This window comes from Clinocottus analis, unplaced genomic scaffold (assembly GCF_023055335.1).
Source record: "Clinocottus analis isolate CAN_PGR_092001 unplaced genomic scaffold, fCliAna1.0.p SCAF_1, whole genome shotgun sequence".
NCBI lineage: Eukaryota > Metazoa > Chordata > Actinopteri > Perciformes > Cottidae > Clinocottus > Clinocottus analis.
This window is the reverse complement of record NW_027175820.1, coordinates 15,136,646-15,279,563: the sequence shown is the minus strand read 5'-3', so window position 1 is coordinate 15,279,563 and position 142,918 is coordinate 15,136,646. Positions and strand designations below refer to the sequence as shown.

General features: G+C 38.7%; 11 protein-coding genes across 13 annotated transcripts in view; 2 read left to right on the top strand and 9 right to left on the bottom strand.

The window, feature by feature from the left end:
• tspan15 (tetraspanin 15) overlaps window positions 1-14,074 on the bottom strand; it is a 21,603-nt gene extending 7,529 nt beyond the window's left edge. The window contains exons 1-4 of one of the 2 annotated variants that reach the window (XM_068574560.1): window positions 13,899-14,074; window positions 7,217-7,402; window positions 4,284-4,358; window positions 1,928-2,023 (exon numbers count right to left, since the gene is read on the bottom strand). In XM_068574560.1, the coding sequence (XP_068430661.1) occupies window positions 1,928-2,023; window positions 4,284-4,358; window positions 7,217-7,402; window positions 13,899-13,949 (408 nt within the window). In that variant the 5' untranslated portion in view covers window positions 13,950-14,074. Of the gene's footprint in view, window positions 1-1,927; window positions 2,024-4,283; window positions 4,359-7,216; window positions 7,403-13,894 lie in introns of both variants that reach the window. The other variant, XM_068574552.1, reaches the window with a different exon arrangement.
• A 2,214-nt stretch (window positions 14,075-16,288) lies between these two features.
• On the top strand, window positions 16,289-22,613 carry tacr2 (tachykinin receptor 2). Its single transcript, XM_068572782.1, has 9 exons — window positions 16,289-16,519; window positions 16,979-17,069; window positions 17,155-17,302; window positions 17,697-17,992; window positions 19,839-20,033; window positions 20,283-20,433; window positions 20,582-20,701; window positions 20,786-20,862; window positions 20,952-22,613. Exons 3-9 carry the CDS (start codon window positions 17,168-17,170, stop codon window positions 21,286-21,288), a joined length of 1,311 nt encoding a protein of 436 aa, XP_068428883.1. The 5' UTR covers window positions 16,289-16,519; window positions 16,979-17,069; window positions 17,155-17,167; the 3' UTR covers window positions 21,289-22,613.
• A 1,794-nt stretch (window positions 22,614-24,407) lies between these two features.
• On the bottom strand, window positions 24,408-41,081 carry LOC137791883 (hexokinase-1-like). The gene is made up of 21 exons (XM_068587132.1): window positions 40,731-41,081; window positions 35,102-35,264; window positions 32,448-32,596; window positions 32,203-32,322; window positions 31,881-31,976; window positions 31,669-31,768; window positions 31,344-31,527; window positions 30,250-30,405; window positions 30,044-30,131; window positions 29,603-29,748; window positions 29,261-29,453; window positions 29,043-29,154; window positions 28,589-28,737; window positions 27,440-27,559; window positions 27,031-27,126; window positions 26,851-26,950; window positions 26,590-26,773; window positions 26,301-26,456; window positions 25,985-26,072; window positions 25,246-25,391; window positions 24,408-24,576 (listed from the first exon to the last, which is right to left on the bottom strand). Exons 1-21 carry the CDS (start codon window positions 40,791-40,793, stop codon window positions 24,429-24,431), a joined length of 2,757 nt encoding a protein of 918 aa, XP_068443233.1. The 5' UTR covers window positions 40,794-41,081; the 3' UTR covers window positions 24,408-24,428.
• Window positions 41,082-44,694: 3,613 nt separating this feature from the next.
• LOC137791969 (hexokinase HKDC1-like) lies at window positions 44,695-54,597 on the bottom strand. Its single transcript, XM_068587247.1, has 21 exons — window positions 54,535-54,597; window positions 53,005-53,167; window positions 52,710-52,867; window positions 52,387-52,509; window positions 52,202-52,297; window positions 51,899-51,998; window positions 50,999-51,182; window positions 50,740-50,895; window positions 50,426-50,659; window positions 49,553-49,694; window positions 49,275-49,431; window positions 48,993-49,141; window positions 48,654-48,773; window positions 48,456-48,551; window positions 47,584-47,683; window positions 47,247-47,313; window positions 46,930-47,046; window positions 45,869-46,024; window positions 45,661-45,748; window positions 44,981-45,126; window positions 44,695-44,830 (listed from the first exon to the last, which is right to left on the bottom strand). Exons 1-21 carry the CDS (start codon window positions 54,595-54,597, stop codon window positions 44,695-44,697), a joined length of 2,751 nt encoding a protein of 916 aa, XP_068443348.1.
• Window positions 54,598-55,132: 535 nt separating this feature from the next.
• Window positions 55,133-62,360, bottom strand: supv3l1 (SUV3-like helicase). The gene is made up of 16 exons (XM_068587009.1): window positions 61,959-62,360; window positions 61,715-61,792; window positions 60,925-61,032; window positions 60,710-60,824; window positions 60,423-60,591; window positions 60,221-60,332; window positions 59,657-59,734; window positions 59,308-59,399; window positions 58,992-59,172; window positions 58,530-58,623; window positions 58,096-58,215; window positions 57,713-57,812; window positions 57,526-57,606; window positions 56,873-57,049; window positions 56,541-56,689; window positions 55,133-56,278 (listed from the first exon to the last, which is right to left on the bottom strand). The coding sequence occupies exons 1-16, from the start codon at window positions 62,236-62,238 to the stop codon at window positions 55,909-55,911; spliced, it is 2,304 nt and encodes a 767-aa protein (XP_068443110.1). The 5' UTR covers window positions 62,239-62,360; the 3' UTR covers window positions 55,133-55,908.
• A 2,190-nt stretch (window positions 62,361-64,550) lies between these two features.
• vps26a (VPS26, retromer complex component A) lies at window positions 64,551-72,234 on the bottom strand. The gene is made up of 9 exons (XM_068586889.1): window positions 72,156-72,234; window positions 70,616-70,765; window positions 70,106-70,181; window positions 69,550-69,706; window positions 68,929-69,093; window positions 68,704-68,810; window positions 68,372-68,473; window positions 68,017-68,126; window positions 64,551-67,445 (listed from the first exon to the last, which is right to left on the bottom strand). Exons 1-9 carry the CDS (start codon window positions 72,156-72,158, stop codon window positions 67,329-67,331), a joined length of 987 nt encoding a protein of 328 aa, XP_068442990.1. The 5' UTR covers window positions 72,159-72,234; the 3' UTR covers window positions 64,551-67,328.
• Window positions 72,235-72,771: 537 nt separating this feature from the next.
• srgn (serglycin) lies at window positions 72,772-78,867 on the bottom strand. The gene is made up of 4 exons (XM_068574327.1): window positions 78,664-78,867; window positions 76,904-77,045; window positions 73,765-73,991; window positions 72,772-73,675 (listed from the first exon to the last, which is right to left on the bottom strand). Exons 1-4 carry the CDS (start codon window positions 78,716-78,718, stop codon window positions 73,584-73,586), a joined length of 516 nt encoding a protein of 171 aa, XP_068430428.1. The 5' UTR covers window positions 78,719-78,867; the 3' UTR covers window positions 72,772-73,583.
• Window positions 78,868-82,995: 4,128 nt separating this feature from the next.
• kifbp (kinesin family binding protein) lies at window positions 82,996-90,278 on the bottom strand. Its single transcript, XM_068586768.1, has 13 exons — window positions 89,754-90,278; window positions 89,323-89,421; window positions 88,661-88,740; window positions 88,390-88,448; window positions 87,939-88,063; window positions 87,595-87,688; window positions 87,209-87,321; window positions 86,763-86,912; window positions 86,411-86,485; window positions 86,015-86,177; window positions 85,667-85,841; window positions 85,397-85,582; window positions 82,996-84,380 (listed from the first exon to the last, which is right to left on the bottom strand). Exons 1-13 carry the CDS (start codon window positions 90,276-90,278, stop codon window positions 84,242-84,244), a joined length of 1,983 nt encoding a protein of 660 aa, XP_068442869.1. The 3' UTR covers window positions 82,996-84,241.
• A 697-nt stretch (window positions 90,279-90,975) lies between these two features.
• On the bottom strand, window positions 90,976-94,584 carry mpc1 (mitochondrial pyruvate carrier 1). Of its 2 annotated transcripts, none has more exons than XM_068586642.1 (4): window positions 94,390-94,584; window positions 92,555-92,651; window positions 92,208-92,340; window positions 90,976-91,735 (listed from the first exon to the last, which is right to left on the bottom strand). In XM_068586642.1, the coding sequence occupies exons 1-4, from the start codon at window positions 94,462-94,464 to the stop codon at window positions 91,708-91,710; spliced, it is 333 nt and encodes a 110-aa protein (XP_068442743.1). In that variant the 5' UTR covers window positions 94,465-94,584; the 3' UTR covers window positions 90,976-91,707. The 2 variants fall into 2 exon arrangements, with proteins under 2 accessions (XP_068442743.1, XP_068442659.1); XM_068586558.1 differs by having other exon boundaries at window positions 94,394-94,573.
• A 3,965-nt stretch (window positions 94,585-98,549) lies between these two features.
• On the top strand, window positions 98,550-107,327 carry ddx21 (DEAD (Asp-Glu-Ala-Asp) box helicase 21). Its single transcript, XM_068586431.1, has 16 exons — window positions 98,550-98,684; window positions 100,262-100,453; window positions 100,677-100,748; window positions 101,122-101,194; window positions 101,476-101,654; window positions 101,768-101,885; window positions 102,026-102,211; window positions 102,626-102,771; window positions 103,070-103,219; window positions 103,370-103,531; window positions 103,880-103,999; window positions 104,393-104,466; window positions 104,678-104,837; window positions 105,221-105,355; window positions 106,080-106,124; window positions 106,257-107,327. The coding sequence occupies exons 1-16, from the start codon at window positions 98,601-98,603 to the stop codon at window positions 106,521-106,523; spliced, it is 2,163 nt and encodes a 720-aa protein (XP_068442532.1). The 5' UTR covers window positions 98,550-98,600; the 3' UTR covers window positions 106,524-107,327.
• A 949-nt stretch (window positions 107,328-108,276) lies between these two features.
• chs1 (chitin synthase 1) lies at window positions 108,277-129,243 on the bottom strand. Its single transcript, XM_068574822.1, has 34 exons — window positions 129,197-129,243; window positions 125,493-125,628; window positions 124,135-124,320; window positions 123,488-123,689; window positions 122,338-122,498; window positions 121,844-121,919; window positions 121,191-121,309; window positions 120,461-120,638; window positions 120,085-120,181; window positions 119,850-119,946; window positions 119,452-119,573; window positions 118,856-118,951; window positions 118,232-118,396; window positions 117,978-118,125; window positions 117,407-117,472; window positions 117,130-117,305; window positions 116,991-117,049; window positions 116,201-116,401; window positions 115,913-116,081; window positions 115,553-115,668; window positions 114,905-115,084; window positions 114,686-114,790; window positions 114,466-114,583; window positions 113,642-113,723; window positions 113,321-113,556; window positions 113,021-113,130; window positions 112,808-112,889; window positions 112,020-112,173; window positions 111,728-111,832; window positions 111,287-111,397; window positions 109,904-110,041; window positions 109,713-109,792; window positions 109,329-109,395; window positions 108,277-108,780 (listed from the first exon to the last, which is right to left on the bottom strand). Exons 1-34 carry the CDS (start codon window positions 129,241-129,243, stop codon window positions 108,697-108,699), a joined length of 4,269 nt encoding a protein of 1,422 aa, XP_068430923.1. The 3' UTR covers window positions 108,277-108,696.
• Window positions 129,244-142,918: the final 13,675 nt, after the last annotated feature.

Sequence of the window (142,918 nt, the reverse complement as noted above, 5' to 3'; positions counted from 1 at the left end):
GAGACAAGAGATGGAGAGACACATTGAATAAATGAATACATATGAAGCTGTTCTTTGCTAGGCCGTGTGATCAGTATGCCGACACTATGCCAGGAAGCACCAGGTCAGGACTCGAACAAGGGTCACATGAAGGCAAAGCAATTGTGATGTGATTAATGTCTGCAAGTGTCAGTCCAAAAACATTAGCCAACCAGTTCACACTGAGTAATGAGTTTAGTAAATGCCACTGTACTATAAATACAATCCAACGGTTCTGCAGGTAATCTTTGAGAAAATTGTTTAGGAGGTTTTGTATCTTTAGGAGACAAACCAAAGAAAGGAAGCGACAATAGAGACTCTCCACATTACTTGTAGATTCATGACTGGAACACACACCAATTTGTCCACTGCAGATATAGTAAAAATACAACAAATCAGGGTATATGCTTTGTACTTATCTCTTTCTCAATCAAATATTCTCTCTGTTCAATCCCAATCTGGTGTCACGGATGAACCTCTACCATTTTATCTTTTTTTATTTTTCTTTCTTCATGTTCCTGTAGTTTACTTTTTCTATTAGTCTTTTTCGCCGTTGAATGGCAACAATTCTGCAGAGGTCAATTACTTGGAGACAGTCATGAGAGTCAGTTGTGTCTGAAAGAGTGACTGATTTTATAGCCAGCTGCCTACCTGACTGATGAAGGCTGTTCACTGGCTGACTGAGCGACTAACTGGGTCACTAATAGAATAGCGGGCTGCTCAAAGTGTGTGCTCCATGCATTTAATGATGACTTGCAACTGCTTTTGAGTTTACAAAAGACTTGACTGAATGCCATGCCAAAATAAATATTGTAAAGTATTTTTTTGACTTGAATTTTGAACTGCATGTGCATATTTGTTTTAATTGCTCCAGCAATAACAACTGTTCTTGGCAGCACTGAAACAATTGACACAGATGGCAGAAACTCTTGATTAATTAAGGCTGCTTTTGGTTAAAACAAACACAGGTCCTTCTGAACAGTTAGTACGGTCCATTGGGCTGGAACCAAAGCTGTCAATTGAACCTTAGTGCAGACCAAACAACTGAAGCCAGAAGCCTCTATTATGTCTCAAAAAGACATACATGATATAATCTGTAGACAAGATGTTGGTATTGCAAGTGTTCTGGATTACATTTGTAGTCCTCGTAGTATTGAGAGCAAAGAGTCAAAGTATTCTTTTTTTTTTTAACATGTTGTCCACAATATTGACACATCATCACCTTTTTAGCCGATAAGGTGGACCTGTAAGCAAACAGTTCCATATTTACAGATCCAACTCCTGCAGAGCAACATCTTGCATTCTGCTCGTCGATACATGCTTGGAAGCTTAGACTTTAGATTGAAATCAATCATTTAAAAGCTGAACTGTTCCATTGTGAATGGATTTAAACTGAGGCAGGTGCTTGCTAAACCACCAAATAACCTTCCATTAAGCAGCCAAAATATCATTCAATCAAGACAATCCTGCTCCAATGGTACTGGTCCTGGTCCCTCTGCACATTACTTAACCGCATGTAGCCTGCAGCCTGCAGACTGACGGATCATTTGTCTTTTTCTCTTCTGTTAATCAGTGGAGTTAGCCGCAGGCTGCTTCTTCATTTCTATGTGTGATTGAAATCACACATAGAAATAAAATCTGCTGCCCCCTTACTGTGCATCCCCTTACGCTTCATAAAATGTTGGGAGCGTGATGTACTCTGGGGGCAGCTGCAGAGTAATGGCTGTCTGACTATTCTGTAAACAATTTGCTGTGATTATCTAAGATCACTTCAAATCCTGACTCGAGCCCTGCAGTGCTAAACAGGTGTTTTGTGTGCACTGCATTGCATTATGACATTTAAAAAAAAGCTCAGATTGATCTTTTAATCCTGTCACATGACCGAAAACATTCAGTGACATAAGCTTACCTTCTTCTGGACAAAGTCCATGATGTTTTTGAAGTCCAGGTCATCATAGTAGTTCACTATGCCTTTTCGGATGTTCTTGTTTAGCAAACCCAAAGTCTGTAAGAGGGAGAATAAAACACACAAAAGAGAAACAGTTTGTGTGTGTTAATGAGATAAAGGATGTCACGCTACCACGTTTGTTTTGTTTCCACAACACAGCTGATCTACAATCAATGTATCAGACAGGCAGCTCTGCAGAGGAAATGCTCTCATTAGTCAAGGTGACTGATCCACTGAGCTGGAATATTAAAATATGACCATTTAACAGGTCACATCTGTCGGTCACAATCTGGTGCAGCAGAGTGACGTCAGGTTAATGCATTAGTCTTTTTGGACACTACAATACATATTTGAAACTCCACTAAGTATATTCATGCAGAGCCTTTCTTTTAGGGAATTAATAACTTATTCCACTAATTCTCCTTAACTTTTCTGCTTGGGATACATTAGACTTATGTATACATCATAAGAGGGGTTGGGCTATTTACTGTCAATGCTCCGTCATTTCTCTCTTTTAACAACCAATCATAAAAACTTGAGACTTCTCCTGAAAATATCAGGTTTCGTATAGGGCCAAGACCACCATATTTAAATCACATTGCAATAAGAACATGTATAAACTTGAAATTAAATATCCCTTTGAGGCAGAACAAATTGGATCATTACTAAATAACGCTGTATGAGCTCATATGTCATTATCATGAAAGTGTAGCATGAAATTTAGATGTCGGAGACAAAAAGGCATCTTTCATAAAATCTACTTCAAGGGAAAATTAACTGAAATCGTATTGAAATGCACCGCCTTAACTTTTTAATCTCAATGTAAATGAGACAAAAGTTGAAAAAAAGAGACATAATAGAAGTTTAGTTTGTATTATATTTGAAAAAAACTGCCATTAACACACTGAAATGTACAACCATTATGCAGATAAGTTAGATTTTCTTTTGACAAACTGGCATGAACATTAAAATGCACCACACAATATTATTTAAAAATATTATCTGTTGACAGGCCATTATTATGTTTAGTGTCAAGTCATGTAAATGAGACAATTGAGAGCATTAAAAAGAGGAAAAAAGACTCAAACTTTTCCCCACTGAGTCACATTAAGATATTCATCATTGGCAAGAAGACTGATAATAAATGTAATGAACATCTCAGTGGTGAACTGTCATAATTATACCCATTTGGCTCTATAATCATGGTTTATAGTCACAAGATCACATTAGCACTTCCTCACCTCTCAAGAGGTTTTTTTTTCTGCATGGACAGTTAACTTGATCTACATGTAAATGAGATGAAATGTATCTCTAGTTTCTTTTATGTTCACTACTTCTTCATATTATTTTCACAAAATCTGAATTATAACAAGAAACAATTACTTGATTTCACTCCTATAAATAATCTAGTAAAGTAGGTCAGCATATTGTAGGCACAGCAAGTATTTATTATGTGTTGGAAGAAAAACTTATTTACGCTTAATCAGTCACTGTTCACTGTTATATTCAGACTTCTCATTTTACTGTCTCTGTTTAATCTTACTCACAACCTGCCATGTCTCCTGATAGCCATGAGACTGGGGAATCTGTATGTCTCTGTCTGAAAGAACGTACAATTCCATCGTTATCATACCATGCCGAGGCCAATCTAAAGACGTAATGGTGGGATGAAACCATGAAGAAGTCATGGTGGCCTTGGTGTATTGATAACCATAAGTTAGTTAAGAAGGTAGTGCTTCGCTCATTCAGCGAGCAGACTTCTTGGATATGCATTGAGTAAAGCAGCACGTTGTGTCTCTGTCTCTGCTCCTTCTTCGAAGAATAAATGTTCCTGTTTCAATGATTTTACTCCAAAGTGTCGAGTGAATTTTTCTAACTGCTTGATAATGTTTATGGCAGCTGATGATAAACACATAATGCTGTAATCATGATTTTTAAAATGTTGGTCACAAACTTTGAAGGAAATGACCATAAGTTAGTCTATAGAACTGCCGTTTGTTGTTTTTTGCTTTGCAATAAAAGGGAAATTCTAATAATGAGATAGTTTTTCGCTAACAGGTAGGACAGACTTGTGGATCTGTAATCACACTCTATGTGTCATTTTAAAATGTTGAATGAATTGATGATGCCGGTCTTTACATGTCACACATATTTAAGGTCTCCAAGTCACGTTGAAGTCTATCCTTCATGGCTATTTTTCCACGAGGCATGATCGCAACCAGAGGAAGCTGCTTGCTTCAATTACAGTTTATAAACCAGTTTGTAAACCATGTGTTTCTAAATGTTAGGTTATTGATCAACACCGTGGACGGCTCACCTGATGGCGGAACCCCAGCGCCAATATTCCTCCAAGCAGCTCCAGGATCAGACATACAGCCAGGGTGTACATGAACTGTCACCAAATGGACAATAGAAAGAAACGGTCATTATACACTTACACACTTAATATTGCATTTAGTTTTTGATCAGTTATTAAAGTTATTAACAAATGAAATCAAGCTTTTCACTCCTGCCACAAACTGTATTTGTTTAGTCCTGTGTTAGAAACACTGCATCTACATTCCTTTGCACCCAAACATCTATTTCACATCTATGTTATGTGTGCACTTTATCTTATAAGACATTTGTGTGAAGTTGTCAAAATTAGCGTGTGAAATATAGAGTTATTAACGTGACCTTTTGACTACCAAATTCCAATCAGATCGACCTTGAGTGCAAGTGAAAATTTAAAGAAATTCAGTCAAGACGTTTTTGAGATAGCACGATCACTAGAGTGGACCGGACGGACAACATGAAAAAATAATGTCTTCAGCCACAGCTGTTGTGGGTGTGGAGGCATAAAGAAAAGAAGAAAAAAGGCGAGGAGACAGATTGCCTCTCCTCATAGAGCCACATTAAGACATTAATGACAGCTGATAGTACATGGTAATCAACATCTCAGTAGAGGACAGTCATAATCATACCCGTTTGGCTTCATAATCATGGTCACATGATCACATCAGTGCTTCCTCATTTGTTTTCACTTCCTTTTTTCCTTATGTAATGACCCGACGAATTCATGCTGCGACTTTAATAATAAATGATTGGGAACACTATATACATATTGAAGTTTTCATCTGATTAAAATGATATGAGGCACTTTAACGCCTCAATCAGTTGTAACATGATCTCCATGTAAATGAGATCAAGATGAAAAATATAGACAAATTGCCAAATTTCGCTCTATTTTTTTTTTTTTTTTTTAATGTTCACTAACTCTACAAATGAATCTCACAAAGTTTCTGTTGATCTACTTCAGTAGATTATTTTCAGGCGAGAAACCAGGTCATTCCTCTAACACACATAACTGCATGACATTGCTTAATATTTGCATGTAAACGAGTGGAAGAGCCTCTGCATCCTTCATCATCGTCGCTGCTACATCTTCTGTGTCTGTTGTGGCTTGCATTAGTATCGCTAGTAGATCAATCATGCTTTATTAACACCAACAGCAGGCACTGATTATCATTTTACATTCAAACTTGGAGGAATGCCATTTATAGTGCACCTGACTCCTCTTATGGTCCAACACATCTGCTAGTAATACATTCATGTCTGGCTATCCAGGAACAGAGCAGAACTCACTGTCAAACCCAGTTACACACAACTTCACTGACATTTCAGGAAAATGCATCAACTTGAGACTTGGGTCCATGAGCACATCACCCTGTTTACCAGTTGGCTGCACCTACATGCTCACACCTGTTACCTGAAAACATATTAAAACGCAATAAAAAAAAGGGACATATTAACTGCTTTTAGCCCGGCTCACGCTGTATACTCGGAAATTGTTGCTAAAGAGGTAAAGATTGAACACATTTCAATGAATGATGAATAAAGTGTATATCTATCGCTCATGTCCAAATATCCCACCTATTATAGTGTGAACACGGTTTCATACTTAGTATAAATAGTTTGTGAATGGATTAAGGTGACAGGCGGCAATCATGTACCAAACTGTTGCCTAGCAACACAATTCCATTGAAAAGATCTACAGGAATCTTTTCCTCCCATTATTTGCCTTTTCACATCCAACCACACTTACACACCTTCCTTCATCGTAACGCAACATCTGAAGAACTGGCCATTAGCGACACACTAGACACACTAGACCAGCACTGTGTTGTACTGTAGCTCTACGTTTCTGATACGGGGGAGACTTTGGGTTAATTAAATTAAATTTAATTAAACATCCTAGTGAATATTAAATTCAGCTTATAAAGTCACACTTGTATTTGATTGAAAATGTATTAAATAAATGTTTTTAAAGGATTTTTTATCGATGCCAATTTTAATGTAATGTTTTTTATATTTTTACATACATATTTTTACAATTCCGTGCCATTCCGTGCCATTTTACAGCACGGAATTAGTTTTCTAATCAAACATGACGAAACGTCAGCACGACTCCCTTCAGCACTACCTACCTCTGTGAGAATGGCTTCTCAGCTCTGGTTCAGCTGAAGACAAAGCACAGAAATAGACTGGACATTGAGCATGACCTCCGACTGGCCTCGTCAACTATAACTCCAGACTTTAAGACTCTTACCAAGCGCAAAAAACATGCCCAGTTCTCCCATTAGAAATTCCTCCAGATTCAAGTCTGTCATTGTTACACCTCAGGTTGAATGTGTTTGTCATAGATCTCAGTTAAAGTTAGGTCGTTTGAGTCTTTTTTTCCCGACTTTTTTGTTTGTGCATGAAAGCTGTTGAGTTTGTTGAAAATTCGCTGAAGATTATTAATTGTTATGTAATTTGTAATACCTTGTGTGGTTAAGATGTACTTTGGATTTTTAGCAAATTGAGTTTGGAAGGGAATAGTTCCCTTTCTAGCGTCACCACCAGCTGGCCGTTATGTTTTTTTCATTAAACTTGTTTTTGTGTTGCAATTCTGTCTCCATACTATCTCAGGTTCAAACTGCACCATCTTTTTATTAAATACATTTGAGAAGTGGAGAATGTTCCTCGATTTGGGTTGCGGCTTGTCATTAAGGGTGATGGTGGGTCCTGGAGCCAGACCAGTTGAGAACCACAGGGAGTAAAGGATTTACTGTTACAAATAGAGGTAAAACTGTCGTTTACAACTATCGTCATGCTGCTTGGTAAATAAGAAATAAACACAATCAAAGCATGAAAAAGTTATATAAATACAAATGACAAAAGCTTTCAGGCAGCAACTTTACTTAAAAAGAGATGAAATACTTTGCTCACCACTTTCAGGAGGGTTAGATTATCCCTCAGTGAACCCAAGACTCCAATGAGTGAAACAATAAACATGATGATTCCCAGGAGGATCAGGATTATAGCGGGGGCCAAAAACACTCCCTCCAACGTCTTGTAGCGTTGTCTCTCCACCTCAGCATAGATGCCAACGCCCAGGATGAAGCCACCTATCAACTGGAAGTAAAACAAAAATCAGTAAGAAGGGGTTAGTCATCAGCCTGAACAAGCAGTTGTCTGATTCCTATGATTTCAGCAAGTTTATATATGACTAAAGAAAGAAAACACAATGATTTATGATTTCTTTGATTAGATGCTTTAAGTCTCAGGCATTACTCAGCGAGGAAATGACTACTGTAAAAAGAACTCATCTCATGGCAGTTTCTTAAAATAGACACAAAATGCAATTTATTGGTTTTGTGTCCACATTAACTGTTGTTCTGCAAAACGTACAATGACTTAGAATAACTAAGAAAGCCTCTGGCAAAAAAGCATTTAGTTAGATTGCGGAAAACCATCATAAATGTTAGGTTTGGGCAACACACAACACATTTGGACACGCGTTCTTAACAGGTCTCATAGGTTTTTGGGCCCTCCTCCCACCAACCATTAGTAGTCTTCATTGCTATTTATGTTTCCAATCAAACATAAATGAGAATGCATTTTAGTTCTGTGATTTTCAGGAGCCAGTATATGTGTACATGTATGTGTAAATTACCATATAGAAATAGGAGTTTGAATACAAGTGTGCAAATCTGTGTATGGGTGGATCAATATGTATGTATTATTCATAATCATAAATGCAATCAACTGCAGCATTGAAAATAAATTGTGTGTGAGTTTCAATATTCTTATGAGTCAACCTTAATCATTTTCTCCAATAATGATATGTATAGTGTACTAATAACAGTCATATAATTATGAGCGCTTTCAACCCCCATGGAGTTTCAACCAGCCACCAAGAGGACATGGGGGCAGTAAAAACTAAGCACAAAAACATTATTCAGAACGGTAATCAATACAATATGTGCCATGGTGATGTGCCTTCATATTTTAGCAAACATAAAGACCATAAAAATATGGTCAAGACGGGGGGGAAGACCGAAGACTCCAGATTTGACCCCTGCTGAGGAGCTGGCACTCCAGCACAATAGACACATGTACAAAAGATTCTTAAGTGCCAAATAAACTTCATGAACAGCACAGCATGCAGCGGCTTTCCTGATGTTCTCCGCATCGCCGACACTGTACAAACAAACTGTGAGACAGTCAATGCTCGGCTGTGGCATGTGGTGTTCGCAATGTACGGCTCGATAAGGTCTCGTAGAAAAATTATTCCTTGTCTGCATCCAAAGTGCTCGTATGCGAAGTCATCGTGACGTGATAACGGATCTTGGCGATCTCGAAGAACTCTTAGCCTGCGCTGTAGCAGGTTCAAGTTTATGAATGGGTTGCTATAGTGATTTTGCCAAACTAGTGTAATCTTTATCCTGAAAATTATCCGGCTAACTTAATTAGCCAGGTACGAGGAACGGAGCGCTGGTCTCGACTGTCACACACATGCAAACAGCTCTCAAAACACTGTATGCAAGTCTTTCTCTTACAATAGTTTAATTTTAGGCTTTCACTCTATTTTTAAAACAGAATTATCTTGTTTAGCGTTTCAGCAGGATGAGTTTCCCCCCCAGCATCTAGAGCCCAGAACCTGAACAGCAAGACATCCCAACATGTCATGGCTGTCATCAACAACATCAGGCTCTCTTTATATCACAAAACTGTATTACTGTTAAAATGACCAAAAACCGCTTCAATATTTTTCCCATAAAAGGGGTCTCTCCATCATCAAAGAGCCGAGCTGCATTTTAGTCCCAGCACGAGCCTGTTTATCACCATCATCCAAACACCATGTTAGGCGTCAATAATCACTTCAGCAACATCACAACAGGAACAGGAAGGTATTTTCTTTTGTGCTCAAATGGCAGCACAATTATTTTCCAACAAAAAAACAAAGAACTTAGAGGTTCTGAGACAAGGTCAACACGCAAAGATAATTATAAGATAGTTTGGTTGAATGTTTTGCAAACTGAAATCTTTCACCATTAAAGTTGACAGTAAAACCATCTATAACGATGGGGGCATGGCTTTTATGGTTTCAAATGTCATGGTAGCCTAATTGGATTTTGTGTTGCATAAATAAAAGCAATCTCAACTAGTACTGTACAGCTGCTAATGGTTGCAAATTGAAAGCTGGATTCTCAAACATGTGTAAACAGGTCAATAACATGAAGGTCCCCATTTGATAATAATTAATTAACTTGGGCTATATGGTAAGTTTTCAGTTTGAGCATGCAAATAAAATCATCTAAAACCTCTTGAGCACAACCAAGGAGCTATATACGGTACTTCTTTAACTAACTGAAGAATATATCACAGCAACCATGATTTACATAGCAGTTAAAATAGTTGATTTGATCCTTACTTAAAAGGTCAGTTTAATTGGATTAGAATAAACCCCTTAATTTCAGGACCACCATCGGCAAATGTAATAATTGTGTCACATTGACCTTCTTAACACTAACAAGGCAGACTGAGACAGAAAAAAATTGCAAACTATCCAGTCCTGTGTTTTGTGCCATCCTTGCCCCATCTTCAGTGTGAATTTTGTGCTGCTCATAGCATTGCGAACAATTTGCAGGTTACTCAGGAAAAAACAAGCACCTCACTGTGAACAGAATTGCTTTTTACAAAAGGCAATAGATTGGATAATAATTGGATCCTTGACAAAACATAAATCCACAGTCCAGCAGTTAACAGTAACATGCTGTCTGCTAAAATGCAAGCGTAAACTGGAAAATTGCTGTTAAGTACAATGCGAAGCCCTTTATCAACAGACCTTGCACTCATACACTCAAGGTTCATAATAGCTTGTTTCATTGTGTTTCGTTGATGATGACTGTGTTACTATTCTTAATCTGAACAGAGTCATGAGAGCTGAAATGTTAACTGTCAAAAAGAAAGATTCTGGAGGAGGATGTTTGTAAAAGCTCTATCAATATATACTATACATGTATATATAAACTGAATACATAACAACAAAGTAAAATGACTAAGTGTTTTCCTACAATGAGCTCCAGGCAAATCTAAAATTAAAAAGGCCAATTACATTACACAGATTCAATTACAGCCAATTGGCACGTGAGCAAATGTAATGTGATCAGACAGCCGAAGGAACTGGCCAAACACCAATGGCCCATTTATAGCACTGTAACTTAAATTATCCTTGTAATGTTGATGCATTCAGAGTCACATTTTTACACAAGAATAACCATTTAAGCTAAACGTTAACATAAAAAAACAAGGCTGATATATTGATGTTGAGCAGTTAATGCTAACAGTTGCTAATTAGCAGAACAAAAAGGATTTATACAGTAAAAACACTAGTCGGCTTTACACTTGTAGCAATAAATATTATCTTTCCAATCTACAGCAGCAGTCATCCAAAGCAATTGAAAAGATGTAGACGACCTTTTTGAATCAGTCTCCATTCTTCCCTGATGCGAAGATCACACGCACGCACACGCACACGCACAGACACACACCCCCCTCTAATTGCTGTCTGCCTCCCCTCGATTTATTTTCAGCCTTTTCAAATGCAAACCTGTTGGTGAAGATGAGGAGAGGAGGAGTGTTTTTACGTTTGTAGTCTTCTGGGAGTTCTGAAGGTCCAAGCTCTGTTTATAATCCACCATAATGTCTTTTCCTTACATGTCCCTGCTTGCTGTCTGTTATGAAATCTCACTGCTGGCTCACTTCAATTCAGCCAAGAGCAGAGGGGCACTTTGAGTCATAAACAAAGCAACTCAAAATTTCTGCAGATGACTTCGCAACGATATCAGGGCATCAGGCCAAGGTTAAGTTGTATTATATAACTGACTACACTCTCCTACAACAATACCACAGTGCTAATCCTGAGCTTGACCAACTGCTTTGTGGCATACAGTCGGTGCTGCTGATGCTCAGATGAAGCTCTGAAAGCAACCAGGCTAAAAGCTGCAGACATTGGACAAACATCAGGACACATAATACCCTGTGTGTTTAGACAGAAAATAATAAAGAAGGTTGTCTCGATACATGTTGTGGGACAACAATGTGTCTAACGTTTCTGAAGACAAACACACACCAACTGTTGTTTTTCACTCATTAAGGAACAAAGTTATCCTAAATTACAGTGCATATACAATTGTTGATTGGTAAAAAGTCTGACTTCACAACATGATCTTTGAAATATACATTTTACTATTTCATACTTTGGTTTAGTTTTGGTTTTGGTTTTAGTCTGTGTCAGCTGCACCACCTTTGATCACACAGTATAAGGCTGGATTGTCATTGCTCTTTTACAACTTAGATTTCACACAGTCACAAAAACGTGTATGGGCAACACAAACTTCCTAATATATCACTACCACAAAAGTGGGAACAACATGCAGTAAATTAAAAATACATTTCAATTACTATCAACACCTGTTTAATCAAACATCATGGCACAAAGCTTTTGGTTTTAATAAAACAGCGCCAGCTTTTAATGCAGAGTGTGTACATTTGGTACTGTGACCATTTCCTGGAGGATATGACCGAGAATGCTCTTTATTCTTGACTGTATCACGCTAAGATAAGCCACATTCCTCAAAGACGGCGGCGAGAATGTCTCTTTAAAATCATGACTGAATCAACAAGCTGTGTGAGCAAAGTAAATATAACTTGTTAATCTGATTCACCTTTCCTATCAAGGTGGCATTCATTCTCCATAATAAACCCATTACTGACTCCATCTGCCTCTCCATTTCATTTTTTACCGGCCTTCATCTCTCCAAGAATAAACGTTTTGTAAATATGCCACGGAGGACAGGAAAAACTGATTTTCTTTCTCTGGTAAGTGTTGTGTCACTCAGCCATCTGTCTGCACAAATGTACAATCTTTTAGGTTTTGTATGACAGGGAACAGCTGCAGGGTTTGGCTATGTCGCACAGAAATCTTTATTCGTTGAAAAAGAAAATTAATTCAGTTAGATCAAAGTTGTTTCAAGATATTTGTTGAAAGGCATCATCATAAGAAGGCTGCCACCCTGATGAAAACATCCACAGCTGATTTGAAAACATTAACCCTATAACTTTCATCTGAAAGAAATTCTGGGAACAAGGAATGAATACTAGCCAATCAAAGGCAGAGTAGCGCTGGCCCACGCAGTTATGGGAAATAAAATAAATCAAACTACAGTAAACAACAGGCCACGTCACGACTAATGGCTGTGAAAGAGTTCATACAGATGAGAGGGCACTTCAACTTTTTCAATAGTGAGTGGACATATTATAGGGCACTCCTGCCACGGTTGAAATTATAGTGCAGTACTATAAAATTAGTTAGTAGTAAATGGACAGGAGCCATTTTACTTCTTACACTTTGTAAGATATTTTGTTCTCCCCTTTTCCCATTAAACTGCCATCTGACAGATTAAAACACACAAACACCTAATCTGTATCTTAATTCATACAAACCTTTTATGCGAGTGCCACTGTACTTGATTTAAAGGATCAGTGTCAAGTATTAAGGGGGATTTATAGGCAGAAATTAAGTAAAATATCAATAGGTACTTTTTCTTCAGTGAATAAGCACATCAGAGTAAGAACAGTGTTTTTGTTGCCTTAGATTGACCTTATTATAGATAAGGAGTGAGACCTCTTCACTGAGTCCGCCATGTTTGTACAGAAACCCATATCAGATAAACACAACACCGGCTCTAGCGGAAGAAGTGCAGCGTTAGGTCACCAAATCCTTTACAATGCACCTTTGATCATAGTTATGTTAATGTGTTACATTGGTATTTCTTGCTGTTTTTGTGTTGTTTTACTAGCTTTGAATGTAAACCACACACTATTCAAGTCTGATGTGTTGATGTTTTGTATTTAAAAAAAAGAGGAAGCAGATGAAATATTTCAAAATGTATGTGAATATGCTGAATAGCCTCAATTTGATACCAACAAGCGGATTGTGTAACCCGGTAAACTGAACAATAGACCTACAAGTCCTACCACTTCTGTCATTTAGAGCAATGTAATGCTTTTATGCCACTTTCCTACATTTCCTGAACACGTGTCTGTCGTTTGGTGGCTCTAACGTGACTCATGTCTGACCACAGCAGGACAGACGTGTGCACAAGCAGCTCCCAGAAGAAGAAACTAAAACCTGCATATAGGCCACTGCTCCTCTTTATCGGCTCCCTCGTTGTGTTTACCATGTGCGGATCAGGCAGGTAAGAAGGTAAAGGTGCACAGGAGGGAGTGGCCACATTGTGGCAGACAGACGCTATCACACTCAAAGCCTGTGGAATAACTCCACAGGAATAACTCCACAGGCTCAACACCTGTCGCTGTAAAACTGTTGCTCACAACTGAACGCTGCGATTTGAAAAGGGGATATGTCAGGACATGGTGAACACAGATCATTTTCTAGCAATAACACCATTTATTAGTATTCCTTTCCATGGAGGTTGAACCGGGCTCCAGTCGAAACAACCCCCAACACACACACACACACACACCGTCAAACCGGGATATTTGTGCAAACACAGCGCGCGCTCCTCTTTAGCAAATGATTACAATGACGTTACTCACCCACCAGATGATGGAATAAGCGAACAGGATCAATTTGAGGAGAATGTATGAGCATCGATGACAGTAGCGGACATCGTCGTTGTCGGACATCGTGTTTGTCTGAGGACAGTTGACGCCCGTGATGTTGACAACTCACTTCCGCCTTCTCATCGTCACCACACCTGGGAGCGCACGAGCGATAGCTAGATGGATAGGAGGTTTATGGGTTAAGTAACTGAACATTATATCTAGGGGGAGTGTTTAAACATGTATTTGTTCACTGAGATTGTGTGAATGATCGATGCGTTTGATAAAATACAATTGTTTTTTTTGACCGCCGAACCTTGATCTGGGTGCTTCAGGGGCGTATCCAAGAAGTATGGGTTTATTGCACTTCCTCCTCTTTTCAGAGGAAAATCAAAAGAAAATTCTCACAAGTCTGAATTTAGGTTATAACCCTGCTTTTGAAAGGGGGTTGGTAAGGAAGATATAGTAAAACAGTGGTGTAACACTGACCCCCCACCCAGCATGAATTACCTACCCTGTATTGATCTGTCAATTCAGGAATTTGTCAAAACAATTTTAAATAATGAGCACAAAGAGCCTGCCCTTTAACTTGCACATAGATACACAGTTGCTAAGTTGTGTTTATTTGCATATGTATACAAATACCAACTGACTTGCATTGTCAATTCATCTATTTTCGACAATGATCAATTTAAAGCTGGCTGCACACAGATAGGTTGTCTGTGGCTGACCATCGCTCATAGTGTTTAAAGTGCTTCAGGCACAATTGGCTTTGGCCGCCCCTTATCAACAGCCTTTCAGCCAATAAAGTGTGTTGAGTCGATAAAAGGGAGCTGCCTGAGTGGCTGTTCAGTCAAGCAAATCATTATTTTCACCCTGTAAGTTTGGGCTATTATTTATCTTATGTTATTTAATGCCTCCATCCTTCTTTCCATTCGTCCTTCCCCAAAACGACCTTTGGCTGACAATGTAAAGCAAACTTAAGCATTTTTAGAGATGTCCTCTTCAAAATGTACTCAGGTGCATTAAACTGAAGATGAGAGGAAGTGTCTTTGTTCGATCTATCAGGGTATGTGTTTAATCCCTTCCTCATTAGTGTTTCAGTCACCACTGTTATTGATTCCTCTAGGTACCTCAGGCTTAGATTTACTCAGGAGTATATGTACACTTACGCTCAGTAAAAACTTTTCATTCCCCTGCATGTGCCCTTCAACATGCCCTTCACCAGGCCCTGCTGACCAAGACAGATTTTTGAGCATTTGAAAGTACACACATGCAGTGCATACTGTACACACACAACAGAGAAAAGAACTGAGTGAGTTCAGCTGAAGTCAGCAGGCTTTACCTCTATCTGTTCTTTTCCGTGCAAACACTTGCAAACACATATATTTCCCCTGAGAGGGAGGAAGAGTCACAGAAGGCAGGAGCGTGGAGAGACACAAAAAGAAGAGGAATATCTCACCAGAAAACAAGACATAGAGGAGGATAAGCCATGCCACATCCAAAGCATGAACATCTGCTTAACACAGAATACCTGCTGTAGAGAAACACAAATAAGGGTTACTGCCACACACCACTGTTATAGGTATGTTATAGATATGTAAACATTGTCAAGTACAGCAAGTGTACATGTAAGTGCACTGAGTGGGACGTAATGATGATAGTGGCTGAGTTAAAAAGTACATATTTATACTGTATATTTCTTTTTAAATAAACACACATGCATTGATACAAAGCATGAGTTTCAAGAAATACCAGGACAATGCAGTAGTCCTCATATGCCCTTTTACATGCACTCAAATGTTGATACTTATATTTATGTTCACACTTCAAACCAGCAGCAACTTTAATCACTAGAGAGACACTTAAGTGTTTTGTCATGTTTCAGATGCCACAGCTCTAACAAGAAGTAGAAAGCAGCATTTGGGTGCAAATGTGTGATTGTCAATAACTGCGAACACAGAGCTGTACTTTACAAGTACTTTAGAATTATCACCTTTTCCACTCTGTACCCCCTCATTTCCTCTCTGATATTCTCAATTTGAGAGGAGCACTTGAGGTATCCAGATATCAACAAGATCCCTTAATGGAGCACCTCCCTGCTCCATGTGTTGACCATCCAGAGCCAACACATGCCTTGAATTTATGGCACTCTTTGTCTTTCTGTTTCAATATCTCAAATTTTAAAAGACAATATATTTCGAAAATCGGAGTGCGGATGGGAGCAGTGGATTTTTTCTGCTTTTCAATCAATCGTTCTCTCTGTCTCTGTCTCTCTGTCTCTCTCTCTCTCTCTCTCTCTCTCTCTCTCTCTCTCGTGGCTGCTCAACATGTGCCTGCCTTTCAATGCGTCTCTTAGTCACTCTCAGCAGCTTGTAGCATAATCAGCTACACATTCCAGGAGAGAGGGAAAGAGTGTGTGCATGTGTGTGTGTGTATGTGTGTGTGTGTGTGTGGTGTGTGTGCGTGTCAGTGTGAGAGAGAGTTGAGACGTCTTGATGGATTATTGGATGTACCTGGTTGTCCATTACGCACGCGGAGTCTAATTTACGGACATGATTTACTATGGATTGGAGAAACTGATGTTAAAACTGACAACTCAACCGCGTAATCAGAGAGGTAAGCCAGATAGAAGAAATATATTGTTTTATAATTGTGCAGAACTTATTTCAAGCCCTGCAGCCAAATAAAAGGTCTGTGAGCCAAAAGCTCATGATGCACGTTGGCTGATGAATATTTGTAATTATATAGTAACAGTTGAACATATTAAAACATAATGTAAAGCAAAAAGACTGAAACAAAGTTCAGTTTTATTTAATGCAGAAGGGAATGGTTAAATAAAGTTAACATGTGGTACTTTAAGATTAGGCTATCAGTAGATGTGGAACTTGCCATATAAGTGATATGATGTATGATTATTAACGAACTGGACTGCTGATGTTCAGCAAGCCAAATGTTAGTTTTACACTTGATGTGATGTCATTGTATGCCTAAAACTCTGAAAAGCATCGATGTTTTAGGGTTAAACTACTTGAATTGAATATGATTAAATTCATAGTATTGCATATCTCATTACAGCTTAAAATCCAGAAGAAAATACATCTAGAATTGTACAGCAGCAAGCTGAGGTGACTGCACGAGAGGAACCTGAGACGGTGGAATATCACAGGTGAAATGACCTCCTGTAAATCTCTTGTTTTGCCCCATTACGCACGACCGCACCTTCCAGTTTAACATAACGTTTCTGTCACCAGGAGAGGGAGAATAATGGACGCTGCGGATCTGATTCAACATATTGAACGTGAAATGGAGGCCACTTCATTGTCGTCTTCTTTGACCACAGAATGGCTTGAGGACGGGAATGAGACGATTGTTAATCAGTTTCAGCAGCCGGATTGGCAGGTTGGAGAATACAGACCAGAGATGAAACCTGCAGGCATTTCAGCAATAATTGAGTATCCGAAATGTTTGTTGAAATCCACAAATTAAGTATCTGAAGGCAGAATATTAGGCTATCTTTATATTTTTTAATTGATATATCTTTTTTAAATTTGTGTGCTTTATTATTTGTATTGTTCTGCCGCCCTTTGAATTGCTCACTGAACATACACTATGCATTTTTTTGTCTGTATTTCTTACAATCCTCTCTTCTTCCTTTTCTTATCTCTCCCCTCTCCTCATCTCCTCCTCTGTCATCTCATTATATCTCCTCTTATCTCCTTCTATATCCTCTCCTCTCTCCTTTTCTCTCCTCTCCTCTCCTGTCCTCTCCTCTCCATCTCCTCTGCTCTGTCAGGTGGCTCTGTGGGCTATAGCATACTCCCTTATCATCCTGGTGTCCATCACTGGCAATGTAACAGTGATCTGGATTATTCTCGCTCACAGACGCATGAGGACCGTTACCAACTACTTCATCGTAAACCTTGCCTTCTCTGATGTTTCTATGGCAACTTTCAACACTCTGTTTAATTTTGTCTATGCGCTTCACAATGACTGGTACTTTGGCCTGGGCTACTGCCGATTTCAAAACTTCTTCCCCATCACGGCCATGTTTTCATCAATATACTCGATGGCTGCTATCGCAGTGGACAGGTAAGAAAGCGCTGTTACAAAATGTGTTAAGACCAAGTCAAGTTTATTCTACAACGATTGAATGTTTCTCAAAGTTGAATCACAGTTAAGCAGACGCTCTCATCCAAACTGAGCACCTCAGAAACTGAATCCGTCAACTTAGCAGCATGGAAACCAAGTTGCATTTGAAAATAACCCACTTAACTTAGCTAATTACTACTCTATCTGTGACACATTGATGTGTTTTTCCTTTATGGATTTGAATTATGGGCTTAATTTAAATACCCTGAAAATATACAACCATATTTTGGTCTTTTGATGGCAGATACAGGATAGCCTAATACAATATCTTTCATCAGATAATAATTAACTGCAGTTTTCCATGGCCTCCTGTTCAGTCAGGGGGTTTGTCATTTGAGGTACTAATATCACTTGATATCAGCTGCAGCAGAAACTGTTCATCCAGTTCAAAGGAAAAATCTGCATGAAGGAGATATGGGTCAACAAGCAGCAGAGATACAGATGTCATTAATGCGTACTGGAGCATGAATGGTCAGTCTGTTAAGTCTTTAGTCGTACATACATAACATATGCCATACGCTAGGATCGGATCAGTTATTACATCTACTTATATATCAATAATTCCTCCTTGGTATTTTCCAATTTGTAAAAATGTAAGTTTTTGTGGTTATCTTCAGGCATATACTTTACTGTCTACAGCAAGCAGAAAATATTTAATTATGTGTTAAACATATAAACTGTGGAACATAATCTGCACCAACAATCCTAACATTTGTACCTGTACAGGTGGGTTTGATGTGACGAGCCAACCAAAACAGTTTAACACATTATAATATTTTAAAAAAAATGTAATTGTATCTTTTAATGCAAATAATTGTATCTAAGAACACACAGTTTAAAAAAAATAATCTTTAAAGCAAAAATTCTCTCTCTCTCTCTCTCTCTCTCTCTCTCTCTCTCTCTCTCTCTCTCTCTCTCTCTCTCTCTCTCTCTCTCTCTCTCTCTCTATATATATATATATATATATATACAAAAATAAAAGTTAAAAGACAGTTTGCAGAATCAAACCATTAAATTATATATATATATATATATATATATATATATATATATATATATATATATATATATATATATATATAGAGAGAGAGAGAGAGAGAGAGAGAGAGAGAGAGAGAGAGAGAGAGAGAGAGAGAGAGGGAGGGAGATAAGGTATATTTTTAGCTTTATGATAAATGGCAATTATCATACTCTTTGTCTGTATATTCCATATAGTTTTCATGCAGGGAGTTATGACATTTTGTGATTTCAGTACATTTGCAGAAGACTAGTAAAGAACCAGACCACTCTTTCATTAAGCAGACTGCCTTTGCTAAAGCACATATCAATTTGACAGAATCAGTGTAGTCATTTTATTCACATTTAACTCAGAGACAGAGCTTCAACTTTTAAGTAAAAGCACTAATTGATTTAAAGTTGATGGAACCTTCATTCATCATAATTCATTTTAAAATACAGGATATTTAGATCATGAAGCTGTTTAGGTTAAGAATAACATGTTGTCAGGATGATGGATGAGAAGGAAAGGCAACACACTGAAGAACACATTTTCTCCTTCAAACTATTATTTAATATAAATGCTGTGTATTGATAAATCCTTTTGTGAGATAACTTAATAACTTATCATTATCAATTGATGGATGGGGGGATTTTGTAATAAAAATAAAGCTTTGCTTTGAACAATCTGTGGCACATGCCCAAACTCACTCTGGTTCCTGTGAGTTAAACATCAGATTTGTGTGTAAAAGATTGATATGAATGAATAAACCGTTTTATATTCTTCCAGGTACATGGCTATCATCCACCCTCTAAAGCCTCGCCTTTCCTCCACCTCTACAAAGGTTGTGATTGCCCTGATTTGGATCATAGCAATATTACTGGCTTTCCCTCAGTGCTACTACAGCGTGACAATATTTTACTACCCCAGAACCGTGTGCATGGTCGACTGGCCTGACGACTACGGAGGAACACATCAACTTAGGTAAAAGAACAACATCGATGATCAAAACACAGAAATTGACATTTACAAGGAATGAGATCTGTCATAAAAAACAACAAAGTTTTTATAATGAACATTTATGAAAATATTGGACTGTGAGCATGATGTGCATGGTGCAGACAGATGTTTTTCCTAACCCTATGTTGACAGAGGATACAGAAAAACCTGAGGAACATAACTTCACCTGATACCATTAGACAATCAGCTCTCTCTCTTTCTCTCCCTCTGCAGTTACCAGTTTGCAGTGATATTGCTGATCTACCTGCTCCCTCTGCTGGTGATGCTGGGGACCTACAGTGTTGTTGGCCGATCGCTGTGGGGTGGGCACATTCCTGGAGAGGCCACAGACCATTACCACACCCAGATAACAGCCAAGAGAAAGGTCCCACCCTTTTAATCTTCTGTACTAAACTATAAGTCTGGGCTTTTGACTCGTCACCTCGCTATTAGATCACCTGGCTAAGTTTGTCATTGCTAATCTAAACTAGGAATTTAACATTTTGACTTAGTTTCTTCTCGCTTTCTCATAGGTGGTGAAGATGATGGTTGTCGTTGTGGTTACCTTTGCCCTTTGTTGGTTGCCCTACCACATTTACTTCATATTGGGGTCATTTAACAGAGACATTTATAAACAACAATACATCCAACAGGTGAGCATCTGCTCTTCTGTCTGTCAGTTAATTACAGTCTGACATATTTATTTACTGGGGCATCTTGTTTACTTTCTTTTTCAGGTGTATCTGACCATATTCTGGTTGGCAATGAGTTCAACTATGTACAATCCTATCATCTATTGCTGTCTAAACCAAAGGTAAAAGTTGTATTCACACACAGAAACTCCTCAGGTTGTAGTATCCTAAAACTAAAGGCAGAAAGTCAAATTCTCCTCCTTTTCTGAAGGTTTCGTGCTGGTTTCCGTCACGCGTTTGTGTGGTGTCCCTTCGTCAAAGTGTCGGAGGAGGACAGGATGGAGCTGCAGCACACCCACACCTTCAGAGTCACCATGACACGCAGCCACCGCAAAGACAGTACATACACACACACCTCCATCAAAATAAACAACACCTTCGATGCAAACGTGGCTGTCAACACTGAGCTAAACACAGAGAGCGATGCTTGTATGGAGCTACAAAAACAGACACCAACAAAGACATACAGCGTACACAACACACGTGCAGAGAAGAGGCTGAACAACACAAAATCCCCAGCGGCCAAACTTGTGCAACACACACATTGACTACTGAGGACATTCATTACACCTGACTTGAGGCCAATATGTTTTTTGTTAAAGCGAAATATAAATGATCAAGCTGATGGTCAGATACGCATGTGAATTCATAGGTATACTTTATACAAAGTTGTTAACAACTTCGGCTTATTGTTGCATTAATAGGATAACTCCCTCCATCATTCATTACTTTTACTGAAGCTCATTCTCTTTCCTTCTCCCTTTATCATCGACACTATTTCTTCTATCACTGACTTTTTACTGACTTTTTCTCTACTTTTGAGAAAAACATACTGGTTTTCAACAGCATGGAATGGATAAACAATCCACCGGCATCAGCACCAAGCCTTAATAATGTTGTTTGTGTGTGTTTTTATCTTTGTATTGCCACAGAAGGGACCTTCTTTTTTTATCATAGACTTATAATTTGTTCATAATCATATAATATACCTATGTGTATTCAGCATTCAAAACTAATAAGCAATGAGATTAATCTGATGACCTAACAATCAGTTAACTTAAAAATGCTCCTAAAAGAATTTTTGATAATATTAATGTTTTAGACCAGAAATGAAGTCAACTTACAGTCGAAGTCCATCCTCACCTATTAGCCACAGAATTAGCTATTCATACTTTAACACAAGACATAATATGAAGCAAATCGTTATGAAATTACTGGAGTAAAGATTTACTCAACATTTAAACTTAACACAAGATAGAACTTCCTGTGTCAAAGTTTAATCAAAATAAAATGCACCTTTATTGTCACACGGCACAAAGTAAAATAAAGCCACTGCATTTAACTCCTCCTGGTATTAGGAGTGAGCTGCTACTATACAGCAGACTGAATAAACAAAGACGTCTGTGTCTAACATCAATAAACTTTCAACATTGACCAGCTAACTATTATTCATTTTAGAAGGAAAATTACCTTATTTCATAGACTTTGCTAAATCTCCCTCATTATTAGTTATATGAGCATGTACCTGTTTCTGTGCAGTACTGGTATCCGTCACATGGTGTGCATTCATTTAGCATGTTGCTCATACATTGTGACTTCATTGGTTTAACTGTATTTATTGTGGTCAGTGCACAGTAGAGCGCAGATTAAAAAATCAAAGTGCAGCCACTTAGAAGGATGTGATGTAAAATGTATTCTTGGGTAAAATATGGGACTTATCCAGTTGAATTATAAATACTGTACCTTGTTAGCTGTGACATTTGCGAATGTAGAAAAAAACTTTTGATTCCTTGTAACAACTTTTGACTTTAAACACAGTGACAAAGTGAAACATCGGTATTGGTAGTTTACACAAAAATGCTGGGTAGTCGTTTGTGGCTTCAATAAACGTTAACAATATGTTTAATAAATGTGACAGTATAAGTATGTGTTGTCAGTTGTCTTCTACACATTGCAATACTTTTTTATAGAGGGGAGGTTCAGTGCTGCAGTACCACCATTTATCAGAAACTGCAAAGAAATACAACTCTGGATTGACACAGGTTTGTCTTTATTTAGTGACTGATTGATTGACAGTGTTGGACAGATACAGTCTGGGTTTTGTGAACACAAGCAGAGTTTAAAGTGTCTGTGTGATGTGGAGCTGGCTTTCAGACATTCATACTTTGGGGAATATCTGAAGACAGAGTAGTCCACGACCTAAAACTTTACTGGAGCAGTTTTGGACTGGTGTTAATATGTCAAAAGCCATATTTTGAACTGGAGTTAACAAAATATAGCTGTAAAATGTACAATTTCACATCACATTTTAAAAGGTTAACCACTATCATGAAAAAGTGTTTATGAGTGAAAGTATACATTCACCAGTTGTTTCAGTATCATTAACAGCAATAATAAGTTAGATTTTATTGCAGAGAAAAATAAATATTTGCTTTTGCATGAAATGTGCTACTTGGATGAGATTTACAGTAATTAACATAAACAACCTCCTGAGTTTACAGGAGGGCATATGGGGCACAATGAATGAGTACAAGGAGAAGCTTTATTTCCCCAAAATGTTTAAATTCCCCTTTAAGTTTCAGCTACAGTAATATTATTCTTATCCCAAGTTTGGCCATTGTTGTTCCAACGACATCTATGTTAGCACCGTATTCCTGTATCGTGGCTGTTGCTAAATAACTTAGCTTATCGTGATGATGAGGGTAGCCAGAACGTTTTAAGACAACAACAACAACAAATCAATAGTTGTGATAAAACCAAAAACAGGATTTATATTTAGTATACAAGTGCACATCAAGAGTAGAATAGGATTGTCGTCATACATTTCTTCAAAATCTGCACATTCAGCAAGCATGTGACGGCCCTCTTTGGTCCCTGTTCTGCCCCGATGTGTTTTAATATATCCTTAACTACAGGACAGGTGTGGGGTCTTTGAGGTGGTTTCCACTGTGAGCTTTATCATTGCAACAGCAATATTTTTCAACATCGCCCAATACAAAAATAAAATAAATAGCAATAATGTATTTATAACATATTGTATAATATCTGGGTAAGATATTACACATTTTAAAGCAAAAATATTTCTTTTCACTTCATTACACATTAATATTTAACCGCATATTCCTTTAACATATTGATGTAGAGACAGTCAGTATCCTGCAGCAGACAGCAGACGCACTTTGGAAACTTTGGTCTTAAGCTGTGTGTTTATGTCCCTGCATCTACCGAAACATGTTGCCAGGATTAACGTTTCTCTGCAATGCTTTTGGAAATTGTCCTTCTACGATTGTACTTGGTTCATTTTAACAGACTGCAATTATCAAAGGATTCCTCCATATGGCGATGATAAACAGCTCATGTGTGGACTCTTTTTATTATCTGTCCTGTACAAGAGTTAAATGAGTGTGTCTTATCTATAGAGATAAGTTTAAGCTACGAACAATCTTAAGAGTCTGGGTATTGTTACATGGGTTATTATAAGATAATATAACTACAACATAGTGCCTGACTCTCTGCTACCTAACAGCAGAGAAAGCTATCTCCTCTCTGGATCATGTAGACGCCAAAAGCAGCTACAGGAGCGTGATACTTTACTGGACTGGTTGGCTTTAGGAGGACAGGAGACAAGGGGGGGAGAGGGTTAACTCATAAAAATGGAACGATAACATCAAGACAAAAGAGATATTTTCTATTTGTTGTTCAGCTCTTGTCTTAGGCGGCAGCCCACTGCCGTGATGAGGGCAGCTCCTTTCCCACTGCCGTCCTCTGACAGCAGGAAGTTGACGTCACACTGAGGAGCCAGTTCCTTTACTGTCTGGTGCATGAACTTGGAGAAACTAGACAGAGACAACAGATTTGACAACATGTTAAACAGTGAAGTGATGAAGATTGTACCAAATAGGAAAAAAATTCAGTGAATGAGAGCAGCATGTTACATGTTTGACAAGTTAAACAAAACTTGCAGGTTCCAGAAAGCCAGTAAGACCTGTCTGAGCAAAGGGACGGACTTTTCTGGTTGTTAGCCTCGCATGAATGACATTTCCAGTGATGTTGGAATGATAGGATTAGACAATTTGTGAATGTCATGTAATAAAACTAACATGGCTTAAAAGACAGGAGGTGAAGTAATAGATTTAATTTAACCTCAGGTATCTCTCTCGTGTTGAGGAAACATCAACACATCCCATACATGGTTAGTTCATTAGTAAAGCGTCACTCAACAGGGACACTTATTTGTTGAGCTAAAATGACCTGCTGCTCATCACTGTTGTCCATAACTGGTTGAGCCTGCCTGTGTCTGTATTTACTCGTCGACTGCCGAGCAATTTCCACACCCAGGGATGAAAAATACAGTTGTCATGTAAATAAGGTAAACAAGTGTCTAAACAAGTCCTTCTGACAAGTCAAAGTACCACATAACAGAATGGCCTGGTCTCCTATCTCAGTTTCTGAGACTCTTAAGGGGACAGAGAATAGTTTTCTCTGCTTCTGATGAAATAACTCACTGTGGATGTAGTTTGTAGAGGGTCCCGTCCACCCCTACGGTGATGTTCAGATGCTCCAGTCCCCGGTTCTCTCTGATCTTATCGACCACAGCCGCCATTCCTGCCCCACACAGCTGAGCTGCACGACGTGACACTGCCCCACATACCTGTATAACAATGAAATTATCGTGACTGCAACACTTACCTGACTGTTGGTGTACGCAGTTTGCGAAGACAGAAAATATCATATCTCTTCACAAACATTGGAAATTAATCTTAACATGTCAGTTTCTGCTGACACTTGTATGGTCACATGTGTCTGCCTTTTTCACAAGACAAGCGTGATAACAATGTATTGTGAGGCTTGGATCCCTTCACAATGTTCACTGTCCACTATCTACACTCAGTTTACAGTTTATAAAGTACACCTAGCGAAAATATAATCAGTCTAATAAAACATGAATGCGATAAATCATACCTTCATAAATGATGTATTGTTCTTTTGTATTGAAACTATATTAGAAAGGTGTTGATTTAACTGTATATGGGCAGTTTATGGATAAGTATGTTACCAATAAACTGTCAAATGGGTGTTTATTCGCTTCATAATCCATTTAGGATGCAATACAGGTCATGTGTTTGTGATGATAACTTCAGACTGGATTAGATACTGCTTGAGTGCTATGTTTTAAAATTCTGAAAACATATTATAATATAGTTATGATTGATGTGCACGCATATGTATCTCACTGTACCTTACCTCTTTGACTATGATACTGTCTTCACAGGTGCTGTCAAGCCCTAAGTGTTGCAGGATGGACCTCACTTGCAGCAAAGCCAATCTGTCACTAGAGAAAGACAAAGATATAAAGACTGAGCCAACAGCAAAAGAGAAGTTTAACTTAATTCAAGGACAACTTTAAAAGGAACAGTGAATTAAGAAAAGATAATTAGTTGCAAATGCTGTTCTACAGAATGAGCTGTAATCTACTGGGACTTCTACAGCTTGGAGACAAAAGTCCAGATTACTTTTTGCCTTCTGGAGTAATCACAAACAAAGTGCTCAAAATTCTTACCTCTCTATCTGTGAGAGGTACTTTGTCTCAAAGATGCCTCTGGTCTTCAGTGTTTCAGAAATCTGTCCTCTGAACAGGAATCCTCTTTTGGTCATGTCTATTAGGATGTTTCGCACAATTTCGCCAAGATACATGCCGCTGCACATTTTCTCATATCTGTTAAAACAAGCGAGCACAAAACATGCACATGAATCCACAGATATTAGAAAGTGATTTATGAGTCAAGGATACAAAGGATTTCTGTCTTAATAACCATGGACGTGTGGGTGTGTATGTGTGTGTTTTGAACCTTTGTTTTCCAGGATTGAGGGAGAAGTCATCCACAGCGCGATCAAACTCTGTCCTAATATTGTCAAGACATCCATTGTCTCCGAAAGCGCCCCACTCCATGTTGACACACATCTGGCCCTCATCTCCGTCTATCATCTCAATGTTCCTCATCTCCTCCATGTAACATGCATTGCTGCCAGTGCCTATAATCAGACAGAAACCTTAGATGCACAGCAAGCTAAATATTTATAAAAAAAAATTGAATATAAGGGAAACTAACCAGCAATGAGTCCAATCTCACAGGTGGGTTCTTCGTAGGCACAGGTCATCATGGTTCCCACTGTGTCGTTCACTACGGCCACAACATCCAGTTCAAATTCCTAAAGAAGTAACACATAATATGACGCAATTCCACAGTCCACACATGTTTAACTGAATGATGCGGCTGCTCGTAGCATACCTCTCTCCTCTTAATGGCATCCCTCAACAGACCCACCACGTCTTCTCCTTCACAGTCTGTCGCCTTGAAGCCCTTGGTCCAGGTCACCAGGATGCCCTACACACACACACACACGCACACGCACACACACACACGTTTAAATTCAATTTTAAATTAAAGATGAACATTTTTGCATAGGGTACAAGGATGTCGTGGTCTGCTCAGGGCTCATAAAACTCTACATTTGGGCTCACTCATGAAACACAGTGTTGCTAAAAAACTTGAACACAAAACAGTGTTTTGGATTTTCCTCTTGGCAATATGAGTGTTTATCAGTGGACCCATTTTGCAGATGCAGCTAATTTAAGATTCCCAGGGAAGAAAGAGGCAGTTCAGCGTCTCAGAGAGGAAAGAAGAGCTGTACACTCACAGCATCCAGGCTGGTCTGTCGGCAGGGGAACGAGAAGGTGAAGCCCAGAGGAAGACGAGTGTTCTTCATCCCCATGTAGTCCAGGAAGTCACTGATACACTGCACAATGTGATCAAACAACTGGAAGAAGAAAGATATGACAATATATGAAACCACAGTATTCATTTATTTTAAATATTTCTGCTCCATTTTGAGTTTCCAGCAATTATTATTTTACTGATAAACTCTAATACTGATTACTTGCCAGATTAATCAGATCAGAGCTCTCTTTCAAAGGTTTCAATCAATTCAAGTCCCTTATTGAATCAATTAAAGTTAACACTATTCATTCCAGGCAAGAAGACACTTTATAATAACCCAAATTGATTTGCAACAACCTCTAACAAAGATGCAGGAGAGAACCATGAACAAGAACATTACCCGACTAAGCTGCAGTTGATTTTGTAGCGTGATCAAGGTTTAGGACTTTGGACTTAAATATGATAATTTATCATATTCTAATGGCATCATATTGCGATGAAATCATATATCGATATATATTCTAATACAATTAAAAAATGATTAAAACAAGCAAACAAACACTTACTCAAATGTATTAATAAAATATTAATACAAGGGGAAATACTGACTACTTTTCAAGTATTAATTCACACAATGTAAAGAAATAAATAAAATACAGATTACCATGAGGTTATTTTATACAGACTATTCATTTATCTAAGGCATTACCAGAACACATGCTATATTTTGAGATATTGTTATGGATATTTTGGCCATATAAGCCAGCCCTCAGGTTGGGCTACCTTAAGAGAAACACATGCAGGAGTGAGATGAGGATGAAAAGGCCAAAGGTGACAGACAGGATTAGACTCAGATGGTGAACAAGTTCAAATCTAAGTTTCGACTCAGTGCTAATCTCGAAAAAGTCTTCCTCTAACGTATCGACCTTCTTCTTTGCGTCTATCTTATCCACTTACCACTAAGCGTCACAACCCTGAACTACGCTGATCTTTACAGGACCGACAAGCTAACAGGAGGTTAAGTTCAAAGTTTCTTACCCACCCCTCTGACGTTTGCCACAAAACATGGTCTGCGTTACTACTGTCCATTTAACACAGATTAACGGATGAAATGACTGACGGAGCTCACCTCCTCTCCTGTGCCCTGCATCACTTCGAGAGGAATGGAGTAGATCTTGTTGTGCATCTCCACTGTTCTCCTCTTGCCAGAGCGAATCTTGACCAGAAGAACTCTGAAGTTGGTTCCTCCCAAATCCAAAGCCAGGAAATCGCCATGTTCTAAAAAACGAAGCAGGCAGACAAATGGATAAATAAATTAAACAGAAACCAGAGATATGTCTCAGGATGTCAATTTAAAAATCTAAATTCTTGTCTGCATTTTGGAGAAGAATTTTTTTAATAACTTTCAATGGCATTCCTTGCTTAGTTTGTTTGTTCACTCACTCGGATGTTACTATTGTTGGCCATGTTTGTATTCTAATAAAAACTAAATAGAAAGCTCAGGTTTTGAATTGGGCCAATAGTTTGTATGTATGAATGAATGTATGTATGTATATGTATCTGGATGTGTGTGCGTGTGTCACCTGAGCCATCAGGAGTGCTGTTTACAAAAGTTGGCAGCATTTTGACAGTAGCTGCTTCCTGAGTGCTCTTTGAAAGGCCATTTTGGATCTCTATCCTCATTCTCTTCTTTACCTGGAGGAATTTAGGAATATCTTCAATAGTAATGCAACACACAGTGAATGGTGCCCACAAACAAACACATACAAATACAAACACTACTTAATCTCCCTGTCCTCACCTCCAGCAGTTGTTCTGTCGTCAGGCGGAATTCAGACAACGTTTGTGTAATTTCTCGTGAGTGTTCAGCGAGTCGGTAGGCCACGGCTGTCACCATCGCTGCTCCTTTTCCACTGCCGCTCTCTGACAGGAGGAATCGAATATCAGCATCTGGGACTAAACGACGGACTGTCTTATGAAGACGCCGTGCATATCTGAAATACATTAAAGAGAGTTAAATCAGGAGAGAACATTTGATCAGAAATGGTGAAAATATTTCCAAACACAAACGCAAATAACAAGTCAAACATCAAAATAGCAGTACATCATAAATGTAAATATCTTTATTCTTAATTTTACTTACTGTGGGTGCATCTTGTATAGTGAGCCATCGATCCCTACAGTGGTTCGGAGACGCGCCACGTTTTTGTTCTCCTTTAGCCTCAGCAGGATGCCTGCCAGCGCGGCAGCTATCAGGTTGGCAGAGCGGAAAGACACAATGGCACAAACCTGAGGGAGAGAAACCCATCAAGCAGCACATCCAAACTTAATAATCTGCAGGATAAGATAAACTAGCTTATTTTATTCAACCCCTTTTCAGATATTACAACATATATCTCCTATGTTGACAAAATATATGGCAGAATAAATTTACATTGTCATGGTTGCGATTAGAGGAATCTCAATTTAAAAAATGCAGAAATACACAAATACTGTTAAAAATGAATTTAATTCGGTCTTAAATGGGCATCTCTGGAAAGAGGGATTCACAAGATTCAAATGCTATTCCAGCAACAATACACACATGCTGCACAGCGATGCAGTCGTCATTTGAGGGATCCAATCCAAGTCGGATTAAAGTCTCTCTGGCCCTGCTCAACCCCTCCTTACTCCTAAACAAGAAAGAAAAAGAAGCAATGATGGGCTGGTACATAACGTTTTGTCATGTAGTTTTATCTAATCTGCTCAGTTGAGAAGATGCATGTTATTTATGCCTGGAGTGGGACTCACTTCTCTATGGCTGAGATGTGTTTGGTCTCCAACTTCCCCTTAGTGAGAAGCTCGGGGGTGATCTTTCCCTCGAACAGCATGCCTTCTCTGGCCATCTTCACCAGGATGAGACGAACCAGCTCCCCCATGTACATACCACTGACCATCTTTTCAAATCTACATCGTGAAAGATAAAATGAGAGGTGGGTGAAACAAACTCCAAAAAAACGTCTTGTTAAATATTCAGAGTTTTGAATTATTGTCACTTTAATCTTATTACCAAATAATTACTGTTCTCTAATAATTAAAGATGCCACCAGATGAGTTTTTAGCAACTGAACCTTTTCTGCCTATCGCCATTTCTGAAAAATAATTGAATATGCTTATTTTAAGATGCTGCAACTCTCATGGTGAAACTGAACAGACTTTGGCTCCAAAGGGGGAAAAGAGGAGAGCAGAGAGCCAACAAAGGTCACCGCTTTTAACTCGGCTAGTCGTATCAAGAAAGTGCAGGACTTCTGTGATGGGGTCGTTCTACTTACTGAGGATAATGATTTGATACATTTTACAGCCCATATTTAAAGGAGAAATTGTATAGTTATCCGTAGCAGTGATCAAATGTACGTTAGCACTGAATGAGTATTATTGTGTTTATGTTTACATGTGTATCTTTAGTCTCTTGGAGAACAAAACACTGATGGAAAATGGTACATGGATGGCATTAATATAGCGCTCAACACAGGCCAGTCTTTACCCATTCACACACACATTCATAGACTGGTGGCTGCCATACAGACACGCTCATCCGGAGCAATACATATGTACATGCAGGAATATGGGGTTCAGTATCGTGCTGAGGGATATTTTGACATCTCAACCTGCAGGGACCACGGATCAAAACCCCCGACCTTCCTCGTGGACAACCGCTCTACCTCCTTGGGCATGTCCTGTTTTTGGTAACCCTTAAAATCCCATGTGGCCCCAGCAGTGGAAACAGCTGATTGAGTTACTGACAGCTAATCCTCTGCCGGTTCTGTGGTTCCGCGGCTTAAAAAGATGAACATGAACAAAACGGGATTAAAAACTGTCAACGCAATAGTTTTGGTTTGACATACAGCTGTTGGCCGGGGTTGAGAGAGCCTCGGTCTATCTCTCTGTCAAACTCTGTCCTGATGTCCTCCAGCCTGCCGTCGTCTCCGAAGGCTCCCCACTCAGTGTTCACACACATCCTGCCCTCGTCTCCCTCCACCAGGTCGATGTGACGCAGCTCCTCCATGTAGCACGCATTGGTGCCCGTACCTAATCAAAGAGAAATACAAACATCGCGACAGTTTAATCTCATTTATATTCTTCTTCTCAGATTGGAATATTGAAGTCCATTTTACTTGAACAATGCCAAATATACTCTTGTCTATTGGACATTGCACGTTGTTGTAGTACCGATGATAATGCCAATTTCACAGCGTTGGTCATCGAAACCACAGGTCATCATCGTTCCCACAGTGTCGTTCACTACTGCCATGATGTCAGCCTCATAGTCCTGAAACAAATTAAAGCAGACACACGTTTGCTGTCGTCTGAGCCTTTCTGCATCCCAGTTTGAAGCAAACTAAATGTTGAAGTTGATAACTTCGTCAACTGAGACAACTCACTCCTCGCTTCTTAATAGCTTTGTTGAGCAGTTTGACAACATCCATTCCCTCCACTCCCCCGGCCTTAAAACGCTTTGTCCAGGTGATCAGAAAGCCCTGAAAACCACAGAGAGAAAGAGAGAGAAGTGAGAAAAGGGAAAGAGACAGATATGAAACTTAACAGAAACTTGATTTTGTTGGTCAGAGCCTAGAACACACACTATAGTGGATCAGGTCTCCAATACAACTGGTAATCGTCACATATATAACTAAAAGATACAAAATGATAATAATACATGGAAAGTGTCGTGCGTCACTACATTTTTACTATTATTTGTTTCACCTCATCTAGTTTAGTCTGCTGGCAGGGGAAGGAGAAGGTAAACCCGACCGGGAGCTTCTTGTCTTTGATGCTGTGTTTTTCCATGAAGTCCCCGAGACACTCTGCGACATGGTCGAACAGCTGGAACACGGGTGGAGAGCGGAGAGATTATCTCAGGTTGAGCTGAAGTGTGTGTGTGTGTGTGTGTGTGTGTGTGTGTGTGTGTATGTGTTTGTGAGTGAGTGAGTGAGTCAGTATGAACCTACTCTTGTTCCGCTGCCGTGAATGATGTCTTCTGGTGTGTCATAGATCTGACTCTCCATCTGAACGGTTTGTTTCTTCTCATGGCTCACTCGGACTCTGAGGATCCTGAAGTTGCTGCCGCCCAAATCCAACGCAATGAAGTCTCCCTTCTCTGTCAAGTCAGAAAACGTGGGAAAATGAGGGAGATACAAGAAGAGGAAAGATAGAGTGTGTGTGTGTGTAATAAATGTAATTGTGCAGTCAGGAACATAACAAAGAGTTGACATTCGCTTAAGAACACACATTTAACTGCAACGGCCAGAGACTGGAAGACGTGCATTATTAGTACGTCTCCCTCCTGTTAGCTTGGCAAACAAATCAAGCTCTCACTATTACTTTACATTAACCTCAGACAATGTATGGTCTATCAGCAACATGGGGAAGAAGCAATGTATGGAAAGATAAAGTTGTTTCAGAAGTTATGTCTTTGCGATGAAGCTGCCACCGATCAACTCGTACAAATAGAATATAGAAGAGCGTAAGTAAATACAAAGGAACGACGGTTTGCAGTGTATGTGTTTTTATATGCATACATTTTGTGTTTGTCTTTCTATGCAGTGTGTATACTGTAGGTTTGCTAAAATCTAGCTGAAAATAGTAATAATTTTAAAGATTAACTAAAAATGTAGTGTAATCTTTTGGTTTATTATTTATACTTATTCTTAGTTTTATATATATTTTACTGTACAGCCTTTTAATGTTGATCATTCTTGGTGTTGCTGCAGAGTTCAGAGAAGAGCCCATTTATTTGTATATGAACTCATTTACAAGTAAACATTACTCTAAACATGATTTTCTAAAATTGTTGGGAAGCATTTTGTAAAAATGTAGAAATGCCACAGTATGTTGAATCTGAGAAAAGGTTCTAATAGTATCAGACACATTTCAACCTAAACCAGTGTTGTTTTCACATAACGTGTCCCACAACTTTTTGTGGGGATCAGAATGCAAGGTCAGGTCAGTGGTGCAGACTGACTGATAGTGTATCTGAAAGGAACGTAAATGCAACAGAGGTCAGTCGGCAAAAAAGAATCATGGATTCAAATAATTGGGTTGAATTCTTTGCTTCCAATTTTAAATAATCTTCTGCTGAGGAAGGAGCAGTCAGAACGGAGCAATGGAATAACACTGTCATCGCTATTTTCCATGTGTGTGTTCTCACATTGTGGCCGAAAGTAGATATAGGTTTTCTTTTGTGCCGATCCTTGTTTGGAGCTTCGCCTCCATCATTATTTATCCTACTAAGAGATAATACAATCTGTACCTCAGTCTAAGTCGACGAACACTTTCTTCCCAAAGTACAAGAAATTAACCAATTCCTTTGAATTACAAGTGCACAACGCCTGCAGTAAATCAGGATTAGACAGCGTGCAGCAGTCAATTACATAATAGGCTCGTTCGAGATGAGCTGCTTCTTGTTTGGAAAGTGGGCGAGAGCAGACGGCAGCAGCCTGGGGTGTTAAAATAAATGCAGTCAAGATGGACAGTTTTTAGCTCCCTTCAAAAAAAGCCAAAGAAAATGTTACATCCCGCTAGCTCTGACTTAAATTGTAAATTGCAGACCTCATTGGGATGTATTCATATGTTGGAAATGTGTGCGTATCTGGCAGTGTGTTGTTATTTTATTGTCCGTCTGTGAAACAATTTGCTGCTCGTTTTGATATGCGTGATATGAATAAGCTTTATTATAGTCAATCACACAAGATATGAATCTTGTGTGATTGATATTTTATATTTCTGTTGACTTTCACTTCACTACATTTTGCCAAGAAAACTGATACTTTTACTCCCATACATTTTCCCTGAAACCTTTGTTACTCGTTACAAAATACAATGTATCTTTAGAAAAGAAACAAATCATGAGACCGACATCAGGTACTGTGGTGGAACACAGACTCCACCGAGCAGGTTTGGAGGATCACAATATTATGCAGTTGCCCTCTACATCCCCGAGTCCAGCGGTCCCAAACCTGTTGTACGCCACGGACCGGTTACGTGACAATATTTTCACAAACCAGGTCCCATCTCGGGGAGACGGGAGACAATGACACCCAACGTGTGTTCTTTATGTCCAGTCTACTCCGCAACGTAAACCTTCTTGTCCTGTCTACACCTTAACTTCCGCTTCACAAAGACGGAAGCAGGGTTTCAATGTTATTTTGGCGATCTCGGGATACTCTGCCTTGATTTTAATCCCGAACACCGGCAGAGATGAAACTGACTTGTAAGTTTAATTTTTTGGGGAACGTATCACGTTCAATCGGAGCCTCTTGAAATGTGTCAAGACGCACAGACGGATGTATTTGGTCATTTTTTCAAAATAAAACCTTTCCTTATTAATTAACAGCATTTACTTGTACTTTTACATTTTATATCAGAAAGATACTTTTGATACTTAATTACAAAACATATTAGATACTTTAAGACTTTTACTAAAGTAGTATTCTAATAGGTGACTTTTACTTTCACTTAAGTCATTTTTCAGGAAGGTATATTTTCTTTTACTCAAGTATGGCTTTTGGGTACTTTATACACCGCTGGATAAATGCTTGACTGGATGGAGTTTAGATAATCCAACCACGGTTAATAAGCTGGGTTTGAGGTTTGGCCTACTAACCTGAGCCATCAGGAATTGACTGCACAAAGGTTGGCAGCATTTTCAACACAGCCGTGGGGTTTGTGTCACGGCCCAGTCCTTTGACCAGCTCCCTCCGAAACCGCTGTGTGATTTCCTTTAACGTCTCATCAGAGAAACGCATGGAGTACAGGTACTTATCGATCTGAAAATAAACATCAGACAAAATATTAGTGCCATTAATTTTCCTAATCTTAAAAAAAATCCTTCGAAAACTGTAACCACAGCAATACTACAATTGAGATAAATTGATACACACACACATGACTATTCCTTTGGTAATCACAGTCTTTATTATCTGTAACCATGATGACGCAGAAAATACAGTAACTACCCATCCATAATGTTGTTATTCATCCATGACGTTAATCCATTTCCTGAACTAATTCATCCCAGCTCTGCTTAACCCAGAGATAAATCAGAGCCACAAAACAACACAACTTTGTTTATATTGCTGTAGTGCAATGAAACTCTGGGCAGTTATATGATTCATACTGTGGTCATACTGCACAGTCAATATCTAATGAAAAGCACAGCTTCATCAGTGTGACACACAGCGAGTCCAGGAAGAACAGGAGACTCCGTGCTCGGTGCCGATATCAAGGCCTTCCTTGTGACTTTATTACGGGTACGACAATGATGAGGGCAAGAGGGACCAAACAGGTGTGCCCTAAAGTTGTTATCAGCAGTTCTTGCACATACTGCATATCTTGCGCCCTCTGTAAACCGTCTGGCCTTTCAGGAACAGGATGTTAAACAATTCTGGTGAAATCCATTGTTGCATCACACTATAATGAAGCAAATAACTACTTTAGTAGTGTTACGCACAAATAGTTCCTGGTGGAGTGAACGTTAACTCATAACTGTATTATAATCAGTTTCTTAAAAATGATAAGCAGAATATGTGAGATATATTAAATAGTTGACACAAACATGCTCGTGTGAATGATTAATCACATACGAACAATGTTTGTATGCATCTGTCTCAACCATCTGATAATTTATCAGTATTACTCATTGTAGCGGACATCAAATATGAATGTTATAACTTCCTGTTTTAGAAATCACACATTAATGTCCTAAACTGGTTTCCTAGCTTTGGTCTTTGGTAACTGGTTCAGGACAATGCCAGTTTGCGTGTGAGTGTACTTAACATCTGTTGACCATAGAAATAGATTGCATTAAGTAAATGTGTGCCAACACTAAAGATAAAAACAGTGTTTTTGAATCAGCAGATTTCCTTGAGCATGAAATTATATTTGGATTTTTATTTCAGAAAATAAACAGATAAAGGCAATCAATGAAATATACTCCGGTTTTGATACGGACCCATGTGTTTTCTGCCATTGTAAAGGGTAGATTTAACTTTCGTCATACATGTAGAGGATTTAACATGAAGACAGACATTATTGGTCTGCTGTTTAACCATGCAGTCAGGTTTAAATAGTATAAACAAGTTGTGGGCCAACATGTATAAAGAGGAACATACATGTGAACCGCACTGTCCAACTGCTAATGTGTTACATTCCCTATATTCTGGCTAAATGTGGAGTCTGCCTCTGGGATGAAAGCTCATTAGTACATACTCTTGTCACGCAGGAGCCTACAGTTGACTAAATGTTACCTCTCACCTTGATAAAGTCAGTAAACAACATTGTAAATCTGCTGGACGGGCCCACAACAAACCCTGAATTGAGGTTGAATTGGTGGTTTGAAGAGATATTTGACAAGCACTGACATGTTGGTGCTTAACGCCTCACTCTCATGACACAACATGCATCTGTTATTTCCTTAGCTCCATAAACGCACTCAAACAGTCTACCTCTCTCTTTCTTTCGCAATGTAGACAAATACAGCACCTTCTACCTGTCACTACCACCAAATGCGTTCAGAATGGGATCCTATTTAGGAGAAGTATTGAGATGACAATTGAGAGATTTTGGTATAAATTCACTCTTTGCAACATATAAGTATGTATAACAGCATATTGTATCTATTTTAAAAACTGCTTTGTTCTTGTTAAATACAGGATAAATACAGTTGATGAAGTTTTAAAGTATGCTGAGCTGTCCTTATGTGACACTGTGCCCTTATGGAAAGGCACCAAACCGGTTAACAATGCAAACACTGAGCCTGTCGCGTTTGTATCTGCAATTTTGCACGTGGCCTGTTTGACCGAGGTCAGCTGTCCAACCTGAGGAAATGAAAGCAGAGTATAATACGAGTTGGAGCTACTGCACTACAAATATCAGCAGTCTCTACATCAAACTTCTGATGGATGGGTTTTAGGTGATAAACATTTTTAATTTATGGCCAAATAAGGAATAAAGATCCACAGTAAATAAGAAAGCTCTGGCTTTTCTCCCAACTTTGCATTGTCCTGAACTGACCCACAATGACACCTCTGTTTATTTGTGATAATCAAATTGGATATGCATCCCTGTAATGTGAAATGGTTGCCAGTACAGGGATTCTATTGGCAATCAATACCCTAGTCTGCAGCTCTGCAGTACGTGTGGTCGAGTTCATCCAGCCTTTGTTTATTTTATTTTTTTATTTGTATTTTTTCTTGCATGTTTTAATGTTTTCTTCACTGTTTTTAAATCTGCTTTTAATGGTTTTATGTGAAGCACTTTGAATCGTCTTGTTGCTGAAATGTGCTTTACAAATAAACTTGCCTTGCTTTTATTATACTTGCTTTTTTGCATTTTGCATACTTAGAATTTAGGAAATCTTTCCCATCATTATGTTTCATCACACATGGTGACACACTGCTTTCACACATCAATGTCTGTTAATGAGAGCTGCTACATGTGTGAAAACTTGCATGAAGCCTTTTATGTCTCCAGAAGGAACTGTGAGAAATCTGATCAATGTGGCTGGAAACTACAAGATTGACAATAAAAAGAAACTTGGAGTTAGAAAGCTGTAGCCAACTCTTCCTCACGTTTCAGGCGAGAGGCTAGCGGCTAGCAGCACAACACACAATCTCCAACCGAACTGTCTGCAGTTAAAGTTGTGGGTGATGTAAGCACAATATTTTGACAAGAAGAAACAATACATGATATAAAAAAACACGACAACTCATTCATTTTGATTGCATTCGAACGGCTTATGATGTTGGAAACTCTATGTTAAATTCTGAATGTCTTCTTAATCAGCTAATTGAATGAGAATGCATGTTTAGTTAGTCTACTTAAATTACAAAGTGGTACTAGCCGCCCAGGGGGGCTGGGTTTCAAAGGAGCAGATTAAAAGCAGGCATTGTCCACAATTCTCCACGTTGAACAACAAGAAAACCACTGAACTCTGACTCAATTCTTGCTGCAGTATTTTGAAAAAAATGCATCTATGACTCAGCACTCTGCAGCCAAAAACCATGCATAAGCGTTTTATTATAGCAGAGCATCATCTGTTCTCACAGCTTGGATCTCTGCTGTGGATTTTTAAACATTACATGAAAACAGAAACTTCTGTGTGCATGTATGATTCATGTTCATCAGATTTGAGTTGTTGTTTTTTTACCGAAATAGGAGCTTCCACTTTTTTTCATTAATGTTGAGAAAAATGACATTTCTTGATAAGGTGACAAAAAGCCTCTGTGTTGTGCGAGTCTGTACACATGAATCTGTAAAAGCCATGTTTTTCCCTCAACACACCTGACAAGTTTTTCTGACTCCGCCTGAAGATAAGATTACACACTCTTTTTTTCTTTTTCCTTTCTTTTCTGTTTGCATTCCTCTTTTCAACAATGCCTTGCTCTCCTCGTCACTGTGAGGTGGTTTAAGGATGGACTGAAACCTGACTCCATTGTGTACGTACGTGTGCACGATGTTGTGCACACAGCATTGCCATGTGGAAAAATACCGTCCTCTACACTGCCCTCTCGTGCACTTTTCTGTCACTCGCTCGCACACACACACACACACACAGTATCAAAGAGTACAGTCAAGGACACTGCAGTGGATTGAGTGAAGTGGGGACACACTCAGATAATTGCAGCTACACACAGTTTGTCTTAGTGAATTGTTTATGTGTAAACTTTCCCTTGTGGTTGCTTAAATGTGTGTATGTTTCACAATCTCCCCATTAGAGAAGTTGATGTCGATGTTCACACAGAGAGGCAGGCTGATACATTTAATTTGAAAAGCTACACGATAGCTACACACCTGGCACACTTTGTGTGTGTGTGTGTGTGTGTGTGTGTGTGTGTGTGTGTGTGTGTGTGTGTGTGTGTGTGTGTGTGTGTGTGTGTGTGTGTGTGTGTGTGTAAGCCTTCCTCCTGTCATCTATGATCACATGGTTCAAAGCTGGCCTATTTTAGGGAGGCAGTGAGAGGAAGAGAGCATGAGTAAAAAGGGAGGGAGGTGTGTTGCATTGCATCAGATCCTGGTTGCTGAAAAATGTCTTTTAATTCACAGATTTAAATTCAGCACATCTGGGCATCACAACTTTGTGAATACAGATTCAACCAGACTGGTAAAAGTGGCTACAGTCCGAAAGGGACATGAAGAAAGGAGGCTGTGAACTCTTTTCTTTGAAACCGTGAAAAAAAACAGCGTATGATGCAGAATCTACAGTTGATGATGTGTGACATCATCAGGGAGCGACCTTAAAGGGACCCTGCACTTGTGGAGACATGGCCTTGGACGAAATACAAATTTAAACACAATGTGATATTACAACTAGTGAAGGGAAATATCTTAACAAGGACAAACAAGAGGACAAAAAATGGGTCTGACAGTATTTTAATTTTCTCTATCTCAGTTATACTTCATGGGACAACTTCATGGGCTGTGTTTGTTACACACCTCCACACCCCCACATCCCTCCCCCCCACACCTCCTCGACACACACCCCCACACTCAGCTGAGAGGTTATGAAAGACACACATTCATGGCGCTCTACTCGTGTCCCTCTTCTCCTCTTTCACCTTGAACTTTTTTTTTAAATTATTCAAACCTACTTTAACTTACCGAAAGAAGCCACAAAAATCAACTTTAGGGACTTTTTTTTTCCCTCATTTGTACTCAGATCGATCTTTTCTCTTTCTTTTAGGGTAAACACATAAGTTCAAGTATATCATTTTAACCAGAACATAAAAACAAACTTTGTGACCCCTAAAATAACTTTTACCACTCTTGTAAATGTATACCGTCTATTCTCTCGGCTCATCCCTTTTTTCCTCATTGCCTCTATCTTCATTATACCTCCCAGACACATGCCAGCAACTACCTGTGAGTCATGTCTCATTACACATCCCATGACACAAACACACCCGTGCAGTTTGACACGTCTCACTGAGGCAGATCATTCCAATCTTACAATATAAACTCATTGTGAAATGACCACAGCGCCTCATCCCCAGAATGCTCTACGTTTTATTCACTTCCTTGGAGACATGCACCACATAAAGACTTCCTGGTGTGACCTGCACTGCAAAACTCTAATCTTTCAGCAAAGTTATGATGATGACAGTATGAGTAAACTCAATGACCTCTACAGACACATGCTCTGCTCTCTTCTCAGCCTCATCTTTTTCTCCCTATCAGTCTTTCTCGTACATACATGATTTAAAGAAATGGAGCCAGAAGAACCAGAAAGCACTCACCTTTTTAACCTGATCATCTTTGAGTTCAGTGAAGTAATAGGCTAGTAGCTGGGCCGCAATCATCCTGGTCCTATCGCTCTCTCACACACGCATGCAGACTCACTCAAACACACACTTCCTCGCTGTCTGTCACACACACGGCGACCTACAGTTAGATGGGCAAAAATCCTTAAAATCAAAGGTAAAACAAAGAAACTGAAGTTCTGCTCTGACTTGAGATTGTGCATACAATCTGTTACGCGTCGTGATACAAATATCCTGAGTACAATCCGGTTTAAAATAGACAGAGCTTCTTCATGCGGCTAAGGCTCTTCTTCTTTCTCTGAGCATGTGAGTGCAGCCAGGAAGCATGAGTGAGACAGCAAGTTTAGCTGCAGGATGAAGAGCGAGAACGAGAGAGAGAGAGGGAGAGAGAGAGAAACTGGGCGGGCCAGAACATGAGCTCTGCTCACTATCTCTGAGCTCATTGGTTACAGAGTGCGCGTGGCCGGTTCTGTGATTGGCTGGTGACGCCTCTGAGGCAAACTGGTGGAGCGGAAGAAAGAAACAGAAAGGGATTGCTTACATTGGGAGGGGAGGGACAGAGAGAGAAAGAGGGAAGGAAGTAAGATGAGAATTTGGGGTTTTACTGTTTTAAGGAAGTGATAAAGTTACAGCCCTCCTGCGTGTGTCGCTAAGTAAATGACTCACACAGTCATCAACACTTTATAGCTTTTCTCTGTAGTGTCATTCTGCTGAGAAGAGGAGGGGGAGTATGGAGCTAAATCAAGAACAATAGTTTTTGGGAAAAAATATTTGAACCTACAAAACAAGATTCGAAAAAAACCCCGATTGATTCAGTCTGCTACTGAAAAATAAAAACATATTTTATTCATTTTTTATTCTGTAATTCAGGGCGAAAAAAAAGTCCTCGCTTACTCCCTCCACCATCCACAGAGTAAATCCATCAGACAAACACTTTCTCTGGTCCAGACATGACGTCATTATTACAGCAACAGCTGGCTGTTGTCTGGCCTGTCCAGAGAACAACAACAGACAGAGATGAGCTTTAATCCTTAATACACTTTGTATGTCGGATGTGGAGTCAATTCATCTTAATGCCTTATCTAAAGGGCAGCAGTACGTCAAAATGAGAACCTGGACAAAGCCAATCCTTGCTCTGTGTGTATGTGTAATTAACTGACTTGGACTACTGTATTAGTTATGGAAAGAGAAAAAAAAGAGCTTTAAATAAAAGTAAGAATATTGTCAAATAAGCCATCATTTCTTTTAGGAGGCTTTTTTCAAAATGTGTTTTTGTCAAGTATTGAAGCAGCACTAACTGAATGTACATATTGTTCAAGTTTACCTGCCAATTGTGCTTTGCCTCCTACTCCTTTACTTCATCATCCATTTTCAGAGTATTTTTATAGCCTTCTTCTACAGATTTATTACATATAATAACAGCAGTGTTAGTCACTCCAAATTACTATATTATCTTTGAATAAATAAATCTTGATTAATTAAATTACCTTCATTGATAAAGGTTTCCCATGATCAAGTAGAGCCAGCGTCCAACAGTTGTCACCACAATGATGTTTTGGGGCGTTGTGGTGTCTCATTTTCTCACGGTCCACTCCATATAGAGGTTCAAATCTTTTTTTTTTTTAGTCTGAGCTCCCTGAAAACAAACTAATTTTTACAAAACAGAGTACAATCTCTTCAGAAAAGGACTTGCGTCCGACCTTTTGTGGATCCTGAAGAACCAGCCTCTCAACTTGTGACCATTTCTGTGTTTGTGTGGGCGTGCGTGTGTCAAAGGTCTTATTGTTTGCATACTGGGGAGACAGAGAGACAGACTCACATACACACAGAGTCGTAAACACATGCACACACAAACAAACAAAACAAAGTGAATGCATAATAAGCCTCACACACCTTGCTCCCTGAAGAATGCTCATTCAGGAAGAGTGAAAGATGCAGAGAGAATTTGAGGTTATTAGAAATAAAATAAAAGCTCAGATTAGTAAGCGATGTACAGTATTTGTGTACAGTTAACATGAGAGAAGAGGGAGTTCATATAGGACGAAAAGGGTGAAAAGAGATAGAAAGGGACATTAAAGGAGACAGAGTGACAGAACGCGCCACCTCCTGTGTCAGTCACTTCACTCTGCTGCGCTTCACAAATTGCAGATTCAGCAGCCCAGCTGTGTTTGCTGCATTGAAGCTGCAGAGTTAGTGCATGTGTGGTTTAACTGTGAAGTGACTAGGTCATTACTAGGACAGTAAGGGATTACCTTGCTGTGTGTGTGTGTATGTGTGTGTGTGTGTGTGTGTGTGTGTGTGTGTGTGTGTGTGTGTGTGTGTGTGTGTGTGTGTGTGTGTAGTAGCCCTTAACTGGTTGTAACATGTTAATCCCTGACAGATTAGCTACTGTTTCACTCCTGTAAGCACGCACCCTTGTTTAATACACTTCCTTCCTCCTTTCCATAATCACTTTTAATTTCTTTCCTTTCCTTCTTCATTGTTTTTTTTCGCGATGCATTAATTTCGCTTTGCATTATCGTCTGTATTCCTTACACACTTGCTGCTTTCTTCGGCCTTCATCTTTAACACATCATCTAATCTCTCATGAATGGATTATCATAAATACATTAATCGTTGCACTGATTATTGTATTGCATTGTATCCAGTATGCAGGTTGTTTTTTTTCAAATCAGTAATTGGAGATTATAACGCAACACAATACAAAACTAAGTGACTAGTGGTTCTAACCATTACATTCACAAAAACATTCTAAGTCCTCAGACTGAAAGTTTGTCAGCGATACTGAAAACACATCTTCAGTTGAAATGCTACATCACTTTTCTAAAACATTTCTCCATGTTTCTGTCTGTCCTGCTATTTCAACATATACCATGCGACAGATCAAATAAAGACACGATGGGCAAAGATCCAGTTAGACAGATAAAGCAGGCAGACAGTATAGCCAAAATGGCACCGATGCACAGTAAGACGGAGAGACAGACAGGCGATCACAAGGACAGAGAGTCGGTCCAGAATGACTGAACAGAGCGCTGGTTGTTTTGATGCTTTTGGGTAATGTGGTCAGCGGCATTCCAATCCTCCTTCCGCCCTTCATCAATACTGGAATAGTGCTGACTAACGCAGAGAGACACGCACGCACATGCACGCATGCACACACGCTTTACACACACACACACACACACACACGCACATTCTTTGTACAACATACACCACATTTTAAAAATTAAATTCAATGTGAATAAATCATCTGGTTCGAAGAACTGAAAAATGTATTAACCCAATTACTGCAGTTTAAAAATGGATATAAATCCTTCAGAGTAGATCAGATATCAGACGTGTGTGTGTGTGTGTGTCTCATCGAGGAAGAGACTGTTGAGCACTTCAGAGAATCACACCACTTGTACAGATCACATTTTGACAACTGAAGTTTATTATTGGTCTAATATTGTTACCATGGTAAACATTATGACAGCAGTTTATATTCCTTTATTAATCTCAGATAGTGCTAACCTTGAGTAGTTAGCAGGGTGTGGCTTTTTTATCTGAGTGTTCTCTTATACAACAAATAACGACAAATATGTGACTACACAAATGTGTAGTCACATATTTGGTTTAAAGTTTAGATGCGGTCCGTTGCTATTACAAAGCTCACAATAAAAACGACGGCTGTTTGAGGAACAAAGTTTTCTGGTTGACAAACTTTGTTGTGATTTTGTAAAAATCCATTCATTGTAATCCAAATATGAAGAACCACATTTGAATCGCTGGCAGCAGTGGCTTCCATTTTTTTCCCCATATGGCAGCACGAATGGCTGTTCTCATATGTGGAAAGCCTGTGAGGGCTCATGCAGTAAAAACCTCTGCATGTTTTATGCTCCTCAACTAAGGCTCCTTGCAGGTAAGTGAACAGAAGCTGTTGAGGAAAGTTTCTTTTCAGTTACATCTCCAGCTTCTGTCTGGCCACAGCTGTAATAAGGGCGGCACCCCTCCCACTGCCTTCTTCTGATGTCAGGAAGGTCATGTTACACTGAGGAGCCAAAACTCTGGCAGTCTCTTGGAGGATGTCAGAGAAACTAGAAACAGCAATAGAAGAAGAAGAAAAAAATACTTATTTATAATAAAGAATTTTTTAGAAGCAAAATAAAAGAATACTTTTTTGTATAATTAGATTGTTGTTTTGTTCCAGTATCGCACCACAACTATTACAAATACAAAAAACTCACTGTGGATGTAGTTTGTAGAGGGTCCCGTCCACCCCTACTGTGATGTTCAGATGCTCCAGTCCCCGGTTCTCTCTGATCTTATCGACCACAGCCGCCATTCCTGCCCCACACAGCTGAGCTGCCCGACGTGACACTGCCCCACATACCTGTATAACAATGAACACCATAACAATGAACACCATTATCGCCACTCCAACACTCCAACACACAATATCACATTGCTTCTGAACCATTAAAAATGAATTTTACTCAATTTTAAAATGATGTTGCAGCAGAAAACAAGATTTATTGATTTTAAAAAATGAAATTCTTAACTCCTCTCTGTCATTTGAGACATAATGTAATTCGGCCAAAGAGTTGCAAAAGATGAAATGATATGTATTGTTCTTACTTGTTTCCTAAGTTAGTTTAAGATAATATTATTCAGATTTAAGTCTTTTAAGAGGTAGTCTGACTGTGGGTGGCTACTAGAGAAGTGAAATAGTATTATTAATGTAAACATATCAAAGATCTTTGCTTCAAATATCTACGTTTGTGCTGCACAGTCATCAGTTACAATGTAACAAAAATCATGTCCTTTTTTATTGCAGTTAACTGAAAAAGAAAAGTCAAAACTACACTGAACAGCTGTTCATCAACAACTGTGCCATAGTGTTGCGCATTAGTTTTTCGTCTTCTACCTCTTTGACAATAATGCTGTCATCATAGGTGCTGTCAAGCCCCAGCTGTTGGAGAGCAGATCTGACCTGCAGTGGAGCCAGGCGGTCACTAGGGGGAGACAGCACCGTTACAAACATTACAGTAAAAATACAACCTAAATTTACTGTCACAAACACCTGAAAAAAAGTATACAAGTATGTATATGAATACAGGCACAGTTTCTCCTACCTCTCTATTTGTGACAGGTATTTCATTTGGAATATTCCAGGTGTTTTTAAAGCATCAGTGACGTGTCCCCTAAAGAGCAAACCTCCTCTGGTTAAATCCATTAATACCCGACGAACAACTTCTCCTAAATACATCCCACTCGTCAGCTTTTCAAACCTGCATAATCACAAAGACACAAATCGTTAGATCCACATCAACCATGTGCCTATCTCATCGTTTCCAAGCGGTTTGATTGGAAATACATACAATCATTGAAGCATGAGACACATAGAGTATTCATAAGTAATATATGGCCTAAACACATGGGCACACAACCACCAGAAACTTTAAGAAAAAATGTAAATTTGGTATGAGAATATCTTTGTATATTTGCAAAGACATACATAAGTTACTGTCCTGAAATCCGATGACACACACACACACACACACACACACACACACACACACACACACACACACACACACACACACACACACACACACACATGCTGATCAATCAATAATTAATAAAATTCAATACATATACGTTTGATGACCAAGCATGTCAACAGGGTCCACACAGTACAAACTGTAGAAGCTATTTACTCATATTATAAGTTTATTTTATTCTCAAGTAATATTGTTTCATTATAGTTGTTTGTTTTTTAGGTTAGATTTAGTTGATGTATTGGGATTTTTTTTTGTGATAGTAGTTTACTTTGTCTGTAGATTTGTTGATTGGGTAATGCTGTGGCACCTGGTTTATTTAAAGGAGTAGGCGGTACAGGACCAGATGCACCTGGGAGGCCCGTGATTTTTTTTACCAGGAACGTCGACAGGTCAGGACGGGGAGGCAGCATGGGGGGTTATTTTATTCTTTTGTTTGTTTGATTGTTTTAAGTTACAATGAAACATCAGTAAAAACCGAATCACGCGTGGACCCTTCATTCTTTTTAGCTGCGTAAGTTACATACCTACGGTGCATCACTGGCTTTTGATTTTCGTTTATTTTTGATTTTCGTTTATTTTCGATTTTCGTTTATTTTCTTTTTATTCACGGGACAAATGGCCACAACGCTTACCTTTGTTTTTCAGGGTGCAGTGAGTTTTGGTCAACCTCAATGTCGTAAGGTGTGATGATGTCATCAAGAGAGCCATCGTCTCCCAAACCCCCCCACTCTGTGTTTATACACATCTTTGGTACCTCCCTTCTCTCTCTTTCTCTCCCATCATCCTTCTGAGAGCAAAAACAAATGAAGAGGTTAATTATGTAGGTTATCATCCAAAGAATAATTTAACATCTCTACAGCTCTCTTACAAACTAAACACTCTGAGCATTTATAAGACTTCTTTGACCTTATCCTCTTCTTCAGGCCCCCCCTCTCCTCTTTTCATTTTTCCTGTATTTTTTCCGTTCTTCTCAATGTTCTTCAGCTCCTCCATGTAACAAACATTAGTGCCAGTTCCTGTAAAACAAAGTCACATCTGAAATATACAAAACATTACAATTACAATATTCAGAAAATGTTTGAAAAATATCCACTGTGCTTAACAACACAGACTAACATGTATTTTGATGACAGTGTCTTTCTATCTTAACCATTATACCTACAAGACTGACCACAACCATTACAATCTTAACTGGAATACAAACACCGAAGACTGAAAACGCACACTAAGTGACTGACAACTAGTCAAAATACCATAGCTTTATAAGCACTCTAAAGGCTACATACCAGCAATCAATCCAATTTCACACAGAGGGTCTTCATAGACACAGCTCATCATGGTCGCCATTGTGTCATTGACTACAGCTGCGATGTCCACGTCAAACTCCTACAGGTACACAGGAAAAACGCGGGAGTCATTTTTACGGAGTTACTATTATTTTCCTCTAAAGGAGTAATATTTCATCATTGTGGAGCATAATTACAAGCCATAGCCAGTAGAGTAGGATCAAATATTCAGAATAAAATCTATTGGGAGTAAAACAACGTGGCCGCGCCCAATACGGCTCCTTAAGTTCTGTTTCCGCCGTCATGAAACCTCTCGCTGGCCTGGAACTGATGGTTTATCGGACGAAGAGAGCTGAAGGGAGTTGAATCCAATTCTATATAGGATTTGATCCAATACTAGTAAATACTAGTATCATCATGTTGAGTTAAATATAAACACTAAATAGAGTTAAACAAATATTATCGGAGGCAAGAGTAGATTTTACTTTGTTTAGACTGGGACTACATGTTATATTTTTCAGAGTAAATTCTTTTTTTTAATTTAAGTCAAATGTACTTGGACAAATTTACTGTGTGCAAACCTGCAGGTGTATACACAAACACACGCATGCAGTATACAGGAACTTGCTTTAAGTACATGACTCAGCATCCATTAAATGTACTATAGCCTGGCCTAGGACACACAGATGGGCACAGAGGTTTTATTAGGATTTTATTTAACATGTATAGTATCTGCAGTCCAACTTTGAGCCACATGAAGGAACCTGCATGTTTGTATTGTTCTGGTAACTGTAGTCTACTTAGAACATTTAATCTAATATGAAGGATAAGTTGCAGCTAATAGATGGTTGGATGGTTGTTTTTCTACTTACGTAACGTTTCTTGATGGCTTCCCTTAGCATGCTGACCACATCATGTCCTTCACAGTCTGTGGCTTTGAAGCCTTTGGTCCAGCTCACCAATGTGCCCTAAGCAACATACAAAGGTTGAAGAAGATTACAAAATGAATTGATGATTGATTGATTGATGATTGAAACGCAATTAAATTACTCTCTTATGTCCACACTGACCGTGTCAATAGCTGTCTGCTCGCAGGGGAAAGAGAAGACGAAGCATGCAGGAAGACGAGCATTCTTCATCCCCATGTAGTCCAGGAAGTCACTTACACACTGCGCTATAAGATCAAACAACTACAGGCGGACAGAGAAAGAATGTTTTTTAATCAACAAAAAAAAAAAGTCAGGTGTGTCAAATTCGGTGAAATGGGTTTCTTTGCACAGTAATTCAATCTTTTTCTCATCCCCAGTGTTACAATAGTCAAGCCCCAGTTTCATGGTATCTATCTGCCTTTGACTGCCAGTCCTTGTGTCTGGATCATTTAATACTAACACAACAACAAAAGACCATACCTCCTCTCCACTTCCCTGCATTATCTCCAGTGGTATGGGGTAGATCTTGTGGTGAAGTCGGGAGTTCTGTTGCAGACCTTGTTCAAAATTAACCAGCGACGCTCTGAAGTTTGTTGCTCCCAGATCAAAGGCCAGGTACTTTCCATGTTCTGAAAAACACAAAGAATTAGCTTACTGGTGATCTGGTTTTACATTCAGATACACTTTCTCATGGGCAATTCAAGTCAAAAACTTAAAAAAAATATATAATTGTTCATTGTGTGTTTAATTTTGTGTTCCGACCTGTGCCATCAGGTGTACGGTAAACAAAAGAAGGGAGCATCTTGATAGCAGAGGGGCCTTTGCTCTTCAGCCCTGCTTCAAGCCCCATCCTCATCCTGGTCTTCACCATCTGAAGCTGCTCTTGGCTCAGTCTGAAGGGTGACAGCGTCGTATCCACCTGCGATACATGGAAGAGATACTTTATAGACCAGATATGATAGCATTCATTCGGATTAAATGTGTACACTTGCAATGACATACAATACATACACTAGAGAAAACAAACACAACATCCGAACCTGTAGCCTTCGGGATGCCTGTCGTTGGGCGACTGCTGAAACCAAAGCAGCTCCTTTGCTGCTGCCGCTGTCTGAAAGGACAAACCTGACATGGCACTCAGGGAGCAGCCGCCACACTACTTTATGGAGACGTTGAGGATACCTGAAATGGATGCTCTAATGTTTAATCGCTCTTGATCATCTGTAGCAGCTGCAATGACATCACTGGTATTGTAAATTCACAATGAGTGAGTGGATGGGTGAGCGAGTGTGCACCTCTGTGTCTGTTCACGGCTGCCGCTTTTATCCAAAGCGACTTATAATAAGTACATTCAACAGTACAAACTCAGAACAAAAAGAATCAAGAAAGTGTGATTTCTTCAAGAAAACCAAACTGAATTTGCTGCAGCAAACTAAATAATATTTTGGATGCCAGTTATGGCCAAATACTCCAGGACTTCTCCTCGAGCTGACAGATTGGTGCGTTTCATTTGTTTTTTGGCAAGATTATAAGAGGACTTTGAGCCTATTGCTTGCACACATTGTTTGTTTTTGAGTTTGAGTGTGTTTTACGATGCCCTACATTAGTGTCGAGACTGAGGCTTAGTCAATTAAGGGTTAGTCAATTGTGGGTTGTGTTCTTTCAGTCACACGATAAAACAGTGGTCGTTGCAGACACACTTTGCAGAGATCTCCCCTCTTCTAAAGACAATTTTCTTGTTATATTTTAATTTAGATACCTACTAATGTATTTTTACAGGTCATAACAATGTGATTGATTATATTTCAAGTAATCTGCTATGTGTGATTAGAAGTGAGGAGTATAATGTAGGTACTGTATCTCCATGATGTGCACACAGACAATTTTGGTGAATATTTTCAAAAATAACCTACCGTGGATGCATCTTGTACACGGTTCCATCCACACCGACGGTGATCCTTAATGTGCTCAAATTTCTGTTTTGCTTAATTCGAGTCAAGATGGCAGCCAGTCCTGCAGCCACCAGATTGGAGGACCTGAAGGACACTATGGTGCTGACATGTTGAACCGCAACACAGTCATCAGATGTTGGGGTCAAATCAAGATCCATGAGAATGTTTCTGGTGTTCTTCAGACCATTTTTGTACCTGAATTAGACAGACGTGAATGTAATCTTTTGGCTAAACACAGAAAGGGATACAGGCAGACATACAGAAAGATAACTTACTCCTCCATGGCTGCTACATGTTCAGTGGTTATTGTCCCTTTGGTCCTCAGAGCATCGGTCAAATGTCCATTAAACAGCAGTCTGAGTTTAGCCATCTTTAATACGACCAGCCTCACTAACTCACCCAGATACAGCCCACTGACCATCTTCTCTAGGCTACATGTGGACAAAAGGAACAGAGGGCTTTAAGGTTAATATGGTGTTGATCAAGCTGTGCTATATGTCACGTCATGAGAGAAGGCAAAGCTGCTTTTCTCACATTTGTTTTCCAGGGTTGTTGGAGGCCGAGTCCACATCCCTGTCAAACTCAGTGATGTAATCCTCTAGCGCCCCGTCGTCTCCGAAGCCTCCCCACTCAGTGTTCACACACATTCTGCCCTCGTCTCCCTCCACCAGGTCGACGTGGCGCAGCTCCTCCATGTAGCACGCATTGGTGCCCGTACCTAAACACACAAACAAACAGGACATCTATGTTCATACTATTTAAGCAAACCTGCTTTGGTTACATTACACACACAACACGTTTTTAGTCCTGATCCAACAATAATATACAACACAAAATCATTCACACAAAGTCCCTCTCACATGCATTATTGCAGTGATACACGACTAGAAGGAGCAGCAATTTAACTACTTGTGAGACAAGGCTTTGAAACTTGTTTATTATTTCATCATAGGATGCCCAAATATGTTAACTGCAACCTAAATATGCATTCTAATGCTCATGGTCTTTAGGAATATCTCAGTTATAGTTATATTGTAAGTTTAAAAACTGGTGTTTACTTCAACTGCATTGTTTTGTTTAGTGTTCGTTTTTGTCCCTTACTGTGTAGAGTACATACTCAAAGAGCATAATTGTGGAATACACAACTGACACAAAGATATATATGAAACATTACAATGGCTGTTTATCTCTCACAAACAAACAAACACACATTTCAAAACAAAGAGGCTTTTTGGACATTTAATTACACATAAAATATGAGTGTTTGGAGTTAGAGATAGAGTCTGTAACCATTACAAGAAATATAGTTATTGACGTGCAACAGACTTGGTGGTAATTGTTTGTGAAAAAGTCAGATTCAGGAGGCGGTTTACATTTAATTACTGTCTTTTGTATGAATCTGATGAACTCTACTCTAAAGATGAATGTACTCACCAACAATCAGTCCAATTTCACAGTACTGGTCATCAAAACCGCAGCTCATCATGGTCGCTACGGTGTCATTAACCATGGCTAACACCTCTACATCCATACCCTGCAGTGTGAGGGGTCATAAGGTATCATCTACCACAGTACAGTTTATATGTAATGAAGTGCTTCAGAAGAAGTGCAGTCATGTCTCAGTGATAAAAGTGGGTAACATATTCAGAAGAATGAGCTTCTCATCAAAAGTCATGTCCAGTACCTGATGAATGAAAAATAGATGGGTCATGTACAGATATAATACAGGCGTCCTACCCCATTTCTGTCGATAGCCCCTCTGAGGGCCTGGACCACATCTTTACCCAGAAGGCCTCGAGCCCGAAAGTCCTTACTCCAGTTTAACAACAACCCCTACAGAGAAGTTAATACACTTACAGTGAAAAGTCACATAAACTGCATGTGAAGGTTATGAAAACCAAATGGATGTCAAGTGTCATTACCTGATTTAAGGTGGATTGTTCACAAGGGAAAGAGAAGGTGAAGGCGAGAGGATGTTTCTTCTCCAAACTGATGTTCTTTTCATGCAGAAAGTCCTTGAGAGACTCTGTCACATGGTCAAGTAGCTAAAGAGAGAGTCAGACCGAGAGGGAGAGAAGACAAGAAGACAGTCAAGAAGAAGAAGAAGGTTGAAGATGCGTTTCCTCTCTATTGCTGCTCCCATCCTTGTCCAAAACTCTTCACATCTATGTAGCTCCTTTGTCTTTTCTGTTCCCTGTAGAGTTCTCCCTTGATTTCTGCATTTTCCTGTCCATGCTCCCCGTACCTCTGTTCCTCTCCCGATGTGTAGCTCCTTGGGTACGGGATAGCTCTTCTCCACCATCTCCACTCCTCCCCTCTTCATGCCCATGCCCTCTCTCACTTTAACTTGGAGCACCTTAAACCTGGATCCTCCCAGATCCAACACCAGGAATTGTCCTTTCTCTGCAACAGTGGAGGAGAGATGCCAAAATGTATATAATCTGTATAGCACTGTGTGTATGTGTTATATGTTTCTTCAGAATGCATTGACCTTAAAAAAAATAGCTTGAAAAAGTATGAAAACCATTGATGTAATTTACCCGATCCATCAGGAGTGGAGCGGACGTGTGTCGGCAGCATCTTCACCGCTGCTGTGGCGTTGCTTTCCACCGAAAGCCCCTTCTTCATTTCAGCCTGGAAACGTGCCGAGATGTCACTTAACTGGTTGTCGTGGAGATGCATGGCGTACAGAAACCTGTCCACCTAAAAACGAAGCAAACAGAAGCAAAGCTGTTGTCTATTTTCTATCTCGCCAACAAAGTAATAAACAAAGAGAAGCAATGTCACACTCAATCTTATTTATTAAACCTTCACATTTTGGATTAATTTGGGGAGCGTCATCAATCATCAGCAAATACACTGGTTTCTTTTAAATTTATAATGTCACAAGTTTTGTTTGCAGCATGTGCTCAACTCAAAATGAACGCTCGTATCAAAAGCTTAAAGGTAGTTTTGTGGTGAACAGTGACTTAATCCATAGAGTGTCATTTGAATTTGGAGGAGACAAAGGAAACTATGGACTTTCTTTGCCACACGTGGTGGAGGAATAAAATGTGTTTTAAAAAAAGATAACATCAAAGAAATAAAATCTGCCAATCTTCTAAAGAAATGACACACACACACACACACACACACACACACACACACGCACACACACACAAAGAGAGAATGAATCAAAAAGCCTTTGCTCTCAGTCCCACATGCATACTCAGCCAATCCATAACTGTTGTGACATGTTAAGGGGTAAAGTCACAGTTTTTGTGTGAGTGTGAAGGTGTGCAGTGTTCCATGAGTGTGTCAATACTTTGTCCCTGAGAGAGTGTGTGTTGATCCCATCTGCACTTAGAGAGGAGTATAGCAACACTGCCAGGGAAAGACGTTAATCATTGCTTAGGAGAGATGAGTGGTGACACAATAATGAATGATAACACTATGATCATAACATTTTACATGTCATTTAGCTGATGCTTTTTATCCAAAGCAACTAACATTGTTGCTCTATACACTGTTGGCACAGCAACGGGGAGCAATTAGGGGTTAAGTGTCTTGCTCAAGGACACAGTGACAGGGACGAGCGGACCTCGGGGGTCGAACCACCGATTCTCTGATTAAAGGACAGACGTGCTAACCACTGAGCCACAGTCAGCTTATTACAGCGGCAACTTTTCTTTTGAATAAGATCTCAATGTCGTGATTTGTATTTTTATTTTATAAATGTCCGAGACTGAATGGTGCAGGACTACATAAGTGCAATATGCGTTTCCTCATAACACAATTTGAAGTCTATTAAATCTTCTGGGTAAACTTACCGTAATTTCCATGCGCAATGTTTTTTAATAATTATGTCAGATGAATCAAGCCCATAAACACACTTTTTAATGCATGACAGTTTAGCAAATTCTGTATATTAAAAAAAGGTTTGGTTATGTTTAAAGTGCATTTCAGTTTGAACATCTGACAGCAATCATTGTCAATCTCATAATAACTTGTCTGTAGAAGTAATCTATTTAAAGATGATAATTACTGCTGCTGGAACAAAAGTTTAGTTTATGTCGTGGTGAAGCTCTTACCATCTTTGTGGGATCCTCCTGGAGTTTAGAGAAGAAAGAGGCAATAAGATGAACCACAAACATCTTGATTTCCAAAATAACCACTATGAAAACTCTTCCAGTTGGGTTGTTAATAGAATAAAAGAAAAAAATACATTTCGTGTGCGCAACTACTAAAATACAAAAAGTCTGTTTCTTCCCTCCTGATAGTCTTGTTTTGTACCACTGTGCAAAGAACCACCACCAACTTAATGATTAACAACAAGCCAACCCCCTTGATCCTATAATTTCCTCCAATCTCTCTGGCTCTCCACCCAACCCTATCTTTTTTTTCCCAGTTGTGTCTGGTGACCAACGATCAACCTTTACTGAAGATCTGTGGAAACCTTGAGTCAATAAAATAAAAGCAAAGACGTACTCAGCAAAGGTCAAGGAAATGAGCAACATCTTTCTTTTGGGATGCATGGTGGATGACTACGACAGTTTAAAACAAAACTATTTCATTTATAAATTAACTTGACTTGTTTTTCATCATGTGTTTGTAATATTTATGTAACTTCCCTGTGTGAGCTGTATAATACAAAAAAAAGAGACATCAAGACTTAAAACATACCTTTAGTACTTTTTTATTGACTAACATCTTTCCCTTACAAATACAAAACAAATATGAAAAAATATGGTAGCACAGCCGTATAGATGCCAACAGGGATGCACTTCATTTTATGTATACAAAACATTGACTGAAACTGCAGTTGATGTCAGATTACTTTCACTGACAGTAATGACCCATTTAAGACGGCTACATGCTCGTGCTTTTTCTGAGGATTTACATTTGAGTACACTGAGCAAGATGAAAGCAAACCGGTTGCATGTTGATGGTCATGTCCTAGTCACAATGCTTGTAAATTAGCATTTTCAACCCAGTGACTTTGCACTGAAACATTGTGGGAAACCATAATGTTGCTCGTCAGTCTGTAGGTTACTGTGTGCATGTAGTTCAGGCAGGACGTACCACAACAATGGGTCTACTTTTTTAATCAGGCAAATCCAAGTGAGAGATGTAAAGTTTGTCGTTGGGCTAGTTTGACAGAATTAAATTTGTTTCCATGTTGTCTCTAGCTCCTACTGAAACAGAAGAATACAATGTGAGATTTTAGCACAATGAAAACAAGAAATTCAGATGGAAACAGTCAATGACTCAGCACTGTAAATCTCAATCCTTGTCCAATGACCATAATCAAACATTTCTCTTGTGTCCAAACGCCATTTTGGTGTTTTCATAGCTGGTGCTAAGAGCTTTTTTTTTTTACAAGCCCCCCAGGACGTAAAACCTCACCATCGTATCCCAGGCTTGTATCAGTTATCAATCTCAAGTGTTGACCATGTGCGTTTCATTCATCTCTTTTTATTTTTCCCTTTCCTAATATTGGGAGGTTCTGTATCACGTGCACTCTGATTGGTGAAGGCCTGCTTTGGATTTTTAGACCACTCCCTCTGAAGCTGCAAGAGCAAATCAGGAGTCAACAGCCCGTCTCTCACCAGGCGACTAGCTATAGAGCTGTCCATCCCTCGTGAGCCTCCTTGTGCCCTTTGACCTGCTTGTCCACCCCTGCTGCTTCGTGTCTGCAGGGGGTTAGTGATGGTTGGGTCAGCGGCTTTGATGAGACGGGTGATATTTCGAACGCCCTCTTGTATAATACCATCAAGTTCCTGCTGGGTTTCTCGAACTAAGGCTGTGTCTGGGAACATGTCCATGAAACGGTAGCTGCAGAGACAGACAAAAATACAAACGTTATACTGTTAAGACGAAATGTGTGCATTATTGTTAGCGCCATTTCATCAATCAAGGTCAAGTTAAATTCACTGCACCATGTTGTCTCACCCGACCAATAGATTATTACTTCAAAACAACAACTTCCCATAATAAACCCAAGAAGAAGAAGAAGAAGAAGAAGAAGAAGAAGAAGAAGAAGAAGAAGAAGAAGAAGAAGAAGAAGAAGAAGAAGAAGAAGAAGAAATAACATTACCTTAACCAGAGGTAGAGATCTAACACATCATGAACAGCTTCCAATTGAACCAGATCCTTTATGTTTTTGGGCGCCGACAGAGGCCAGTTGACATGGCGACCTACCCAGTCAAATGTCAGGGGTTCGTCTCGACTGAACTGACGAGCAAACTAACAGAGAAAAAAACATCAGTGCAACAAAGCTGTAAGTCCCACTTGGAGTTCAACGTTACTCCATGCAAAGAACAATTTAACGTCAAAAGTTACTTGACTGATCTGCCCAAACGTTTTTATCAGTCAAGCTTAGCTGAAGCACATTTTCACTTTCCTCTCATGCCTTTTCCCCATCCTTACCTTTAGGAAGGAGGTGCATACAAAAGGTTGTTTCTTGTTGATTGGAGCAGTGCAGAAAACGTAGCGGGACCTCAGGTTCAGTGGAATATGCTGAATCATATCAGCCAGAAACTTGAAGTCGTCAATGTTGCAGACAAAATACATACCGTCCACCTGGGAGAGGCTGACAAAAATGTCCTGAAAGAGTCACAGAACTTGTCAGAATGACAAGATGAGGCCACAGCGTGCATTTTATACACAAAATTAAATTATCTTTAGAGTGCAACTTCACCTGGACTCCAGCATCTGTCTTACTGGTCAGAATTTAGCTGTATCTTCTAAGCACTAATTTGCATTCTTGATGACTATGTACATCTTTTAATGTGCAGCCCTTGATCCAGTTCTCGCGGTAGGATAATGTGCCATGTCACTCAAAGCATTCATTATTCCAAAATGTCTTCAGGAAGATGTTACTTGACTTTACTGTCTTACATCTCAACTAAACTTTAGGACTAAGAACTTCAAACAATAACGACAACTCCCAAAATGAATGCAGCGGCCGTTCGGGCGGCTCAAAGAAATCAGGCTGTTCTCACCCAGAGAGGAATACTCATTTGACAGAAAAAGTATGAGAAGGTAGGAGAACAAGTGGATGAATAGGGGGCTATACTCACAACAAGATTCGACAGTGTAGCATCAGGTAAATGATAGGCAAACATCTCTATCTGCTCTGCTGTAGGATGGAGACCTGCAGTCTGAGACAGAGGAGGAGACATATATACTTAAGTTTTGCTTCATATTCTACTGATAGATTAACCAAAGAGCGTGTGTCTGATTGTATGCTTGTGTATAAATGATCACCTGTATGGGCTCTACAGAGTGGCTGAGTATTTCCTTCAGAACAGGCAGATCATCTTTGTGCATGGTGGTAACTTCTCCCTCTTTAAACTTGGAGGCAAACCTGATGATGTGACAGAAGAGATGGGTTTTAGAAACCTACTTGAAAAAAACAAAATCACTTGTTACCAACCCGACAGCGACGTGGGTATTGATTTGACTGTGTGAGTGTGTGTGCGTGTGTCAACTTGACAAAAAGTGTGGTACTGGAGACGTATAACTGCAGGGAACTACCACAAGAACTGTCTGTGTGCTCGCGTGCGTGCGTGTGTGTTTGTGTGTGTGTTGTATCTTCTCTAGCACCTTTAACCCTCCTGAATGGGGATGTGTGTGAAAATAAGACTGACCTCCCTGCACGGCCAGATATCTGCAGAGCTTGTGATGTGCTGATGGTCTCCATGTGTTTCTCCCCTTTCTCGTTAACATTTGGCTTTATCAGACTGTTGAAGATTATACGTCTTATACTCCTAAAATGAAAAACAAAGAAAGGCATAACAATGGATAATCGTGGTTGGAGTTGATGGAATCTGTACATTTTCCTAAATCATAACATCACTAATAAACTGCCTTCATAAAGATTACAGTCTCTTTCAAGCTCCGATGTCTAGGATTAAATCATTTTAGACTTTCTAAACATACAAGCAAACAATAGTTTCCCCAATGACCATTTTAGATAAATATAAACATACAGTAATGTGGAATACAGAAAGCTTAAAATATATATATTTTTTTTATCTTGCACAAGAAAAGACAGTGTTACAGTTTGCATGATGGTATTTACAGGTTGAGGCCCATGCCAATAGCATCTGTAGCAACCAGTATCTTGCATGGGTCATCAGGGTCATTGAACTTCTTGGCCTGTGACAGCTTGGTGCCTGTAAATAACAGAACAACAACGCTTGGTCTCCGTTTCAAAGTCTGGAGCTCTACAAAAGTCTCCATCGCACATGAGGTTCAAACAATGGTTTCTTTTATTTTGATCATGTTTTTGGACAACAGCTGAGTTTATAGGCCAATAAACATTTTGGATTGCTGTTGATTACTAGTTCATTTACACATGACCTACTCCTTCTCTTTCTTTAATAAACATGCAGATGCTTAATGGATGAAATCGCAAATTCACAGAGAGGCAGAAACTCATTATTCTTTAAAAGGCTGAGGACCCCGTTGACATATTAGGTGTTTTCATTACACGTAAACATGCACTTATCATAACATCCTTTTAAAAACTACACAAACTCACCTGGAGGTAAACTCCCATAAATGACAGCACATTCCAGTCCTCTGGCCTCAATCTGTCTGCTTATGGAGTAGATGTCATTTTTACTGAAGCAAACGATGCAATCTCCTGGACTCAAGTTGTCTAATGTTTCCACGGCTTCATCCAGGATTGAGAATGGAGTTAACCGCTTGTAGTTGTTGACCTAAAGAAAGGGAAGGGTGGAGAGGGCCACAGAGGCAAGAGAGCCAATCAGCCAATCACAATGCTTCAAAGAACCAGTGTTTATCATCATTGAGAGATTCTTATCTTTCAGTAGCACCACATATTACAGCCTCACCTCCATCTCCTCTCCAGTGGTGTACATCAGCTCTCTGATAAAGTCTATGGCTGCGGGTTCACCGCATACATGGATCTCTTGTGCGCAGAGACCTGAACAAATACAAAGATGTCCGCTGCTGAAGTTGGAAACATCAATACACGGTAAAACTCAAAGACACAAAGCAATGGTGTGCTTGTACATATGTTGTTTTTGTTCGGTTGTGTCATAAACAAGAGATTCAGACTTTTTTTCCATTATCATGCAATTGCAAATATTCACTGTGAGCTTTGTTGACTGAATGGTAATAATAATAATAAAAATAATGGTAATTATTTGAATGACTATGTTTTTAGTGTGTGTTACAAACCCAGCAGTGCTCTGGTCCAGGCCCAGCCTCTGGATGGATCTCTGATCATTTGAATTTCATCAATTACAGCCACCTCATCTGAAGACAGACATACAAAAAGAAACATAAACCTTGGGCTCAATAGACTCGGTGATTCAATCTCTTTGTTTATCAATGAACACAAACATAATTTCCATCAGTGCCTAAACTTCTGCATGGAGTGACAAGAGAAACAGTGGGTTCTAGTGACCAATAAAAAATATCAGTAAGTGTGCTTGTGGCTTATAATGTTTGCTACCTACAACAAATACATAATAATGCCTTAATTTATGGATAGTGGCTAATTGGAATTAATTTAAAAGAATCATAACTTGCACACTTGTCCCACACAAAAGGATTAATTGCATCTTGTTTGTTAAGTTCACCTTTCAGAAAGAGCCAGCGGTTAAACATAATTTTTTTGACTTAGCTGCTACAACCTGATAAGATACAATTAAATGTGATGTTCAACAGAGAAGTGTTGAGTTTTCTTATTACATCTATGCTATTAAAACAGAAATGTTTCTATGTGTTAGGTATACTTACAAGGTGTGGTCACACTACACATCTCAATGGTACAGGCCACATGACTAGATGCTCGACCATCTGAGTCCATGAAGGTCCTCTCCTCTCCAGTAACCAAGTCACATGGCACACCCTGGAAAAACAAACACAGGACCATAGCTATCAGTACAGTGTGGTGAGCAAGAGATAAACAATGTAAGCTTAAAAGATGACAAACACATACGGCATTGTTGCTCTTTTCAAAGATCTCGTGGGCCAGTAATTTCAGGGGGCCACAGTAGACTCCTGACTTAGCAGCCAAGTAGCGCTGGATGGCGTGGTAGGTTTTACCACTGTTAGTGGGACCAGCATGGAAAATCACCTTCCTTTGGATGGCTCGAGCGTCAGGGTACCTGAAGAACACACACACCAACACATACGTAATGTAACCACAAAGTAATATTGTGCATATTACTACAAATGAATAAACCATTGCTGTGACATTCCTGAGCCAGGCTCTATGATACGTACCAGTTAGCAGGGACTCTGAGGTCTGAGATCTTTCTCAGGTCATCCATACAGTCCAGCATTGGAAAGATTATCTTGGCGTGACGCATAAAGTACGGGTAGATGTCATCAACATGACCTGTATAACAGCAGACGTTAAAGTGTTTGAATTTAATAAATGTATTAATATGATTTCTTGACACAACTCCATCTTGAGGTTTAATTAAAAAACAACAAACCTGCTCCGGAGCAGATGTCACTCAGGATGATGTGCAGATCGGCGGGGAGTGATGTGACTTCCAGAGCTAACTTCCTGAAGCTAATGAAGGCCTGGTGGAACAGACGAGCTGTATACACACACAAAAAGACACATAAGGAACACCATGCAGGTTAGACTTTGCATCAGTCAGACAAAACTTTACATGATCTGGGCAGCTGTAGTTTTCACAGCGACCTGCCACAGCTGATCTCCACCAACAGGATTATCATTGGCTCAAATTGAAAAAATGTTTGAGTTTATTTGTTATACTTTTCTATGAAGGGTTTATGCTTTTAACATAATAAAGTTATGGTTGATGACAACATTTATCAGGCCAAAGAAGTGGAAATACATTTAATTAAAAACAACAACAACAACAAAGTGGGACATGATAGTTTGTAAAACAACTTTAGTAAAGACTGACCTTGAGCCCTGTCTGATTATAACTGTAAGTTATAGTGACATAACGGCATCTCAAGCTTTATTTAGTTTTTAGTTAATATATGTTTTAACTTTTCCAGTTTTCTCACTAATGTATGTGTGATCAAATTTTGAGTACTGATTGATGCTTTGAATGTATTTCCAATGGAATTTGAATAAATATGTTTACATTTTTTTCTATGCAAAAACAATCTGAAAAATTGTCTCCATTTCTACAAAGCTTTTATCCAAAGTGCATTTCAATATGCCTCTAATTCAACAGACAATTATGTTGAATCAGAAACATTTGTTACAATATAGTAATGTGTGAAAAGAGAGTAATGTTTCACCATCCAGGCCATGGTCAGCTGCCAGCTTCTGCATCTCCTTCTTCTTATAAAACCGATTCAGAACTTTCAGCAGTTCCGCTGAAGTGAGAAAAACAATCAGAAAATAACTTTTAAGTCCATTATTAACACAAACAAAAATACACACACCGTTTAAAATACTGTCCATTGGAGATATATCAGAATAACTATATCACAAGCCTGTGGGACACTAAAAGTCAAGACCTGCTCCAGTCGCTGTATTCACCTTTATCGAGTGGTTGCGTCAGCTCCAATCCCACATCCCCATCTGCCGAGCAGTCCGTCTTCAGAGAGATGGGGACAAACAGAGAAGTGTCTGGAGGTCTTTGAGAAGAGCTGTTGGAGGAAACGTGTCTGCTGCAGACCACCGAGCCCGCCTGAGGTTGTTTGTGTAAGAAACCAGACCCAGAAGACGCATGACATGTGCCAGCAGCGGTGCGGTTAGTCCGGGTGCTAATGTGGCGTTGAAGTCGAGAAAACAAATACATATACCGGTTTACTGACATCGCTGCGAGGAGATTATACCCCTGGTGTAGGCACTTCCTGCGGGCTACATACAAAACATGGGCTACTCTGGCTCTATGCTGCAGGTCTACATGTGTGAGTTACACAGCACCAACTTCACCAGAGGACGGTCAACATTACTCTCTTCCTGCTTATTCAACGTGGGACAGGACCAGTCGCTAAATAGCTGCCCACAATTGTGCATGTATTGATATTGAGCTATTCGATACTTTTTATTCAAAAAATATTGACAGTCACTCGTTAAACTTATCCAAATACATTCAATAGATATAGTATGATTGCAAATTCCTATTTACCTTAGAATATATTGTAGCCAAGTAAAACATATTATAAACAGGCAAAGAAAGGTCTTCTCTATAGCTGAATGCGAAGATCGTATATGAAACACTGATGATTGCTTCGCCGTCTAACAAATATCCCGTTTTCAGCGTCTCGTTGAACACTCATCACCAAAACGATCTTTGAAGGTTTCCAATGACTTGCATTCACTTGCGAAAACTCATCAGAAATTTGTTGTTTCTAAAATTGAAAGACTGCAGACTTGTAGTCCAGTATTTGTCTGGTGAATGAGATAAGGCTTGTAATTTAAAAGCCATGATGAAAATGTATGTCTATCATTATATATATATATATATATATATATATATATATATATATATATATATATATATATATATATATATATATATATATATATATATATATATATATATATATATATATATATATATTTTTTTTTAAAAACATCTTATCTAAAAGCATGCAGAAAACAATGAGCCACACCTTTGTTACTTCAAGATTACTCTAACTCCTTATTATCAAGCTGCTCCGGTAAGTCTCTTGGGTCTCTCCAGTTGATCCAGAATGCTGCAGCTCGTGTACTAACGAGGACGCGGAAGAAAGATCACATTTCACCTGTATAAGCTAGCTTTCTGTAAGATCAAGAATCACATTTGAAATTCTTCCCCTTACCTACAAAGCCTTATGTAGTGATGCACTATCATATCTTAAGGAGCGTATAGGGCCATATTACCCGACAAGACAGCTGCGCTCACTGAATGCAGGGTTACTTGTGGTTCCCTGTCTTAAAAAGTAGGATGGGGCCCAAAGCCTTCAGTTATCAAGCTCCTCTTTTTGTGGAACCAGCTTCCACTTTCAGCCCGGGGCGCAGACACGGTCAACTCATTTAAGAGTAGACGAAAGACGCCTGGCTCTCGTCACATCAGAGACCTGATTGGTTCTTAGATCTGACAGTAAACACCACGTGTTGTAGAAAATCCTTATTTTATGTGTCGTTGTAATACTTAACGCTCGATTGTTGACTATTAGTCTCAGGCTTAATCTAAAAACATATTTTGTGTGGTTTGTAATACAAAATCGTACATAAAAACAATAAAAAAATGCAGCTACACACACACATTTCTACATGAATATATATTTATAATCACATATGAATAAATTCAAATGTGAACGGAAAACTACAAGTTGACTACATATCGGAACTAACAGGAAGTATTTTATTACGTAACTTCTTGTTAATACTTTGAAGGCAGCTGAAAACTGTCAGACTTGATCGCAGTTTTTCGTCAACGCCTCCCGCAGCGGCCGCTGCTGTCGTCTGGATTCCAGGCGAGAGCAGCTCTAACGAATGAGCCTAATGTCTCTTCAATGCACATTATTAACTCTACTTCTTACGAGAAGCCTCTTTGCTTCCTCTCCTTAAGTTTCCATAAATCGTGGCTGTGTCTGGAGCCGGTCCTGCCTCCTGCCATGGCGGCTCTGCTGATGCCCCCGATACAAAATATACTGAATTGAATATTTCTCTCTACTATAATTCAAGAAAAAAAGGAATTTAAAAGTTATTTTCTTAATGTATCTGTTGCTTTTGTCTATTTGCAGGCCTGTGGCCAGAATAAGAGATGCACTGATGTCATAACCCCAAATTCAATCCAACACCAGCCCCCAAAGAACATTGCTAATCAAAGCTGTGACTACAACATACTATGTGCAATGTATATGAATACCTACATGAGTCAAGCAATTACAGTCTCTCTGAAACTTCTCATATACTTTCCCCAGGTGGAAATTGAAAAAGCCTACACTGACAAATGTAAATGATTGTATTGAATGTGTGTGACAAAAAGAAAGTTGAAGGCTGTTGGTATTTTTCACAGACTTCTTGTTGAATGAATTAACTCTTTGTACAAGACATGAGATGTATTTGTTTACAAAAAAAGAACTGAACTCTTATAACTACAAGTTGTTTTCAAGAACCAGTGTTGTTGAAAAGATATTCAGTATAAATTTGCTTTATTCACGATTCATTTTGGCTATATATTTGGGTTTGGTGTATATACACATATCATACACACACACACACACACACACTCACACACACACACACGCGCACAATAATGGCATGATTAGACATTGTGTAAAGATTAACATGCAGTAGATAAGACAGGGGCAGAGAGTTTTGGCCTTTTAGTGTTTCTTCATTACCTTAGGAGGTATTTAAAGTACACCAAACAAACCCTACCTGTACAGTGTTTAGACAGACAAAATGTCTCAGACAGAAAGACAGCTTTACCTGAAAATAAATTACACTGTTCCCAAATGAAAGAAAACCATATTGCAAAGGAACACATACATCTGAACCGGAGATGTGAGTGTTCAGAGGTTTATGAAATGAAACACATAACATGACAGCATGACTTGTTCGAGAGACAAAAAGCAACCAAATATTGTACATCTTAGCGAGTCCAATAAAAACAAGTAGTGATGTATAAATGTAGGTATAATTTCAAATATAGACACATGAGATCTCTGAGGTCCAGTTGTCCTTGAGTGATGTTTAGTTTCAGCTTGTACGTGCCTTAGAAACAAAGTTAAGCATTGAAGGGGAAAGTGCAAAATTGGCCACAGATCAAAGCGTAAGGGCAAATTTAACCAACACATAAGTCCGCTAACATCCCCAAACTGAGTGAGCGTGCGTGTCTTTAAAGCAGGACCTAAACTGCCGGTCTGAGTGTCACAGTGGAATATTGTGGCATTCTACAGTATATTGATACAGCATTTCTTCCAGCACTAACAACAGACACGAGCCATTATGCTGTCACATAAACTGATTGTGAATCTACAGTCTGATGATTATGGGTAGCATCATTACATTAATTTCTATTGAATCATTGAAAATAAAAAGAGACGCCGCGACTCGTGGTGGTGACGGGCAAACATTTTCAGGTGCAAAAAGCCGGACAACTTCATAAATTTTGGACCTTTTTTTAAGATTAGAATTTAAGAGTCAACTGAGGGAGTTTAAGGGTTCAGTTAACCCCAAATACACATATTTTATGCCCAAAAAAGCATATTTTATTGCCAGAAAGATGTAATGTGTCCATGTTTTGTAATCTCTCTCCACCCCAATACAATAGAGGTCAAATAAATGAAATTTGTGGATTATAAGCCAATTAAATCTAACTCCAAATTAATCCAGATAATTTACATATTTAGCTTGGAAAATAATAACGTTTTTGTGATTTGTGTGAACTTAAAAATATTTTACGGAAAAACAAACAATGGTTTTTAATCTACAAGATTTATCATAAATAAACAGCACTTTTAAAGATCAAACAAAAGGCCAGAGAGTGAATCTTCGTATCAATTGGGAGGCAATCCTGTAGTAACCAAACAGACCTCATCAGTGAAAACTGCATCAAATATTCATCTTAACATGAGACTAAAAAGTCATATTGATCTCAAGAAACTTGATATGTATGATATCAGAGCTACAACAATTAGTTAATTTGTAAATCGACTAAAAATCCATTATGACGGTGGAAGAATGGTTTCATTAGTTCAAGCTTCTCCAGTGTGAACATCTGCTGTGTTTCTCTCCATTAATTAATTGCAGATGGAATACAATTGGACTGTTTGTCAGACAAAAAGACATAGATGCTGACTCCGCCGCTGGGCTTACTGTGATGGAGCGATGTCACGTTTTCTTCTAACATTTTACAGACTAAAAAATGGATCAAGGGTGTGTCGAATAATGGATTCAGCAATGAATCATTAAACGCAGCGGTAAATTATTTATATTTAGTTAAATTATTTTATCAAATGAAAGACAATGAAAAGATAAAGTCCATCTTGAATCAAACATTGCTTAAATGAAATGAAATGTGGAGTGGAAAATGTTCATTTTCACAAAACAGCCACATTTGAAGACCAAATATAAGATTCAATTCATGTTAAGATGGACATTTGTTGCACTAAACAGACATTTGCATGGACGAATGAGCCAGTGGACTGTTCCAACATACTTAACTGTGAAACTCTTTTCATTTCTCAGCTCGGTGGATGAACGAAAACACAGCGGCATCATCTAAGATAGACGACTGTCACAGAGCGCGTGTTGACTCATCGCTTAGCCTCTCGCGTCCTCCGTTCAGGCTGATCCCCACAAGTCTTGAATACTTTAAATCACTGGCTATTTCATTCAGACTATTGAAATTTTGTAAGATGAGAGGGGACGGGGGTTGGGATGCCAGAGAAAGTCCAGGATAAGTACTGTCCAAATATGGAAACAAAAGAAGCTCCTGCTGCAGAACAAAGGGATAACTGGTGTGGTGGTCGTCTGTGGCCATCCCCTCTTTTCCTTCTTTGCTCCTGTCTGTTTATGCTTTCAGCAAACTGAGACTGTATGGCATCACTTGTGTGTGCATGTTTTTAGTCTGAGACCCCAAGATCAACAGGCTGCCTCACTGTTCCTAACTTGCACTCATTTGATTTGCACTCTTACCTTGACATTAAGCTTCTAGCCCTCATGGATCGTATGCTTGTGCGACTGTGCGCAAGTGTGTTTCAGTCCTGGGGGAGAGAGTGAAGGTGGTCGGGCCGCTTACATCTGAAGCTGTGGAGTAGTGATGGGCATGTCTGAATGTATGTTATGTGTATTCATGTGTACATTTCTCAGTCCAGAGAGATAGTGAGGCAGCCCTCACACCTCTGGCTGTTCAGCAGTGAAGAGTTGGTGTGTTTCTGTGTGTATTTTCAGTTCATAGCATTGCGATCACATCTCTGGCTGCTCTTCTTTCACTGGCTGGGTTCGGGGCTCAGGTGACTCGTAGCGCTGAAGGAAGTTTCTTTTCCTTATCTTCTCTGGAGCTTTTCTCCACAAAACAATCTCCTAAACACAGAGGCAGAAGAAGGAATGTACAAAAACTTGTATTACTTCTAATGATCCATATTAAAAATCTAGTGGCACTGTTAATATTCAGCTCTTCTCACCAAAACTAATTGTATCTAGCAAATGCGTGAAATGTGTTTCCTTTCCTCATAAATTATCTGCAGAAAGGATATTTTGAATACTAAAAAAATCTGCATTGTTTACGTCTATATCGTCATGGTAGTTGTGGTCTTCTTCACTGCCTTTATCGGCAATTGCTACGCTTATTAGAGAAATATTACTAGAAATTAGTAGTAAAGCACTAAGACAGAGATTTTACTGATACAAATGATACAATCCACAAAGTAGTCAGGGAGACAATGTATACCTGTGTAGGTAAAATCCATTCAATCATAATTTTACAAACAAATTCAGCTGGTTTATAAAATATAGCCTTTCTCCATGAACAAGAAGATCTAATTTATGCAGAATGTCCTTTCTTTGATATAATCGACAGCTTTAGTTTAAACTTTACAGTAGAAAGATAGGACTTTGTATAATCCTCTTTTTGTATTTGTTTTAAGTGCGTTACCTGTTGTTTAAAGTATCTCCTGTCCTCTTCATCTACTAGCACCAGATTAAGGAAGTAGCGTACAGAGAACTTCTTGTTGACATCCCTCATGGTGGGTGTCAGGTCATATCCTGTTAGGACACAGAAGATGTGATATGCTTCCGCTCAATTTTTAGGGACAAATAAGCCATTTAAATTATTTATTAAGAGGTAAACTGACACCCTGATGAAATGATACGACACACGACACACATGACACACACACACACACACACACACACACACACACACACACACACACACACACACACACACACACACACAAACCTCTTTGTAACCGCGAGATAAGACAAAGGAGAGAAAGAAAACAACTTACCTGCCAGGAAGAGTCTGATAGGAATTGATTCTCCTTTAACTGGAGCTCCATCCATGATTTCATACTTAGCAACAGTCTCTGTCTCTGTGGTAGTACTAGGACCTGAAACATAGACAAAAATGACAATAAGTAATAAAATATGGAAAATGGAGCAGAGCTGACAGATGTTTCTGTTCTTATTGGGACCCATTTAACCAACTACAGCATTTTACAAGTAGAAGGGATGAACTCTAACATTAGCACAGAGTCATGTTGCTGTCTATTCGCATGTAACCATCATGTGTCAGATCTGTGCTGGTTTCAGTTCACACATGGTTTCTCTGGACTCTTACCTATGCCTGTTATCTCCTTCTTTATGAGCTGTAGTTCCATGTGTTGGATCTTGATCCTGACCAGCAGGAAGTAGATCTTCCCAACAATCACGTCCTTGAGGTGGTATCTAACAAAGAGACACATTTAGGGAAGCTGTTCATAAGGACATGAACAGGGGTCTCATTTGGTTTTGTGCTTTGCTGAGGAGGCAATTAAGTTTACCAGACAAGCTCCAGTTGTCTTACTTGGATTTATTGTATTCAAACTCAATGTGCAGACAGTCTTCAATGCCGACCTCCATCTTGATCGAGTTGTTGACGTCTGGGTAGCTGGCTAACTGATGGACAATCAGCTCGTACTCCTTCACTAAGTCAGACAGACGACGAACTATTGTCACCCTGAGGAAATACCTGTGAGAAGAACATGTCATTATACAAAGATAATTCCCCACTATATCAAAAGTTTGTATTAATATTTCATATACTGTTGTGAGAGTTGGGCTGTTACTGAAAAACTAAACATTATCATCAATTAGTTATATTAATTTTGATTGACTGATTGATCATGAACGTTTTCACAAGTAAAATCACATATTATAGTGTTGACTTCAGCACTACTACCAATATCAGCAATATAAGTATCAATCCTTGGAACTATCCACCCTACAGTGATGTAACAGCACAAGATGAACTAGAGAAAAGTTGTCCTGCTAATTGTTTGCAGCCATACTATTAAAATGTGATACTAAGTGCTGAAGTTCCCTGCCCATCATCAACAATACATGGGTGTCATAAATACATCCTATGTGATTCTTATGATAAGAAAACCTGCCATTAACCTAATGTCAAACTGTGAAATAAACATACCTTAGTCTGACATTCGCTCCGGTATAGGACTCATAGGGCTTCTCCACCTGCATGAACTCAAAATCGTAGCTCCTGTTCTGGGTGAGTTCTCCAGGTAGAGCCAACTCTTTCACCAAGTCCACAAATTCATGGGTGTTGCTCTTGTCAGAGAACAGCTCTGAAATACAGCAGAGTGGATTTAAAGTGATAGTACATAATTCAAGACAATGTAGACACACTACACTACTTTTATACACAAGTTGACTTTTGATTCCATGCTCTTAAAAACACAATGCTGTCATCCTGCTCCTCCTGCTGCTGCTGCTGCTCCTCCTCAAACACAGTTGGAGGAGGGTTTAGCTCCACTATAGCAGGCTGCACATGACAACCACATGCTCTGCTAAACCTTTTAGCCACATGAGAAAGCCAACAGCCTACAGTTGACAAGTACTTCTTTTTCTAAGCTACAAAGCAATGCATTAAAGGCACATTTAAAAGTGTTAAATTGAATTTAAGCAATGAAAGAGTTAAGTACGCTCATTAAAATCTCCATATAGTGTACTTTAATCACGCTTACCTATTTGTCCAACAAACTCAATGCGGATGCCCTGATGCTCCAGTCGTTTTCCTCCCTGCTTTACATTTAGATTTACCTGGGGAGAACATTCCCAAGTACATCACGTGTCATATGAGCCAAAGAATGTTGTCACAATGAAAGTTTGACACAATATCAATACATTTGACACTTGCAGGAACAAACTACGTTATCCCTTGTTATTAAAGATAAATTGGTAAATAAAGCTGATGAATCAGCTGATACATTTGTGGCTCCTAAACATAGATGCTCCACTTCAGGTCAGAGCAAATCTTTCAAACACATCAATAGAAACTTAATTTCCCACTAGGCTCAGTTAAAGAGAGGATCTCAGAATAGACTGTGGTTTGTTCGAAAAGTCCATTATCAGCCTACGGAGTATGTTAACTGATTTAAAAAAAGACAGCTAATTAAAATCATGCTTCGTGTAGGAATGCCTTACAGAAGTTCAGCTCTGAATCGCACTGTATAAATAATGTCAACTCGGTTTACCTTGCCAGACACAGACTCTCCGTCATAGAACAGGTAGTGTTTCTCCACTTTCCCATCTTCTGTCTTCAACTCGGCTGTCTTTCTGTTCTCTGCATCATTCAGCAGTACGTCTATCTCACATACCGGCCCAAACAAACCTCCTAGGAAACTCTGAAAACACAATGAGTGGCATAAAAAAACAGTGTATCACACGCAAAAACAAACAGTTTCAGAAATGCAAAAGTCAACTTGTTAAAAGTTTATTAACTGGTGATGTCAGAATAATGTGTTGATTCAGACTTTATTCAGAACACAGGAGATATTGTGGGCAGACCATTCTGGCTATTAACTAAAAAAGCATTAACTGCACAATTTTTATGTCTTTTTTTCCAATCTTCAAGGTTCCTCTTTTTTAAAATGCTGCAGGTCAAAAGATGTCTGGAACAACTGATAACTTAACAAAAGAAAAAAGCCAAATTCAGAGCAAAGACTGAAAAATCTATAATCATCAGATGATCGTGACAGGACTGAGGAGGCATTCTAGTTCACAGGCACTTTAAAACTAGATGGATGGAGACACGGGTATTGGAGGTTGTTAACGCACATCTGTACATACTCTGATAACAGACGATACCAAGTATCTATCTGCAATAATCACAACACACCACCACTAAGGTATCATCTCTACATATGTGCACATGAATTGGACTGACAATCACAGTCTGCGGTTGTAAGCATGTAAATCCCGCACAGCTACTCCCTATCTGTTATTGCCACACTAACTCAATCACTTATCAGCGGCTGCACAGTCACATTATTTTCCTCTGAGCTGGCAAAGAGTCACACAAACACGCTTCAGCATGCAGCAAAAATGGAGGAATCAGCCCAATCATCTAAAGAAACTGGTGCAATGCTTTTTAACCACTGTACCCCCTAAAAAGATAACATGGAGGAATCCTAAAATAATCTCTTAAATCAACCACATGAGCTACAAAAGAGCAAACGACATGGTAAACACACAGCAACAGTGCATCAAAGCCAGTGGGTGTCGACGATCAATTGTCCTTAACTCATTGAATCAATAAGCGATCCGCACTTTTCCATCTCGCATATGCTTTAAACATTAAACCACTAACGTAATGTCAGCGTTGTTGCAGTAGTTCAACATGCTCATGTTTCACTCGGTAGAATATTTCACATCCCGCTAACAAACCAGCAACGTTAGCTCACACGAACATGTCTCTCCGCCTCTCAGCTTTAGTTACCAAATATTAACCAGCGCAGAAACTATTTAAATGACTAACCAGTACGTTTAGTGGCTGTCATCGTGAACCAAAGCTCCTGGGCCGTTTGCTAACTTACTAAACATCAAGAGAGGAAGCGAAGACGGCCTCCAACTGAGGCTCAGTCGACCAGCCCAGCTAGTTAGCTTTTCTGCCCGTTTATACATCAAATAGTTGCTGTCAAGGATCATTTGCGGGTCTGTGTGACTAATTTATGGTTTATTCGCCCAGTTCATTTTATCGGAGTCCGAACAGCTGACGCCTTTCTTTACACTCACCATCTCGGCCGTCTGACAGTCTGACAGATAGTTGAAGCTAACAGCTAGCCTCGCTCCGTGTAGCCAGTCTCACTGAAGCAGGAGGGAGAACGGAGGCTCTCCGTCACGTGACCCGTCATGTGGGACCAGGGGGTGCTACTCACATTGTATTATTATATTCGTAAGAAAAGGTATTCAAGTGAGTTTGGAATGACAGTTGCTTGTTGAAATGATTTCATGACTTTGATCATCTCATTATTTCATAATCTGCCATGTTGCTTTATTCTAGTGAGATCTACCGAATCACATTTGACTATAGCCCTTTTAATCAGAGCCTGACCGACCATGAGGTCCACATTAATATCAATGTTTGAGGAAAAAATAGTGTGGTTTATTTTTTGTTTTGTTTTCATTATGAATTCAAACAATACCTATTGTTGTTTAGTTGCATTGATTTTGTGTGATGTCTATTCTCATATTCATCATTTGTATTCATCAGTAATGATAATAGCCTATATGCATTTTATTATTATTTAGGATTTGTACATATTCTCTTTATAACTTGTCTCATTACCATTCTCACTATAAAACACAAAAGTGAACTCTCTTGACCCAAAAACTACACAAACTACACAACTGGCTGTGGAGTTAGTTTATTTAACGGAGCAGATGTTAACAAAGCAGATATCAGGACAGTTTTGATCAAATCTAGTGAAAACACAATTGATACTGTTACAAATTACAAATTAGTCAACACACAACATGTTGAAATGCATGCATGCACAATACTTTTTTTTAATATGTTTCAGCTCACAGTGGTTTTCACGAGTGGTTTGTGTTAAATATTCTCATGTTCAACTTTGCAGAACAGAAGTTTCTAGAAGATGTTGCGCAGCCCTCCTGGATAAATTGTCACAATATTTAAAACAAAGGGGTCAAATAACATCAATAAATTGTGTAACACATGCCCCATAGCTCCAAAAACTGGTTGGAACCACAGTTGCACAATTGAGCAATTCATGGACAAAGGTGTCATCTTATTGCACTGGTATTACAATTATTTCAAATTTTAAGTAAAAAACACAATACACAAACAAATGAGTAAAAAGCACATTTCAACTTATATATAATTTCCTCAAGAAAGCGCAAATACAAGTCACTGCCAACTTAATCCAAATTAAAGTGTGTAAATTCTGCAGGCCTTTTTCTTTTCTTTTACGTTGGCAGATATGTTTTCATTGTTTACATTTTGTATTTTGCCCCTGAAGACCCACCAATAACATTAGAATATGCAATATATATTAGGGACTTTGTCAATCTCTGAACAACAATGTTTTTCCACCACCAGGTGGTGATGCAATATTAGGTTTACTATTGGAATAGACAATGTGGAAATAAAGCAGCTGCTAGCCATGTGTATTTTTCTTAAGGTCGGTGGGCATACACAGTCTACAGCTGCAGAAGGTGGTCTTCTCTCAGCTCCTGCTCTGCTGGTTTTGCCTCCAGAAATCTGCTTCGGAACAACCGCCTCATGCCCCCATCTACAAGCAGAAAAACAAAGACAGATCAGACCACATGGAGCAGAAACTATTGAATCCTTGCAAATCAAGATCTTTTCTCAAAAAGTTACCTTTGTATAGCTCCTCATCTTTTTCTGCCCGGGACTCGCCGGAGCCTGTCTCACCCAAAGCCCAGTCTGCCATGATTGTATCTGCAGAGCCTTCATAACCTCCAGAACCGTCCGTCTCTACAGGTAACTCCCCCTCTTCACTGTTCATTGGCTTTTCATCCTCATACATCTCTAAATCCACTTCCTCCTCCGTTGGTGGACTCTCATCCTTCTCAGGCTCTGCCTCCCTGAGAAACACAATGTCAGATATTGGAAAACGTTCATAGAGTTTGACAGGTTTGTTTTTAGAAGTTTGTCCAACATCATCATATCAGTTAATATTACTAATGTTCATGTAAACTCGTCAACAATGACATTTTCACTTCATATTAAACAACACAAAAGTAACACAACTTCACAAATTAAACATAAGACACTCTCTGAGCGTTACAGATTTCCCAGGAGACATGTTTTAAGACTTAAAAACAAAAGATACTGTGATTAAAAAATTTAAGGGAAAAAAAATAAAAAATAAACTTAAAAATACTTTAAAAGGTATTTACTCATTAATTCTCATTAAACACCAATTTATACCTAATGTTACGTACATTGTTCTACATGTATTGTATTGTGTTCTGTTTTGTGTTGTTGCTTTGTCTCCCCCTCCCGTTGTCATTCTCCTACTTCAGACGTGCACACCTGGTTCCAGTCATCAAATCATCACACCTGTTCCTGATCACCAATCAACCATTCCCCTATAAAGTCCTGTGTTTGTTCAGTGTGTGTGGGTTGCTTTGGTTTAGTTGTGTTAGAGCTCTGGTTGAGTGCTGCCCGTGTGAGGTTGATACGGCTTTGTTTATTGCTTGGGTTTTGGTAACCTCTCCTGCTTCATTTGTTAGCAGCCTACTTTTGTTTTGTCTTTGTTAATTCCTTTTCATTGTGTGCGTAGGGTCAATGAGGACAGGTAAGATATCCCGGCATTTACATATTACATATATGTTTTACTTTTTGTTAATACCCCAGGTTGGAGTGAGCACCACCCACTGTACTTTTGGGTGCACAGCAACTGTCAAGGGGGGTGTGGGTTATGTTTTCTTTAGTGTCACTGATGGTCCTTGTTGATAGCTGTTGCTTTTTTTTTTTGTAAATAAACCTTTTCTAATCACTTGTGTCCTGGGTTTTGGTGTGACTGTATCCTCACTTGTCCAAACCTGCTGCCCTTATGTTGCCTCCCACTTCAAGCCACCAGGGGGCATAACGCCTAAGCAAATCCTTTTTTTATTTTGATAGTTAGATAGTTCTATAATACTTCATCAGATACATTTTATAGATCAAAGTAATTGAGAAAACAATGTTTAGTTGCAGCCCAATTGTACACAATTCTGCAGTGACAACCAAACACATGTTAGAGTAAAGGGCTTGTTCATGTTGAAGTTGTTACTTAGAAAAAGGATTAAGGCATTTTTAATGTTTTACGGTTTTAGTTTACTTTCCAGCAATTATCAGGCGCAAGTAGGCCTTTGAACAGCAGCTAAGAAATGCAGGGTTTCCACCTACACAGGTGTTTTCACCTTTGTCTGATGGCTGTGTGGGCGTGTACAACGTGGGCTTGATTGACATCTGTCTGACACTGCTAGCTTATATGAAGTTTGACCTCATTTAATGCCTTTCTTTGTCGCACTAGTGCTTGAGAAATGTTGGGTACGGCTCTATATTAAACGGGTCAGTACAGTAACTTTATCGATAACGTTTTAAATGTATATCAATAAAATGTACTTGTCTTGAATCACTTTGACAAATATAAGTCTAATTATCCCAAATAAGTAAAAACAGGGCCTTTAAACAGTTTTATGGGTTAAACTACAAAACATCAATACCCAATACTATCCTCATAAGCTGCAACTGCTGATGGTTTTAAGGAAGAAAAGTTTGATGCAGTTTCCAGTTGAAATACTGTATTCTGTTTACATGCCATCTGGTACTTTTCACACATACGTATCAGACTAGTGTGGCACTGGTACTGAAAAAAAAACAATAGACCAGAAGCAGCAGCCCACCAGTCGTCACAGCCCACTTCCTCTCAACACTTCCCTCTGACTTCCTGTTCAAGGCGAGCTGCAAAAAGGGAGGGCTGCTGCTGACGTCCTGGTGCAAGCAGATGTAGGAGGCCAGATAAGACTCAGACTAACAACACACAACATCCTTGAGAATAATCTTCATTGTCAAAGTTATTCATTATCATTCACTCTTTATCCTTTATGCTTGCTACTGTTTCTCGTCTACTCCTTTCCTTTTTTGCCTCTTTAAGTCTCCCATCCGAAATCAATTATAGAATTGTTGATAGAAGTGTAACAATCAAGTCGGTCTCAGCTGGACTTTTAACCAAGTATATTGATTAGACCAGGTAATTATATCAAGATATAGCAAGATCAAGATCAGCGGAGTCGTCTACACAGACAGCTGAATTCATATATTAAAAACACACTGATTTCAACAACATTGTAGCTGGACTGCAGCTGAATAACATAGAATCTGCGGTTTTCATGTAAAAAAAAAGTTTTTTTTGATATCAGAGGAACCGTAAAAGAAAAAAAACTGCGGTCTGAGGCCAAGATTGAGATACATACTTCCTCAGCAGTCACACACACTGAAACACCACATGTTACACACACACACACACACACACACAGTTTTTGGCATACATGTATTTCACCTTTAATTTTATGATAAGGGTTTATACCACACATACACAGGAAGTGAAACAAAGCTGTCTATCGACGAACACCTGCTTTAAATGCTTTTTGAAAATGAACAAATAACTCTTAAAGTCTTTCTTACTGCAGGTCTAACCTCTGGCCTCTTTATCCCTCCATGTTCTATTTTGTCTTTTCTTAGCCACCTACCTCACACTTATGTATTTTCAAACACACACACAAAAGACATACACCCATAGATAGACAGAGCTTGTGATGTTGGAGTTTTGTTAGCCGAGATAACAGAGCCGATGCAGCATCAGCGTTTCAATACTTGATGTCTGCATTTATATGACAACAGTATGCTAGATTATCACAGCGATGTTTTTCCAGACTAATGTTAACATCGAAGTAAAGTCACTGCTACAAAGACATTCTCACATTCGTCACAACACATGAATACTTACAGATACTTCGCAGTTGAAGCAGGCAGTTTGGCTGGTAGGTCTGGACTCCATGCCATTTTTGGACTTTGCTGGGTCACACAGTTGACCTGGTTGCCCTCTGGGTTACATTTCACAAACTTATACACAGCGGTTCTTGGTGCTCCTAGAGAGAGAGTTTTAATGTTCAAGTTGTGTTTTTTTAATGCAACAATTTACTTTCGTCAAAGTGCTCTTCTTGGGCAACATCTGGTTGCTCATCTCGATCAGTTCAGTGTGACAATTAGGGTTTAGTTCCATGTTTGAAGAGTTTCAGGAGATTACAACATTATTCTACAACAGAGTAAAGTGACGGTTGGCCTAATGGGCTTCAGCGTGGTTTATTTTCTCAAGAATATAGGAAGTAACAGCATCACAGCTTTTTTTCTCAACACATTGCCGCAAGTTGATCATAAAGATCATCTGATAGTAGAAGCATTATTATTTTTCCCCAATATGATCAGTAAAAACCAACAGCTATCAAGTGTTTCATTGCTAATCATCTGATCCTTGACTCTGTGATGACTGATGTTGAGCATTTTTTTGTGGACTTCATTTGCCCAATGCTTTGGCAAAATCTATATTTCCTGTTTTCTTGGTGTTGACACAATTCATAAATGATATAAATATTCACAATTAGATATTACAATTACAATCATTAAAAAGTTAGTGTGACATTCCTGCGTCACTGTGATATACTGTAAATAATTTACTTGGAAATGTGGGTGTGTGACAAGTAGTTTAAAACTTGTGACACTAAAATGGACAGTAAAAGCGTCACTACAAAAGCAATAGTATCCTATAATACTATTAATTGATGATAATGTCGTGTTGATGTAAAGTGTGCATGTTGTGTCACATCTACATTAGAATAAGTTAATTTTCATCATTTCATTTTTAACCCTGATTCTACTGACTAAATAGATTATTCAGATTTATGGTAATGGTTCAAATCCAATAATGACAAGAAGCCTAAGTAAGTAATTTTTCTCTTTAGATTAATGGTTTACAAAATATACGGAAAGCACATGTCCCTAGAATGGCTGAATACTTTGAATATTGAGGGTTAATACATACTAGACTGTCTATCGTAGTAGTATTACTTTATTTTATGAGGAGACTCAGATATAATTAAATAAGTATATCAAAAGGATTTTTATTATTAAATGTATAGAGTTTCAGAATGCAGTTTCCTTCCTCAAAAGCAACAATACTTGTATCATGTAACCGAGAGTCCAAAAAGCCCCTTTTGGTCAACAAGACAGAAACTTCACTCGGAAAATGAAACTTCTTTATTCTTTCCGATTTATTCTGATCTCGATGAGACAAGAGCTCCCACAGTTTTTCACTCACGAACCTCAACATGATTTCCTTATCGTCACATGTCATGAAACCAATGGTTTAACTTCAGAGTCTTTAGAGTTGTTTTGTCTGCATATACATCAGCTCAGCAGTGAGGACCGAGAAACCTGTCGTTGACATATGAGTCATGTACTTACGGTAACTCCGTTTTGCTGACACAGTGAACAAAATATTTGGAACTGTTCCCAATGTACTTGTCAATCAACGTCCTCTGACGGCTGCCAGACCCCAGTTTGTACCACATGCTCTGGTCGTGTGAGGGAAGCACTAAACTGTCACAGTATTGACGTGCGCACTACGACCTGTCCACATAAAGTCGACATAAAGTCTTACTGCGACGTATCTCCGTCACAAAGTAGTTTACAATAACATGGTCGACTTACCCTGTCCGTTATGTAAGGCGAGGCAGGAGATAACGAAGAACAGGATCAGTTTCATCTTCACCGTTGTCCTGAACAATGATACCAAGAAAGTATAAAGGCGGTCCTTCCCAAGTTGAAGACTCTGGTGCTCGTGGTGAAAAATGAAGTGTGAACCGTAAACTCAGACCGCCAAACTCCCCCTAAAAGAGCTCAGCCCATTGAGTGCGTCATGGTTTCCTGAAGTCTTCTCGCGAAGAAGAATAAGAGGCTGAACATCCTCTGTGGAAACTAACTACATTAGCAGCTTCAAATATCAGATATCAGCTCGGGGTTTGCGTAACTGCACACTTCGGAAATACCAGAAGATTCAATCCGTGTAACTGATTAACGATCAAGAGGAAGCGACAATTTGTCTTAATTGGCTGCGGACTCGTTTAAAAAAAAGAAATAATGCAATTCAATTCAGTTCAATTTCTTCTTTTGTAGCTCTCTCCAGTTCATGCAAAAAACAATTTTGTGTGTGTGTGTGTGTGTGTGTGTGTGTGTGTGTGTGTGTGTGTGTGTGTGTGTGTGTGTGTGTGTGTGTAACAGCTACTTCAGGTTGCACACAACCAGCACATGAAGGAAATCAATTGTAAAAGCATATTAAGAGGGGAGATGATGGAGAATTACCCAAAAATGTATTTGATCAAATTAAAATCTGGTTTTGACTGGCTTTTATGCTTCTTTCTTAAAATGAGTGCTCCTTCAACTTGTGTATCAATAACAAACACTGGGTTGTGTAGCATCAATACTGATAATCATGACTGTGACGCTCAGTGAGATGGCATCATGTGATATTAAACTACTAATGTGACATTTACCGCATAACCACAGAAGTTATTAGCTCAGTTCATCATTCATCAGTTCATCAAATAGTTTCATCAGTTACTTTATTTCAAGTGTTCATGACATAATCCTGAGAAGCCTTCAGCTGGTGCATCAAAGTAAATACATGTGATGCAACTGCTAAAACCTTAAACTTTGTTTTACATCTTAACTGTAGTTTAGACTGAATGTTTCAACATGTCATGCGAGAGAAAGATGAGTGTGACATTAATTGTACATTTCAATATAATGTCCAACTTTAAAAAAATAAAAAGGGTTTTAATATTTCATTCAATAAGTGATTCATTGACGCATGGAGGGTTGGAAGAAGCAGAGACAGAAAATAAATGGAGATTTGTTTTCTATACCACTTTGACATGATAAAATAACCATCCCGTTTTTGTGTTGCTGTCTATACATTTTGATTGGGATCACATAACTCTCTTCATGATATGCCAACTGCACACCACAACCCACAAGCTCATGGTTTATGCAACATACTGAACAGGTCACAAACTCTTTGAGAATATGGTTTACTTTTTCAAATACATTGGCTTTATTTGACCAGCTAAAAGAAAGCCTAACCATGGAGAGGTTTTTTTTGTGCCCACTTCAAGATCTTTTACTCTTTTTCTAAGAGATAATATAGTTAGAAAAAAATTCTACTTAAAGTTTGTGTTTTAAAATATTGATCACCTTCCAAATCCCCTGCATTCGAAATATTGGACATCTTTGTTCTTGATTTGGTAGAATTTGACAGTAGAGCAATAGCAGCTCATAGTGTCCTGACCCAAAGTTTCATTTCCTGGCTCATCTGTGAAACTCTGACAACACACTAAAGGATTTGTGTCCTAACAACTAACCAACATTGACACGCCCTTAAAATCACATGCACATTACATCACATGCACATAAGTTAAAACTTCCAGATCAACATCCTGAGTATAACTTCTGAATCATCATTAAGTTGATCTGATGAATACGGTTTGTCTGCCTGAGGCACTGGGACATACCAGGTGACGTTTCAACTTGTGTTTACCGGCACAGGCCGGTGTCACAGGAAGAGAGACACACAGATGAACACAACACACGAGAGAGGTAAAGGAAATAAGAGTGTTATTTATAATCATTAACTGTAAATAATTTGAATACTTAGCTTTTCAAGAGTGAGCAACATTTTAATTTGGTCGAGAGGAGAAAACTTAACTGATTTATACACTATTTAGGCAGTTTTATCTAAAAAAAATACCCCATAATTTCTAGAATTATTTTTGCAAACTAATGTCTTTAATTAGCAAATAAATGTACTGTGGCGGAGTAAAAAGTACATTTATGTAGTAGATAATGCAAGGTGGATACTAAGATCCAATCAACTACCAACAAACACAAGCATACATAAATGTGCAAGACATGTTGAGACGTTTGGAGTTTAGGCTTTGTCTGTTTTAACCTCAGTGGTTTGAGCCTGCAGTGACTCCAGATTTGAGTCCATTCCGACTTAATAAGTTTGTTTCCTTGTGATACCAAAAGAAGTTGATGCAGATGTTAATTGTTGCTGCGTGATTGTATTTCCCTTTCCCATTCATTATTATTATTATTTTTTTATTCATTTTAGATAGGAATTTGAAACCTCGTTCCCAACCCTAAAGGTTTGTGAGGAAGCTCTGAGAGTGTATTTAATTTTTCACGTGTCAGGAAATACCCTTTCCCATTCAGACCTGCGAAACCAGAAGAAAGCAAATGTAAGATTGTTAAAACTGCAAGTAGACCCCCTCTGCTTCCCTCTCTCTCTCTCTCTCTCTCTCTCTCTCTCTCTCTCTCTCTCTCTCTCTTTCTCTTTCATTTCATCTTTGCCTCTCTCTCTCCATCTCTCTCTCCATCTCTGCCTCTCTCTCTCTCCATCTTTGCCTCTCTCCATCTATCTCTCCCTCTCTTTCAATCTCTCTATGTCTCTCTATCTCTACCTCTGCCTCGCTCTCCATCGCTCTCTCCCTCCCTCTCTCTCTCTCCATCTTTCTCTATATCTCTCCCTCTCTCCATCTCTCTAATATCTTCCTTTCTCCATTTCTCTCTCTCTCTCTCTCTCTCTCTCTCTCTCTCTCTCTCTCTCTCTCTCTCTCTCTCTCACACACACACACACACACACACACACACACACACACACACACACACACACACACACACACAGTTAAGAGGTCAGACAAAGAAAAAAGGCCATCTAAAAACCTCTGTTTATTGTACAAACTAATTTATTGTGTGTGTGTGTGTGTGTGTGTGTGTGTGTGTGCGCATGCGTGCGTGTGTGTGTATATATATATGTGTGTGTATGTGTAGAGGCGTGTCTGGGCAGGCTATCGTGTTATTTCCTGAAGGAAAATGATAGCGACTGATGTTACCACTTCCTGCATCAGACCCATCTGCGGCGTTCAAGAACTCAACTAATATTTGACATAATGCTGACAGTGTTGTGAGTAAGCGTGGATGTTCCAATAAGCTGTCTTTTTTTGCCAAGTCAACTTAGACTACTGGAAAATAATTCACAGCCCTTGGTTTCAAGTGTCTTGTGCTGAGCAGGTATGCCAATACACGTTTTGACAAGCATCAGAAAGGTTATTGGGATCATAAATGAAAGCAGGAATTGCAAGTTCTGATGCGTTGGCATGGTTTCTTTTGTTGTCACAATGTTTAATAACCAACGTAAATAGCAATTTTATTTACAATACATATTTTAACTTGCTTTCTGTGTTTGTGTGTGTATGTAGGAATGCGTCTGTTCATATAAATGATTTAATAAAATTAATTAAGAACTGACATCAATTCTCTTGAACTTTGGGCACACATTTCTGTTTCAGTGGAGAAACCCCTGTAAGGCGGAAAGTGATCATGGCTGTTATGTTTGGGAGCATCTGCTTCATGTTTCCCCATCATGTTACTTTTTCTCACTACAAGGGGACATATTTGTTTAACCTTTGGCCATTTTGACCTCGATGGCTGTGATGGCGATGAATCCTGTCAGAAAGATGTCACCAGACTTGACCACGTATCTACCCAACAGATCATAGGCACTCGGACATTTTCACCACAAAGCCATGACGCACTCAGACAGGAAGCAGCAGGGTAAAGTTGCATTGCCTCATGGTTAGTTGAGACTAAGTCAGCCCACAGATCTGAGCATTGTTGCATTTCCCCTTTTAAAAACGGAACTGAATATTAAAAGTTGCAGACATACGCAATAATATAAATCATGATAAAAAAAAATTTTCTTTGGACTTTTTACTATCAATATGAAATGTCCCTTCATCTCTACTCAGTTGTAACGTGTGTATACCATTAACTCAACCTAGATAAATGTATGAAACACCAACAAAAAGAGAAACATGCAGGACACGACTGGGAGACAAACTAAATAAAGACATAATGGACAAAAAGGTGCAAGCTGTAATACACAAGTTTTACAGAAAAACATCACAATGTCTCAGTCTTTATTTTGTTGTTAATAGACACAATTTTAGACATTTCTCTTGAAAAGTAAAAGAAAAAAAACTGAAGCTCATTTGAGCCCCAAACTGAGATAATTTCAACCTTTTACTTCAGATCCAACAGTCATTAAATAAACGTGTTACTTCCGTGATATGGAGATATCCCAGAAAAAAAACTGAGGACCCATTTTACACCCAGCGTCTCTTTTCAGGTAAAAAAGCAAATATTGATATGTATTGTGACATAAGTGTGTATTACTTCATTGGTTTATTTCTGTTACATACAGTATATGCTGTACATAAAACAGGATGACATTGTGATCCTATAGAGACAGGAAGACAATACAGAGGTTCAACTGGACGAGGCTAGCATCATGCAGATTATTCATAAACCAACATTGTTAAGTCCACTTGATGTCTGTCACTGGGACGGTTGTTTCTGACGATTTTCAGAACAGGCATCTCAGCTTTAAGGCGCAACAACAAATTTCAATTAAATTCTATGTATTTTGTTATCGCCACGGTTAGAATAACTACGTGTACACTATCGGTCATGCCATTTGTTTTACCATCAGACATAAAGTAGCTGAATAAACTGAATTGTAATGACCTAAAGTGCTTGACACAAAATAAAGCCACATTAAATGAAAACCAATATGATTAACAATAGAAAACTTGTATAAATGAGACTATGGTCACTGAAGATAGTAACAGAAAATAAAATGAAATACAAATCTGTTATGCACATATCCCCCACATAGATGTTGAGGTGACCGTCTCCTTCCAGGCAGCTACTTCTTTCTTGCAAAGGGAGCATTTGACATTTCAGTGATAGACCTAGATTTCTTCACATCGTTCTGGTTGAGAAGAAATCATCAATGTGAAGGCAAAAACAATTAATTCAAAGTGTTGAACCGTTTTTAATTATTTCTTAGCACTATGAGAAAGATTTTTCATATACATTTTGAAGAGAGTATATTTACTGTGCTATTTGAATTAAAATTAATTGACCACACATTTTACTTCACGGAGGAAAGCACACATGTACAGCATGTAATGAGTTCAAAGGGTCTTGTGTAAGCAGCATACCCACTGCACACAAAAAAACACATAAATAAGCTAGAAACTCTGCAATCCAGTTTCTCCAATTGTTAGTGTCCACAGATTATAATGGTGGTACATTTAGATTGTCTGGCTCATTTGGATGGATTTAACATTACAACAGAGCCATCATCAGGGAACAGCGATTTCCTTCAACTGTTTAGAACAATCTTTGCTTTGAGGCGGTTGATTTGGAGAGGGAGCAGGCCAACCATCTCCGTACTCAGCTCCAGCTCTGTCTCCACAGCGGCTGCTGCCTCAGGATGGGCCTCACAGTACTGCACCACGTATCTAGACAAGTGATGGTCAAGACATTATACAGATGAACAACATCGCAACGAGGCGCATGTACACTGTAAAGCACAAATCCAGGTTCACTAATTTCAATGTCTCTTTAAAAAAATTATGGCGAGGCAAAGTTGAAAAAAAATTAACTGATTAATTGCATGATTTTTCTATGATTAATCGCAGTATGGGCCAAATTCAATAAAGAAGTAAAAACTCTGGTATTGCACGCTTATATATATATATATATATATATATATATATATATATATATATATATATATATATATATATATATATATATATATATATATATATATTAAAGCGTTAATCTGCCCAGCCCTAAAAAAGATTCTTACATCTTATACCTCCATACCTCCCTTTTGCACTTTTACCCCTCTGTTGCTGTAACCGTGAAAATGTCCCCACTGCGGGACTAATAAAGGATTATCTTATTTTATCAACCTTATGTATCAGTCTTTAATTTGTCCCTGTGCTTCTACATTAAAGCTGGAGTGCAGAAATTTTACATATAAATGGATGGCTTTTACAATCAAGCCTTTCTCAAACCAGTTTACAGAAAGCCGATTACTCCCATCGCTGCCAGGGAACCCTCTCTGTATTTCTCACCGTATGTTGGAGTTGAGGTGTCTCGGGTCTGTGGCCTGCAGGTGAGTTCACCACATCTCGCCACTCCCAATCTAAGTTTCTGCCATACTCCGAACTGCTGCTCTGTCGCTACGGTCTCTCCCATATGTTAATTACTCCCACCGCCAGAAGGGGGAAGGCAAACGTTTCACCCTCCAACTTTAACGCCAACTACTTTCTGGTCATTGTGTAGACTAAACTCATTACATTAGATTACATGTCATTTAGCTGACGCTTTTTTCCAAAGTGACTTACATTGTTGCTCTATACGCCGTAGACACAGCAACAGGGAGCAAACTCGTGTTGGGAGCACATTTCTTAATATGCAAAGTGTTTGGATGTATCACCATAAGGTAACAAATATATCTTCTTACTTGTAATGTTCCAAAGATTTGTTAAGGTTTTCCAGCTGAGCAGAGGGTGAAGAGCTGATCAGGCGGCTGTGAAGTCGGGCCACTCTGAAGCGGGCCACCAGAGCCGGTCTGAGAACCTCCTCCTCCAGGTGCTCTGGAATCTTCCCCTCTGGAGATCGCAGAGAGTCGATGAACATCTGGAAGTATCTGGAGAGGAGAACAGAAGACTTCAAATAGTGATTGAATAAATGTAGATGCACAGAAACATGTGGGTTTTCCACACACACTCACTTGGCAGATGCAGAGCAGAGATGGTTGAATTTTTTAATGGTGTGGCTATCTAGAGACTCGGTATCAGCTTGTCTATTAGCCAGCGTCAGTTTCAGGTCCATCATTTCATTGTAGATCTCAGCCAACTCAAACATCATCTGTCTGCGGATCATTAGGTAGTACTGGGCGTTCAAGTCTGTCGGGAGAAACGGAGAAAGTCGGCTTGAATCAATTATGTCCCCTTGCATGGACATTCGGGTTGAACAAGTTGACAGCTGTTTTTGTTTATCTTTTTCTAATGATTTTTTAAAATATATATTCAAATAGACAACAAAAAAAAGAAACTTAAGGATAAAGTTAGTGCAGTACCACTGCAGATTGGCTCGAGCATGTCAACTCTGCGTTTGTGCATTTTGCAGCGTCGCTCCAGGTCTTCTTCAAAGAAAGCAAGGGCCCGGAACAAAGCACTGTGATCCTGCAAGATCTCTATGTGGTCCGTCACATAGCCGTCCATCTGAAAATACTCCTTGGCCTGCAAGAGTGAGTGAAAGAGTGGAAACAGTTTACCATGTTTAGCAGTTTAAGAAATAAACTGTGTGGGTTCAGCCCATAGAGTATTTGTTATAGATAGAAACCTGTCTGGATAAAGAAAAAATAGGAAGGACTATAAATGTATGTATGCATGCCTCTGTGTGTGTGTGTGTGTGTGTGTGTGTGTGTGTGTGTGTGTGTGTGTGTGTGTGCGCGTGTGTGTGTTGTGCATACCTGTGTGACATAATTCTGTCCCACTAGAAAAACAGCTCTGGCCTCAGTGAAGTCCAGTGGTAGCAAACAGCGCACCTGAAAAATTAAAAGCAGAGAGTTTAATATCTTCAGCTACAATACGTTGAGTATTCATGCCACCGTCTAAAGATACGATAATCTTAAATCTGAATTTGTAGTCTGGATTATAGATGATGTGATACTATCACATCCAATCTTTAATTGCGAATACATGACAATAAATAAATAGCTAGTTGTAAAATTAATAAATGAAAGTATTAATGCTGTTTTCATAGAAATAATGGTGATTTATGATTTAAAAAATGATTATGAGTAGCACTAGCAGTTTATAGACCTTCTCTTCCAGACTGGCAATGGAGTCGAAGGTGTCCTCAGAGCCAAACAGCAGAGCGCTCTTCCTGCCCTTCTCTTCCTCTTCTTCCTCACGTCTCCTCGCCATCTTCAACTCGTCTTGACGATCAGTGTCAAGCTCCCCAATGCTGTCCTGGTTACAAACACGTGAACATGGATTTTAAGACACTCTCAATAGAACTGTGTGGATGTAAACTATGAGAAAAAAGTTCAAGTGCTAATCCTTTGCATTTTTTTTGTCTCTGGTGCTATATATATTTTTTGGTGCAAACTTGTTTTTTCTTAGGTTGTCTGCTGATATATGTGAGATTTTTGTAGGTTGTGCTCTTCTTTTTTCAACCATGCTGGCTGTCACTGGAGAGGTGTGGACTTGATTACAAACAGTTTATGCCACACAAGAGTAACTACACACATACAATCATGCCGTACCTCAAGCAGCTTCTTAGAGTCCTGCAGGACGTTGAGACAATATTTAATCCAACATCTTGCAATTTCTGCTCTCTTCTGTCTGAGCTGCTCCCTGCGCTCACTCTCTGTCTCACCTGAGTGCCACAAAGGGAGAAAAAGATGTTAAGATAAGCTGGAGGCCAGGAAGGGAATGACTGATATATCTGGATGAAGTGAGAGGGTGTGAAGGAGTCAGAGGAGGAAGGAAGGTAATGACTGAAGAAGGGAGTTACGATTGGTTTTGAAGTTTTGTTTACTGCCGTCTGACTTACTATAGTTAATTAAAACTATACAATAAAAAAGAAAATAAGAAGCTAATGTGCTTATTTTTATATGTGTCTTAATCAAAGATTTAGATGGACACTTACTCTCCTGTGCTGCGGCCTCAGAAGGAACCTCTCCTGCCAAATCTGATATGACAGTAGCTGCTGAGAGGCAATGTCTGCCTTCCATGTATCGGCCCTAGAAAAAACAAAGCAACACTTACACAACAGATCTTACAAATATATATGATTTCTAAAATTAAACCTGCCGCGGTGTTCTCAAAATGACTGCAAATTGATGACTCCAAGTAAAATCAAACCTTTAAAAGTAAGGCAAAAATAGATATATTTCTTTTTAAATATATTACAACATTTTTGATGATAACAAACTAAATCCTAATAAGATGTCAGATTTGTTTTCAATAAATGTATATCACTATAGGCCCTACCTTAGTGATGTAATATTGTGATAGTGTGGCGGCATTCAGAGCCCACTCCATTGGACTGAACTGATTTAACTTTAACTGTCTCTGCAGGGTGCTGTGGCAGTAGGTAGCAGCACGCTCAGTTTCACCTGGAAGACAAAACACCAATTATTATTATCATCATCATCATTGTAAAAAGCAAAACATTAATATAACAAGAATCATCTTTGTTATGTTCACATAATATGAATATGAAGTTCAGAGACACACTTCAGAAATGTCTAAAATGTTAATGAATATAATGCAACTTCTAAATCTACTCATTAGATAAAATGGATGTCAATGGATTATAAATATATTTGAAGTTCCTCATCCATAAATATTATGGAGTACATTTGCTTTTAAGCATTTAATTTACACTAGCCTATAAATATGTACTGTTGAGCTAATTTGATTAAAACCAGGTCAGACTCACCAAGGTTTTTATAGACTTGAGCAAGGTAATACATGGTGTGAGTGTAGGCCAACTCAAACCTGAGCAAGGAAAGTTGAAAGAAAGAGTGAAAGGGAAAATTTATACAGACGACAGAGCATAGCTGACAAAGATAACAATCTAATCCAGGGTTAAACTGAATGAAGGACCACAATAATGCAAACTTTGGGACAATAGTATTAATATAAACAGGTGGGAAGTCTATACATGTGAATGTATATGTGGGCCTTCTTTACGGGAATGGTGGAAGTACCTCTTGGTCCTTTCTTGATGTGTCAGCAGGTTCTCGTCAGTAGTGAAGTAATCTGTCATATCAGTAGGTGGACTCCCGTCCTGAAAAAAACACAACAACCATGGCTCTGACTATTGCAAGAAACTAAAACTTGTCTGTCAGTTTGTCTTTTGAATGCTGGTGTCAACAGATGTAGGAAGTGACACACATGTACTGCCAACAATAAGGCCACATACTTAATTTCTGTCTTTTTTCTACCTAGTGCATTGTATTCACAATTAATCCTAATTTGAGGAGGGAATCACATTTCAAGCAGTTTTAGCCCCTGCAAATAGTTTAGAGAATTCAGAAAAAAGCAACGTCAGCACCACACAAACAAAATAATACCCTGTCTCGACTACTGACTGACATGTGACACTTCACTTGTTGATGGGTAGGCAAATTGACAATGATTGATAACTGTGCAAAAATGTAATTTTACTACTCAGTGTTTGTTATCAAATGTTGGTCATAATTGATTACAGTCAAGTTGCGAGACTATGAAGAAGCTGAATAATCAGCGAGACGATAAGAGACAAACGGTTGCGTAGCAGTGATGGGTTTATTCCTCTCGTCTCTCCTGCCCTGTCATAAATCAGTCAATGTAATAGCAGCTTGAAGTAAAGAGTGGAAACCAACCTTACCTCCTTCATATAACGTTGGTAGATGGATTCTGCTGTTTCAAGGAATCCCTGTGCCGTCTCAGTCTCATCCCGGCCTGCCCACAGGATACCCAACTGGTTCTGATACCACAACAAGCCAACACGTTTGCAAGTGATCAGCATCATTTTAACATCTGCAGCAGTAGACTGATTATTTAATTATGAATAAACCTGATGGGCTGTGATTCGTGTTAATAAATATGAGGGTGGGGTATCAATACGAGGATAATAAAACATATGTATGTAAAAAATGATGTAAACAGAAATTACACAGGCCTCCAACGCTCCTTAAGAGGTGTTATTAAACATGACATGTATCGTGGTTTATTATGGTTCATCCCTAGCAACTCATTCCATTATATTTTTCCCACATTATTGCTATTTAGAAATGTTGTTTGACACGTAAACGTTACCCTGACATGGATGAACAGCGACACGTTCTCCGACGACACACTGCATCTCTCAAGCAGCTTCATGCATGTCATCAGATGCTCCTGCCCGGCGGACAGCTCCTCTGTGTCAACATGGTTGACGCCCAGATAGTACTCTACCGCCCCGAGTTTAGCGGCCCGCAGCCCGGCCGGCGAGTCCCCGCTGAAGCCCTGGCCGTACCCGTCCTCCCTCTGCCCGTCCACCGGAGGCTCCGTCGGCCGCTGTTCGCCGCTCTCTGCGCCGCTTTCATCCTCGCCTTCGCCGGCTCCAAAGCTCTTGAGCGTGCAGTAGATCTCCCGGAGAAGCTCCCTGGCCTTGTATTTGGAGCGAAACGGGTCGTTTTCAGGGTCATTTCGTGATTCTACAATAGTGAGATTCTGGGCGTTGGTGAATTTGTCGCAAACAGCTCTCCACTCATCGCTGCCCACAGACGCCATGTTGGTCTTCTTCTTCGTCTTTTTACCACAACACTCACAGCCGGGTTCTTTTTGTTGCTTTACCGCCATCTACCGGAAATACCTAGGTTATCTCTTTCAATGTCCATTTATTTCAAATGTATTTTTTTAATGTCATTTACTTTAATATTTTTGTGCCTCCATTGTATCTTATGACCAGTGGTAGAATGTAATAGTCATTTTCTACTTTATAATATATCTAAATGCTGTATTTTTTAGTTAACTACATTAGCTAGAGTTGTTGACTTATATTCCATCCTAAATTAATTTACAAAATAAAAATGCTGCTTTTCAAAGGTAATTTTGAGTTCGCTGATAGTACCTCTGTACTTTTAGTTAAGTAAAAATGCAGGATAAGAGTTTTTTTATTATTGTCTTTTATATTATCCATACTACTTTTATTTAACGATCTACTACTTCAACTGGTTGAGACAATGTTGATTAGCAAAAAGGTTTAATATCTTCATTCAGCTCGAAGCTATTTTTTTACATAACTTAAAAGCTGAGGTGTATACATAAAACATAGGAAATAACTACTAGTGTTCTGCTCATTTGATATGTACTTTCTAACTTTGTTGAAAAAATGTGTGTAGTATTTATTTAACAAGGGTTTTACATTAAAGAGAAGTGTTGAGTGTCAACATGGAGCAGTGGAACATGACTTTAAGACAAGAATCAAATGATAACTGCAAAAGCAACGCTGAACTTCATGTTAAACAATGCCAATAAATCACTTTTCTTAATTAAGTTCAAGTTGTTTAAAGCCAGTTTATTTGAACAAACCCATAGAATCAAATCATTAAATCAGGGAAAAATAAAATGAATTATACAATAGCAATAAATTAATGTGAACTACATATGATAACACACACAGTACATGTTTGGTCAGCACTGACAAAAGCAGCTTGTATTATTTATTATAATTTCATAAAACCATGCCAAATTGGGTCCTCCAGACACATTTTTATTGTACAGTGTAACATTTTGCACACAAACTAAAGCTTAGCTCTCTTTGTGTCTTCCCTGTTTAAGTAAAGGTTAATAGTAACATTAAATAAACCAACATTAATATTTCACTTTCTAAGCAGGTAAGAAAGAAATACAAATAATAATGCTGATGTCTAAAATGAGATGATTAATGACCAAAGATTGCTTTGCTGAAAATGTCCAACAGCCAGTGTGCGAGGCAGTGAACTGTCAGGCTGGTATGCTAAGTGTACATTCACCCACATCATATTTTTGTGTATTGAAAGTGAATGCTGCAAAAAGAAACAGCAGAAAAGGATCATCTTTTTTTGTGTAGGAAAAGTGACTGAACAATTCATGAAGATAATCAATCAAGGTGACAATAGATTAAGACATGGTGCAAGTGCCACAGTCTTAAAGATTAGAGAAGATGTTTGTATGGATTAGTTCTGATGTCCAGGTTGAAGCAGGTGCCACTCTGCAGTGGACGTTCTGCAACTGCTTCACTCTGCCACTAAGATTGCTGCTTCTTCTTCTCCATGCTGTAGTAATATAGAAACAGTGGTTTACAAACCTACATAATCATCATACCAAGTCCAGACGGATTGTCACTCTGAGTTTCACTTTGATAAGATTGCTCTTCACCCTAATTCTCTCATTAAGTCATTGGTAAAATAGTGATCTCGGTCGAAAGCCATGGAGGCAAGATAAAGACCAAGTTGAAAATAACTCGAAAGACAATACTTTTTTTGGTCATGCAAAAAAATGACATCCTGATCCAAACCTGAACACACAAGCTTAAAGCTAGTAGCCTTTTAACCTACCTAACATCACTTATAATTCTTAAATCTTTCATAGATGTGGAATTATGACCAACAGAGTGAAGTTTCTCTATGGACAGGTTTATTGGGGATCAGGACATTAAGCCAATATGACTGAGAAGTTGTGAAAGAACAGTGTTTCATGACATCTGAACTGTCACAACAGAAAATTATATCATAAAACATTGCTTACTTGTATTTGATGAGACGACTTCCCTGGATTAGCTGTGCTGACTCATTGGTCAAATGGCAAGCAAACAATAGCCAGTTGCGTGGCTGTACCTTGTAAGCAAACCTCATGAAGAGCAGTGAATAGCAGGACAGAGCTGAGAGAAAGGATAAAACACACAGGTAATAGTTTATTACAGCACTGACTTCTTATAAACCTATTATTAACAAGAGTTGTGGCTGTAGTTTACTTTACAGAAAAGTGGAAATGACAAACCTAACTCTAGCAAAGTTACCAAAGATGAATGGGGGTATTGTGTGAACCCTTCATGTGTACATCTGGGTTAATTCGCACATGTGTCCGTGTCTTACCAAATGTCATCCTGCCACTGATAATCTCAGGGCTCTTCTTCATATCTGTGATGGCGGCAATGGGAAGACCCCAGTTTGCTACAGGACCCCAGAAATGCTGTGCAGATACACACAAAGTGACAAATACAGTTTGAACCATAGACTATTTATGGTTTGGGCAGTATCTTAAGATGGTTGAACAGTAAAACAGAACAATGCAATTACAAGCACATGAATAAATACTGTAGGAGCCATTAGTCACGGGTGTGTATTTTATTGTGGTAATGTGTGTTTTATTGAGATAGTTTAAATACGGGGCACCGGTACGAGCAAGGGGGATTGATGATGCATGGGTGACGGGGAGATCAGACGTTTTTTACCGCTAGACCAAATACTTCGTAAAACAGCTCAGGAAGTCCAAATAACAACTTGTAACTGCCGTCAGTTGATAATTAAATGTGCAAAAGCCCAAAGATATACCAACGGCTGGACTCTTTTTTTTACTGAAGCAGCGCGTGAGAAACAGGATCTTATTCCGCACCCAGCAGAGTGGCCGACACGTAGATCGGCCACTACAAATACTTAAGCTAAAATCTGCATTATGAATCCCAAAAAAATAGGAATTCTATAAAAGTACTGATCATCATGTCAGTCAGTAAATATGCAAACAAATATACACCCATAATGGATAACCAATAGGCAGTCAAGGATGAGAAGAGACCAAAAGAAACAAATGTGACAAACTTACCGTGCTGTTGAACAGGTTTTTTTTTTTTTTTTTCCAGGGCCACATAGAAGAGGAAAGAACATACAGATAAGTCATACTGATATAACCCTTTAGCTGCAGCCAACTAGTTGAACTTTCTACTTGATTGATTTTTATTAAGTTACAAATGTCAACAAAGACGGCTCCTTGCATCACTGTGTCATAATATAAACTTTACTCCACATTACAAGCATGCTGGTAATCTGTGGCAAGTGCACACACCACCTGGGCATCATATACATATTAACCAATGTTTTGACAACATGTCAAAAAGTACAAGAGCAGTTATATCTGCTTGCCTTTGTCTCTAAAGTCAGATTTGAGCCTGGCCACAACTTCAAACCACAACGCTGTTTAATTTAGTTGTTAGAGGCAAAGTAGTTGTTGTCACCCTTTCAGAGACGCTCACAAATTGCAAATTGGCAATCCACTGTTAAGGTTGTTAGATTGTTTGAGGTTGCTTTGACAAGTGATAGCAGTCTCACATGTGGTTAAAACAGACATTTTCTTTAAATGGGGTTAATCTACAGTCTTCTCTCCATTACACCGGACAATTGTGCAGAGAAATTAAAAATAAGCAATAAAGCGCTCTGGCCACTTTAAAGTCATTGATGCCTGTGTATTATCTATCTATCTATCTATCTATCTATCTATCTATCTATCTATCTATCTATCGAATGTCTTATATATTTATTGAATGTCTTTTTTTTAATCAAAAATATATTTTTACCTTGTTGCTGCTGAACTGCCTGAGTCGCCAACTCGATTTTTTTTTAAATTCTACATGACAATAAACATCTTCAACAACAGCTAACCTCATAATGTGGAGACACAAGCTAACTGAAGGTTACTTTCTAACGTTATGTCACAGAAACTGCAATTGTCCCTGAAATCTAGCAGAGAACTGAAAGAAACAAATAGTAACAAACACATTTCTTAAATTATTCTTTGGATTGTATTAAAACGTTGTCTGAAGCAAGAAGACAGTACATTCAACCGGCTGTAGCCATTAGATAGCTGAATGACGCTAACTAGTAAGCGTCACTTTAGCATACGTGCTAACAGAAAATCTAACAGTTTTCATATTTACATACCTTGTCAAATATTCCCTGAACTCTTTGCTTTTCAGATGGTCAATAGCTTTCCGTGCAATTGTCCCTGCCATGGTTTAACGTTAGGCTGATGTCTGTTATGGCAAAGAAAAGCACTCTTTCTCCGTTGAAGGGCGACTGATAACTCGGCTCAGAGGACGACCCCGGCTCTAATTTCCGACCATAACATTGGCGCTTTACGACACTGTCGCAATTATGGAGCGCAACCTAAGGCTGCAGTCGAATAGTCAAATAATTATCTTCTAACGTCTAACCCTAAGCACTTTTCTTTGACCTTTGTGGAAAACTTCACAGGATCAGGGAAAGATAGGAAGGATAATTTATGAGGAGTTAAGAACCGTAGTGTTTAGTAAAGCCGACTCCACTTTCACTAACGACGAAGTTATGGCCCGACGGCAAGCGCATGTTAGTGACGTCGGTCCGCAGCGGTGAAACTACAATGTTCTGACTACAATAAAACTAATCTGACTTCGTCCGTCTTCTTACAATGTTGCCTAATGCAGACAATCTAAACAACCCGGTTCAAAGTATTACTTTATGAACGAGTTTGGAATAGAAATAAAAAAATGAAACCAAAGTATTTTTTCATATGGTACAAAGCTAAACTGTCTCTCTGTTCAGTTTCAAACATGCTGAATTAAATACGTAATCCCACTAACGATGTGTGTCCTGTTTATTACTGTTATTTAACACTCCTTTTGTACATATACCGTATGCATAGTGTTTTCATATATATATATATATATATATATATATATATATATATATATATATATATATATATATATATATATATATATATATATATGTATATATATATACATATATATATATACTGATCATAAAAAATATGCAGACATCAGTTTATGAAACGCCACACAACTCGCATTGACTTGATATTGTTTTATTGTATGTAACAATATAGTTGATTAAAAAGATGATAACCAGAATCATAACTCAGACTCTAGAGCTTGTCGATGGAGCTAGATCCAGGTCATATGTTTTGTTCATTTAAAACAATTATATTCAACCCCCCCCAAAAAATTCATACACTTATTCTTATTTCGAAAAAACATTCAAATACTGTTTAATTGTCCAGAGTTCAACAACAAAACTTGATTTTTCAGGTTCAAATCTTTTTTCCCAATGAGCAAAATATATGATCTGGATTTAGCTCCATAGAGCACTGGCTGTAAAACACCTTCGAGAAAAAGAATAACTCCTAAATCCTAACGATTAAACTAAAGGGTGGAATAAAAGACCTATGGCTTATACCGATATCAGTGGGAGACATTATTCTCTTCGGGATCACTTGGATAAGCCTGTTTAGGATTGGCTTATGTAAACTACGAGTTCTTTACATTTCTGAGGTTCTTTTTATTATTCCTTCTTCTTTATTGAATATAATCATGTGTTATGAGTTAAGATAGTTTCTATAGTGTTGCATGAATTAAAACACTTAGTATGTCATGTGTTTTGAGTTAAGATAGTTTCTATAGTGTTGCATGAATTAAAACACTTAGTATAGTCATGTGTTATGAGTTAAAATGTTTTCTATATTATTGCATATATACGCTTCGACATATTCCTGTTTCTATAAGGGAAAATGTTTTGTATCACAAGTGCATTGATATGTTTCTGTTTTATATGACAAAGTCCAAATGAAGTCATAAGTAGATATATGATCATGAGAAGATCTGCTGCAAAGAGGTGAGACCTGTGTCAGACCTGTGGACCAAGCCAGAGCATGTTGAACCACAGACACCATTACTCAAACTAATGAAAGGTCTGACGTGTGTAAGCTTATCATGACTCCATCAAAACAGCATCGGCATGTTTCATCTGCCAACTCTGCGCACAAAGCAGCCAGTCTGACTGACACCTGTACAGACTCCATTTTTGCAGCTTCATCTACAAACGCGCGATGAGCGTATGACCAAGGACAGATCAGTAAATCACTGTCGACAGTCGCCTCTACTGTAAAGATCCCTCTTTTGCAGCTGCATCTACAAACGCAAGATGAGCGTGTGACCAAGAACAGATCAGTAAATCACTGTCGGCAGTCACCCATACTGTAGAACCCCCTCTCCTCACATTGGCCTATAAAAACAGAGACAACGGAGCACTTCTTCAGTTCCTTCTCGGACCGTGTCCCCGAGAATGAGCCATTCTATTTGAGCAATCAAATACAGACTTTCTATGCTGTGAGTAAACTGAGTCTCTTAGCGCTGCGGGAAAAACCTCCAAGAACTAAGAGGCCGGGGCACGGTGTGTTGACCATTTGAAAGATATTTTACTTTTGGACTGTCTTTCAACTCTTGCGGGGATAACCTCCAAAGAAAGGAAGTTGCAGTAAAAGTATTTATGTATAAATAACCCTTGTTGAAATAAATCTTATATACTCTGGAATAAGAGTCTAATTATCTACTTAATGGGGACTCCCGTTTAATGGAAGGAGATAACTTCCAGGTTGTCGAGACTCAGAGGTAAACACCGGACCGGGGCCTTTGACAAGGGAACGCAATCCAGCAGGAGTCCTGCCCCGTTTCCAGATCCAGACAAATGTGAGTAATCGTTTGGATTTTTTGAGTGTAAAACGGTTCATCATCCCTTCCTATTAGAGGAAACAGTCTGGTGGATTACGTGGCACAATAGTGCAGGTAAGCCGCGAGGGAAACCAGACGAAAGAGGTTTTTAACATCCGTCATTGTCTCTATAAAAATGTAATCGAAAGCAAACTGTTCGGGGTTCTAAAACGGGCCCTTCTTACACGGCTGGCATAAGAAGAAGGAGCTCCCCCTTAGCTTTGACCAGGTCAAGGCCGAGCCCGTTACAAGCCAACACAAAATGAAGAAAACTAGGTCTTCCTTTGACACTTTGTTCAATTGAAAGTGAATCATATTGGTGTTGGACACAATAATAATATCTCTGTGATGAAGAGGCACTATTCATTTATAGTTATGCAAAGACATTGCATTGGCTGTCTTTGTTTTCATGAGTTTAGTACACCCTGTTAAACTTCAACTTCTGAAATATAAAAACCTAAAACATAACATCTGGTAATATGCCATGATTTTGCCATCAAACCTGGGTTCCTGTAATGCCTTGATTTGCTTTTTACTATATTTGTTGTACATACTTTGTACATACTTCTTTTTTATTTTGTTAACAGTATACTTGCAGAGAGTGTGCACTTCAAGGAGGAATGGACACCCACATTGAGAACTTTCTCATACAAATAGATAATTCCAATTTAGGGAAAACGTTTGTATTTGTAAGTTGTGTCAATTAATCCATCAACAACTTTATAGCACTTTGATATTCAAATGATATCCTCCTGTGTGACGTTTTTTGTATGTGTTCAGGCAACTGCATGTATACATACACACTTGTTTCATATTGACCATGACCATCCGTAAAACTGTTACAACAATGCTTTAAGTGGATTTATACAGAACAACTTGTATTGTGATGCTATTGGTACTGTTGGCTCTGGATCTTTAAGCATGGCCCTTTAGTACAGAGCTCTGATAGCAACAAAAAAATAAAAAATAATTAGTAATAAGGGCAAACAATTTGGATAAGCCCTTGAAAATGTTCAATAAATATTGTTCGAGTGAAACTGGGAAGCAATGGATGTTGCTCTTTACCATAAGATTATGTAAAATCAATTAAACAAAATTTCCAAATGCTCCATCTGCTGAGAAGTTAGTTATTATCGTTATGTTTCAATGTTGGCTGCCATACAGGTGTTTATTAAAGAACAGTGTGGTTTCTGCTAGTACTTTATCAAATGATAATATTATCCTTTTTTTTTTTTAGCTTGTTTGATTAATCTTTCATCAGCTCCACTTTACATTTGTACATTATTGTATTATACGTATTGTCATGAGAAGCTAGATTGATTGATTATTTGTCAAATAACATTTTATTTGTATTTGATTAGAAATGTAAGACTTTACATTTTAGTTATTCTATTGAGTGCATTTGCAGTAATTCATTTTGGACTGTACATGTTACGTAATCCTAATTACGACTCGTGCTTCTTGTGCAGATCTATCGCGTCTATTTCTACGTCTGGCTCGTGAGCGCGCTTCTCGCGAGTCGCTTCCTTGTGCGTTCCTTTCCATCCGCGTGCCCGTGGGTTATCCATCGTGTCTACACTGAGGGGAACCAACAAGGAAGAGAAATGCCGTCAAAAATCATCTTTGAAACGGAAGATCAAGCCATGGATGACGGCGTGGACACGGCCGCGGAGGCTAAACTCCGAAAGGTGAGCAGCGTGAGCGGTGTCGCCATGGACAGACTGAAATAAGCATTTAGCTCGCGCTCCGTCTCGTGCCCCGGCTCCTCCATGTTTAACAACATGTGGAAACGTGCTAGCCCTCGGCTAACCGGGAGGAAACCACAGTGAGACAGGTTTACGGAGCAGTACTAGTCGTAAAATGTTACAAGCATAGTGTAGTGTTACAGTGTATGGATTGGGGAACATGTACGTGACACACTGCTAAGTTAATGTTCAGTATAACGACAATGTACAGTAACTTAGCCTAGCTAAAAGATGTGCGCTTGCGTTACGTCACACGTACAACGTGGGCCTCTTTAACAAGCCGTCTACATCTGAAGGCGCGACCTGATTACGTATCATACAGCTGGGCTCGTCAGCTGTTAGTCCGAATACGAAGCAACCTGCTTATTAAAACATGACATATTTCATTCCTGTTTCTTCGCGTTTGCTCCCTTTTTATTATAGCTGCTAGTAATATTAACTCAAGTTACGTACAGTAAGAAGAACTCTAACTTGTTTTGTCAGACTACTACAATAATTAACGTTGATACTTAATTATGTACGCTACCTGTAAAAATAGCCACCTTAACTTAACATTGTTTTGATGGAACAACAGTCCAAATAGACTAAAGGGGTTTGATGATGTGATTATCAAAGCGGCTTAAGGTTCATTTTTACTTGTCGATCAAGAGAGCAATACATTTATATAGAAACAATTAATACATCAATGTTACATAAATTTAAGCCTTTACTTGGTTGTGCAAATCAAATGCCGTGTACTTTAATTTCTGACCGAAATATTATAATTATAATGTATTATTATAATTACAATTGTTGCTAAAAGAGGGTTTGATAATAAATGGTGGAAACAGGTCTCTAACATAGAACATTACCCCCTCTCAAGGTAGTTTGTTACCTGTTTGGTTAAAATTAAAATATTAAAAAAATACATTTCAAAAACTTAAATAAGTTCCAAATAATGTGAATGTAATAACCATAGTTTATTTCAAAAGATACTGACCCAGTTTCTCTTACGGGCAACAATGATGACATCGAGTGGCTTCAAAACACATTACATCCCTTCAAGACAGGCTTATGTATGTGCAATACAATTTTCCAAAAAGAATAAATTACATTGTTCTGTGGCATGAGCTTGTAAGGTTGACTTGTGATTATGTATTTCTAGTGGACATGGAGATATTTTTTGATTAATCTGCTCTTATTCCATTAATGTGCTTATTATATAGTTTAACTGGAAAACTGTAAAACTGAATGAAGCCCTCTTAAACAAATTGACGTTTGAAACTTTGGATGTCATATTGATCCTTTTATCCTGGACTATCTTCAACACTAACTGAAACCGTGTGTTTTACAGTGATACAAGCTTTGATATTAACCGCCCATCTCTAATTAGTAACGTTGCAATTGAAATTACAATATAATGAAATTTACTTCAGCAGCCAACGTTTTTCTTTTTTAAAATGTTGAGTAGCTACACTGTATTTTCACAAATTTAACTTCACTCTATTTGGCTTTATTGTTTCTGTCTTCTTTTTTTAAAGGGGAAGAAGCTAAAAAACAAGAAGAAGTTGGAGGACCAGGAAGAGCAGGATGACCCCGACTGTGAACCTCCAGCACCAAAGAAGAAAAAGAAAAAATGCATGCTGACATTGGACCAAGTAAACGACCACATAGACTTGAATAGTGTCAGTAATGGCGTAGACACACCAGAGATGGCTGAAGGAGACGCAGAGGTCAGTGAGGTGTTGTTACTGGTTTGAATATGTAGTTACCCAGCGGATAACTTCCTGACAAAAAAAACGCCTGGTCTTAGTGCTAAATGGGCAACAAGCTGTAGTTATTGACCATCAAATTGTTTTGTGGGCATAAGATCATCCTGGTAAATAGTGAATAGGCTAGAAAGGCCATACTCTGCCCCTTCTATAACATTGTCTCAACGTTTATTTTTGGTCTCAGAAAAAGAAGCAAAAGAAAGCAACGGCAGAGGCTAAAACCAACGGACATTCCACCCCCGTCCAGAAAGAAACGGTACGATTGATGTTTTTGTTTTTCCCTCAGGAAGAGTTGAAAGTTTGTGTTGTTACTGAAATGTATGATGACTAACCGACATGGTAATTTGAATAAGTGGTGAAGTTTGAGGTACCACTGTGATAGCTGTTATTAAATCCTTCTTCATTGGTGTTACATTTTGGTTTTATTATAGCGGGAAATGGCCATTTTGTAGTCTTTCTTGTGCTCCTTTGACTTGAAGCATGCCCCTGTGATAGTTGGTATTTGTTCCCAATAGTGGCCTGCAATATGGGAAGCTCCTTGAAAATGTTGAAAATATTTTAGAATTTAAATTGCCTCTTTATTACAAGGTTAATGTTATATAGTCTGACTTTGTGTATTTGTTTACCAGCAAACACCAGAACAGAAGGAAGGGGCTTTCTCCAACTTCAGGATCTCCCAAGTCACCATTGATAAACTGAAAGGTAAACATTCAATATTTACATTTTCATTTTGTGGCTCGAGACCAGAGTTGAACTGATACATGTTCAAAAATGGACATGTTTGCTGCTCTGCCCCCCAAAAAAGAAGCTTGTAATATATTAATTGTGTCTAAAAAAACAGCTTTTTATAGACTACACACATTTTTTTTTATCTTGATGGACGTTTTTTGATAGGTGATCTGATTTGAAGATTGTTAACATGTCCTGTCCTCCCAATTTCTTCTCCTCCTCCTTCTCTGTCACCACTCTCATCATTTTCTCAGCTCGAGGAGCCACTTACCTGTTTGACATTCAGGTGAAGACATTCAATTCTGTATATGATGGCGAGGATGTCATTGCCCAAGCTCGAACAGGAACAGGAAAGACATTCTCATTCGCTATCCCTTTGGTGGAGAAGCTCCAAGCGGAGCCAGTGGCGTTGGTCCGAGGCCGGGCTCCCAAGGTGCACACACGTTCACCTTCTCACCAATCACTAAAACCAGCATCAGTCCCACTGTTTATTTCTTCTCTGAGTATGATTGTGTATGACTGAGCGACTTTTCTGTCTGTTTGTAGGTCTTAGTGTTAACTCCGACCAGAGAGTTAGCTATCCAGGTCGCAAAGGACTTCAAAGACATCACCAAGAAGCTGGCTCTCACCTGTTTCTATGGAGGCAGCTCATACAACCCACAGCGTAAGTATTTTAAGTGTCCATTTATTTACATTGATGTGTTTAATGTACTTAATATGATATAATAATAATGAATAAATAGAAAAGGCTTTACCTAAATACCAGCTCCTTATTTGTTTTTTGATGTTTCCCTTTCTGTCTAGTTGATGCTATCCGTAGTGGTATTGATATTTTGGTCGGCACCCCTGGTCGCATCAAAGACCACCTCCAGAACAATAAACTCGACCTCTCTAAACTGAAACATGTTGTTCTGGATGAAGTAGACCAAATGTTGGACATGGGATTTACAGAACAGGTTGAAGAGATTTTGTCTTCATCATATGAGAAAGGTAAAGTGAATCTGTGTTGTTTCATGAAAATCTTTCTGGTTTGTGTGAGTGTTCATATTTATGGTGTTTGAGTGTTTTGGTTTGTGTATCATATATGTAACATTACTTTAGACTAACTTTTAATGTTGACTTTTTCTGTCTGTGCTGGGGTCTTTCTGTATTTGGTGTATGCGACTGTAGATGTACTGGCTCGTTTGTGGACTTTCTTCCCCTAAATAGCGGCCTTTTTGAGGCTGATGTCTCCGGCATTTCACACCACTTTTTCAGCTGCAAGCCTTTAATTCATACATAATTCGTACGGCCATAAGGTTGCACTCTGGATTGCTGTGTTTAAATAGATTTAAAGATTGGTATGCAGTGATCATGTAAATAAACATTTGTAAAATGTGTTTGTGTGCTTGTGCTCCTCCTCAGACTCCGCTTCCAACCCACAGACTCTTCTGTTTTCGGCCACTTGCCCTCCCTGGGTTTACCAAGTTGCTAAGAAATACATGAGACCAGAGTGCAAACATGTCGATCTGATCGGCAATAAAACACAGAAAGCTGCAACAACTGTAGAAGTAAGTGCGTCTGTTGGCAGAGGTGAAAAAAGTGATAGGCACAGTTTAACAAGCGTTACAGCATTCTTAGCTTAGCGCTCTCAAAGTTGTCTGTAAGCAGAGACAGTTATAGCTGTTGAGACCTGTAACATATGCTGGCATGTATCTCCATCAGGAAAGCCCAGAAAGTAAATTTGCAGTAAACCTAAAAACAACAACAATGGAATTGTAATTAAATTAAAGTATGCCATCTGGATGAATGGAAACGTATCTTCTCTCGTACCCCGGCGTCTCTAACCTTGTGGTTCTCTCTCTGTAGCATCTGGCCATAGCGTGTCACTGGTCACAGCGCGCAGCTGTAATTGGGGATGTGATCCAGGTTTACAGCGGCAGCCACGGCAAGACCATTGTGTTCTGTGAGACAAAGAGAGAAGCCGACGAACTTTCCATGAATGCATCCATCAAACAGGTAGACACTCACACATGCAACAGTTTATGAATATTTGATTCATACAGCAGCAGGACATTACAACTTTATTAGGAGAGAAAGAAACTACAATAAAGAAGCAGAAAATGTATAGTGTTCATTTCTTAATCTATTTTGTATGCATCCTATCAGAGTTCCCAGTCCCTCCATGGTGATATTCCTCAGAAACAGAGAGAGGTGACACTGAAGGGCTTCAGGAACGGCGTGTTTGAGGTCCTGGTTGCCACCAATGTTGCATCCCGTGGATTAGACATCCCTGAAGTTGACCTGGTGATCCAGTGTTCTCCACCCAAGGTGTGTTGTGTTGCAAGTATACATTTCACGAAACAAACTTTGCATTTATCAAACTAAATGTTATATTTTAGAAAACAAATATATGCTGTTTGTAAGTTACTTTATTCTTTTTACATAAAATACGACATTTAAAAATTCATATCTGCATACTTTAGATTGAATTGAAAATGAAAACAGCTGCAACAATTTATGTGTAGTGGTTGATCAATAAGAAGAAAAAAAAGAACTCTTCTTGGACAAATGTTAATTCCTCATATTCTCATTAACAGTGTTGCACAAGATATGGACTTATAAAAACATGTCACCGCTACTTTCTCTGAAACTGTTTGTCTCTGTGGTTGGTGTCAGGATGTGGAGTCATACATCCATCGTTCTGGACGTACGGGCCGAGCCGGGAGGGCTGGAGTGTGCATCTGTTTCTACCAGAGGAAAGAGGAGGACATGCTGCGCCACGTAGAATACAAAGCAGTATGTGCTCTTTTTTTATTTACTTTCAGTCCAAATAGAAGAGAACAAAAAGGCATAAAACAGCAACAAGTTAAACTGTTTGAGCAGCTATGGGAAAATACACAAAACATAGCTTCTAGTGACATCTGTGCTACAAATGGTATGGAAATATACAAGAAAGAAAGTGTGACTCAAAAATAGTACATACAATAGGAGGATGGAGTGTTTCCTTAGAGCCAAGAGTTGAGGATGATGCAGCTGCATTACATAGCGGCCAGACTAAAATCCACCTTATCCCTGTTGTATGAAATGGTGTAAAAAGACTCTCGGACATTCAGTGCAAACTGTTTGACTCTACTTCAGATGTTTCTATATTGAGTATTAACCAAAAGGTATGATTTTTTGGTTTTCCAGGGGATCTCATTCAAACGAGTTGGCGTTCCCACTGCCCACGATATCATCAAGTCCTCAAGCAAGGATGCTGTCAAGTAGGTCATTCTGGATACTAAGAGCAACCGTATATGTAACCATATATATTTTTTAAAATATGTTTTGCATGTATGAAACTACAGTTGTTGATTACCGTTTGAAACTCTGGACTGTCAGCCACATCATTTAGCCTAATTCATTCTCAATGGGAAACAAATCTACGACAGTTTGCAATTAAGTTTCATAGCATGATTTTCTTTCTGTATCCAGGTTTCTGGACTCTGTTCCAGTTGCAGCCATCGGGCACTTCAGAGCGTCTGCTGAGAAACTGATTGAGGAGCGAGGAGCAGTCGATGCTCTTGCTGCGGCCCTGGCACACATTTCTGGAGCCACAAATCTTGCAGAGAGGTCACTGCTCAACTCTGATACTGTAAGTTTGGTTTTTAACTCGTCATAAACAACAATTATATTCACAAACAAAAAAAAAGACGCACTAAGTTATACACACACACAAACGTATTTGTTATAGTAACACATCTGAGCACACTGAAAACCTTGCAAGGGTTTCACACCTGCAGGACAATTCAAACTGCAGCAGTCCTGACATTTTGGTCTCAGGGGGGTCTGACTCCTGAGGAGCATGACATCCTGTCACCCTCGCCACCCTCAGCATTATGCATGAATTTTCTCTCTGTCCCTCTTTCTTTCACACACACACGCACTCGCACACTCACACACACTCACACCTGTATCCTTTTAGATGCTGTATAACCCTTATTACACCTAACTCATTGTTTCTGTTTGTTTTTACAGGGTTTCACCACTGTGCAGCTGGTGTGTTCTCAGGAGATGCATAATCTGGGTTATGCCTGGAAATCTATCAAAGAGCAGCTTGGAGAAGAGTTTGAGAACCACATTCAGAGAATGACCTTCATCAAAGGCAAAATGGTATGTAAACACACACATATGTACACATGTATACACGCAAATAAATTATATTGTGAAATTTACTGATTTTTTAATTCCAGATTGTGATGTATTTTATTATGAAAGCCATTGTGGAATTTAGGCTTGTTAGATTTTACTTTTATTATCTTACAGTTACCACTAGAGTGACCTCTGTACTGAAAGTGTATATTTGATTTGGTGTATACAGTTGAGCATGGATGTAGGCTACTAATACTAAGCGGTGCTCTTGTTACAACACACTTGTGATGTCTTACCAAAAAAGATAACTCGATAGAAAGCAATAGACTTGGCAAAATGCTTAGCAAAAACATCAGAAGGTAAATTAAAATGCAATTTTTTTTTTGCTGAGAGATCAACACTGTTGTTTAGTTGATATGTAAATTCAGCTGCTACAGCCACACTAGACATGTGATACAACTAATTCACAGCACGTAAACAGAAAAAAACATCTGTTGCCAGTGCGACACCTTTCTGTAGGTGTGAACTTACATGTTGTGGATCTTAAGATCTTAAGGTGCGTTCACACCAAAGCGCTCTTACCCGCTTTACCCGCGAGAGTTTACTCGCCGAACTATTTGTAGTTATTTGCGTCTTTCGCGCTATATACGCTTTTGGTGTGAACGCATTAGTACTCTGGAAGCACAGCAGCTACATAGACTGACCCCAGAAACACTCACCACCTCACCCGTGTTGTTTCCAACAGGGAGTTTGTTTTGATGTCCCAGCTGACAAAGTCAAGGAGGTTCAGGTGAGAACAACTTTGAAAACTTCCCTCTGTTCAAGGCGTTGGATGGACTGTTTATAGTGTCTTGGAGATTAAATTCGTCTAGATAAATCATCTGACGTGAAATCTGCTCACATGCACTTGATCTTTTAACAGGATGCCTGGAAGGACGGTCGCCGGTGGCAACTGACTATAGCCACGGAGCTGCCAGAGCTGGAGGAGAAGCAGTTCAGTGACCGAGGAGGCCGTGGAGGAGGAGGAGGCTTCAGAGGTGGAAGAGGTCGCGGTTTTGGGGGAGGTGGTGGCCGTAGTAACGGGTTTCGGAGCAGTGGCTATAGCAACAACGGAGGAAGAGGAAGAGGAGGAAGAGGAGGAGGAGGAGGTGGTGGAGGACACAAACGCTTTGAATCTTTTGATTATTGAAGCGCCAACTTGCGGACCGATAAGACTGTCACTCATCTGGACTGGCAGGGGTTATTGGCTGGGAGTGGAATCAATGGATTTAATTTCCATTATCAGCTTTCAGATATTCTGAAGCTTCACATACAGTACATTAAATGACCAATATCCCCACTTTCAAAATATGGGGAAAATTCTATCATATCTGATTAAATTGAATGAATTCCAATTAGCATTTCCTGCTGGTTTAAGATCAGACTCTGTGTGCAGTTCGACACAGGACCACTTGCAGCCATTTTGTAAGGCCTGCTGGTGTGTGCTTTTGAGTTAAAACTCAAGTAATGTCATTTGTACTACATATATTAGTGCATAGGATCAAAACCATTGCGTTAAAGTTTAGCATTATATCATGACTTATGAATGTGTCATTCATTGAGTTGTATGTAAAGTGTTACTCTTTTGTTTGTACTGGGTGTTTGGGGAACGATGGCAGTAATCTGACTTTAGCCTTTGTCCAAAATCGAAGGTACGTCTTCCTGACCTAACAACTTGGAACAAGCTACTTGTTGCATCACTACATTAGATAACTGTGTAGCAACATGGTGCTGCACTGTACTGCAGACACTGGCAATGTGTTCATGTACAGTACCGTGAGGAAGTGGGCGTTAACCATTTAAGCTCAGCGTCAGGTTGCTGCCTTATAGTCGGCTGAAACTCTTCTCCAAAATATATTGGATGATTGCTTTGCAATTGCCTCTATTTAATAACCGTCTACTGCTTCCATTCATTTGAATGAAATGCCTTATTCATTAAAAAAGGTCAACTCAAGTTGTGTGTGTTCTTTTTAAAGAGATGTAAAATAAGCATGTATAAAAGTATCAATTTGAATATGAACTGCTTTTAAGACTGTGCCACTTAACTTTTAACTTCAACTGGCCTTTAGGTACAAACTGGATTACAAACAATGTAGTTGTATCTGTTAGGTTGAGACTGCCAGGAGAGCGCACCACACAGGAGAAACTATATACTGCTTCTGACATTGTCCAATCAACACATGTCTAGAATAATTGGAAGAACATTTTTTTGTTTTGTATCTAATATGTCAATTTAATATTTTCCTCATATCAAGCAGGTTTATGAGATGAGAAGAGTGTCTTTATTTCACAATACAAAGAGATTGATGAATTATTTGATTTGATCAATTCAGTAGTTTCCGAGGGAGTTTATCTTTGCAAGAACATGCTATCTCTATGTAAAGTGCGTTGTTACATTTTGTATACGATACCATGTTGACGACATTTTGACAAGGAAACTGAATTACACCAGACTTTAAAATACACAAAGTTTAACAATACAATGTTAGAAGTATTTCTTAAAATATTTCATGTGCAAATGTTGCATTTAAAAATCTTTGAAGGATGTTCACTGTTTGCTGGGAGCAACACATTCAAGTATTTGATTATTTTAACCTGACTAGACGAGGAGCTCATACATACATTAACTTGGATAGATGAGCTCAAAAACAAATTTACTTGGACAAATAAACAACTAAAGATTGAGTTGCAGGCACATAGGAAGAAGAAAAAAAATACAAATTAGACAGATTTTTCTGTAAAATGTCTAATTATTTTCAGTGGATAAAAGGGTTTTTCCTCAGTTTTATTTTCAATCTGCCTCAATGAGCCTTAAATGAGATGTGCAGTCCATACCACATGACACCCTCTATCTTTAAACCTTTGATTTAGATAAGGACATTCATTAGTATGAGGATCGGATGCATTCAACCACACTTTAAATACAGTAAATACAAGTCTTTTAAGAGTAGATACATTCAAACAAAACACCTGACTGTTAAAAAAAACACTCAGATTCCATTATGTAGAACGTGAGCTCACTTCTTAACAATTTCCCATGTTTTATTGTTAAACAAAGCATATTGAAACTATTTTAATTGATTTCCCCTTTGCCACTCAACCCTTACTTGCTTGGAGGCAAAACAGCAGCTGTGGAAGAGCTGCAGTTGATTTCCAGATTAAGACATGACCTGTCTACAAAGATTATACTGTTCAATTCATAACATTTGCTGTATTTAGTGAGAGCTGAAAAAAAGGATTGTTTGATTGGCAGCCTTTAGGTAGTGAGAGACCCGCTGGTTGGTTGCCACTGGGTTTCACTGCTTCCAGTTGGTTATTTTGGACTACAGGTCATCATTTTCAAATTCAAATCCTTTGGCTCTTGGGTTCTCCAGAGTCAAGCCATCATCATATTCCTCCTCCTCCTCCTAGGTGAAAGAAAAACATTGAAAACATTGATTTTTGTAGCATTTGCAGACGTCTGGTCGTTGCTTTTTGGATTTCTATCATTCTTCCTTTTCTTTTAGGCTGTGCTAATGAGTAATGAGCTTTAATAACCCATTGCTGAGAAATACTGCATTCATATGGAGCTTTAAAAGTATCATTATTCCTGTGTTAGTCAAGATTGGTTTTCCCTTTATTTACAACTAGATTTAAGCTTTGCAGTTCTTTTTATACAAATATCTTTTCATAAATATAACATGCATTAATAATGTATATCACACATGCATTGTTTTATTTTTTATTGAATCATAATTGTGTCGTAACATCATCCTCTCTTTGTAACAACTGGGGGATGTGGTTTAGTGTGTTGTGTAATAATGCTTGAGCAGTGTTTCCTTGCTCTCGGACTCCTTATAAGCCCACATGTTGAAAAATGTTAAAATATTTTTGATTAATTTTTAAGTCTTGTTGTGACAAATTAGACTTTGGTGGGCCGTTGCATTCTAGTGTGTATTTGAGCGTTGTTACTTACATCGTCTTTTGGTTTGTAGTCTTTCTCTGTGCTGCGATAGGAAACCACATGGATCAGAGTGTAGACTCTACAAAGTATTAGAAAATTAATATTAGAAAATAAATTTACAATAGTTTCAAGAAAAACAGAATGAATTATAATTTTCCATAATGGCAGGTATGTACGAGTACAAGTTTTCCTGCTCATTGTGTGGGAAAATATCTTATACCAGTAATAGCTTTGTTATGTCTATGCCACATAATAAACGTCAAGTATCTGAAAGTTTTCAGGGTCAGTCTGTGAGTTAGCTGTGAGGCAAATACAAGTCTGATATTACAGCTGCAAATGAAGTTTCAGTGGGTGCGCAGCACATACAGAAGGTTGTTTATGTGTGAGATTGTGTACCTGTGATATAACATGGCAATAAACTGGATAATAAGAAGGATCGCAAATGAAAACAGGAACATCAAACTGAGAGGCTCCACCTATCAACACAAAATACATTAATGGGGTTAACTTTCAGCAGGATTACAGCAGAACTGACAAACTTTCCAAAAGATGACACGGTCCTCGTTTAACTATCGGTCTGTCCCAACCTGGAGCATTTCTCCAGATTCAGTTCCGTTCGGAAAGTATTTAGGGATCTTGATGCTGATGACATCAGTTCCAATGGCTTGCAGGAAGAAGGTAGCAACAACCCACAGCACATTGATGATGAAATACAGGAACACAGCCTTTGGGAGGAAGAAGAATTACATGATACTCTTTAAGTCTTCATACCAATTACGAACATCATGTCAGTTTTAGTAAGTATATGCTTACGATCATTTGTACCCTTAGATGCCATTGAAACTATTTGTACCCTAAAACCTTTTAATTCAGACCTGTTTCATTGTGAAAAACAAATGCATATCAATTTGAATCATACTAATACCACTTAGATCATTTTAAACAATCATTAAAAACAAATTGCACTTTGACTCAAGTTGACAGCATACTTTCCAAGCAGTTGGTCTTATCAAAAGCCTTCAGGAAATAAGCACTAGCAAGACAAATCAGAAGTTAAGATTACCAGTCTTAAGATGATTTTTCTTTTATTCCAGTAAGTGTTTGAACAATAAATACTTAACCTATGGCTCCTTATTCAATTCATTGGCAGAAAGCTTGGGACAAATCATAACAATTTGTCGTAGCAGTGTCGCATACCTCATCATAGTAATTAAGTCTATTAAGTAAAATGAAAGGTTTGATTTGAATGTTTGCATTGGAGTGCGTCACGTGACTGATGCATGACGGGTTGTACCAGAGCTTCTATTGGCCCAAAGCTTAAGCGAGTGGGAGCCACGGACACATTATGCTGGTTTTATGGGTGAAAATGGTCCCCATCTGTAGATATGCACATTTTAATGATACATTACTTGTATAATTCATAGCAAATTGTTTCATGGACCCCCTGGCAGAGTGATACGAACCCCTGAGAGTCACTGGAATAATCAACGCATGTTAAACGTGTCTCCCCGAACAATTTCTCATCGCCATCTGCTTCTGTTTTTTTTGCAAAGCATTACAGCTGCAAGTAGTTGCTCCACATGAGTTTCCATTTTGTTATGTGGGCTTCCCCATGAAATCACATGAGGTATTGCTTCCTCTGGCACGTCAATCATAACAATATCCTGTTGTGTGTGACGGATTATGATTTTAACATCTTGTCGTGTGTGCAAGTTTAGGATGAGAGGGATGAATATCTGTGAAGTGTCTCCTTATCTCTGTGAATCAACATGGTATCAAAATTGGTTATGATTTTTAAACTTGTATTCTGAGCACAGCATAATAAAGTCAGCAAATTCTAATTAGAGCATGTGATGAATCAGTGGTGGTGCTCAAAGTATCATCGTTACATATAGTGTCGTTTGTTCCCAAGACCAGAATTCATGAAAAACAAAGCAAATGATTTGTATGAACAATTAAAGATGGCTGACCTTGTTGCGTAGTGACTTTAGTTCTCTGGTGACTTCTTCCAGATATGATTTACTGTCAACAATAGGCTTCAAGTAGCGTTCAAGTAACTTGTTCCAGAAGTCTTGCTCGCCCTAAAGACACACAAATGCACATATACAAATATTTTTTTAATTAAGGCAAAAGGGGAACGAATGGATAACTTGAGCACCTTCATGGCCCCATGGGTGACATTGAGGTAGAACATTTACAGAGCTGACTTTGTCACCTTACCCTCTTACACCGATCAGGTGTAAGTTATTGTTATAGCAATACATTTTCTTGATTACCCATTTTACCCATAGGTTACTATTTGTTAATCTTAAAACATGTAAATATTTAAATCTCTTTAGCCAACACTGACGTGGTCGATATTGTTACCGTATTTACTTCACACAGACTCCGGAGCTGAATCAGCTTCTTACCTCATCAAGTTTTTTTACTTGTGGGGCGGTGAGTGTTTTCTTAATCGCTGCTTTTACTCTCTTCTCTAATTTCTCCATTTGACTGCTTCTAAGGATACGCCGAGACTATGAAATACAGAAAGTCAGTTAGTGATTCAGTGATATTCAACAACAATTAATCTCCTCCTCCTTTTTGGCATTATTATACAGTTTGAGATTGTAACAATAGAAGTCCTGAAATAGAAGCATTGTAATGTGATAAAATACAATTATGCATGGTGATTCCTTTTTCATGTGTTGTTATTATTATTACATGCTCTTCCAGGGCATGCTCCAGCTCATCCAGCTTGCTATCTGACACAACGTCTTCAGGCCCCACTCCACTGAGCTCTCCATTAAGGGTGTCTGTTAACATTAGGACCAACTCCTCACACACGTCATCCTCATTCTTGTTACGGAGTGTGTATCTGCGGACAAAAAAAATGCACAAAACAAAAGTATAATTATACGGTTGCAATTGCACAGTTTTAGCTGATACAACCGTGTGTGTGCGTGTGTGTGTGTGTGTGTGTGTTTGTGCTTAACATATTATCAGGCAAGACAAATCTTTCTTAGCTGATTTACCTTCACTCAAGACAAAACAAACAAACAGTGAGGAGTTCAGCCCAGATGGCATCAATCTCTCACGTGCACACACACACATGCACGCATGCACACACACACACACACACACACACACACACACACACACACACACACACACACACACACACACACACACACACACACACAAGTATACAGCATGCACACATGAGTATGCAATACATTTTATAGTCTTTCATCATCAATGGAAACTTTGCATACAAGTTTTAGCATAAGTTAAACATAAATAACAATAACTTAAGATAACATAAGTAATTAACAAATGAGGCACATGTTTACAAATGGACACAAACAAGTTAATCTATTTGTTTTTTAAGTTAAATTCAATGGTCAATTTGTGCAAACATTTCCACAGTTGTTGTGAACATTTGAACAAAAGACTTGTGATAAAGAACATACAACTACTTTACATTTCTCTCCTCAATTTTATTTATTTACCGTATTTGTTCCTGTAGATTTCTCTTCATGTTGGCGTAAGTCAGCTTCTTCAAAAATTCTGCCTTCACCGGTGTTACCCAGTCTACACAAACATGCACACACACACCAATAATGTAAATATAGTATCTGCTATACATACTTTGTTTTGTGTAATTAACTGTATGATTTACAATACATAACATTTAGCACAAATATACTTTTAGTGCTTCTTACCGCTGACAGGAAGGTCTGTTTCCTCGAGATCAGCAATCATCAGGTCGTAATCCTCCACATCGTCGTCGTATAAACTTTGTGACATGCTTTTTTTGTTGATGCTGCCACCACTGCACACAGGCACACACATATTTTTGCGAGTGTTGAGTATGGATTGTACATAAGAAGTGTGTAATTGCCTAATGACAGCTGATGAACTTTACGGCTGTACAGATTGGTGATGGCTGATTGACTGAAATATTTATCGACAGAATAGATTATTGATAAACAGTAGAGGAGGAAGAAAAGACAAATAAATACCTGCTACTGGAAGCAGTTTCATTGCCTTTTATTGCCATCCAATTATGTTGGTCAGTTAGAGGTTTCTTAGCTTCTTCCTCATCGTTTTCTGTGTTTGTATCAACTTTGGCTTCAGGTTCCATCTTTGCTGCTGCTTGTTGAATTGAGTCCTGGTTGGTAATGGGAAGTGGAGATGCCTGCTGTGCAGTCTGGCCAGTGATCTGTTGAAGCATCAGATTCTCTGATTCCTGTGTTACCTGCAAAGCAACAAGATCACGTTACTTAACCTGTCCTTATAGTTATCCTCTGGAAGTCTTGCCAGTGGTTGTTTGGTAACAGTACCTGTAACTTCATGTCCCAGCAGCAAAGTCTACAGTTTCTGTCACACAGAATGTTGTGGTTTTTCTTCACTTCTCCTTCTCCCCTGGCAGACAAACAGAATGATGGGCAGTGAGAAAAGACTCATATTAGTATACAGACAGTGAGTGATTATTAAGAATGACATTGGCCATACATAGGCTGCTGCCACTATGACCTAAACTGGATAAGCAGCCAAAAAAATAAATAAATAATAGATGACTGGATGGATTTCGTCATATTAAATTCTACATAATTGTCCCTTACATCTCATTATATACCCTGAATTCACCTTTTGGTTTGTTTTTAGTTTGCTTAATATTTCAGTTACTGGACTTTAGATATTTTATGTCTTGCTTTTGAGAATTTCATATTTCAAATATTTCGAGATTAAACCCAGATTTCCTCTTGTCCTGTTTCATGTTTGACGTGTCTGTATTAGCTCATGAATGCCATACAAACGGAGGTTGATTGATTCAATTATTTTTGTATCACATATATTTTTAGTATGTTGATACTAAGGAAGAATTCTTCCCCCTTTTGAAATACTACTTAGTCTCCAACGGTTTTTTAATTTTTTTTTTTTTTTTTTACTGCTTTTGCTCTTCCTTATTCTAGTTGTTCATTCCTCTTAACACCATTTGTGCTAAAATCAGAAGTCAGGTAATCAACTTCTATATTGGCTTTAGATCATTGGATGATTATATTTGTAAGTTAGGGGGATTGCGGCCTGCTTCTCTTTGCTTAATATCCTTGTACGTTAAAAATTCAGTTATTGGAAGATAATTATTAGAAGATTGGTACATTACTTGCTGGATTCCCTTGTGCCCCATGTAACGATGTGCATGTTAACAAGTGAGTAGATGGTCAGTAGAAGGTATCCACTAGGGATACAGATGAAATACATCAGACCATAAATAATCATCCCTGAAAGAGACAATTACATAACATAAAACTGTTAACAGGATATACCACAACACTGTTAAAATCATAGTGAATGATGATCCAAAGTAAATAATATAACCATACCCCATTCCTCTGGGTGTAGTATTGCTGTCACTGAATACATGATTGTCATTGAAACCAAAAACAAGCCAGTGGGGGTCAGGAAGGTGCCCTGAATCACCATGTCACCTAAAAGCAGAATACGGTGGGCATTTGTGAATTTAGGGTTTTAAATCATTAACAACATCATAATTTAAAAAAAAAATCCTAACGGAAATATGAGGTCACAGATTATTTACTCACCAATGATGGAAAATAAGGACGCCGTCATGAGGAACGCATAGAGAATACTCATAATGGCAGCAATGGTTATCTGATTATTAGCCTTGGCTACAAAACAGACGATGACGTAGAACACGGGAGGAATGCATGCGATGATGATGGAAGTTGTACCAGCGATTTTGAAGACAAATTGGAAAGCACCTGATAGATAATGACAGACGAGAAAGAGAGAGAGGGGGGGGGGGGGGGGAGATATGAACTTTGATAAAGATATCAACACAAAAAATGACTAATACAGAGCTAATACGGATCAGATCGGAAAAGTGTATATGTATAGTTTTTCTATCCTACAATGTGTTAGGATTCATTCCAAATACATGGGTGTGTTATGAAGACTAGATACAGTCTTCCAAGATGCTGGCCCATTCGTTCCAATGACGGCCAAACTGTAACCAAATATAACAGGCAGAAGAAAAAGTTTACTTGTTTTAAAACATTATTTCCCTTTACTTAGTGGGTATGATTTGTATTATTTGACAACAAACAAATGAAGATGAGAGATGCATGGACACAGTGGTAGGAAAGAAGAAAATGTGTGTTCCACTGCAGTCATTTGATAACTCTTAAAAAGAAAGCGCTTGTAGCGTATTAAATTAGACCTGAACCTACCTGCTATCATGAGAGTTACAGAGGCTGGACCAAGGATAGAGGAACCAACAGTGAACATCTGGTAGAAGATGTAAAGCCTGGAGATGGACGAGTTTCTCTTCACTGTCTCTGAACCACTGTAATTTAAGTCCCAACAACAGAAAATATAATATTGATCCAATGCACAAGTCTTAGTAAACAGCTGATTGAAGATCTATAGACGGTAGATCACTCGGAAAAATTGGAACTAAATATAATAAAATTGTAGCATTTTAATTCAGACGCTTTTCTAAATCAGTTAAGTGAGAAAGTACAATGCTAAGGATGTAAACTCCACTTTTAATATTGATTATAATCATAATATGAATAATGAACCCTGACCTGTGCAGAAGGTCCAGTGTGTTAGCCAGTGTAGATGGTCCCCATCGTCTCCTCTGGTTATAAAACTCTTTAAACTCTTCTGGTGAGTTGGTGTATGCATCTGATGCAGCATTGTATTCGACACGCCACCCTTGTTGCAGTAACAAAGTACACAACCAACGATCCTCCCCTAGAAACATACATGCACACCCAAGACACAAAATAGAAATGGATGTGAACAGTCAAAAAAGAAGGGTAAAGAGACAAAACTAGGCGAGGTCAAAATGGTTGGTGCGCTTCCCAACCGACCTTGGTCATACTGCACATATTCCGAAGCTCTGGTTGCCGTTGTAGTGTATCTCTTCATTACATTATCATCCATTAAGGCTGATCCTCGAAACAGGCTGAAACATCCTGGACTGCACAGCACGGAGCCAAGCACATGCTCTGCTGTCTTCTGAAGCCAATGGCCGACTGCATACTCAAACTTCTGGTACCACACCATGGGACCTTTGATGACAGGAAGGCAAAGGGATGAGCAGAGAGATTCACAGAGACAAATGTATAATTGGATAAAATAGGAGAGAAGAAGGAATTTGGACAAGAGGAATGAGAGACAATCCTTTATAAATGCTAATTCCTTAAACTATTTCTTTCCACTCAGTCATGTTGAGGGTTATGGAAGCCGGAGTCTTTCCAGCATGTGTTGTGCATGTACTTTACAGCCACATGCCTTTAATAAGTATTTTATGGAAAGAAGTTCCCACTTGAGCACGAAATCATGAAGTCATAAATAATATTTGCTATGGATACGAATGAAAAATATGCTGTTGAAATAATTGATCTATAAATAATTCATCTAGCATTACTGGCCACATTGCTTCGCCTCATTGTGTTGCATGGATCCAGTGAAAGCTCCTCGCTCCTACATAACCCCAGCTTGTGCCATCGTGGTTGCTCAGCACTGGCTCCACATCCCAGATGCACAGGGCAAGCAGCTTGAAGTAGAATCAAGGTCTAGGGCTTGAAGACAAATTGACCCATATTTGACCAAACTACTATACCTTCTGTTAAAACGACCAAACCAATGTCTACTTACCCATACCAGTAGGATGGATTCTACCACATGCTGCACCTACGTTGCTGTACATCCTCAACCTGTCAATACAAATAGTCTTTTTATTTACTATGTTTATACATGGTTTATATCCAGTAATAAGTGAAAAAATTGTTTTGACCTGTCTACAAGTAGAATCACAGCTTTAGGTTGGAAGTCTGTGTCTCCGTCCAGAGCCAGGATGTAAGTGTTGTCATCAGAGATGAATTTTCTCTTGTAGTCATTGTCGTGCTGAGGCAACAGAAAAATCTCTCCATACATGGAGATCATGCTCTCTCTGGATGGATTATTCTGCCGCTGGACAAACCGGATAGAGATTTTAGACATTTAAATATTTTAAACGCATACTGCTAAATGTGTAAGATGTACACTATTTACACAAAATAGAAAAGTCTTACTGTGATCTTCTGAGGGTTCTTGACGATGTAGCCCTTCCAGCCGAGTAGATAGTACAAATACATAATCTGAAAGTCAAAGACAGTTATGTGTTGTGGGAAAATCTGAGACCGGCTCTTGAAGACATTGGTGCAATTTAAATAGTGTATTTGTTCCGCAAAAACTTTAACAGAGGTGACTTCAATTATTAATTGTGTTGATCTGCGAGACATGATAACATGAATAATCAGAATACTAAAGAATCAGACCGTCAAACCATCGCCCATTAAAAGGGACAACTGTTCAATTAGTTTAGGATATGACAGTCATACAGCGTGGAGGAGGGAGTAATGAGTTCTTTCTGTTTGGACAACCCAGTGCAAATAGTCTTACATTTTGTCTGTTTGTCAGAGATTACTGGACAAGCCTCACACCTACATTAAAGGTCTCAGACATATATTTTAGTAATGCCCCGAGTCATTCCCATACAGTTTTAACTGGGAACTGCCTGGTGCAAGTCTTTTACTGTTGGCCACCAAATAGCGTCTTGTACCATGCCACCTTTAGGACAAAAACACCTTTACTGCAGCTCACCTGGGACCATCTTTTCTTGTTCTTGATGAGTAATTTGTCTTTTAGATGAACATAGAGCATGTTGCCATCTGGCATAACAAATATCAGCCTGCCACCGTAGGGGGTCTCAATGATTGACACATCATCTGGTTCTTTGTTGGTAAACACCCTGAATGAATAGATCGATTGAGAGAAGATTGGTTAGATAGATGAATGGAGGGATGGATGGATAGCTGGATACACATAAAGACATATAGTAGAGTAATGGATCTCACCTATAAACCTCAATGACAACATGGATCAAGTCAGTAACGTAGGTGTTCACCAGTCTCTTTCCTGTTTCCTTTTCAGTCATGTAAGCATCATCTACATAAACGTGACACTCAAAGTCAAAACAGTCATTATGGTTCTCCTTTGGATCACCTCGGTAGCGGTCCAGCCTGAAACAGCAAAAGCCTATTCACTCAAGTATTTACATCTTTTTGTTATGACAAAGTGTGCCAGGAAATAAATAGGAGAATACAATTTAAAATGCTAAACAGCGCAAATGTTTTTTAATCCCTTAAATTTTTTTGAAGTTGTTTGCAAATGAAGTGGATACTTCATATTAAAAAGAGCAACACTACACCAGGATGATGTTTCACTGCCTCTCTTTGAAAATTGGACATCTCTCTCTGAAAATAAGTGAGCTCTGGACCTGTAATCCCACAACAACAATGTCTTGGTGTACTGATACACCTTGGAGTACACTTCTGCATCACTGCAGCGAGGGGAGAAGCCGATGGAGGTCAGTAAAAACAACATTTTAGCTCTTTAAAAGGTTGTAAGAAATTAATTAAACCCATGTTGTGTTTTGGATACTTGGACTTCTAGGTGTCTGCAATGACAGTGTCTCTAACCTGAACATAGAGGTGAGAATTTTAAGCATTTCATCATAGGTCTCATGCCACATGGTGGCACAGAGATAGATCACACAGTTCTGTATGTCTTCGTGGCTGTGGAGGAGAGAAGAGGGTAGAAGGGAAGGGAGAGGTTTTCAACCACAGCTTTAAACATTTCATGCTGTTACCATGCACATCTCTCAACAGGCTAGGAAACAAGCTCTGGTCTTGAAAGGTGGATGGGGATGGTTACAGACTCATGGTGCCAATAATTTCATTCAATAACCACATGTGCAGATCCAGAAATGTGTAATGCATGTTTTTCATTTTTTTTCTCATGACAACAATGACAGTGTACATTATCCTACAGGAATATCAGAATCTTCAAAAGTATGCTTCAAAAGGTAATCTACTCATGACGACATATTTTGAATTAATTCGGCCTTGCACCTGCACCTCCCATATACGGGATATCTGTGCTTCTACTGCATCTAAACATAATTATTACTCTAATTATATGACTGTCCATTCACCGTTCTCGAATATATGCAGAACAATAAAATAAAATACAAGATAAAATAATCAGAGAGATTCTCTTGTCAGACGCATCTCACCTCTCTTGGTTTCTGGCTCGTGGTACCTTCATCTTGGTGTTGAGTAGCAGAGAGAGGTCAATGAAAGCAGATTCATACAGTCGCCGAACAAAGAGCTGGGAGGTTCTCTCTATACGCTGGACCTGAGACATGGAGAACAATAAAGGCATTTAGGTGCTAGTCCTCCTGCCTAATCTTCATATGAGAAGTATTGTGCCATGTAATGTTTATATTTGATTTCGGAGTAGAATGTAGTTTTAGATTCCATGGATGCTTAAAACTAACTCATAATTGATTTACTGGTATTTAGTCATGCAGATCAGGTTTGATCAGGTTTTGTGATGCCTGTGGGCATGTGTGTGTGTGTGTGTGTGTGTGTGTGTGTGTGTGTGTGTGTGTGTGTTTGTGTGTGTCGCTACCTTAATCTTCCATACATAGTAGGTACACGTGACAAAGCCTGCCCACATACACACTCCCTCCAGTGCCAGCATTGAAAAAGGCCATTGCAGATAATAGCTGTAAATCAAACAGTCTATAATCATTTTCGGACATTTTACTCACATTACAGAAAGCACATGTATAATCCACAGAGGCTGCATGAATTGTTCGGGCCACAACTGCTGGTTTAAACCTGATACAAACACACAAACTTACCTGTTGAGTGAAGTTCGACAGATGCTCCTCGTGATTTCCAGTAAAACCACAGGGGTTGTGTTCTTATGGCTCAAGTGGGCCAAGCCTTCACAAAACTCTGCAATGGAAACAAGGCGTAATGTTTTAGGAAATTGGTAATACGTAAAATGATGTTTCTCTTATCACACTGCGCTTTCAGGGAAGTATCCATTTGCCATCCAAAGTATATATGACTAATTTCATGTTGTCAATTTCTCACAATTGACAACATGACTAGGTGGCATTTGTTTTAACTTTCTGAGGAATGACCAAAATAATTAAATGAAACTAACTTCAAACAAAAGTCCATTTAAGCAGAGTATACTTAATTCTCATAATGTTTAAAGGATAAACTCACCCGTGATGCTCCCGTGCTGTGCTCCATTCAAATCTTGTGCCTGGGTTATGAAAAGTATCAGTCCCAACAGGAGCACTGCAGGTCCTGTGCAACATAATGGCAGCGCAAAACTCATCCTGACTGCATGAATCTTACAGGCCACCACACCAAACCAGTGGCAGGCTGCTGAGCAGAAAGCCTGAGGCAGGAGGCAAAGGGGAATATCAGTTACTGCCGGGGGTGCAAAATTCATTTTTTTTTTTCCATTATTCTGGTTACTTTAGATTAAATTTGTAAATGAGTACCAGTAAGATATGATTCTCAGTTCTGATTGAGTTAAACCTGCTGGAATCACTAAAAATCAACAGGTGAGATTTTTGGTAATACTTCAAAGTTGTGAACTCTTTTGTCTAGATTAGAACAGTTTCATTATTAATGGATACATATTACATCAGCAGGGCGTTAAATCTCGCTGAGTGTATCAGTCTATCCCTAAAACGGTGTCAGAGATCACATTTCTTTACATTTTGTCTTTCACAAATGTTCAACACTTTTTTTCTTGTGCAAACCCTTTAGTCGACATAAAAAATATGTAATTTGACCATTTAGCAGCTAAAGACAAGCTGCAAATCTTTAAGTGGAAAGATCTAAAAGGGAGGAGAGGTATAGGCCTGTGACTCATATGCATAGGCAGTGAATATCTACCGCCCATCTTTTTGTCTGTTTGTTTTGCTGTCTTTCTTCCACTTACTTGTAAGAAAAACAGCACCAGTCCTATTTGCAGCAATTCCCAGTCAGCATCCTTCAAGTCAAAGTTTGACCAGGTAATGGATTTCTCAATTAGCACATGGTAGAATAGGTATACCGCTCCTGCAACAGAATACATGGTGTCACATAAGACATAATCTAATACAGGTAACATATAAAAGGTACTGTGTTTATCAAATAACATAACATATCAAAAGTATGTTTAATATAGCCTGCATAAGAACAATATAAAATAGCACAATGTGTTTTGATAGGTTAACCATGAAATTAGTTAACTGATTTGAAATCGTAACAAACACAGTGAGATTCAAGTAAATATAAGGAAATTAGCTGATGTATGGAAAGGGATAAAAGTGTTTTGTTGAAAAGAATAGACAGCACAGCACTCCAAAATTGAAAACAAAAACTGAAGACTTCATCACAGCTGGAGCTCTTCCTCTGCTCACCATCAACATCTCGAACAGAAACGTGTTTGTTCTCCAGTGTGAATGTTGATAATGAGATGATGAGAATACTCGGCAAAACACAGTGATGTTGTTATTCATACAATTCAAGAGCCTGTGCTATTTTGTCTGCATGCTTTTTTTTTTTTTTTAGTGTTGTCTGTTGATATAGCAATTGATGGCAGATAATTACCTATCACCATAATCCTCAGAATACTGCTGATGACAAACACAAAGTCTCTGAAACCATCCAATTCTGTCAGTTTCTCCTGCAGGGAGAAAGAACGAGATGAGAAAAGTCTCAATGATCCTGTCAAGTAATTTCAAGCCAATAACACTATTTATTAATAAACACTAAAGATGGCCAAAAACTGTTCGACATCTAGCAGAAGTTCTATCAGAACACACGAAAAAAAAAAAAAAACATACCAAAACTGACCAGGTGGGCAGTACAATTACATAAAACGACTAAATTGCAACAATTAAAATAACATTTTTTGCGTGTCAGTGGGAAATTTCAGCTTTTAAAAAAAAAGTCAATTGCAGTCTACAATGGAGTGATTGTAAGGGATGCATACCAGTTTGTTGGCTAATTCATGTAAAAGAAAAGAAAAAAAAAGCAGTTTTATAGTTGAAAGGTTGGTGCGGTGACGCCCAATAGAAACACATTATAGAATAACATTATACCTGCATGCTATTAGTAGCTTGCAGTGGATTTTCCCACCAGCAGAGGGAGACGAGGAGTGAAGAGAAAATTCCAATTCCAATGTAGATAAAGCAGTCCGCGCTCTGTCGATCCACATATGACGATACACGGACATAGTAGTCAATCCCCACGAGGCAGTAACCTGTTTGTTAGTTAGTGAAGTAATTAAGCCGTTAGTTAGTAGCTCACACTACAGTATCTACTCGTAGTGACTTAGGCATTATTACACCTTCTTAGAGGTTAGGCACTGTCAGCCCTTCATTGAGGTTCGGCAAAGAACAAGAGTTTGACATTTAACCGCAATCTTTCAATGTGAACGCTTTGTATGCCCACCCTGACCACCTCGCTGAATCACCTTGCGAATCCAGTGCTTCATTCACTCAAAAAGTTGCTCACTATGAACATAATGCAGTCAGTAATCCTTTGCCAGCACAACATAATTGGGAAAACAATCGCGCACTGCATTATAGTAATTTCAAGGATTCAGGCCTGCAGTCACATACACACTAGTGTAACTTGTTACTTGGTCTCATATGAAGCTGCTACCTAAATGCTTCATTCATTTTGCAGCTCAAGGTTTGTTCGTATTAAAACATGTTTTCTAAACAATGTGAGCTGCTCGTAACCAACATGCAACGTGTATTTAAATGCTCAAATCTGAAGTTGTCAGTTTGTCGTGCCTTGAGAGTCATAATGAGGGTGGCATGTTTACTGAACCAGACATTTTATGGAAAACTCCACAATGGGGGAAAAAGGGAAAGAGCTGATTTGACGAATAATTAGAAACACATCAGCTCGTTCCAACCCTTAAGGACACATTATGACTGAAATATGTTCAAAACAGGGCGGGGAAATGGAGCAAAGCAATCAGTATGACATCTATTACTGCACATGTTCTGTAGGAGGAAGAGGATAACAAATTGTTCTCTTATACCATTTTTTTCTTCAACCCATCCTAGGTCTAAAGTAGATGGAAAGACATGTCAGCTTGTTAAATCACAAATCACCTCCTATCAGGTCAAAGGTAAATATTATGTTGATTGTGGAGCGCTACTATAGTAATACAAATATCAAGATTGAAATAGGAGACAGACAGAGTTGTATCTAGAAAGGAAATATAAAGAGAGTTACCTGCAACTGTAAGAGTGAGGGAGCAGATTGGGAACAGGATTTTCCAGGTTTCTCTCTGTAGTCTGTATACTATCTGCAGAATGGCAGAAATAATACAGACTCCTCCGCTGATGAAGAGGTTAGTCAACACATCAAACTGAGGCATTACAACGAGCACCAGGGTAGAAGTACCAAGAGACACCAGACACTCAATGGCACACACCTGGAAACGACACAAAAACGCACATCATTATGTTTACATGGTTACAGAATTTTTAGGGAGTATATGGGGGTGAATATGTCAAATTTAGGCATTACAAGATATAGATTGACTTTCAACGTTTGTTTAAATCCTGCCGCTGACTGGTTTAGTTTAACAATGAAGAAATAAAATGCTCTATTGTTTACATAGATTTACTGAATGTACTGAACGTGGCAGTGAGGGACTTGCACAAAGTGGCATAGCCTAATCTTGAGTGTGTCGTGGAACATGACCCAGTGGCCATAAATAATGAATGCAAAAACATATTGCTGCAATATACTTGTAATATTGCTCAGTCTTCCTGTGCAAACAAAGATTTATGATATACATTTTCCACTATCTTATTCACTGTAATTACAATCAAAGCAGACTATGGAATAAATGAATATGTTTTGAAAAAACTTACAAAGGACATGGTCTTCATGTTGGGATGTACAAAGCTCTTGAAGGCACATCTCCACAGGGATTTCAGAAACACCAGGAAGTTGGGGCAAACCAGGCAGAAAACCAACATCAGCATGTAGAACTGTTTTTCCTTTGGGCTTCGCAAGGAGGTTGTACTGGACATGGTTGACAACACCAAGAGACAGCCCTGATTGAGCACAGATCAAGTGTATGTTAAAGAAGAGTTTGGAAAGCACAACAAAACTGAAGCAACCGTTTGTTTCGCCGTATGGTTGTACAATTAATGTACATTTATCTTTTTATTTAGAGTGAGATTGTAGAAAGACCCTAAAAACTACATTTCCCTTTGTCATCGTCCTTTTATTTTGAGTGCTGTTACAGTAAAGTGCTGTGTGTAGCAGTACTTACTGTAAATATAAAGAAGATAACTGCTTCCTGATTACCTTCGAAGGACTCCACCTTGATTTATTGTCCTCACACCAATAAGGAAGTTCATCATGTTGAACAATTATACATTTTCTTTTTTCAAACATTCATTAACTTACTGAACCTTTATTTATACTCCTGAGATCATTGAGGGGCAACCCTCATTTTCAAAAACATTAAGTCAAATGCATAAACAAAGTAAAGCAACACAAAATGACAACCAGTAGATGTACAAACAGAGAATTTTTAAGATGCAAAACAAAGGAAAGTTATGTTGAAACATCCTTTAAATTTTGCATTTACAACTTTGATTATGGTATTAATTGTTAATGTTTAAAATGTTTATGCCTGATTAATACAACAAATGTATATACATATACATATACATATATATATATATATACACATATACATATATACATATATATACACATATATATATATACATATATACACATATATATATATATACATATATACACATATATATACATATATATATATATACATATATACATACATATACATATACACACATACACATACACATACACATACATATATATATATATATATATATATATATATATATATATATATATATATATATATATATATATATATATAACTCAAAGCCCTTTAATGCTTATTCAGTATGCACAATACATGCGTCATGTATTGCATCAAATTGCAGATAGACATCAAAATTAAAATATCATTTATTTTAAAAGACAGCAAATTCACCTAATAGTGAGAAGGCATACAAAAACATTTTTCAGAGTCCGCTTGTGAGAGAAAAAAATATTTATAGCTTGAGGCTTCACGTTTAGAGTCGGAGACTCTACGGGGATGCTTCTTTCTTTGTGCCTCAACCCAAAGGATGAACAGATGAATAACGTTTGACAGAAACGACAAACACACTGATAATCCTACCTTTGCAATAACGGCGCTGGCCAAGACAGCTAACCCAACGATGACAGCCACCAGGTACTGGGCTAGTTCGAAACATCTTCTCTTAGTTTCCTTCTCCGCTCCAATTGGGTTGAGCTGGAAAGGATCCCACGTATCCCTGAGACACATGAAAACACATACATTGATTAACTTCAACTTTAAAACCTATTTACCCCGAGCACCCCAAGCCCTCACAGCGTCCATTATCAGACAAAGAAAATGATAAAATAAGTCCAGTGACGTTTCCAACAGGATCTCTGGAAGCACAACGTTGATTACTTCATTCAAATTGCTGAAATACAGTAAAGCCGTGTGGGAAGAGTTATATCCGAACAGAATTTTTTTTTTACTGTTAAGTTTATGTAATTACATAAACCCTGTAACCGAGTGCGGCCGGGATGTTTTTTTTTCTTACTCCTTTGACTATTTAGACCGCGACGGCTTCCATGGTGGGAGGATGTTTCTTCAAACACCACGTCACACATCTTAAGCAGAAATATTTGCAAATTGTAATACCCAGCATGCCCAATCCTAGCATGCTTAGGCATAAAGGTTATAACTTTACAATGTTTCAACCTAATGACACAGTTTTTTGACTGAAACTTCTTGTTAACAGGCAAAGGCTTTGTTTTTGTTTTTTTAGATTCTGATTCTTTAGGTCATTATCTTTACAAAGAGGGGTCTGACAACTCTATAGGTTGTTATTTAGGCCTTGTAAGATTAAGATGGAACAATTTGGGGCGGTTCGAAAAGACATTTTTGGGAAATCTTGCTCAGATCATGTTGGAAGTTCATAGTTATAATCAAAATGCATAGACATATATATTTTTTATTTATTTGTGTAACTTTTTTTACAAATACATTCTGAAAAAAATGATATAAAATAACAAAAGTATTAAAACTCATTTGGGGTTCATATGAGTACTTGAACAGATCTGGAGTACTCGAACAGACCCCCTAGTCGGGGACTCAGGGCTCAATAGGTTAATCACAGCTAAGGCCGTCAATCCCAACTCACTTGACCAAGATCGTAGAACATCAGTAGGAACCATTACATAATAAACTGATGTTGGACTTTAAAACATGTTTTAATTACAGTATTCAAATTGTATTTCTGTGAAAACAGAATGCTGTGTAGTTTCCTGAATGTGCGTGTGTAGTGCCCTAAAGGTAGAGGTCAGAAGGCCAGCAAGGAAGGGGTTGTAAAGATGTGGCAATAAAGAGGGTTTGACATATGGGAAAAGTAATGAACAAGAAGGCACATTGGCCTGTTACAAGGTAGCTATTGAGACAAAATAAATATATTTGTTAACGTATAATGATGATAATCCAGGCATTTGGCTTACGCAAGTCATGTTTAGGGTTGGAAGTAAGACCTTCAATTGTTAATTATGTCTAAATTACACTGTACATGTTTTCAGCGGCGTCAGAATCATTTGGTATAATTTGTTGTTGACATTTTAGTTTTATCATTCTTCGTGCCATCTCTCACTGCTGCCTGATTAGCGTCAATTACAAAATGATTATCAGGGTGTGGTTGGTCTTCCTTGCTTGCCACATAACTAATAAAAGTGCCAGCGAGTTCAGGTGAACCTGCTCAGCAGTACGTCCTCAGCCTCGCTGGCAGAATGGGTATTTGGGAGATGAGAGACACACACTCCCTTCTCTAATGAGGTATATACATAAATTGTCATTACAAAAATAGCCAGGAAGAAGTTGATCGTAGAAGAGCAAATATGCTCTATATAAATAAATAAAAAACGTTCAGCTGTCGGAAAATTACAATTAAGTGTTCTATGTGTTTTATTCTAGGTCAATACACATCTGAGAACATAGTATGTTAGCTCAACTTGCCAGGATTTTCCTTTTTTACCATCTGATGATCTTGCAACACACTTGTATAACTCATCACAGTTGCATAACACTGAATGTAGTCATTTACTAGTATTCTCAGACTTTAGATACTTTTTGGCACATAGTACTGGCTTTTTTCAAAGTTTATTGTTGAAAAATTAAGGGGTTTTCCTATAACACTTTCTACTAATCATATAGAAGATAGCAGAATATAAAGTAAATCTATTTTTAAAAATGAATACAATTCTAATCTCAGAAACATCCCTGATTGTTTTGACCTCAGAGATACCAACATGCAGACTGTGATTAAAACTGTACTGCACATTTAACATTTTAAATGGAGCAGTACTCCCCTAACAGCAGTCGGTATCTGCGGGGATGATATCAGCCACAGCAATAAAGGGAAGCACAGCCGTGCACGAGGGAAATTAACTGTTTCCTCAAACTGTAATTTATACCAAATGAAAACCCACACAATACTTTATGATATATTGTATCAATGGGCATTGCAATTTAATTATACTATCCATTACCAATATTTTGCTAACAATTAGCCTCCTAGCAATGATTAATATATGTCAATATATTTTGACCGTGTGCCGACAGAGAGGACGTGGATTGGCTTCCTGGTGTGTCTAAATGGTGTGTTGAACACTTTTCTCTTTAAATCAGGTAGACTAATGCAGCTAATCACATGTTGACCTTGATGGCACGATAAACTTCTCTTCTGCAGCTTCGTTAGTGAAATAATAAAGAAATAAATTCACTTCAAATTTGACCTCTTTGACTTTTAGTATGTTGTTGTGGTTGAGCACAAACTGAAGCTCGTAACCTTTGACCTCTTCTTTACAATGATTGTATACAATACATGACAGTGAAAAGCATTTCCATTAATGGTTATTCTGACTAATAACCAGGCATGTAAACAAATCTAAATGTATTTGTATTCGTTATGAACTTATGATGCACAGTTAACAGATGCTAACGGCATTTGCGGCATTTGTATGAATTTGCGCAGTAAAATTTCTAATATTATAGTTTGACGTAAATATTCAGAGAATAAGTGAGTTCACCTCAAATTACTTATGATGAGTTTTCACCAGCTTTCACAGGTCACAGCTTCTTAGTAATACTTAAAGCTTCAACAAATAATCTGTCAGTTAATCAACAGACAATGAGTCAGCTTTCACTATTGTGATAATTTAACTATTGTAATAATCAATTAATAATTTAAGTTAATAATCAAGTATCTAAAACATTTATATGATCCAACGCTTTCATTATTTTCAGTCATAATCTACACAATGTTTAAAGCCAACTCAAACGCATAGTACTTCTGTTTATTCTACTTTCTTACTAACTGGTATGGGCAGTAATTTGCTAAGCTACCACTTGTAGAATAGTCTGCGAAGTCACAAAAAAAGTAGATGAGAATGTAAAACATACGCGTACACCCTCTATTGATAGAAGTTTTGTCACATATGCAGATGTGGACATTTTGGGTGAACTACTTTCTGTGTCGGTCCAGGTACTTCCAGCAACATTAAGAATGCAAGAAGGGATACAAATATTATTGTGACCCCCAGAGAAGAAGATGGATTTCTGCTGCCTAACACGAAAGTGTCTGCAACGCCCAATTATATATATCTGATCAGACGGGATTATTAATATTAGACTTTGGTAGCTGGGCTCAGTGGCCATACGTAGTTCACTTAAATTCATGTTGCATATAATCCCCTGTCTCTCAACTGTAACAACAGGCACAGCCTTTAACAAAACAGAAAGGGAGCAACCTTCAAAAAGCAACACACACACAGTAGATTAGTTTTTACCTGTGTCTTCCTTCTCTTTTCTTTCCTCTGTATTTTATCTCCTCCATTATGCCAGTCTACGCCACTCCTTATGATGGCCAACTTAGAGTCTGTTTCAAAGAGGAAAAATATTCAAACAAGAAGTTTTCTCTGATACAGTATACCATGTATTTTGAAGTGAAACATTAACACGACAAAGAACAGAATGAATAGATTTGAAGACAAATAATATGATCATCGTCAGCATTGGTCTCATCAAAGAAAACAGAGGAAAATTTACCTTGATATATTTAATTCTTCTGTTGATTAGACCTGTGTCCTCAGGTCTTCAGAAATCCACCCTTTGCTTTTTTCTCACTCTCTCTCAGCTCACACAAAAGCAAACTTTGAACTGCAGGTTAGAGGTATTCAAAGAAGAATGAAAATATGTGAAATCTCACATATTTGTTTTTAGATAACATTCATTTTGAGAAGTTTCCAATTGTCAAGTGGACTGGAAACCAACTGTGTCAAAGTCCTTTGGTCGTCTGCATTGGTTTGTCACTAGCTTATGGAGGAGACGTATAAACCGCTAGGTCCTGCCCCTCGTGTGGGCGTGGGTGTGTTTGCATGTGTGTGTGTGTGTGTGTGTGTGTGTGTGCGTGTGTGCGTGTTCTGATAATCAAAGCTTATGTTAGCTATGCCAACCATAATGTGTATGTGCTGGTTGGACAGATATTGAAAGGTAACCATGGGCATAAGATACCGTCACCACCCAACATGTGTATTGTGCGTGATTTTTGTGTGTGTGTGTGGTGTGACTAATCAGAGTTTATTGTTGACTACAATTACAAGTTATAAATCCAGTTTTTATGAGCGCCAATAAAACGGTACAAAGGTCGTTTACACTGTAACATATACAGACGTGGCCACAGGACTCCTCAACACTCACGCTCTCTTTTTCTCACCGTCTCTTTTTCTCTTTCTTTCTTTCTTTTTCCCGGTATTAAACTACACATTTAAAAGGTATTCATACGATACATAAAAACAGTTATTACAGTACTACGTCAAGATCATTGTTAATTACATTTAGTGATGTTTTATTATGTATTTCCCAGTTTGTGACATGCCATTACATGTTGTGCAATCTTGAAACCAATTGGCTATGGGTTTTTTTTGGCTACTGTATTTCACCTGTTTGGCTCTCCACATTGACGGCTTACCTGCATTCAACCAAAAAACGGATTGGTTAGGATTAAAACAAAAATGAATCTGTTTATAGATTTGACATATTGTGCAGATAAGTAAGCTGCATGTTCTTTTTCTAATTTCATTTATTGTTATAGTAATGCCATGCAGCTTTCTGAAGTTTGGGATAAACAAATTAAATTGTTTAAAGCATTCCACTCTGATATTATTACACATCTTATTCTCTACCTCACCTGTGGTGCAGGGAACACTACTCACTACTACTCACTACTCTTTGCTTTGTTGGTAGCCAGGACTTTTTGCGTCTTCCTTTCTCTTTGGCTAAACTGTGGTCAATGAGCCTGCATTGCATTTCTGACAATAAAGAGATACTCTGCTATTTAACCCTAAACCATGAAATTCAGTCTATTTTGAGTTTTGTTTGTATTCGTCCAATGTACAAAAGAGGCCTCTTTTGTAAAGAATTTGGTTTACTCTGATTAGTGGTTGAAAAGCAGTTTATAAAATTATAGGGTTATATGTATATATTTCTTTTACGTCATTCTCATTTTTATTTAAAAACATATATCTATCTTACCCGGTGGTAGCGTGCGCATCACGTACCGAGGCCACAAGAGTATTTACTGAAATGACACATGTTCAATACCTTCCTATGGTCCTTGCTCCATGTCTTTCCCTCCTCCTCATTTTCCAAAAAGGGCCCAAAAGTTATCTTGACAAAATAAAATACCAGATGGTTGCAATTTTGATAACATTGATTATTGTGCAGCATTATTTTTGGCTGTATGTCAAATGCATTAGCAATTGCTCCAGCACAAAAACAACACTAAGCTAATCACTTTGTGTCAATCGCTGACCTTGTTGGCCAGTGAAACATTTGGTGAGTTACCACTGGGTGTCAGTACAGGGCTTTAATTTTAGCCAATGCTTACGCTTGAATGATTTTCCACAGTTTTGTGGTGCGTATGTGTCCATGTGTGCGTGCATGTGTAGGGCCGTTTGTGCATGTAAACGAAAACCGTCACAACAGTTTTTGTTTGTGCACATACGTACAATTATGTGTTAAGTAGTGTGTGTACAGTCAGTGTGTGTGTGCATGTGTGTTTGCATCGACGAAGCCATGTGCCTGCATCTTAATGTGTCAGTGTGTGTGATAATTTGTGTTGGTGTGTATGTGGTGTAGGCTCAAAAGAATGTAACTGTCAGGATGTGAACTCTCATTAAGATTCTCTGCCGGTGCACACATAATAAACTGACCATATGGTCAACATGGCGATGGTGTATACCCCCACCTTCAGGTTATTGGGTTTGAGAATAGTACCATAATAATAACACTTCTGCAACCAGACAGCAATGCAGGAGAGAGAGAGAGAGCACAATGTCTGGGTTTAATTTTGAGAAACAAAATAATTACAAGGAAAAACTTTTTTGAAAGAATAGCTCTTACTGCTCCTAATAGGACGTGGGCTAACAGACTATAGGAACCTAAATCAAACAAAGGTTTGACATCCATCCTTTCTCAGTAGCAGTGATCCCAGCTCAACAGCACTGTTCCTTGATCTGAAATGTTGTTCACAACACAATGTAATGCCACTGAGGGCATTGTTACTGCTGTTCACAGCTGATGCCTTTCAGATACAGAGAAAGGTCAGTAGCGAGGTACTCATTCCTAGCTTCGACACGCTGAAACGTTCAATGCCAAACTATTATTAGGAGCCATATGGACTCTGTGTTGAGAAACAACCTGCTGTATACATGGAAAGGCTACTTTCAACCTTGTTTCAGAGTTGAACAATAATTTATTACAATTGCATATTTTTGAATAGTGTAACGTCTTTTGGCAATTGGACTCCATCCTAAATTAGTAAAGCAAATGATGCTGATACCTGCGCCAGCAGAATCCCCCCTGGAGTCCAGACACTGCTGGTGTTGAAGAATGGAGTTGCTGTAACCCAATGATGAATGATGTGCAGGACTGAATGCTCTTTGGAGGAGCCCGGGGTGGAGAAGGGTCACGTCGGTTCGAGCTAAAATGACAACTGACAGCAAGCATAGTGGGAAACTATTTTAAAGTTTGACAGCAACACTGTGATTGGCTTACAGAAATTGCACCGTCTCCGACTGGTTAGTTCATTAAGCATACACGCCTCCAATCAGCTTATGACGTAATCACTGTGAGACTCGGACTGGCTTCATGAAGAAACCGGAGAGTAGGGAATTTACGCTTGAGCTTCATGTTGTCTCATTATTTATTGGCTGTTCAGAGGCTGTAAAATGACAAGAGAAGAGTTGAGTCATTAAATGAACTGGAATAAACTTCCGAGATTGGCCGGGAATACCTGATGGGAACCACTATGATCTTTATTAAATATATCATAGTTTAATTCATTTATCATTTTAATTGTAAATGAAATGACACACTGTACTATGAAAAGGTTTCTGGTACTGTCAATGTCACAGCCCATGCTGCAGCTACTACTTTAAGCTAATTGTTTATAAATTAAGTCCTCTTGTATAAGGATAGCTCACAAGCCCAGAATACAGTCACAGAAAAATCTAGCTGCAGTAAAGGAAGGGCTGGTGAAAAAAAGTTACATGTCCAACAAGCCTTGGGGACTAACCGGTAGAAATTCTTCCCAGCCGTCAGCCAGACAAAAGACCGCTGAGGGACGTCTGTGTTGCTCTGTTTCTGTATGATGTGTAAATACTATCAGGCAATAATTTGGTACATTATCTATATTAACTTGATAAATAAACATACTTGGGCTTGCTGCTGTAAGTTTGTTTTACACTCTACTTTCCCTCTGGCAGTCAAAATGTATAGCTTTAAAACTACCACTGCTGCCTACTGGAGAAAACATTTAGCTTCCAAATGTTTTAGCGGAAGATTGTAATACCAAGTGGTGGCACGTCAATACAGGGCACGAGGGCACATCTCCATTGACCTAAACATTTTTTTGGGAAACAGATATTATATATATATATATATATAGTTTGAATTTGCAAAGTAAAATGTATATTAAAAAGTTTTAACTTGTCTAAAGGCAGAAGCTACATGACTGTCAAGCCTGAAATATTTGACTCTATACCATCACATGTTATTTATTGCACCTGCGTTCCAACAGCATTTATATCTTTATGCTGTTGATTTACACAACCACTGGGTTGTATCAGAGGCAGAGTAGAGTAGCTCAAAGTACATCTGATAAACAATGCACCAGCATGAGTTGTAAGAAAAGAGAAAGAAAGTTATAGTGAATACGTATTAACATCAGGAAATGTGGAAAATCTTCATTTTAGGACAGTTTTAAGGGAAATTTACAGAGGTACACATAGACAGTATATTCAGAAATACTTTTTAAAGTTGCAAAGTCACAGAAAATAATGACAATGCCTTGATGTCTTTCTTTATTCTAACTTTGGTATCCATTTATTATTGTCTTTCACCATGACACAATGTAGTATTCATTCTGATAAATGTTTATTCAGCTCAGGGAGCCTGACGGATGTGGATGCGGACAGCGTTCTAGAGAGGGGGTGCAGCAGCTGAGAAGACCCTGTCGCCCCAGGTCGGCTCTTGGTCCTGATGATCTTCAGAGTGTGTGTACCGGCGGACCTGAGGCAACGGGTTGGGGGGTGCAGGGTGAGGAGGTCTGAAAGATAGGGAGGGGCCAGGTTGTTTAGGGCTTTGTAGGTGATAAGTAGTTGTTTGAAGTCTATCCAGTACTTAACCGGGAGCCAGTGGAGGTAGTCTAGGACCAGGGTGATATGTTCGTAGCGCCGGGTGGAGGTGAGCAGTCGGACGGGAGAGTTTTGAACATACTGAAGTTTATTGAGGATTTAGTTGGGTGAGCCGTAGAGGATGCCGTTGCAGTAGTCGAGTCTGGATGTTATGAGGGTATGGAGGAGAATTTCGGTGGTGGCAGAGGACAGGGATGGCCGGAGGCGTGCAATGTTCCTGAGGTGAAAGAAGGCAGTTTTGGTGATGTGGTTGGAAAGAAAGGGTGTGGTTGAGGATGATGCCGAGGTTGCGGACCTGGGTGGAGGGGGTGACGATGTAGCAATCAATGTTCAGAGAGAAGGTCTGGGCAGAGCGGAGTTAGGGCTGATGATGATTATTTCAGATGTTTGCTTGGCTGTTTTTTGTAAAGCCCCCTGAAGATGAAGGCACCAGACCCTACTGGTAATGCTACAGAGCAGGTCGAACATGAAAGGGAATATCGATGATCAGTACATTAAGGAAAGAGTTTTTGAAAATGGTGCACAGCTCTATACCTTATGCACTAATTGTCCTCAATGAAAATATGGATGTCAGAATCAATTACGCCCCCATTCAGTCCAGCACACACGCATGTTTGTCCATTGGCCGGCCTTATGACTTAACGGGAAGTCGCATGAAACAAATTACTAACTGTGCTACTAATTGCAAGGTGAAATTGAAAGTTAGTCTATATCTGGTTTGAACAAAAATAGTTGAAAGAGTTTGAATACAGTTTTGCATTTTAGTTGATGTACATAGGTGTCCCAATTTATTACCATCTCCCGCTGGAAATGGAACAGTTTCATGTCGACATTCTGCCAAAGCAAATCGCAGAGCATCTATATATAGACATATAACTATCGTCCACGAAGACGTTCTCAGCTGAAACCGAAAGGAGGAACAGTGCTAATAGGGTACTTCTTGAGGAACATCAAATTCATCCGTGTTTTAGATCTGCATTCTGCAAATGTGGCTGTACGTTGCCTGAAACAAAATGAGGATCAGAACAGTCTGCTTTAAAAAAAAAAAAGAAAGTCCTTTGATCGTGTATGTTTTTACTGGACTTGAAAGGGCACTTGTTAGACTTCCACATCTCAAATATAGAAGAGAAATTGGTCGAGACGTTGACAGAATAAAATTGACACAATCATAAAAATAGAATGGCAATGAAAAGATTCGGTGAAATCTTTATTACTGAATTATATATTCTGTGCAGTTTAAGGTTGCAGGATGGGGAGTAAAATTAGATGAATGATTTTTATACATGGATCACACTTCTCAACCAGGTCCACAAGAAGAGTCTGGCAGGAGAAGTTGAATTGTGTTGAAAATGTCATTTTGTTGCAAATCATTCCTATTACATACAGTAAATAAATAGAGGAAACATGTTCAAGTTCAGTTACTTACTGTATGGTGTTTATTTAACTCATTTAACTTAACTCATTTAACTCATAACTTATTTAACTTTTTTTAAGCTGTAGTATTGTGATTGTTTTATATAAAACGGATTTGTCTGAAAATGGTGTACCAACATTTGGTCTATGCATTTCTGTACCTTCTTGGAGAAAATATAAGATACACTTGTGAAACACCAATACTATTTGCACCCTCAAAAACTGATCTTAGCAATCAAGCAACACTTTTCTGGGTCATGCTGTAAATGTCTGGAAGGGCAAAAAGTTATTTTTTGTTCTGTCAAAATGAAAGTCAGTACTGTGGCTCGGTGATTCACCTTGACCAACGCCCAAAATTCACATGATTGAATTTCTCCCCTCAATGGCACACTAGACAGTGTTTTCCCTTCTATGATATTATTTCAAAGTCAAGAAAGAAAAAGGGAGTCTTAATTCTTTGAACAAACACAAAGCCGGAAACGTAGCCTTTTATTCCCCAGCCACAGTGGCTGATGGCTCACAAACACTGTCAGACAGTCAGACTGAATTTCAGAAAAGATTAGCATATGTCTATATTCTGTCTCTGTTTTCTGGATGTCTTAAATTGCTTTTGTACATTAATTTAAATAATTTTCCCAACGACGCATCCATCTCTATCTTGTAATGGGAAGAAACATCGGTTGACAATACCGTGCTATTCAGACATGTTAATTGGATTGATAACATTGTTCCCATTCTCCTTGAAAATGCCAATGTGATATCACTTTCTTACGTCACACTTAATGATATGGGCGACAAGGTCGGGTGATACAGTGGGTAATTTATTAATTGCAGGTTAGGTCGTTTAATCTCCAGCTCCTGACTACACGTCGGAGTCTCCTTGAGCGAGAAACTGTATCCCGGTCTGCTCTAAAACAGAAGGTCAGTAATATGACCATATTTGTGAGGGATAACTGCACTCTTGACGTAGTGTCTTACACAGAAGTCACACCCAGGCTTTCGATTTAATATGAAACTCGCCATTATTGACTTTAGACTTGCCTCAGACATTACTCAGACTAGATAGTAAATTATCAGTACCGGTGAGTCCAAAGATTTTAAAGTCATTTTCAGCAACACAGGGGCAAAGTCATTTTCATTTTCAGCACAAGCCACACAGCAATTTAACAGAGCAGACTTTATACAGAACATAACATTCAAAATGTTGTTATCACATAGTAAAACTATTAAAAGGTACCAATTAATTTTATGAAAACAGTAGAATTCCTTAAGCCTTTTCTGAAAAACGTCAGTATGCGTTTGCTATTTGCCTCTTGAGTAGGCTTATCCTCTTAATTCAAACTGTGCTTCAGTGTATGTAAATTGTATGTGCAAGTGAAAACATTTTCTTCTTTAAAATATGGTATTTGTTTGAAGTTGTATCTCACGTCACATACGGTACAGTAAGAACTGACTTCTGGTGAATGCAAACTGTATTCCAAAAATATTTAGTATTTCTATTGTGTGAATACTTATTCCTAATATCGACAGCATGCCACTTCGAAAGGTACCTCTTCCACGATCAGGACATTGTGATTTTTTATTTCAAAATAAAAGGTAGAGAAAATCACATTCATGAGACATCCATCCATTATCCGAACCACTTATCCTGTTTAGGGTCGCGGGGCGCTGGAGCCGATCCCAGCTGTCATTGGGCGAAGGCCAATGTGTCTCTAATTTCAGATTAGATTTGAATGGAAATGTTTGATAATAACGATCTAATTCCAGCCCAGATTTATAGTAGACCAGCTCAAGATGTCCCTTGGAGACAAACAAGACATTCTGTTGTTCAATTAGAAAAAAAGCCCTTAAAAATATCCTTAATGAGCTGACTTCAAATCATTTCATGAGGCCATTTATGTCTAATTTAAGATTTATAGGAAATGGTCCATAGTTACAACTGATTTGAAATCAACATCAGAGTGTCTCTATAGGGACCTTGAGATGGGCTGCGTTCAAATAGTCGTTTTTGGTTAGGAAGGTTGCTAACTGAGTGAAATGACCCAGAAGTAAGTGACCGCCATAAGTGCTGGTTGAATTCTCTAAATGCAAAGGAAAGGAGCTTCAATGCTTCCTTATTTAGTTCTTTTAGCTGAGGAAACACTGGACCTGTGGACGTACCATTCGGCCGTTCACAAGAACAAACTATCATGACCGACAAACGATCTTGAATACAAGCGTTGTTATAACTTGGAAATATTTTCAATATTCTGTTAAACCTGTTAGAAAACTATGAATGTTTCATTATTGTTGCTGAAAACTGCTGTAAAGTCAACAAACTGCTGTGTAAAGGGATTAAACTGTTGTATTTGGTGTTTTCTCTCTGATGTTGTACTGCAGCCTCAGCCCTCTTTCTTTTATTTGAGTTCAGACACAGAAGCTTTGATGAAAACGTTAAACTGGAGGAACTCTTGAGTCATGTTTTTGATTATCATCTTTTGAATCAACTATTTTGCCACATTACAATAAAACACTATCAAGTCAACACTTCTAGGTTACAATGAGTTGTGTGGTGTTTCATAAACTGTTAAGATGATAAGATAAAAAAAAACCCTTCATTTATGTATTGTGTTACGTCCCCTTTTAGGTCGAGGGGGCGAACACATGACAGCCAAAGAATGTGAAATAATCTAAAAGTAGCAGTATCGTTTTAAACAAGATTCATTTACAGATGATTTTGGTAAACAAAAAAACAATAACCTAATGTGTCTATACACATATTTATGAGCTATATATATATATATATATATATATATATATATATATATATATATATATATATATATATATATATACATATATATATATATATATATATATATATATATATATATATATATATATATATATATATATATATATATATATTTGTTCTTTCAAACAGTATAGCTTGAAGAACTTTTTAATTGATATGGGAGCACAAGGAGCCACTCAAAAACTCCTCACCTATGCAGAATTGCTCCATTGCAGCTGCATGGTTGCCAAAAGTAGAAGTAGGAGGAACTGTGAAGTGATGGTGCTCTTGGAAAAGGACACACATGTTATGGTACCATATCTCTTGTTAAGATAAGATGTGTAACAACGGCCACTAAGAGTAGAGGACATGATCTATGTTTTTTTATAACAAAGACCCTTGAAATGTCATATGGCGCTGTGTGTGTAGCCGATTAACTCCACTGATCATTTCATCAAACAAGCTCTGAGCGCTGCCCCGGTCTTGTTGTGTCTACTCTGACTATCATTTGCAATTCTATCAAATCCCAAAGAGACATATTCCACTTTCTGTTCACCTCAAGACAGAATCACATTAAAATGTTGGTGTCCTGCAGAGAAAGATATTGTGTGTGTGTTACAGCTGTAATGAAAAACGTCCAGCCAGATGGCATCAGCTTCTTTGTTCTGCTTTGTTTTCTTTCTCACTCACCTGCCTCTGTCTGCCTTTTGTCCTGTATTTCATCTTTTGCAATCATGTTTTGTTTCCTGAATACATTGAAATGAAGTTGTGTTTTCTTTCTTTTTGATTCATTTCGATCAAAGATATCACATGAAATGTGATATAGACAAACAGGATATTCATGTTACACACTCTAAACTAGTCCGTCTTTTGCTAGCTATCTACTTATAACAGCTCTTTCTCTTGATCTGTTTTTGTGCTTCAGGAGGGGTGAGAGAAGGACGTCTTTCTTGTCGTAAAGAAACACAACAAGGGTACGGTGGGTTTGTTTAAGAAGATGAAAACAAATTACATCTGATTCCCGCTTTTTGAGGTGATTAGACTTTGTGGATCAGTTTTAAGTAACATTATACGGAATGATTTTGAGCAAAAAAATATGTCAGAAGTGAGATCTTTATTCTTTCCTAAAATTTGATATCATTTTCCTATTTTTACTTTCAGATGAAAGCGATGTCTATCAATTTACTGTTTTACCAATGTGCTGTGCAGGGTGTACAGAAGACTGACGCCAATCCAAACATGTAATGGAAAGTGAGAGAACAGGCCACATGTTTAGACAATAACCGCATGTGGTGAGGAAGGGAGGGAGATAAACTGACAAAGAGGAGAGAAGGAGAGAAAGATAATGAGGCAAAGGGAGAGAGAGGAGTTGAATCAGCAAATGACGAAAATTAAAGAGGAAGCAAGAATAGAAAGGCTGTAGGGAGGGAAGAAGGACTTAAGGGCAGGTGATAACAAATGAGAAAAAAAGAGGACTAATTGAAAGCAAGTGAGGGACAAAAGCATGGACTTGGGTTAGTGGAAATCGTGTTTGAGAGACAAAAAGAGACTGAGAGGGAGATAGGGTCGCAAAACAAATTAAGAGAGCAGCAGAAAAAGGGATGGAAGGCTGGAAAGTGGCAGAACAAAAGAATGAAATCAGGAAAGTCCTCTTGTTCATCCAGGCTAAAAGTGGAATCACAGTTACAAGCTTCTGGCTTCATTCAGTCAACCATGTTTTGTATATGCCTGTGTGTTTTTCATTAGGCAATGATACAGGAACACAGGCAATACGAACCATATGTTCGTATTGTTCCATCTTGAAGAACCTGGCCAATTTGTGAAGGTTAATATTGACTGGTAATTGTACCTAATAAACACGTTTGGATAGAAGGATTGCAAATAAATCAAGTCACAAAAAATCTCTTTTTCTTGTCGGAGCGCTGTAGTAAAACACAATCTGCACTGCTACAGTAGTTAGGTGATGAAACGCATGTTGAAGGGCTTAATGTAGGGGAGGTTTGTGCTCTGTTGCAGTTTCAATTATTCAAGCACCTCTTGTATTCACATAATTCATTTGTGACCAGTTGCAGTCACCTGATGTGGTGCTTGGATTTGCAAACGATCTCATCTGTCATAATGATTCTCACAGAAAAGCACAATGAGATGTCAGGGAATGATATATAGGATAGGGCACAGGTCCACTATACAAAACCTGGCACTCCTGCCAGGCACAGCACTCACACAATGGGGGTTTGTAGTTGATGCTGAGGCAGGAGACCAGGCACTGTGCAAAGGCCCATATGTCCACTCCTAAGTACTGTTTCTTGAGTGCAGCACAACATCTGTAGAGTAAGATTTATTACAACAGGTTCTAAAGTCGTAAACAAATTGATTTAGTCAATGTGAGTTCATTAAAAAAATGGATAAAAGAGATGGAAACCAGTTTTAGATGTTTTGCAGTTTAATATTATTCAAGTTTCTTCAATCAAATTATGTTAACAATGCGGGCTCTAAAGTTAACCTGCAACTTCATCTCCAGTAAATGTATAATCATGGCATCCCACCCACCTCTCTGTCCTCCAGTCACGAGCTGGACTTCACAATTGATGAGCAGCAATTCCACGTCAACATGCTGAAAATAGAGGAAAAAACTGCATATTAATGATACTACTAATCTGTCCCTGTTTGCATCAAGGTCGGACCAAAATCAGAGTAAAACATATTGTTGTGAGTGATGTGTCTCCCAATATGTGGGCAAATACTCTTTAATCTAAAACACAATATTATTTAATGAGACCAATACAACAGTTTGGAAATTTGACTGTTGAGTGGTGTACTGCACCTCCAATGGTGAGTATTTAGTATGAAGATAAATGATGGATGATAATAAAGATAAGAGAAGGATTAAACATGGCTTGAGGGAAAGTTTGGCCAATGTTTTTTGTGATATTTTCGGGAAGCAATGTCACCGGTGTGAAGTGCAGTCAACCGTAGAGATCACACAGGGTTCGTCTATGTCTGGTATTTCTGAGGCCAGAGGCATGTTGTTCATCTGTGAAGCGAGAAGAAACTAAGTGGGATTTGAGGAATAACTTTGTCCGTGGGTGTCATATTCTAGGGACTGGCAGGAAGCCATTAAAGCAGTTCACTGACTCCCAGCCACAAGGTAATGGTAGAGTGTCTTTCTTTTTTAGAAAATAATAGAAATTTAGAAATTCAGGATTGGCATTTGCTAATGTCAACTTGTAAACTCGACTCGGTGTGTGCAATGGTAAACAGAATGGCCTTTTTTTTTTTTACTAAGTTCAAATAACTGTACAAGCCAAATAACCTAAATAATCCACACATTTTGTGAGTAGGTACTTCCTGATACTGATACATCCACACTGTAGGATTGTAGAGACATTTCGGGGGAACATAGGCTTTGATTGGGCGAAGACGACTGTTGCAATTGTTGCAGCTATAGATTGTGGGCAAATGTGTAAGGTCACACTAATCACCTGACCTTATGAAAGATCAGGTTTCATTTCACTCTCCTTTGGTAATTAAAGTTAAATGTATCATTGCACAGGTTTGATTCCCACATTACCTACACTATTCATTTTTTTTTTATCTCAACACCTCTTCACTTGTGTCCCTCTTTCTCGCTCTCACTCTGTGTCTCTGCGTTAGATGTGAAATAATTGAGTTGTGATCTGCTAACTGTCTTTCACAGTGTAATTCAATCTGAGTGCCGCCCAATTACAATAATGTGTAATCTGATTTCCGTCACTGTGGGCATTATACATTTATTATTACAGTAATGCAACACCTGTACTGTGTGTGTGTGTTTGTGTATGAGTGTGCGTGTGTGTGTGTGTGTGTGTGTGTGTGTGTGTGTGTGTGTGTGTGTGTGTGTGTGTGTGCGTGTGTGTGTGTTTGCCAGAGAGGCATAGACACTGGGGGAGCGAGAGTTTTTCTACTTGTGGAAGAGAACTTGATTAATTTCATTGGACCTGACCCTCCCCCCTCCTCCAAACCCTCGCTCCACCCCCGAAACAAATCCAATAAACCCGTCTGCCAGCTACTTCTACAGCAATCCCAACGGTGTGTGTGTTTGTATGTTAGTGTTTGTGCGCACTTGCCTTTTTTCTTTGGATGTCTGTATGTTTGTGTTGGTGGTGTAATTGGTGTGTGTGTGTGTGAGTGTGTGTGTGTGTGCGTGTGTGTGTCTGTGTGTGTGCGTGTGTGTGTTTGTTTGTTTGTCTACCTGATAGTTTGTGTCTTCAGCTAGCCAATAGGTTAAAGTGTGGGTCAAGGTGACTTAGTGAATAAAAACAAGCTAATTAGCTGCAACCTAATTACCTTGTCTAACAATGCAGGTAAAAAAAAAGAAAAAGGCAACTTTCACCCCTCCCTTCGCCTCCCTCCTCCAATTCCTTAATGAAACATGTCTCTCCTCTCTCCTTTCTTCTCCGTATCATAATCAGTCTCTTCTGGGCATAGACTCAGAGTTTAACCTCCCCAAAGTCAATTTACCTTCCTACCTCTCTCTCTTCTTTCCTCTCCTGTTTCCTCTCTCTACTCCTGTCCTCAGCACACACACATTTTCTCTGTCTCACTTTTTTTCTTACCTGTTTCTGGTCCCCGCTGTAACTTCTCCTGCC

Bases quoted from the DNA above. Each gene is read 5' to 3' on its own strand.
- LOC137791883 (XM_068587132.1), bottom strand. From the start codon at position 40,793: ATGATTGCGGCCCAGCTACTAGCCTATTACTTCACTGAACTCAAAGAT. The intron at 32,323-32,447 runs GTAGGTTCATAC...CCCGTGTTCCAG, and splicing joins TTCACGGCAGCGGAACAAGA to CTGTTCGACCATGTCGCAGA. The intron at 24,577-25,245 runs GTGAGTTATTTC...GTCTCTGTCTAG, and splicing joins CTCTACAAACTACATCCACA to TTTCTCCAAGTTCATGCACC.
- LOC137791969 (XM_068587247.1), bottom strand. From the start codon at position 54,597: ATGTTTGTGGTTCATCTTATTGCCTCTTTCTTCTCTAAACTCCAGGAG. The intron at 50,896-50,998 runs GTGAGAAAAGCA...GTCCACATGTAG, and splicing joins AACAACCCTGGAAAACAAAT to CCTAGAGAAGATGGTCAGTG. The intron at 45,127-45,660 runs GTAGAAGACGAA...ATTGTTATACAG, and splicing joins ACAGCATTATTGTCAAAGAG to GTATGTGGGGCAGTGTCACG.
- tacr2 (XM_068572782.1), top strand. From the start codon at position 17,168: ATGGACGCTGCGGATCTGATTCAACATATTGAACGTGAAATGGAGGCC. The intron at 17,303-17,696 runs GTTGGAGAATAC...CTGCTCTGTCAG, and splicing joins TTCAGCAGCCGGATTGGCAG to GTGGCTCTGTGGGCTATAGC. The intron at 20,702-20,785 runs GTGAGCATCTGC...TTTCTTTTTCAG, and splicing joins AACAACAATACATCCAACAG to GTGTATCTGACCATATTCTG.
- mpc1 (XM_068586642.1), bottom strand. From the start codon at position 94,464: ATGGCAGGGACAATTGCACGGAAAGCTATTGACCATCTGAAAAGCAAA. The intron at 92,341-92,554 runs GTAAGACACGGA...CCTTTCTCTCAG, and splicing joins CAGTGGCAGGATGACATTTG to CTCTGTCCTGCTATTCACTG. The intron at 91,736-92,207 runs GTAAGCAATGTT...ATATTACTACAG, and splicing joins AGTCGTCTCATCAAATACAA to CATGGAGAAGAAGAAGCAGC.
- supv3l1 (XM_068587009.1), bottom strand. From the start codon at position 62,238: ATGTCAGTAAACCGGTATATGTATTTGTTTTCTCGACTTCAACGCCAC. The intron at 59,173-59,307 runs GTGAGGCTGTAA...CCCTTTCTTTAG, and splicing joins CCACTGGAGAGGAGATGGAG to GTCAACAACTACAAGCGGTT. The intron at 58,624-58,991 runs GTGAGTTTGTGT...TGTTATTTACAG, and splicing joins TTATGGGAGTTTACCTCCAG to GCACCAAGCTGTCACAGGCC.
- ddx21 (XM_068586431.1), top strand. From the start codon at position 98,601: ATGCCGTCAAAAATCATCTTTGAAACGGAAGATCAAGCCATGGATGAC. The intron at 103,532-103,879 runs GTGTGTTGTGTT...GGTTGGTGTCAG, and splicing joins TCCAGTGTTCTCCACCCAAG to GATGTGGAGTCATACATCCA. The intron at 104,467-104,677 runs GTAGGTCATTCT...TTCTGTATCCAG, and splicing joins TCAAGCAAGGATGCTGTCAA to GTTTCTGGACTCTGTTCCAG.
- kifbp (XM_068586768.1), bottom strand. From the start codon at position 90,278: ATGGCGGTAAAGCAACAAAAAGAACCCGGCTGTGAGTGTTGTGGTAAA. The intron at 89,422-89,753 runs GTAACGTTTACG...TTGTGGTATCAG, and splicing joins CGCTGTTCATCCATGTCAGG to AACCAGTTGGGTATCCTGTG. The intron at 86,178-86,410 runs GTATGCACAACA...TCACTCTTGCAG, and splicing joins GACAGAATTATGTCACACAG to GCCAAGGAGTATTTTCAGAT.
- srgn (XM_068574327.1), bottom strand. From the start codon at position 78,718: ATGAAACTGATCCTGTTCTTCGTTATCTCCTGCCTCGCCTTACATAAC. The intron at 77,046-78,663 runs GTAAGTCGACCA...CTCTCTCTCTAG, and splicing joins CGCCTTACATAACGGACAGG to GAGCACCAAGAACCGCTGTG. The intron at 73,992-76,903 runs GTAAGTATTCAT...TGTGTTTCTCAG, and splicing joins GCTTCAACTGCGAAGTATCT to GGAGGCAGAGCCTGAGAAGG.
- chs1 (XM_068574822.1), bottom strand. From the start codon at position 129,243: ATGGAGGAGATAAAATACAGAGGAAAGAAAAGAGAAGGAAGACACAG. The intron at 112,174-112,807 runs GTAAATAAATAA...TTTTGTCCGCAG, and splicing joins AATCTACAGGAACAAATACG to ATACACACTCCGTAACAAGA. The intron at 111,833-112,019 runs GTAATAATAATA...TGTATTTCATAG, and splicing joins AGCATGCCCTGGAAGAGCAT to TCTCGGCGTATCCTTAGAAG.
- vps26a (XM_068586889.1), bottom strand. The intron at 68,811-68,928 runs GTAAGACAACTG...TCTCTTTGTTAG, and splicing joins TTTGAATACAATAAATCCAA to ATACCACCTCAAGGACGTGA. The intron at 68,127-68,371 runs GTAAGTTGTTTT...GTGTCCTAACAG, and splicing joins TATCAGACTCTTCCTGGCAG to GATATGACCTGACACCCACC.